Source organism: Periplaneta americana, chromosome 11 (genome assembly GCF_040183065.1).
Source record: "Periplaneta americana isolate PAMFEO1 chromosome 11, P.americana_PAMFEO1_priV1, whole genome shotgun sequence".
NCBI lineage: Eukaryota > Metazoa > Arthropoda > Insecta > Blattodea > Blattidae > Periplaneta > Periplaneta americana.
Genome location: NC_091127.1, coordinates 36509407 through 36653585, shown reverse-complemented (window position 1 = coordinate 36653585; position 144179 = coordinate 36509407). Strand labels below are relative to the sequence as shown.

Sequence of the window (144179 nt, the reverse complement as noted above, 5' to 3'; positions counted from 1 at the left end):
ATTCGAAGACCTCCTACCTGCAGCCCATTGGGTGCCTTTACCTCGTGAAGTACAGGTCTTTAAATACAACATTTGATTGATTGCTTGCTTGGTTAACAGTGCATATATTCTTCGCAGACCTGATGATGACTGCTAAGTAGACGAACCTTTGTCAGAGAGTATGATTAACTAAAAAAATAATAGCTATTCAGTCCATTAATAAATAAATTTTATAGACTTATTGTTGCCTACTATTTTACTTTTTGTGTAATAGTTTGGGAAAGTTGAATTGCCTTTCTGAGAGTGCTGATAATAGTTTGATAAATGAGGATGATGTTTGATGACTAACCCAGAAAGAAATTTTCCAATAATTCCTGGGTCATTTGCAAAAATTGTAAACAAATGGACAATTGAGAACGTCAAAATTAAAGTACTATTTAGTGCATATTCTGCATGTATTAATGTAGTGCAATGTCTCTGCCATAGTAATCAGCCACTGTACACTCACCTTGCTTTACAGCACTGTTTTGAATGATGTAACAGATATGACATGGAGTAACAGATCAGACAGGTAACAGACATGACAAAGCGAACCTAAAATGTTTTTGCTTAAAAATCTTCAAAATAGCAACTTAACTACTGGACACGTGTACTATTATGTCCTCTTGATCTTGACTTTATATGTTGTTATTTGTGGAAAACACAACACAAACAGATCTGACAGAGTAAAAATGCACTCTTAGACTAAAACACAAAGCAAGAGTTTGACACAAAACTCGCCAAATCAAAATGAGTGAACATAGCAGTACAATCAAAATGGGTCTTTGTGCATCATCATGGCTTGTGCTGACATCTGTGGGATTTCTTTTTCAACTGTGTACCCACAGGAACAGAATAGTGTAACAGACCTGACTGACTTACTGGACTAGAGTAATTATGTAATCATATTTAAGGAAATATAAACTCAGACATAAGTGAAGGAGTTTTGATAATACCAAATGTTTCTTTAATTTTTTTCTCAATTACGTTATTAAACAAACCTTTATCTGGACATAATCATGCTCCATTTTAAATACTTAACTTTTATGGACACTGCATTTTAGCTGTCAGTATGAGAATTTTATTTTATTCTCGTGAAATATTTCACATGAAGGAAATAATTCTTGTGACGTTTACTACATTAGTATTGAAACTACTCACTGTTAGGAATTTACAACTCTATCGTTATAAATGCAATAATAATAATTAATAATAATAATTTATTTATTTAATCTGGCAGAGCTAAGGCCAGTAGGCCTTCTCTTCTGCCCAGCCAGACTCTAATTCTAATTGAATACAATTGCTTACATAGTTATTACATTAATATCTAGACCATAAAACAACATGAATGGGAAGGGTAAGAATTGATGGACATCATTTGTTACACAAATTCTGCAAATGACCCTCCTACATTAATTTGTGTTGCAGAATTATGCTGCATTCTAATATCAAATAATTATCTTTATTAAGACGTTGTTCTAATACAGTATTTCTATTCCTTCATAGGTACAAATTGATGAAGCTCTGAGTGAACTTGAAGCAAATGATTTTGGTGATTTGGTAAGTAATTTCAGTATTTATACAGTAGAGGTTCCTACACTTACTGAGTTGCCCTTTGTGTCCCAGCAAAATTTTCTCGGTGCCAGTAGGGAAAGGGGAATAATAGTTCTTTTTATTAAGTGGTTAGGGCTTAACTAAAATATTTATGCCTTTACTGTAGCCATTTGAAAGAATAATACACCTGAATTGAAATAAACAATTTTATTTCATTTACAGCAGCCATTACAAAAATAATACACGTCAGTTAAAATAAAACAATTCAGTTCACTTTCAAATAATACAGTTTATTACAATTGAGATATATTCACTTGTTGGGCGCTGAATAGTTTCTCAAACCTTGAAATTAGACTGCACACCACTACCCTCATTTTCTGTTCAACATTAATTTTCCTGATCTGTTACACTTACGTGTCTTCACTGCAAAGTTCCTGTTCACTGAACCGAATTTGAAAACCATTACAGTAGAGTATTAATTTATGAATGTAAGGACGGTGAAATACAGGAACATTTATATACACTGAAAATGTAGTTGCAATTGAGCAAAATAATTTTTAATTGGCTCCTATGAAACCTAAAATGTAAAACTAATAATAATAATAATAATAATAATAATAATAATAATAATGATAATAATAATAATAATAATAATAATAATAATAATAATAATAATAATATATTGTCAGACTCCAAAGCAGCTATTCTATCAATAGTCTTTAGACACACACCTTCATCTCAAATAGCAGAAATAAATAAAATGCTCTCTCAACTAATAACACTGAATAAAAGAATTGTATTCCAATGGATACCAGTCCATTGTGGAATCCTGGAAAACGAGAATGCGGATGCTTTAGCAAAGAAGGGTAGCACTGCTACTTACAGACCTGTTACTAAATCTACTTATTACTCTGTGAAAAGATTTATTAAATCTACAACAAACAAAATTTGATAACACAATCTCAAGGGAAAAAATGGAACTCTCTGCATCATAATCCACAGTTAATTCCCGATTTACCACGAAAATCATCTGTAGCTGCATTTAGATTGGCAACAGGCCATGACGGTTTGGCCAAGCATCTGCTTGGAATATATCAGTCCCCTAACTGTCCATTGTGCAACTCAAATCAAGAAATGGATTCAGAACATCTCAAAATCTGTGCGTCAGTGGCTAACCATGACAATATCTTTGAAAAATATTGGAGTGCAAGAGGTCAAATGACTTTATTGTCAAATGCCTGGCATTAGAAAACAACAACAACAACAATATAATGATAATAATAATAATAATAATAATAATAATAATAATAATAATAATAATAATAATAATAATAATAATAATAATAATAATAATATAAAGCCTGATCCATTTTTCTGTCTGCTTTAAAAATTCCTTTATTTCTTTATGGTTATGTATGTGGGACATGCCAAAACTTGAGAACATGACACCATTTTAAAGAAATTTTTTACGGAAAGGAACAAAAATGTAAAAATATATTTACAATATATTGGTTTTTGAATTGAAATAATTCTCTGGGTGAAGTTAGACCAGATATGTTCTTCTTCTTTCATGTCTTTAATTCCGACCTCAACTGTAATGAACTTTGTGTCCCAGCAGTAAACTTACCTGTTTAAGTGTTGACAGATGAAGAGTAAACACGATATGCTGCATGTGCAGTCCATGAAAACCACTCACATCTTCGTCCGACTCTTCCCTTTCGCATGAATGACTACTTTTTTTTTTTTTTGGCCTAGTCAAAGGTGCCGTTGTTTTGGTATTGCCAGTTATTTGGGTGCCGGATACGAGGGATTTTACTGTACATTATTTTTATAGTAGATCTGCGACTTTTGAAATCATACATTTAATTTTTAAGTAAAATCTCTTTGCAGCAACATTTGATTCAGAAGTACATTAATGGACTTATATTATTGTCTTCTTCATGTAGACTCGTGTCTCTGGTTGTGGGGTCGAGTACGAGATAACATCCTCCATCTGTCATGGTCCTCTCATCTGTTTTCTTCCACTACTTCTCGCTAATGGTTATATTATAATCTTTATTATTACAGAGTGAAGACAGTAGCGGCTGTCAAAGACTGTATACCATCATTGGGACGTGTGTTTACCACAAGGTATATTTTTTATATTGTTGTAGATTTCCATATGACCTACAGTCTTATAAGACACCATATGTACACAGTTTATTTTTCATTGCAGGGATATCTTTTGGCATCTCACTTAGCCAGAGCAGACCTCGTGGATGTACATACATTTTGCCGTCAACAAGGACTGTTGCACTTGGGACGTACTGAGCCTGTGCGTTCTTTAGTGTTGTGGCGAGAAGTGTTTCCTGCATCCTGCAACAGAGGGTTGGCAGAGCAAGTGGTTCCTTATACACCCACAACCACGTCACCATACCAGCCACCTCAGGGAAGATGGTTTCTTTTAATTGTGGGCAAGGTAAGTGATATCATTCAGGACAAAAACGAATATTATTATATCAAATATGTTGTTGTTTTCTAATGCCAAGCGTTTGACAATAAAGTCATTTGACCTCTTGCACTTCAATATTTTTCAAAGATATTATCATGACCAGCCACTGAAGCACAGATTTTGAGGTGTTCCAAATCCATTTCTTCGTTTGAGTTGCACAATGGGCAGTTAGGGGACTGATATATTCCAATTCTATGCAGGTGTTTGGCCAAACAATCATGGCCTGTTGCCAATCTAAATGCAGCTACAGACGATTTTCGTGGTAAATCGGGAATTAACTGTGGATTTTGATGCAGAGAGTTCCATTTTTTCCCTTGGGATTGTGTTATCAAATTTTGTTTGTTGAAGTCTAAGTATGTAGATTTAATAAATCTTTTCACAGAGTAATACGTAGATTTAGTAACAGGTCTGTAAGTAGCAGTGCTGCCCTTTTTTGCTAAAGCATCCGCATTCTCGTTTCCCAGGATTCCACAATGGGATGGTATCCATTGGATATTGAGTGATATTAATTGAGAGAGCATTTTAGTTATTTCTGCTGTTTGAGATGAAGGTGGTGTTTAGAGACTAATGATAGAATAGCTGCTTTGGAGTCTGACAATATAACTGCATTTTTAAATTTACTGATGTGGCATAGAAGATTCCTGAGACTTTCACTTATTGCAATGATTTCTCTATCAAAACTTGTTGTTCCATACCCAAGAGATCTATAAAGTGAGAAGAGACAGCACGTAACACCTGCACCGGCACCTTGTTCTCTGGAGATCAAGGATCCGTCAGTGTATAAATGAAGCCAGTTTTGTGGAGGGTATCTAATATTAATTGTCTCTAAAGACAATTGTTTTAGTATTTCAGTGTTTACTTCTGATTTCAGTATTTCTTCTGTTAAATTTAGATTATATTCTATATTTAATAGAGTTAAAGGGTTTGGTTTAATTTGTAGGTTTTCTTTTAAATTCGGGATATGGTTGGTTGGATTGGGTCTGGCTGGTCAGGTTGGGTGGGGTGGGATCAGGTCAGGTCTTGTCAGATTGGGCGGAGTTAGGTCGAGTGGGGTCAGCTCTTCTCAGCTGGTCTTAACTTAATTGTTGACCGATTTACAATTTGTACACCTTGCAGTAAATGTTTCACTGTATCAAGAAATGCATGTGTATCCACTCCCTTGCCATTGGTGGAATGATTTATGTAGCTGTGATGATGAAACCACATCTCCTTGGAGAAGAAAGTAAAAAATGGACCTATTTCACCATCATGCACATTATTCACAAAATGTACGTCTTTTTTCAGAATCGCCAGTTGTAGTTCATGACTAAGGGCTAGGATTCTTAGGTAATTAAATATTTTATTTGCACTGTAATAGAAACTCGTAATTGTGTTTTCAGTTTCGGACAAGGTCACCTGAACATATATTTTAAATTTTATTTCACATAAAAACACATATTATGAAAGAATTTAAATACTTTTATAGTCACAATCATGCCATGGTATGATTGTGACTATAAAAGTATTTAAATTCATTAATATGTCACATCAACGGACGTATATACGTCACCCAATATCGTAAGATGAAGATTACATATTATGAATTTTTTTTATGCAAATACATATTTTCAAGTATTCACATAAAAACACATAAAAATTAAGTTTTCATCAAATAATTTTCGACAAAAGCCGCATTTCAGATTAATCATCGCCCGATTGTTCAGTGCAGTTGCTTAGGCAGCTGGCAACTGTTTCTCGAATTGCCTATCTGTGGACCTGTGCAACTGCAGTCTGCTTTCTCACCACGAGCGATAAGAGCTGTCACCGCTAAAAAATTGTACTGCAACTAACACACATAAACAATGATGTGTCATTTAGGAGTGCCTTGTAAATTATCATAATGCTGATTCAGAAAGCAATTATTATAATTTAATAAACATTAACTGCCTCTGTTTTCGTTCCCAATCATAAACATATCTCTAGGGAGTACATGTTGTTTCTCAGTGACAAGTGTGTTCTTCCCAATACAAGGCAGTGTTTCGCGATAATTGTCAGTCATTTGTGATGGACAACTTAGGATAAATCTCATTGTGTAGTAACTGTAATTCTTCAGCAATTGGCGAGACAGCATATTTATACTGGTGAGTACGCATATTCTTTATATTCACATAAAATAATTGAAACATAATTAAATATTTTTTTCTTTTTTGTCACATATTTTCCCGAGTTTTAGCATGTAAAAAATAAATATTTTCCCGATTTTTAGCACCTAAAAATCCGAGCCCTATTCATGACACACGTAATTTTGTATCTTTGATTTTCAAGAACTTTGTACTTCTGTGCATGGAAGAACAAGAAATTCCCATTTGTTGAGCAAGGTGCCTAATGGATTTTTCAGGGAAATTTTCCATGTTATCCAATGTTTCTTCCATCAAAACTCTTTTTCTCTTTCTGTGCTTATTATCTGTATTATTTATAGTCTCCCAAAATTTATATACTAATTTACATACACTAGGAACTTTGCATCAGGAAATCTTTCTGTAAATAATCTTTGGATTTGATGAGCGGGCTTTGTACATAAATGAGAATCATATATGAACAAACGATGCTCTAAAGAAAACCTCAACTCAGCCATACACACACCTTGTTACAATAGTTGAGTGATTCTGACTGAGATCATGCCGCACGTGGTGTGTGATGTAGTTTGACCTTCACTCTCTAGGAACCAGCTGATACTGAGAAATCCTGTATGCAGCCCACATTAGATGAAGACATCCAGTAGAAAAAATACTAAAAGAATAATTTCTTACTTTCATTTGTATTAGTTTTTTTATTAAGTATGTTCTAAATAATACTGGAGGTTGTTATTATTATTATTATTATTATTATTATTATTATTATTATTATTATTATTATTATTATTATTATTATTACTTACTTACTGGCTTTTAAGGAACCCGGAGGTTCATTGCTGCCCTCACATAAGCCCGCCATTGGTCCCTATCCTGAGCAAGATTAATCCAGTCTCTATCATCATATCCCACCTCCCTCAAATTCATTTTAATATTATCTTCCCATCTACGTCTCGGCCTCCCCAAAGGTCTTTTCTCCTCTGGCCTCCCAACTAACACTCTATATGCATTTCTGTATTCGCCCATACGTGCTACATGCCCTGCCCATCTCAAACGTCTGGATTTAAGGTTCCTAATTATGTCAGGTGAAGGATATAATGCGTGCAGTTCTGCATTATGTAACTTTCTCCATTCTCCTGTAACTTCATCCCTTTTAGCCCCAAATATTTTCCTAAGAACCTTATTCTCAAAAACCCTCAATCTCTGTTCCTCTCTCAAAGTAGGAGTCCAAGTTTCACAGCCATACAGAACAACCGGTAATATAACAGTTTTATAAATTCTAACTTTCAGATTTTTTGACAGCAGACTAGATGACAAAAGCTTTTCAACCGAATAATAACACGCATTTCCCATATTTATTGTGCGTTTAATTTCCTCCCGAGTGTCATTTATATTTGTTACTGTTGCTCCAAGATATTTGAATTTTTCCACCTCTTCGAAGGATAAATCTCCAACTTTTATAGTTCCATTTCGTACAATATTCTGATCACGAGACACAATCATATACTTAGTCTTTTCGGGATTTACTTCCAACCCTATCTCTTTACTTGCTTCAAGTAGAATTTCCGCGTTTTCCCTAATCGTGTGAGGATTTTCTCCTAACATATTCACGTCATCCACATAGACAAGAAGCTGATGTAACCCGTTCAATTCCAAACCCTCTGTGTTATCCTGAACTTTCCTAATGGCATATTCTAGAGCGAAGTTAAAAAGTAAAGGTGATAGTGCGTCTCCCTGCTTTAGCCCGCAGTGAATTGGAAAAGCATCAGATAGAAACTGGCCTATACGGACTCTGCTGTAAGTTTCACTAAGACACATTTTAATTAATCGAACTAGTTTCTTGGGAATACCAAATTCAATAAGAATATTATATAAAACTTCTCTCTTAACCGAGTCATACGCCTTTTTGAAATCTATGAATAACTAATGTACTGTACCCTTATACTCCCATTTTTTCTCCAATATATGTCGAATACAAAAAATCTGATCAATAGTCGATGTATTACGCCTGAAACCACACTGATGATCCCGAATAATTTCATCTACATATGGAGTTAATCTTCTCAAAAGGATATTCGACAAAATTTTGTACGTCGTCAACAAAAGTGATATTCCTCAAAAGTTACTACAGTTAGTCTTGTCCTCCTTCTTAAAAATAGGTACGATTATGGACTCCTTCAATTGTTCTGGTACAATTTCCTTTTCCCAAATTGCAAGTACAAGTTTATAAATTTCATTAGATAATACGCTTCCACCCTCTTGTATTAATTCTGCTGGAATTCGATCAATACCTGGAGACTTGTACTTTATTATTATTATTATTATTATTATTATTATTATTATTATTATTATTATTATTATTATTATTATTATTACTATTATTTTTTTTTTTTTCAGGGACAAGAAATGTTGGTTGTTTTATTGGAGTCTGGTGGATGTACTGTGAGGTATGTATAGTAGCCTCGTTTAATTATTAGGCAGCGGCATTCCTTTTAAGATTTGTAGGTCTTTATTGCATGCACCGATAATAAAATGAAAATGCGATGTTGTCACGTCTTGTTTGTTGCTGCTATATATTAATATAACATGGAACAAGACACACTGCTAAAATTTGCAACTAAAATTTGGTTTATATATACACTCCACGTGGAGTATTAGAGCGGCCTTCAAAAGACTTGATGACAATGGTCAGCGCGACATAATTAAAATTATTGAAACTACAAAGCTTCCGTCCATACATTCCGCGTGGAGTATTAGAGCGGCCTTCAAAAGACTTGACGACAATGGACAGCGCGACATAATTAAAATTATTGAAACTACAAAGCTTCCATCCTCTTTGACACCGCTAGCCTACTAATTGAACGTGGCTACTTTATAAAGTGTGTCAGATATATTGTTACGAAATTACATGAGTACCCAGTTAGTTGACTTGAGTCAGTTTTTTCTGTCTTCCCAAACATTGATTACTTCAATGTCTTTTATTTGGGAAAGAATGAAAGTTAGTATGTGTAAAACACTGTCTTTCTGCTATATGAAAAAAATTAATTTACAATTTTAAAAAATTATTTACTTTTTTTTTTTTTTTTTTTTTTTTTTTTTTTTTTTTTTTTTTTTTTTTTTTTCCAAAATTCAGTTCACTGTGCACTAATGAAGTGTTTCCCACACAACTCAAAAACTATCCAACATTCTGTGATTAAATTTTTTGTGTGTATTTATGTATGTCATATCTACAGTATGATGCAAGATCACTTCTCTACCGTTCAGATATCAGTATTTTCTTCCAACACAAAATAAAAACAAAATATTATTTATTAAGGAATGTAGTTGAAAGAGCATGATATTGTAAACATGAGTTTCAGCAATAAAATAAAACGGAGAGAACATGAAAAAGTTTATGAGTTATGAGGGAAACGCTTCATCACTGCACAGTAAACTGCCATCATTTTGAATTTTGAAAAAAATACAGTATATAAATAATTAATTTTTTAAAATCAAAATATTTTCTTCATATAGCAGAGGGACAGTGTTTTACATATATCAATTTTCATTATTGTACAAGATACAGTAATGGAGGAAAAAAATTTTGAATATTTCCAAAAATTTTACTGCTGTAAGCTGTACCTAACCCCTTAAGGCTTTTAAGTAGTAAGTCCGGAAAATAAACTATAAACAGGGATATTATGTGCAGCATTGTAGAAGAGCTGAACTGTTGCAGAATGTGTAAAATGTATAATGAGATAGCATGTGTCATCTTTGTGACACTAATTTTTATTCTAGTGTTGTTAATAAGAATGATGTAATTTTTGTTACAGACCTGAAGGATCCACTGGTCCAGATATATGTTACGTCGAACAGGCACAAGATACTTTGGCATTTATTCAGAAGCTAGGCATTCAAACAATTGCCGCAAAATGGTAAATCTCAAACTTTGTGTGTGCTTGTGGGTTTGCGTGCATGCTTAAGTCTATATAGATCCTCGTAATTTATTATTAGATTATTACAGTAAAACTTATTTGATACATTTCGCTCTTACACATTTTATTCTGTGATCCCAGCAAAATTCCTATACTTTCCATGTTAAATCATTTCAGTTACACGTTTTTCATTTATATGTTCTTTTCATTTATTTTAAACCCCAAGAGATACGAAATGTTGCATTGTTTGTACATTCCAAATCAATTTTGCTCGAAATTAGATTTGCTATGAAAATATAAGAGAGCGAAAATTCTTTGTTTAGATGCAGCCCACTTTAAAATTCGTAGCTGCCCATGCTAGCCTCCAACAGTCTTACATCCTAATGACACTATTACTGCTTTAGAAACAGTGAAACATTTTATAACGTACCATGATGGAACAATTACCATAATTTGAATGTACAGTAGCAAACAATCCAAAATAACTGGCTTTTAATATCAGAGCCCATTTAATTTATCAAAATTGTTCCTAATTGTCATTATTTTTGTATGCATGGAGTATGGTTCTTCTGTATAGGCAGCCCTAATTGAGGAAGTTTGTGGAAACTAAAGTCTTTTCTTTATATACATTGTGAAATAAACACATGTTATTAAATGAAGATCAAAAGGGAAGAACAAAGTAAGTCAGTTTCGTAAAATTTTGTGAATTGGAATTTGAAATATGATATACCAGCCAGCTTTGGCTCTAAGCAGTTAAGATTTTCTACAAATTATCGTACATTCTTTAAGAATATGTGTTATGAATTTGAGTACTGTATTATACATAGTCTCAAATATGGCTTAACCGTGAAGTTATAAATTTCTCTTTTGAATTTACTAAATTGACTTAAGTCATTGTCTCCATATTATAGTCTTCAAAAATGCCATTTCAGGTGTTATTAAGTGTAATTCAGTTATACGTTTTCCTTACCTTTGCGTTCTTTGTTCGGATCCTCGTAAAAACGTATAAATAAAGTTTTACTGTACAATTATTTTGTGCCATTATTCGAGTACAGGTGTTACAATTAGTACTCTATTGTTTTCAGGTTAGCATCAGGTCCACGACCACAAGTTGTATCTCCTGAGCTGATCCCTGCGCGTAAAATTTCACCAAGACGAACTGATAATCTTCTTGGCTTTGTCCGATCTGCAGAGTCATCTACACCAACTAAACATGCATCTCAAGGCAGTAAGTTTTCTGTCACGGAAATATTTAAAAATTCAAAGCCATTGTAATTTATTGCACAGGAAAGCAGTATTTTGTTACGACAGTTTTATTGGTCTAGGCCAATTTACTTCTGTCAGCAGCACTGTCAGTCTTGCCTTATAAGCAGAAAAGTGCCATCATGTGACACGTAAAATTATTCTCAATGGAAGCAAGTTAGTCTTTGAATGTCTACATTTCTTTCTGACAAACTGTCATGTTGCTATTATGTTATTTCTGCTGTAATTTAGTGTGGTTGCTGTAAGATTTTTTTTAGAACAAGATAATCCCCTGCAAGGCAAAGTATCGTAAATGCCACTTTTACCGAAAATGAGTTATGGTACTTAGGATAAACTACCCAGCATTGCGCATCAACTATAGAAGTTTCATGATCTCCAAAACTTTTTCCCTCTGATAAGTCGGTTTCAACTTTGACTGTTATATTCACCATCATGTTGGAAAAGTACCGTATCTGTGGCTCCTGTAAAGTTAGCAAAATGGTGCTTATGATGCTCTGCTTTGCAGAGGACTAATTATATATTTGAATCGCTTATTTAAGAAAGGCCCTTTGTCCACAAAATAGGCATTTTCATTTTATTGTATGAATAGAATCCTTATACCAAGGTGCTTCATATAGGCAAGAAAGGCCACACGTCCAACTCATCGTGTGTGTAATATGGGGTTTCGTAATAACTGTTTATTTACGAATGGCCCTATGTCCTGGAGAAAAGACCTTTCATAATTAAACTTCGATTGTAATGGCTCGTGAACGGAAATTCAAAGTATGTAAGAAAACAATCATGAGTCTGTTAGCTGTTGGTGAGAAGAAGATGTGGTTACAAAAACTCATTTTATTGGATAAATCCCCAAAGGACAACAGAGGCAAACAACAGAACCAGAAGACTATTTCAGTCACTACAGTGATGCAAGTAAAAGTTCACATTGCAAGTTTTCCCTCGAAAACAAGTGTTTAGTCTTCCAAGGAAGTACACTACTTTGATGCAGAGTTAGACATTAAAAACTGTATACTCTTTTTAAGGAGAAATATCCAGATTGTTCTGTAAAATATAGTTTTTTCTATAACACTTTTAAAGAGCGTTTTGACTACAGGTTTGGTAGACCGCAGCTAGATACATGCTGTGAATGCGAGGAACTTCAGGTCCGTGTTGAAAGTCCTACTCTTAATGAAACTGCTAAGAGAGTGGCAGAAGGTCAACTAATTGTTCACAAAAGGAAGAGCAATAAATTTTATGCATCACTGAAACAAATGAAGGAATACTGCAAAGATAAAGGTAATGCTTTATGTTTAACTGTTGATTAAATGCAGAATATATATCGGCCCCATATTCCAATCCAGCAGGTGTTTTACTTAGGGCCGCTGACACTGAATGTATTTTCTATTCACAATGTTAAGTCTGGTGAGGCCTACTTTTTGTATATCATGAAGATATTGCAAGAAAAAGAGTAGTGATGTGTGCTCTTTCTTGCTCACATATGTGAGAGAAGAGATGTCTAGCAACATCGATGAGCTGTATATTTACAGTGATAATGCAGCAAAGCAGAACAAAAATCATTCCATGATTTGCTTCTTGATGACACTTGTGGATACGGGTCGCTTTTCAAGAGTTGTGTACAAACTATCAATATGTGGACATTCATACCTGCCAAATAACCGGGATTTTAGCACGGTGAAGAGCAGCCTAAACAAAGTGGATAGACATTATGCAGGCCGAGATTTGATAGAAATTATTGCAAGTGCAAGTCACAAATTTCGTGTAAAACAGGAAAGAGAAAAGTCTTTGCAATATCAACATACTACGACTTAATCTGGACAAAGAAGAAATGGATACATAGAGGCATTACCTTACATTGGAGGATTACAAACCAAGCACTTTCTATTTGCATTTGGAGCTGAAATAGCTTTGCCAAACCAAAAGGCTTACACTGATTGTCAACCAATTACAGAGGCCAAAGTTCGTGACCTGAAATCGCTTTTGTCCGACTTTCCCAAGTACATTCACATATTCATGGCCAAAAAAGCAAAGTAAGAGGCAAGTGCAAGCAACATAGAAGGGAAAGGGTAAAAAAAATAAGGAAACACAGGCCTACATCTCATGTTTACTGCTCATTTTTGTATTAAATGTTTCATTGAAGGATGGAAAAAAGTGTTTATTTAAGAAAGGCCCTTTGTCCAGCCTTTTCAAAAAGCTGTATACTTGACAATTTTGATGACAATAACTGAAAATTTCCTTAACATGTTCCCTTTATTTTATAGTATAACATATCATGTTTTGAGATTTTTTAAAATATTTAGTATTTTCAATAAGCAGTTTTTTTTAATTTCCCACAAAAATATGTTTTTGGACAACGGGCCTTTAATAAATAAATGATTCATTTATCTATAATACATAGGCTACATAAAAACGAAATAATTAAAGTGACAGAATAAAGTCAAGACAGTCATACAGTTACTGCGTTTCATAAAAACACAATTGGGAGAGTTTTTCACCAATATAAAAACAAAGAAGAAAGTGTAATTTAAATTGAGAAGAACTTAATTATATTTGAGCTAGATGTTACTGGTAATGAAAGAATTTTAGGATCAATATTTTTTATAACACAATTAGGGAGAAACTTGTTTTAGGGATAGTCTTGGCCATGTTTTAATGAATTAATATATGGAGAAAAATTCTACAAGTCTTTTCAACTGAACAATGTAACTGAATGAACTTCATGTTATTTCATGGTATATTGTAATCTGTATTTCATGACTGAATAATAGACAGTAATATATGGCCATTAAGATTCTTCCAGACCTTAAATTGTATGATTTAACGTGTGAGGTTGTCTTCAAAATCAAGGCCTTGAAACAAACTCTTATACATTGCAGGATCTGGAAAATAATATCTTACAAACAGTCGAGACTTAATTACGAGTGACAGTTGCAGTATATGTCTTAGAATTTGTACAAGAAGTGTGAGGCATGCATTTGTGAAGATGACAGACATTTCAGCAATACTTGTAATGATAAGCGTGTAGTTTAGTTAATTGGGACATTTGATGACTCATTTTGTAACTGATAGCTGACCTCTCACATCACTAATGATTCATCACTGATCATGATGGGCAAACTGTCAACAGAAGATCCATTATTACTCATTTGGTATTGTTTATATTAATATATTGTCCTGCTGATGCTTCTATTTAGGTGGCAGTTCAGTATCTCATGGTTCTCCAGTCAGCAAGAAGCCTGTGGAAGTAACATCAATATTGAAACGTCGAACTAGCCCAGACAGAGGTTTGGGTTTCGCAGCTTCAGGTAATTGAGTAGTCCTACTTAAATTGATTTCCAGAAACTCCTCTATTAGAGTGTGTTCTTCAAGAAAGAATTTCGTTGGCTTCATCATCATCGTCATCACCACCACCACCACCACCACCACCACCACCACCACCACCATTGCTGCAGCAACAACCACCAATACGTCATCATTTTTACATATGTAGTCAGTGGAATGTGCACTCCTTGAGACAACCCCGCATAGCCCTGAGATATGCGTACCATAGATTGAATACCACTAGTCTAGGACATCATGCTTAAAACTTGCATTACAGAATGCACACTGTTTGAGTCCTATGGAGAGGAAATTTTCTCATGAAAGTTCGGTCAGTGTATGGGACTGGTGCCCACCCAGCATCATGGTGAATTTGGAAATCTACGATAGATAGTGAAATCCAGTTATGAAAACCAGCTACAACAGCTGGGGGGATCATCATGCTAACCACAGAATACCTCCGTTGTGGTTGGATGATCGTTCACCTCTGCTGAGGCATGTGAACGTGACATGAGTCCAGCAGCCAGCTGTTCGTCCTTGGCCCTTCATGGGCTGTTGTGCCACTTATTTAAAAAAAAAATGACAAAGTATTATGATGTTGCAAAAAATCGATTCTGAAATTTTGAGAGAGGTAGGAGTTTTCATCATCACTGAAACTGGAAAAGTGCTTTTTGACATACTGTCTGTCTGCTGTATATGGAAATTTCTCCTAGACTACTGGGATCAAGTTTACACATATTCATTATCAGCAAGTTAATTCAACCAGAAATGATGCATGTGAAATATTACCTTTACGAAAAACAATTAACTTGGCTTTATCTAAAAAAAAACACAAATGGCGATTTATTCTGAAGCACTCCTAATGATTTTTTTCCTTGCAGAATTTTGTTTCTTGCATAAGATAAAGTGATTGGTGAAGTGACGTGAGCAGTATGTTCCAAACTCAACTCATTAGATTAATTCTTATTTATATAAAGTGAAACCTCTCATTTACGGACATGGAAGGAACGTAACAATCTGTCTGCATCTGGAAGATGTCCTTTATTGGGAGGAAGGCTCTCCAATCTGACAGTAAATTTATGATATGCATTATGTATCCCTTCACACATTAAATGTATTACTGTAGTTTAATTCTAAATACATTATACTACATTAAATTCTTTGCAACTTCGAACTACAGTAGGTATGACCGAAAAAGTAAAATACAGTACTGTTCCATGCAATTTTATTCGAGGCTTATAGTTATGCAGTACTGTAATTTACAGTTTTCAACTTAACCTTTACGTTCAGGTGCCATGTCTCTCGAAACAGAACAACTGATTGAAGTGAAGAGAATAATCCTACTAACTCTATCATGTGTCAAATACAATTTCACGATCCCATTAGACAGGTTAAATTTTATGACTTTGTTTATCCACCCGCTTCCAGCTAACAAGGGGTAGCCAGCTGGGCTAGTGGTAGCCTACGAGACCCTTATTGTCTTCTTTCATGTTAAGGAATTTCTGTACAGTTCTCAAAACTAAATTTTCCATTTTTGTAACACATTAGGTCTTGAAATCCAAGTTCTCTCCGCAGTCAGGAGGTAAAGCAAGCTTTAGGACTGTGAAACAGCTGTCCGTGTCCATATCTGAGAGTGTTCGTAAACGAGAGTTAAATTTATCATTATTTCTATATTATTTCAGTTGGGACATAAAAATCTTTCCATATATGAGGTGTGTCCATATCTTGGGGGTGTCCATAAGGAGAGGTTTCACTGTAAACATGTTCCTAATCTAAAACTTCAGACAGAAATTTTAGACATGCTGGCATGAATTACTTTGTAATATGATTAATGTATTATTTATATGGTTTAAATTATATTATTGTACAGAAGAGGCAAAGATTAGCTCATTTCCTACAGTGTGCCACTGAGTCTGTTATGTTTACTTAAGAGCATAACCGTGCACATGTTGTCTCAAACAGTAGGCTAGGAGAGCACAAGTGGTCTGTTTACATTTTCTGGCCATTTCTGAGACTGAGGATACATAGGAAACATAAATAATGATGACAGCAATCTTCCAGAAACATATAGTGATGGCTTGTTAATTGTAATGGCTTGTTTATTTGTTTGATGACCTCTGCATGTAGCATTCTTGGGTTTCAATACCTTCAATCTCTAAAGATAAAGCAGTACTTTAATGTGATGTGTGTCCAGGTTTCTCACTGCAAGGATCAACGTCAGAAGACTCAGCAAGTCAGGCAGCCAGCGTGGTGAGTGAAGTGAGTGATGAGGCTGCCCCCATTCTGGGTCGGCGAGTTGAGCGAGAACGAGGCAGTCATCGTGGAAGTGACACCAGTGCCACTCCTAGCCGACTCACTGACTCACATTCTGACCATTCTGATGACTCAGATTCAGACTGGGAAGCTCAGCATGTAAGTTGCCACTAGAGGTTCTTACTATTTTCTTAGTGTGTATGTTCATATGGTAATAGTTAACCAGTGTACACAATATTCACACAGATCTGTGGACTGTGAGTCTTACAGCATCTGTGATACCTCCCCCTTATTACCCCTCCCCCCCCCCAAAAAAAAAGTGCACTAAAGTTGCTCATACAGGCTCATTCTTTTTTTCTTATCATTAGAGTTTAATTTTGATATAAGTTAAGAAGGATTGGTAAATTTTGCCTGCATCTCCCTCATTCAGAAACTCTTCTCTTTTGACGAGCAATAAGAAGGTATATTTCAAATAAAAGGAATAAATGCTTTAATAGTTCAATGGAATAGTGGGGAAAATAATGTGCATATATATATATATATTTTATATGCAGTATGTAAATCCTACTTGTCTGTGGTGTAATAATCATGATGAAGATCTGGAACACATTCTTCTACACTGTCCATCCATAAACCACAAAAGAAGTAAATTAAAATCATCAGTACCAGTTGCAGAAGACACAGCCCTGCAGTATATATTGACTACACCACAACTCTGGCTACTAGCAACAGGCATCTATAATGAACACCGATCAAAATACCCCTCATTCCTCGTGAAAAACAACAACTGAATAGACTACAGTGGACTTTATGTTGTCAGCAAACAGCTGGATACATTAAGAAGATTGATTGATGTTATATATGTAAATGTTACAACAACAACAACAATAATAATAATAATAATAATAATAATAATAATAATAAATATTTATCTATCCATCTGTTTATTTATTTATCTACTCTATTTATTTATTTATTTATCTGATTTATCTATTTATTCGTTCGTTTGTCCATCCATCCATCCATCCATTCATCCATCAGAACTTCTTCAAATCAGAGGCTGCCATTAGACAAAGCATACAAAAGAAAATAAGTAACAAACAGACAGTGAAAGTTAACAGAATAAGAAACGTACAAACAATGAAAGCTAACAATAAAAAGAAAAGTGATGATAGTAGTGATGATGATGATGATGATGATGATGATGATGATGATGATGATGATGATGATCGATCTTCTTAATGTATCCAGCTGTTTGCTGACAACATAAAGTCCACTGTAGTCTATTCAGTTATTGTTTTCACGAGAAATGAGGGGTATTTTGATCGGAGTTCATTATAGATGCCTGTTGCTAGTAGCCAGAGTTGGGGTGTAGTCAATATATACTGCAGGGCTGTGTCTTCTGCAACTGGTACGGATGATTTTAATTTACTTCTTTTGTGGTTTATGGATGGACAGTATATAAGAATGTGTTCCAATATCTTCATCATGATTATTACACCACAGACAAGTAGGATTATCAGAAATGTGATGATACAAAAATTGAATAGTCAATTCTTTCAGTATCATTCATTTACTGCTTTACTAATAAGAAGTGTCAGGATGACTGTCACTAAAATGCATCACATTAAAGCACTACATTTGTTTCCGTCAGTATCAAACAGCAATTTAATTCTATTTTTTTTTTTTCCTTTACAGAATCAGAATCATCAGAGAAGCCTGAACAGCACATTTGACTTGTCTGATATGACGCAGTCTTTACTCAATGATGTGAGTGATATTTTACCGTCCAAGTAAGTATATTAAGCCCTGTGATTTGGCATATTTTGTCAGTTGCTGTCAGCTTTGAAATTTATTTATGTTGAGAACAATTTAGAAACCGCGTTACAACTTAAAGTAATCCTGTTACTTCCTTGAAATAGTGAGAAATTGTACTCACACATCACAACATTTATATTGCAGATTAACTGCAGGTGATGAAAATATTTTGTTTCACTATGTGCATCTCGACTTCACTGAGGGAATCTTGCTGTGCCCACCAGTTAACAGAGAACAAGTACAGTCTGAGAAATTACAAGAGATTCTTCATCACTTCAGACGTAGCTGTCAAGTAATACATGATCTCCTACATAATGCTGTTCGCTTTAAGGTAAAGTTTGCTTATTTGATTACTATAATTTCATTTTATAACTTTCCAAAGTTACTCTTTTTCTGCTGTATCAAATGTCTTGATATAATCAATAAATAGTAGATGGATTTCACAATTACATTACCTCCTTTTTTCTATAATCCGTTTTAATATATATCAGACATAGTCCCTTCTTCTCTGAAACCTGTTTGTTCTCTAATAGGTTTCTTTCTTTTATTTTTTCAGCCTTTCAGTTATAATTTTCGAATAAATTTTATATGGATTACATAACAAACTTGTTCCTCTATAACTATTACATTTTTTTCTACATCCTTTCTTAAAAATAGGTAGAATCAAGGTTTTTTTCATTCTATAAATGTTTTTGATTGATCCCAACATTGAATCAATATGTCTAATACTCTATACTTTGCTTCTTTTGGAGCGTATTTGAACAATTGTGTGTTCAAATTGTCTATTCTTGGGGATTTTCCGTTTTTATATTCTTGTAAGAGTTCAGTTCACTCTTCAAAATCTATATTGTTTTTGTCTGAATTAAACCTTTCTTCCAATTCTTGATGAAATCGTGTGCTGTGTCATAGAGTTTTAAAATATGTCAATCATTGTCTCGTTGTGATTATTTTAATGTCTGTTACATCTTTTTCTGTCTTATTCAAGTGTTTCTTAATTTTTTAGGCTAAAATTTGTCTATCACAGATATCAGGCACTAAAAATGCGACGAATATGTGATGAAATACGATAAATTTGCGCCATACTGTATTTCATCACATAATCATTGCATTTTTAGTGCCTTTTTTTCCGAGTTAAATTATATGGTGTGACCATTACGTGAAGAATGAATCTCTGGGATGCTGGAACTGTAACGTGAATAATACCTTAAACAATAAAAATTACTGTGGTATTATTGAATTAAAAACACTTTTTTTTAATTGACTAAAAACATTCACGGTATTGTTCACATGCACTTGTAAATCTGATACTCTGTAGTGTGTCTTTTTTTCTCCTCTATTCATTTTTTCCTTTGTGATGGAAAGAATTATGAAATTTAATATGATATAATTATATTATTTTTATTGTGTATTATTTTATTTTAGAGGCTTATGGGCCAAGAGATCTCCAAATCACTAATTAACAAGTCTTTAATTGCTATTAAAGAGCATGGAGTTCTCTTTGAATGTTCACCATGTGATGGGGAGTCCAACAAGAAATCTACGCCACTTACTTATTGGGTTGTTGGGTGAGTTCAAGATTACAGTATAGTAATAATTTGTATGTAAAAATAAAACATAAAATACAGTATGGAATACTTCTTCATTGCAGGCGGTTATTTTTTACCCCCCATCCTAGAGAGGTGTATGTGTGCTACCATGACTCTGCTCCACAAAACATGGTTGAAATTGCATTCAGACTTGGTCTCAGTGCATCAGGATAGCTTAATAGAATTACTGTAAGGTTTGTATAACCCATAATGTATGTATTGTTCATTTTAATCATAGTAGTAAGAACATAGATGTCTAAATTTGCAGAAAATCAGAAGAATTGATAAAGTTGTGCTTTTTATTCAAATGTAAGTCTTCCATCTTTCATTTCAGATCAGCAGAAATTTATGCAATTGGACAGAAGGACAAAAATAATTATGGATTCAAGAATTGAAAAAGAAGTATTGTAGGTCAATTTCCTACTTATTTCTTTAATGAATCGTCATTTGGAAGACTTGTGGTGTTATTAATATGATGGTTTACAATTTGTAGGACATCTAGCTTCAGAAAGCAGCAACCAAGGACAAAAAAAGATTTTGTTAGGAAATAAAGATTTAACATTCCGTCCTCTTTTACTGTGATATGCACAGTTTTAATCTCCACAAACGTAACAGTTGGAGTGGTAAAATTTGTACAATTATAGAAGATGTTTCTAAACTTACGTTACATGTTTATTAAGAAGGTAGAAGGTAATAACAATATTTTTTGGTAGACAATATGTCTGCTTTTGCGTCTTTCTTTGCAATGCTACAGGTTGTAATGTTGTAAAGTGCCTTTTTGTAGGCAACCAACCATTAAAATTAGTTCAGATCTTTATTCATTATGAAAGGTACAGTACAACCCTGATAAGACGCTGTTCAAGGGACCGGGTGTAAACTGTGTATTAGGCGGGTATACTAATTTTGACTTATATACAGTATCTATTTAGCATTTTTCTTTATTGAAATACATGATTCATGAAAGATAATATAGTATTACTCCATTATGTAATTACTGTACTCTACGTCAAAGACATTTACATTATGTACTGTACTTAATTCTTTCGGAAAAAAAGTTATTTATAGTTGTTTGCCGTGTGTGTGTTCTCCAAGTCCTCATGTTTACCACACTTCAGTTTCCTGTGATTATATCCTCCCAACGTCGTCGCAACTGTAGTGATTGAGTCGCGATTTTTTATTATCATTCTTAATATCGATGATAGAATTCCTAATGGATCTGAGTAAGAGTACTGTTCTCATCGTACTTTCGTAAGATTTCCAATTTTTCCAACACAGAAAGCGCTTTTTGTTTAATACTCATTGTCATTGTAATCACATTCACAGACACTTCAATACACTAAAGGACAACAAACTGCCCAGCAAAAATTTCCAAAATTTATTACGGCCGAGTGAGGAATGCTGTTTGAGAGAGAGGGTTAGCAAGAGGGTGGGGTATTGTAACTGTATGTAGGCTTTAAGTGCCCAGGTAAGGAGTCGAATAAGAGAGTGTAACAAGAGGGTGGGATATTCTAAGGTATGAAGTATGAAGGTTTAAATGTGCAGGTAAAGGGTCGAATACCAATACTTTTCAGGTTAATGGCACCAGTAAGTTCAGTGGCCAAAATGTTTCATTGCTGTTACAGTACATTGCTGAAAATTACATCGAAAATATTCCACAAAGACAGCGTATTATGCGGGACTTGAGCGCAACAAATGGGGTATTTTATAAAGGCGTTATACAGTGGAACCTCTATTATCTGTGGTTATGAAGGGGATGGACTGAATGGTTAATCGGAAAGATCGAATAATCCGTACTACAAAATATTTTCATGGATTAAGAGGATAATAATTTCGTAATTTGAAACTTCTACTACACTGCAGCCACTGGTGTCTTCATACTACACACTACACTATATAATATACTGGTTATAACTAATGAAAACATAAAAACATTGAAATACAGTAATACGTAGCACTTTATTCTTGTTTCATTTTACTAAATCGCGCACATTTCTACTGCCAATCTCATATTCTTATGCGAGATAAGCCACGGTTTTTCCCTTCCAAACCGCTAACACGTTTTCTTTTAACATTTTGCACAGAGTGATTAATTTATGCACGAGTTTTCAATTGTGTGGAAGTTCTTGGAGTCATTTCTTTGAAAAGAGCTAGTGACTATTTTACAAGTTGTGAAAAACACCCCCTCCTAAAAGTACGTGTTTCTACTACCGGTAATGGTAGCATTCCTATTACATACTATGTAACGGTAAAGACTGGTAATGACCTCTGTAGAAAAAATGCATACTGATATAAATACTGTACTTCGTATTTTTTCTGCAAAAAAAAAAAAAAACCAAGAGAAAGACAGTCGGATAATCCACCAATCGGTTAATAGGGTGACGGATAATCGAGGTTCTACTGTATATGAAAAGTGCAGGGACCGGAAAAAAAAAACGTATTACATGGGATAGCATAATAAGCGGGCGCATCTTATCGAGGTTTCACTGTATATAAATTGGCCACCTCCCTGGCATGACTAGCAGATTGATTTCTGAAGTCATTCAAGAATGCTGTGAATGGTATTGACATGATATTATCATTTCGTGAAAGTAGATTGTCTTTAGTTGTTCTGAGTGATGTACTTTCTAGTGGCTTGTCTCTAAACTCAAGTATCATGAGTTTCAGTCGAGAACAATTAGTTTTTCGGACGAAAATATATAAAGCAGTAAAATTCTTTTCCCACGAGAGAAACAAAGCTGGAGGCCCTTATGCCATAGTTTGTGACATGCAGGGTGCGAATTAATGGGAGGGATGGGGGGGGGGGGGGGATTTCCTCCCTGTTGGAAAGTTATCTCCTTCTCGTAAATTCATATTAACATCCCTGCCAGGGACCACTTCTATCCTCTCTCACAAAATTGTTTTAATACGAGTATACATTGTACTTTATAAAGTATAAAGAAAGTAAAGAAAATAATATTGATGTATTATCATCACATGAGGTATTTTATGGCCTGCCTGTAATCCTGTAGTGACATAGAGATAGATACACGTCACCCCTGATCACATACAACAGATTGATCATCTTAATGCTCTTTCAAGACAACTTTTATCATTTTCACTATACTGTCATCTAGCGACTGCAAAAGAAGTCACGTTATAACCCTGATGGAATTACATGGAGTAATAGTATGCAGCAATACTTCTATCTAGCGGTAATTACCAAAAAATCATTTTTGACAATGGAGATCCTGATGATTGTTCTCTTTTATATGTTCTCTGTAGAAATTTGATTCGATCAAATGTAACTTTTCGTTTTAGAAAGGAATTTTACAATGTTAAGTTTGTTGGGATCAAGTTTCTGCACATTTAAAGGACAAAACTGAAATTATTTCAATCATTTGTTATCATAATACACTGCTCTGTTAAATTGACTGAGCATGTTGGGAATTCAATCAATGGCTTTCGGAATTTGTATTATATGTCTTTCTCGTGTTAAATATTACTGTACCTGGTTAACCTGTTTCAGTCAGTTATTGACCTTCAGAATTCGTTGTTGCTGGTCTTAGCGCCTTTTCTTTTGTTTCCTGTGGGGATGTGTTTGTGTAGTGTAATGTGGAGTCAAAGAGTGTATGTGTTCAAATTGAGTTGTGTGCTGTATTATTTAACACGAAAAAAACATATAATACATATTCCGAAGTGATATAGTGTTAAAAGTTGTGTAATTAAGATGTATAATGGCGTTCCCAAAACACGTTATGAAATGTTTCATATAAAACAGTTTTTATCTCGAAAAGGAAGGAAAAACGAGCAAAATTCTATTAAAATTTTTTGTTTGAAAATTACCCATTGAAATTAATGACATTACTTACTGTATATGTGATCAGGGACACCACTTAATGAAAATCATTTGGTATGATTACACCCTCTACTGTGTAAGCCTATAAGATAGGACATCGAAATACTAATCACAGAGAGGTAGGTGTGTGTGTGTGTGTGTGTGTGTGTGTGCGTGCGTGCGTGCGTGCGCGTGCGCGCGCGTGTTTTTTTTTTTTTTTTCCTGTTGGCTGCAAGAAAATACATGTACATGCCTATATGTATTTACTTAGAAAGTGCTTATTAATCTGAATTAATTATAGAAGAAGCTATTTGATAAAATTGTTCTTGTTCTTTTTTTTATTTTTTTACTTTATTATTGTGCTAAGTACAAGATGCAGCAGAGAAATCGAATGATTTTCAAATGGAAATAACTCAGTAGTTATGTATATTAGAACAACTCTATTACTGCCAAAAAAACTCTCTATGTTTGCCATCTTGTTGACATACATTTAGATTGATACTTAAAATATATTTTGTTGCTGAGTAGTGCCTTTAGTTGTATGACTATATACTGTATTTTGTAGAATTTTTACAAATACACTTTTTAACATACATTTAGACTTTTTTTTATAAAATACAAGAAAGTACCTTTTCTTTGGTATAGAGAACGATTTTGCTTAGTTATATGACTTTAACAATAACATCATCTTCAAATGGATAAATATTTGTAATTTGAGGTAAGTGGTAAGCTAATCCTCTAAACTAAGTGAACTTCTTAGAGAAAAGGGATTTATGTTACGCAATCACAGTGAAACAATATGTAATATGCGGGGTATTGGGAATGATTATTTATTTATGTAAAAAAATTATTTGTTGAAAGATTCATTATTATTTTGTAAAGACGTCTTTTTTTTTCGTGATGCAACAGGCCATGCCGGCCTCACGTCCACAGTTCTCAGCAGAGGTGAACGATCATCCAACCAGTATGAATGTATCATGTGGTCAACACAACGATCCTTCCAGTGATTGTAGCTGCTTTTTTCGAAACTGAATTTTGCTACCTAGCATAGCTTCTCAAATTCATCATAATGCTGGGTGGGCACCAGTCCCATACACTGGTCGAAATTTCTTGAGAAATTCCTTCTTCATGAGTTCTTGAACCAGTGCTCATTTTGTAATGCAAATCCAGGCATGACCACAATGCTACAGTGTGGACAGAAAGTCGCTGAATAAAGAGGATATTGCATAATGTGCGTAAGAGATAAGATTTGAAAAATGTAAGTTGCGTGACATTATTATTATTATTATTATTATTATTATTATTATTATTATTATTATATATTTTTTTATATATTTCTTAAAATTTATGAAAGGCGATGGGAAAATCTCAGTAATTAAAGTAATGTGTCAAGTGAATCCCATACACTAGATGAACCTAACCAATAAATGTGTATGAAATCATATTAAATCAGTGTGCTTAGGCCAGTGATGTGATATTTTAGAAAATAAGTTACAAGTTTTTTTTTTTTTTTTTTAAATACAAAAATACCGGTATTTAACCATAATATGTAGAATAATCTTAAGTTGAACTTTTATAGATAAGGGAAGACAGAGTATTTACCGAACATAAAAAGTACTTATACTAATACATTTTATTACTCCACGTGTGCATGTGTGATTTCTGATAGACTTGGTGAATGGTCTGCTCTTCTGTGGCTTCCTGCAAGATATCACATGGATCAACGATTTGCATTCCAATGTCTTCATCAGATCTTCTTACGGTTGAAGGCCAGCTGTCATTTTCTAATTTTAGATTTTTCATGATGATCAGTTACGAAGTTAAACTGTTTGTAAGTGCTTCCTTTTACATTTGTTATTTGTATATTACGGAGTATTTGCATATGATTGGGGTTTGGTATTAGGATTTTTTGCAGCACATGGTAACAGTCTAATAAATTTGGTCAGTACGGTCATTGAAATGCATGTTTTGGGTTTTACTTGGTTATTTAATGACTCTGTATCAACTACGAGGTTATTTCTGTTTTGAATTACAGTAGTCCAAATTATGGCGTTCAGTGAGAGAGAACAATGTTATTGGTGCTGAGATTTCTTGTCTGGCGTGTTATTGGTACTGTAGATTGCAAAGTTTTGTTGTGGACCCAAATCACTCCAGAAAACGGAAATAAATTCAGCAGGTACATGGAAATGATAGGAAAGAAATGGGCTACAGTTTTTCCAGGCATAACAGACAATATGGTACCAGTATTTTTTTAACTTCGTTATTTAACGACGCTGTATAAACTACTAGGATTTGATATTTGGTGAGGTGAGGCCGAGGATTCGCCATAGATTACCTGATATTCGTTTGCCTTACGGTTGGGGAAACCTCGGAAAAACCCAACCAGTTAGCCCAAGCGGGAATCGAACTCGCGCCCAAGCACAACTCTGGATCAGCAGGCAAGCACCTTAGCGAACAGAACTACACTGGTGATCTCTGTTCCGGTATTATGAACTTGGCTTGTGACAGTGATCTCAAGAAGAACTTAAATTCTGAAATTCTTCGGAAGAATTTGTATAAGTGAAGTGTTGTATGTTTCTTGTTTTGGTAGGATCTGTAGGAAGCACTCTTAGCCAGTCTTTCCCATATTCCAACTTATTCTCGGTACTAAACGACGACATGATTCAACCAGGGATGAAGTCGGGAGCAAATTGTAGACGGTGTGCAGGTCAGGCGGAAAAGGAGTCCTGTGCATATCAGTATTATTATAACATTTATCACCATTTCTTCGGTCATCACTCGACTCGGGACTCGAACCCGGGCCGTCTGCGTCACAAGATGTGACCACTCAGTCATCACAGGGGATTACGCATCTCCGTAAAGGACAATATTGTATACAATTTTTCTCGAATGGTACGCAGAAAAACGTTTCACGTAAAAAAAAAATTAATGAAAATGTCAATGAGCATTTCGTATATTACTGCAATATGATGCAGGAAAATTATGCTCTTAATTCTAAAGGCTTTAATGGCCCCGGAATTTACGTTAGTTATAGTGTCTTGTTAGTCAACTGTCGAAGACAGATCTGAACCTCACAAATGATACCAACATGGCACCACTCATGAGGCAACTAGGCCAGGAGATAATGGGGTAGGATAGCCAGTCCCTTTCTCCCCCCCCCCCCCCTCCATTGCATACATTGCCGATTAGTTATACATAACACTAATCAGACTTCAGATGCATACAAACAAAATTGTTTTTTCTCTGACATAATATGTCAAGTTAGATGTACTGTCCGATAATAGGCTATATACCAGTGGTCAAGGATATCAGCCAGAATCTCAAGCAGAGGTATCATAATGCCTAGCAGTAGATGAAGCAGTGCGATTGGTAGCCATTTTTGGTCTGCCAGTACCACGCCAATACTACTGTATTTCCGATACAATCATAGCCAACTTTAATTTATGTGCTGTAATCTGTGCTGTGTTTTAACATTAATTTTAATTAATGCTTACGTACAGGCAACAATAATAATGAATATAGTTTCATAGTTCCATATGACAATATTGTGAATTTGGATATAAATGAAAATTAATTCTTATTAATTACTTGTCGTTCTTCTCCCATATTTTCAATTTGATATCTTTTAACGAAAAACCGTAAAATGGAAACATTATCAACTCTCATTGTGCGCTATTCCACATTGAATTAATAAAAAAATACATGCCACTAGCGATTAGGATTATTGCTAATGGAAAGCACTTACTTCCAACAATCAGCTTCTATAGAGCGCCATTTCAGAATGTATGGCAAATGAGTGATTGTTCTTTTACAGCAAAGAAAGTTATTGCTTCGGTTTCAGTAAAAATCCACGCAAAAAGTTTGAAAATAATGCCCAAATCTAAGAAAAGTAAATCGAAAGAAGAAATAGAACTTTCTAGTTCTCCACAACTGTCAGAAGAGGAGATTCCAGTGAAAAATGACTCGAAGTTAAAGAAGTTGTCTAAAAAGAAAATATTTGGATTAGAAGGAAATGGCGAAGGCGTTGAGTCTTCAGTAAACAATAATGCTAACATAGATTACGGAAATGATTTTCGAAAAATGTTAGATGTTATTGGTACAGATCTCAACAAAGTTATGCAAGCTAAAAAGCAACGAATGGAACAATTTCATACAGGTAATTTGTAACTGGGGTTGAAATGGTATCGCTTTATGTATTGTGTAATATGAATATGTAGGTTATTATAGGTTATATTCATTTGCCTAGTCCTGGCGTAGTGTTGGTTCGGTATTCGAGGAACATGGAGTTTAATCACCGAAATCAGATGTACAGAAAAGTTTTCTTGATTTTCCTCAGTCTTACAACCCTTTTCAAATTTTTCTTTTCTCCCATTTATAATCACATCATTTCATTGCCCTGAATAATTAGCAGCTGAAATTGCTACTGGTACAATAAAACCTGAATTTTTCTAACATACATATTAGTCCACCTTGCAGAGTAATTATGTCTGACTGTGAAATGAGTGAACCTGGGTTCAAATCCTGGTTGGGTTTTTTCCCCGAGGTTTTCCCACAACCAATTGAAGGAAAAATGGTGGGTAACTTTCGATGTTGAACCTCGGACTCATTTTGCATTTATTCACATATAATTATCATCAGTACCATAGCCTTGATTAAGTTCATGGTGCAGTGTGCTATAGTAGTACAAGTGTGCTACTGCTCAGTGACAAATATCATTCACAGACCAGGAGTGATAAACATAATTAGCCCCAGGCTGAGGTGCAAACCTTCGGCCCTCCCCTCCTTCGTAAAAAAGCAAAACATATACTGTATATTACAGTAATAGTTGTTTTCATAAAGTAGTTTTAGCTATATGATTATGTCTTGTGACCAGAACACAGTAGACCAACGAAATGGAAATAGGCTATCAAAATTGTAAATTTATTCTTTAAAGAGATGGAAAAATTCAAATATCTTGGAGCAACAGCAACAAATATGAATGACATTGGAGAGGAAATTAAACGCACAATAAATACGGGAAATGCCTGCTATTATTCGGTTGAGAAACTTGTGTCATCTAAGTCTGCTTAAAAAAAAACAAAGTTAGAATTTATAAAACAGTTATAATTATTGCCAGTTGTTCTGTATGCTTGTGAAACTTGGACACTGATTTGGAATAGGAACAGAGGCTAAGGGTGTTCGAGAATAAGATGCTTAGGAAAATATTTGGAGCTAAGAGGGATGAAGTTACAGGAGAATGGAGAAATTTACACAACGCAGAAAACACGCATTGCATTCTGCACCTAATATAATTAGGAACATTAAATTCAGACGTTTGAGATGAACAGGGCATGTAGCATGTATGGGTAAATCCAGAAATGCGTGTAGTGTGTTAGTTGGGAGACCTGAGGGAAAAAGATCTTTGGGGTGGCCGAGACGTAGATGAGAGGATTTACTATTAAAATGGATTTGAGGGAGTTGGGATATGATGCTAGCAATTGGATTAATCTTGCTGGGATAGCGGGATGGTGGGCTTATGTGAGGTTGGCAATGAACCTCTGGGTTCTTTAAGAGCCATGTGTAGTCTGAGTAAGTAAGTTTTATCTATCCTTCAAATACTGGAACAATGTGTGACCAATACATATTGGAAAATGTTTGTAAGCTTACCCTCAGCTATCAAATTTTAAGGGTCCCTCCATTTAAGAACAGGCAGACATATCAAAGTAGCCTTTTTCCCCACATCATGCAGACTAGGATCTATTTTAGAATACAAAAGAGAGTGATAAAAAATTACACGTCGGAAATTTAGGAACCCTTCTAACAAAGTGATTACTCTCGTTTGTGCCACCTTCTGGAAATTATTGCAACACTGATGATTGTGGCTTCATTGGCTGTTTTTACTCGAGAACAGTCGCTCCTGTAGTCATTCCTGACATAGTGATATTACACTTTGAGGTTTGGGATACAGTTTTATCCTGTTGTACTAAACCTAACAGTAAAATTGCCTCTTTCTCTAAGTCTATTCTCATCGGAGTTGGAACAAACAATGGGTTAATAATGTACATTAGTTAAGCAAACTGTTAAATGAGCTAAGTGTGACTTTTAACGTTATAGCAGGTGTAAAATGTTGCTACATATTGAGAAAATATTGTAAGAAGTGGTGAAATATAGTGCACACTTTCATCTACAATGTTAAAAATTATGTTAGAGATTTTTTTATGAAACAATGAATTCAACTCATTATCGAAGTGCAATTATCCGTCCTGATGTATAATTATCTTCAAAACCTCACATTTGGTAGTTATCACAAAAGTAGCTATTATGATGCTAAAAGAATAATTTAGTATGTTTTATACAATGTATTTTAGGTGCTATAAAAGTGAATGAAATGAAGTTAAAAAATATGATGAAGGATCAGGCAGAAACAAGGAAAGAACAACATGAAGATCTGCAGAGAAATGTTAATTCTGTTTTGGAACAGTGGAATGTAGATGTATCCCGTTTAAAAGAACAGGTAATATCCTTTCTCTTAATTGCAATTATTTCTTAAGTGAAAAATACCGAGAATTAAAAAAAATAATTTCATAGAAAACTTGGAGAACTCCTAGATGTGAAATATTTGAAACTAGGAATCAGTAGCCTACGGTTTTATTTTGTGGAAGGGAGACTCAAAGTATCATTAAATTCCTTCTAGCAGTGACGTAGCCAGACTAATTATTTTGGGTGGGACAGATATGCAGGGTTTAGAAAGTACCGACCCATCTCCTGATAATCTCGCTGCCGTCAACTCTCTTGAAACTCATTCTCGGAAGTCTTATTTAATAACATGCAAAATTATGATACATAATCATGCAAGGCATACCTATACAAACGCTTCATAAAGTGAACTGGAGCTGTCGAGATATCCTAGCAACGAATCTGTCGATCGCTGATGAAGGGTCCTTCAACAAGTCCCAACTTTTCTCTCTCTCAATGGATAGAATTGCTAGATTACAAAGCCTTGTGCTTGACATGATTATCTAATTTTTCTTCGTTTCAGAGTTTTGGAAAGTTTTATATCATTGCCTTAATGAAGGACGAACATTTACTAATATCCATTTTTTGGAGACTGAGGTGCTTCCAATAATGAATTTGCAAGAGCAAGAATATCGTCTAAACATACCAAATAAAATAAGGTGTCAAATTTTTCTAGCTGATGTAACAATTCAGTAGCCTCCACGCTTTCTTCTTTTTATCGCTGTCAGACAATTTTTTAGACCCAATCCAACACAGTTAGTTAAATTGGCTCTTGAAGAAATGAACGCATTTTTTACTTTTTACCTTAATGCTACCGACTGTAACTATTGCTTTGGATCCATAGTTTAGTTTTATTGTTGAGTATTTTCCATTAAAAAACGCAAAAATTCTCATATTTTTTGAGTGGGCCTGAGCCTACCTGCTGGCTATGCCACTGCCTTCTAGTTCATTAATTAATTTTGCATAAATTGCACAGATGTTAACCAAATTGGAATACCTATCGGTATATTTGTGTTGGGAGTATTTAGAATTAAAATGTGATGCAGGTTTATCCTTCAGGATAATGTGAGACTACAAAATAGTATGTTACAGTATTTATTTATTTGTTCTTTGATTTATTGATTTATTTAGACCTACCGTATATATTTACTCACTTATTTTTTTACATATTTACCGGTATTTATTTATGTTGGTATTTATTTATATATTCATTATGTATGTATTTATTTATTTATTCATTTAACTTATTGATTGATTTATTTATTTTCCTTCATTAAACTTATCACAGAGGCTCAGTATACTGCACAATGATTTTATATAATTCATACTAACATAATATAATAAAATTTACATAATTTTATACATGCACGTGATTACTTAAAATCTGACATGATCTTTTGATTACTAATATAACTTCTTGAATAAGGGAATGTGGTAATTGATATATTTTTTTAACAAATTCATGCCCTGAGCCCCAATTAAATAGTCCAACTAACTCAGTATATTGTTTAATATTATATATTTTTTTATAAGCCACGGTAGGCCTATATACAGCTTTAGTCACAAAAAATGACCAGCTGCCATATGCTAAGTTCCCTTCAGAAAACTTCAGTCGATTCCGTGAGAGCTTAGGTTTACACGTAAAGGAATTTCTTATAGAGAGGCTACACGATTCTGCTCTGGTTTTCTTTTGTTTTGTTTGTTTGTTGCTTCTATCTGTTTATATGTCAAGTGTTATGAATTTATTTATAACGAAGATATATTCAAGAAGTAAATTAGGTGCAAAATAAACGTCCTTTTCCTAGTCGTGTGAACCAGGCACTGCCCGAAGTGGACTTAAACAAATTCATGCTACAGGAAAGCAGTCATTTTTTGTGTCTAAGGCTGTACATAAATATATCTTTTTACTTCATCTATATTCTGAGTCTGTGTCTGATCATGTTCGAAACGATGGTTGAATCAATAATAACTCCATGGTTTGTTGTATTAGAAAGTATCCGATTCTCAGAGCCTTACATCAAAATTGGTAGGGCCATAACTTTATATAATTTTAACTGTGTGTCTCTCCTGGCTTTGTCTCTCAAAGTTCTTTTTATAATTCTGCTCATTCTATTGAAATTATTATTTCTTTTTATGTACCGGTATACCCTTTTCTTTGTAGTTATAAAAACTTGAGATGTGTTTTGTTCTATTATATTCCCTTCGATCATTATTTTAAACCCAATACGTTCTTTTCCTTAAAAAACCATAACTTTTGTTGCCTCCCCCCCCCCCCCCCGCAGTTATTATTGGTTCTATTGGAGGATTCAATCAAACTTCTATTCAAAAATTTTTAACTTATTCATCACTTAATCACGTAAGATGAATATTAGCAGCCATAAATATTGGAGAAAATATATCACGCATTTATTTAATAATTTATTCAATACTGGTACCGGTACTAACTTCAACAGTTATAATTGACGACCGTTTTTGCAAAACTTGCTAACTGAAAAAACTAAATTTTACAGGAAAGACAAAAAACTGAATGTAGACAAGTAGGTTATAAGTGCAACCATTACACTTTGACACATATAATAGAGAGAAATAATTCAATTTTACTAAGATAACTTTAACATCGTTTAGAGACCTGCTTTATGTTTACGAATACACCAAAATCTCAATTTTGCAAATTTTTCAGTTAGTAAGTTTTGCAAAAATGGTCCTCAATTGTTACCTGAAATTTTCAAGTTAGAATTTTCTAATATTTTAGGTAAATCATATTACCACATTCTGTAAACTGTCAGCTAAACTTATTTAGTCGTCTGTGAATCAGTATTTAAGATGATATTCTTCAATTTTACTGAAAAGAGGCCTTTAAGTAAGTTTGCTTGCCAATCTTTAATAACGTGGTCAGTATAAATTTTAATGAATGCATGCGATAGTGTCAAAAGTGATGTTTTCGAATGTTCAAAAATAATTTTTTTTTTTAAATAGTCAAACAGTTTTTTTCCTTCTATCAGGAATGAGTACATACCAGTATTTCAGTAAACCTAGTTTACTAAAAAATTGAAATTTTTCCTGATTGTCAAAAATTAATTTAAGAAAATCTGTCCATTAAAGAAATCTAAAATTCTGTATTTTTAGTTCGTATTCTCCAAAGACACAACTCACATGCCATATATAAAAATCTAAGACGTCAAGATTAAAAGCAGAATATGTTGTTGTTATTTTCTAATGCCAGGCGTTTGACAATAAAGTCATTTAACCTCTTGCACTCCAATATTTTTCAAAGATATTATCATGGTCAGCCACTGAAGCACAGATTTTGAGGTGTTCCGAATCCATTTCTTGATTTGAGTTGCACAATGTGCAATTAGGGGACTGATATATTCCAATAAAAGCAGAATATTCATTCGTTGATTTGACATGAAATCCTGTATTAATTATTTAAATGTGTTATGCTAAGGATTTAATGCAACAGACACCCCCAATAATGATTGGGGAGGCCTCTGCTGGAGAAGAGTGAGAAAATCAATAGCTTCATAATCTTGCTGGTCCAGACATAGACTACTATTAGAGCTATACAAATTGAAAATATGTACCAATTAAATTACATAAGTTAGGTCAGATACAACAGTGTTCATGAATGAGATAGTTATATACAATAGAAGTAATTTAATACAGTTATATGAACACTTTTTAATGATTGAATAAAATTAATGAAATCGGTTAAAAACCAGACATGTTTAATATGTTTCCTGCATATAATAAACACTTATTTCTGAAAAGTAGACAACTCTCAGATGTAGAGTTGTTTATTTCAATACAATTAATTTTTTATTTGTCCTATATAAAATATATTAAAATTTACATAATGTTATGTGATCTAATTTTTCTATTTTCAAAGAAATGGGCATTATTGTAGTCTACCTTTTGCATAAAAGCATGTTAAATCACAGTACAAAATTTCAGAATTCTATCTTTAATAGTTGTGGAGTTATGAAATAATATGTGTGAAAATTTAAACATTTTGGAAAATTTAGTGTAAACTAAAATGTGAATTCTAAAAAATATTATTAGCAACCTTTTTATACTTTTATCAGATATATAAGTTCTAGTAAGTCTTGTTGTGGTACCTTGTAATTTTTTGTCCAATTGTGAGTTCATTTCCTTATAAAATTGGAGAAATTTAGAGCCTGCATTTTCTGATAATATTTGTGGTCGTTCACGTACATATACCCTTAAGCTACGTTACGCGGTCGAACATCTGTACCAGCGTCTTGGTACTACCACTGATGATGGAGGAGCATACCTGCGAAACATGTCTGGTTTTAACCGATTTTATTAATTGTATTCAATCATTAAAAAGTGTTCATATAACTGTATTAAATTACTTCTATTGTATATAACTATGTACCAATTATGTTAAGACCAGTTGAGAAGAGCCAATAACTTAGTAGTGAAATCTCGAATTGGAAACCAACCACTTCATGTTGGTCTTTTAAAACTGTGACTTTATATGCTGCATGATTTAATTTATTTGATTTCCAGGAAGATAAATTACTGAAAATAGTACAACATCAGATCAAAATAATTCAGCAGGCTCGTGCTGCCCAAATTCAGAGAATAGCAAGTATTCGACAGATACACGATTCATATCATAAGGTAATTTAAGAAATTCATTAACTCTAGTTTAATTAAAATAGAATAGCAGTCAGTTTGTTTTGGAATACAGTTTCAGTAGGTAGTACTGTAGTTGACAGATTAATTACGTTTTTCATAAATTACAAGATGTAACTCCCTAGGTATTTTCCAAATATATTAATATGTCTGTAAAGGTAAAAGGGCCCCAGTGTAGGCTATGAAGGCCCGTAGAATAGAGGGAGATTAAGATTACCACGTTCTCTAGACAGTGACGTTAATAGCAGTAGAAATGTAAATCCTGCGTGCTTGCTATCTTTACTCTCAAGGAAATAACCCTGATATTAATTTCTGTTAGATGCTGAGTAGACCCTAGAGCCTTAAGTTAGTGTGACTGAAAGGTTTAGATCAATGGCGAAAATTCATGACTAAGCTTCGTATTCCAGCTACTTATAAACTGGAATGAAGGTGCCTCATTCGAAGTATATGTGACGTCACAGTGCAGGTATAAGAATGTTCGTATACAAAATACTTACGCATCCTCTGCTCTCTTTCTCTAGAAAGTCAAAAGCAGGACGCAGTCATAGTCAGTAGTCTTATCGATCACTGCTCTCACTAGTCATATTATTTAAATAACTACATCTTTGTGACTGATTGAAGTTTCATTGCAGAGGTGAAATGCCCTAGATAAGACGCTCAAGCATGTAATATTGCAGGGCATAGTTGAGGATATTTGAACTAATATTTTCACTATCAATATATACAACATTACATATAAATTGTGTAAAATAAACGTAAAAGTGACAAAAACAGTGCACTGAAAGGCAATTCAACACGAAAAGGCACAGAAAGTGTGTTGAACTTAATCAAAAAGAACCAGTACCATTAAAATCTGAAAATTATGAAGATATTAACTCGACGTTTAGCATGGATTTGTGTAGCCTACCATGTTGTTCAGTGCCAACATTCCAATTAACGAATTAAATAATCTACATTTTAGGAAATTTCTAGATAAGTACATAGAAAATTAGTGGGTTGTCAGTGATCAATGACAAGCAATATCCTAATGAAACATGAAAAAACATCAGACAATAGAAATATCTTGTAAGTTACTATATCATGCCTCATGGTCTAGTGGTCAGAGCTTCTGGCTATAGTTCATGAGGTCCCGGGTTCGATTCCCGGTTAGAGCACAGAAAATTTTCCTCCTGTGTTCGTCCATGGTCTGGAATTTAGGTTAAGTTTAGATTTAAGACCTCTCCTGGCACCACATTATCATAATCATCCTATCACATTATCGGGGTAATGTAACTCCGCCTTCCAGGCGCCCCAACCTCAGAAGTGGGTTACAATTAAGCCACGGCCAGGAGAGAAGACCAGAAATGTCGAAAAGACAACCTGGTGGCATTGGATAAAAAAAAATATATATATATCATGCACAAATAAAGTTATGTGCTATTGAAAGAATTTCTTGCAGTATAAAATCATTTGTAGTGACATCCGAATATGTTCAAGTTCCGTAACTTACGAATGCACGTTATAACTGCATTCACTGCAAAGATCACGATGAAAATGAACATTACGGCTCAAGCAATCTTTACTAGTATAGCTTCAGAATGTCGGGAGTTGACTGTACTCCACGAACACTCAACGACGACGTGTTTTCTTATAACCTTATCCGTTGCATTATCTGTGTTCAGCGTACTATATACCCAATGTGTCTTTAACTTCAGTCTTTAGGTAGCCGGAATACTAAGCCTATTCATGACCTTATTGGGAATGGAATTCACAACATTTCAGCTTGCAGTACAACGCCATAACCACGACTATATTGTGTGCTCCCTTAATATAATAAATCTATATTAGTTTAAACAAGTAGTTAGGTATGGAAGTTGTCTTCAAAGTGTACTTGAGTGATTTAAGACTGTTATTGAAAAGCAAAATGTTAAAAAATTGTTGTTATATTCTGAGCGTTCGGACACAAATACTTCCCTTGTCAGGAATACACATTTTACCAAGATTTCAAGAGAGTATTCATTTGAATTATTATAATATAGAAATAATTAATTGATTAACTAGCGGACTTACTCATGTTAATTATGTAAGTCTGTGCGGCTTACAGCTGTTTCGATGCTTCATCACACCATCCTCAGAGCCTACTAGCTCTCGGCGTCTCTCGAACTTCTCTGCCTGTTGTGTGGGTGCGTTTGATGGTTGAAAAGTGTTGAAAAGTGGAGTCAAATAGTGTGTGTGTACTGAAATTGATCTGTGTGTTGAGAATTTGATCGGGGTGTGTTTTAGTGTGTTTGTATATTTCGTATTGTTCTAATGTGTTGAGTTTTTGGTAGGATTGTATGTGTAGGATTTCCATGTCCGCATTTATGTTATTGTATGTATGGTTAGCATTGGTTATGTGATCGGAGTATGTAGATGTATTGTGTCCTCTGGTTATTGCTTTAATGTGTTCTTTGTAGCGTGTTTGGAATGATCTGCCTGTCTGTCCAATGTAGAACTTGTCGCAATTATTACATGTGAGTTTGTATACACCTGTGTGGTCGTATTTATTTGTTTGTGTTTTTTGTGTGTTGAGATGTCTTTGTAGTGTGTTTTCTGTTCTGTATGCTATGTTGTATTTCTGCTATTGTTAATTCCCGATTTACCACGAAAATCGTCTGTAGCTGCATTTAGATTGGCAACAAGCCATGATTGTTTGGCCAAACACCTGCATAGAACTGGAATATATCAGTCCCCTAACTGCCCATTGTGCAACTCAAACCAAGAAATGGATTCGGAACACCTCAAAATCTGTGCTTCGGTGGCTTCATGATAATATCTTTGAAAAATATTGGAGTGCAAGAGGTCAAATGACTTTATTGTCAAACGCCTGGCATTAGAAAACAACAACAACAACATTTCTGCTTTCTGAATGAAGATGCGATCTTATGTGTGCTTTTGTTTTCATATGTTAGTGTGATGTATTTCTTGTATTCTTGTGTTTGTGTTGTGTTTTGCGTGTTTTTGTGTTTTTTGTTTTGCGATCTTATGTGTGCTTTTGTTTTCATATGTTAGTGTGATGTATTTCTTGTGTTCTTGTGTTTGTGTTGTGTTTTGCGTGTTTTTGTGTTTTTTGTTTTGCGATCTTATGTGTGCTTTTGTTTTCATATGTTAGTGTGATGTATTTCTTGTATTCTTGTGTTTGTGTTGTGTTTTGCGTGTTTTTGTGTTTTTTGTTTTGCGATCTTATGTGTGCTTTTGTTTTCATATGTTAGTGTGATGTATTTCTTGTGTTCTTGTGTTTGTGTTGTGTTTTGCGTGTTTTTGTGTTTGTTTTTGTTTTGTCTTTCTTATTGATGTTGTCTATTATGTTTGGATTGTAACCGTTTTCTTGTGCTTTGTATTTGATTGTGTTCACTTCTTCATTGTAGTGTTGTTGGCTCATGGGTATGTTCAAATTCTCAACACACAGATCAATTTCAATACACACACTATTTGACTCCACTTTTCAACACTTTTCAACAATCAAACTCACCCACACAACAGGCAGAGAAATTCGAGATGACACCGAGATCTAGTAGGCTCTGAGGATGGTGTGATGAAGCACCGAAACAGCTGTAAGCCCGCACAGACTTACATAATTAACACGAGTAAGTCCGCTAGTTAATCAATTACTTATATTCAAGTGTTAAAAGTAGTGTACGCAAGATTCAAAATAGATATTATGATTGTAATGAATTACCTGCATGTAAAAAAAAACACTGGCCCTATTTTCCTCATAGGTATTCTTGCAACAAAACGAAAAAGAGAATGAACAATGCGGTAGTGTGCTACAGGAGCTGCGAAAGGAACTCTCTGAACTTCAGAAGAAATTGATGTTGGAGAGCCAGAAGGAAGAAATGGTTCAGATGCAGAAGTCTTTGCAACAGAGCATGCTTTTCATATAGTTGAACATGGTTCTGTGGTTGCTTTGGATTTTCAGATGCAATGTACATCTGTAAAATCAGGCTTCTTATGGATAATGAAATGTTACGTAGAGATACTTCTCATTTTCACTCAAGTGAAAGTGACAATGTACCAGTAGTCAATGTTGTCAGAATCTTCTCTGTAATAATATGATTTCAATGATTTCAAGATTAATAATTTTCAGAGTGGTAATGTTGTCAATATTGTCTTCTCTGTCAAATTATGATTTCAGTGGAGTTTTTTTTCAAGACTTAGTCTCATGTTTCATTCACTAATTATGTAGTATAGTAGTATTTAAATGTAGTCGACCTGAAAATCGATAACATATCAAATTAAATTGAGAATTCAGTGCCTTATGTTTAAGTTACCTGGATATGAAGTGCATCCAGAAGAAAGGTATAATATGGTTGTTACAGTAAGTAGACAATTAAAAAAAATATATATTGCTATCAAATGTTTCATGCTCTTTCAAGTGGTCATCATGCGAATTGATTCTTGGACACAAATGTCACTGGCATCTGACTGGTTCAGAGTTCGTGGATATCCATATTGCAATCCTTTGCGCCGACAAATCAGCCATTGTTATTCCATTGCGTACTATTGCCGTATACAATTCTATATGGAATCGATGTAGGTTAAATCAGAGTAATATTTTAATTTTAAGGACCACGGACACTGGCCTAAATTGAGTTTTATTTTAAATGTTCGTATCCCAAGCGTGTTGAATGGAATAACGATGGCAGCCGACATCCATGGACTCTGGCCTGATTTGAGACCACCGTTCTTCTTGTTGACAAACTTATCCTTTGACTTGATGGGTGCTTTGTCTTTGCTGGGCCTGTCCTTCCGAGGTATACCTTTGTTTTAGATTTATAATAATGTTGATGGCTTGTACAGCTGACATTGCGACTATAGAAACTTTTCATTTTACTAAGTAGAAAAGATATATGCATATCATTTCTTGATTTGAGCGTGCCTTTATGATTATCATAAAATACATTTAATAACAAAGCTTAAGTGTTAATGATTTTTCAAAAACATTAACAAATAATATGAAGAACACAACAGAATCTTGCTGTAATTAGTATCAGTAGGACCATCTTTGTTAAAGTTTAACTTCAGAATGGAACCAGCTATGCTGATTCTGTTTGTGGAGAATATTGATGGAACATAAAAATAGCTATAAATTGGAAACAAGGCAAAGTAAGTCGTACCTTTACAAAACTTTATTTTATTGTTTTTTGATACAGAGTTCGACCTTGAAGAAGCTGCCACATGGTTTAATACACTTTATAAATTCATAATATGTCTCTTAATTCCTTACAATAAACAGTATAGTAACATTCTAAATGACATACCTAAGCAATGGCAGATTATTCATAAGAGACGTAGCTTGGACTTTTTCATTGGTAATAAAATCTCAACAAGTAGGATAACTTTATCACATTTTACCTGAAAATGGTAACTTATATCAGTGGCGGCTGGTGAGGCATTCTGGTAGTGGTGCCAAAAAAAAATGATTGCACGCAAATCACCCAAATAAAAGATGATAATCACAGGTCACGTTTACATTATGTTATATAAAACACATTAATTAAACCAGCTATTTTACCAGGTGTGCAGTTACTAGGTGTGCACCTAGTAACAGTTACAATAACATTTCCGAAACTAATAACGAAATTTACAAATACAGATAATGCAAAACTTTCTCAGTATTGTTAAATCAAATACAAGTAACTTTTATAACTAGTAAAATTACTGGCAAAAACACACGAGATGAACAATGATATAGATAATAAATGAACACGTTTGCACTTTATTTAAACAGGCCGATGAATCCAAGGCAGCAGCCTGAATAACGCATGTTCATGTCCTGCACGGATCTCATGTATTGTTAACAAAAGCATCAATACTAGCAACAGTGTAGCGATATTTAGTTGCCGCGAAATAAAACAAATATTACACAGAATTAACAAATAGTGTTACACAATATGAAAAAAAAAAAAAAAAAACTTTCTAAAAAGAACCATGACTGACTATCTCTGCATTAATGGATAATAATCTACAGATTCAAATCCAAGTTGTGTGCATTAGTTTTGAATTGGCGTGGAACTTTAACTTGTGTTTTCGTGCAAATCTGCGCTTGATGGTTCCCTGAAAACGTCTCCAACAACCCTGCCATCTAGCGAAATTTCTGCATTACTGTGCTCTAGCGGGCGGAATGTTAACTACTGAGTCAAATTGAATTCGGCTCAAAGTCTGCCATAAGAAACGCATATAAATTAGAATCAGTAGCCTTTTGTACAGTGTTATATGGAGGCAGATAGTGCCACACTGAACTGGCTCCAACGTTTGGAGAAACACTGCAAGAGTGCGTCCCGATCTGTGCGCGCACTCATTCAGATGAAATACGAATAAAATGTGTAGAAATAAACGATTACAACTCCTTTTTAGGATATTATTTTTTGTTTCTTTCATTGGTGGTGCCATGGCACACTGGCACTGCCCCAAAAGCCGCCCCTGACTTATATTATATAGACATGCACTTCGTTAGCAGTAGATGTAGTCCAAACTACACCTCATCCGAATAGTTTTGTAACATTTTTCAGCAGTATTTACTTATCCTCTGTAAAATATAACCTTTTACCCTATAATGTAGCATTTGTGTTTCTTGCCGAGTTAGTAATTACACAATAAAAATAACAAGACTTCATTAGAAAATAGTTAGCAGTAAATACATTCTAAACCCTGTAGTTTCATAATATACTGAAAGAACAACAAACCTAATAAAAAGTTTACAGTTTTAAATATCTCAAATTACTGACAAATACTACAGTAAATAAAGTACCTACTTTACATTGTTAAAAGACATGATTTTTGTGTGATGGAAGTGGTTGCGATGAAGTGATGTACCAGTACTTTAACCCTCCTGCTACCATTTTTTACAACTTACTACAACCAAGAGGTGTAACACAATTACCCCAATCAAAATCATATACCAATCTTTGTTAAGCCTTTGGAATTTTTATAGATGTATATGTTATTGACTGTGGACTTCAGAAAATGTAAAAATGTAAAGTAATTTTCCTCTTTTTAAAAATACAATATGATTAAAAGTCCTGTTTCATTTTGTTGAAAGCGTATATAAAAATTAATGAACTTCAAAATATGTTATTGGTGACACTATGAGAAGACATAACTGTAAAATTGAACTTATATTCCTTCCATTTGAAGACAAACTCAATGCTATATAGTTTTGACAAGGTAGAAAACAAATTTACAAGCAATGAAAGTCACAGTACTATAAAATCTTCTTCTTCTTCTTTTTCTTCTTCTTCCTTTCAAGGATTGGGTTTTTGTCCCGTTCCGAAACTAAAGGAATATTTGTTCCATCCATCTCTTCCTTGGATGGTCAACGTCTCGTCTGCCGGTAGGCTTATAAAAGTATGCTTGCCTCGGGAGACGTCCAGAGGACATTCTCTTGATATGGTTATACCATGTATTCTGGTACTTCTGAATCTCTTCGACCATCCTTTCGCACTTCAGTTGTTTCCTTATATCTTCGCCTTTTAGTTTATCCCTCCGTGTTACACCAAGCATTGATCTCAGGAATCTCATCTCCGAAGTCTCGATCCATCTCTTATCTTCCTCCCGTATTGTAGGGTGGGTTTTGAGATTACATTATAGTACTATAAAATAAATTAGAAAATATTTAAGATATTTGTTGATATTTAAATATTCAAATAGCATTTATACAACCATGAACATCTTCAAGACATTTGTTTATAATAAACTACATTCTAATAATAATAAATAAAAATATAAATCTAAGAAAATAAATTTTAGTTTCTTCTTCTTCCTATTTGTTTGAATTCAAATATTAGAACACTACCGGTAGGCCTACCTATATCACAATGAACAACTATTTCTAACAAAATCACTTTCAGAATAACCATAACAGACAGAAATAAAAAAAAACTGAAACCAATGATGATAATATAAACAACAATATGAATAATGATATAATTAACACAAAATAAAATAATTTGAAAGTAGACAAACTCAATATATAGAAAATTAAGCTACAAATTGAATTTCATACCTTGAAATTTTCATGACAAGGAGGGTAACAAGATCACCCCACTTCACGAATGCGTATTATTTCTTAAAGTAGAATAATTATTTGTGTTATTCATATTTCAAAAAGTTAGTAGACATATGGCAGACAAATAAGTGGAATTTAAAAAATAAATATGGAGAAAAATGAAAATATGTAATATTGAAAAATCATCAGTGAGGTTATCTTATTACCCTCCTTGGTAGCAGGAGAGTTAAGGTTAAGCAGCAGGTTGACACACGTGGCTAACCTGGGGTAATGGAGAAAATGTAAGATGTACTGTATGTATGTATTTTGTGTATTCCTCCACAGATCACTTTGCTCATGTGACTGTTATTTGGTAGTGCAAAGAAAAATCGCGACCAAGCTTGAATGAATTCGCATTTTGATGATCTTATTCTTTTATTTACCTATTTTGTATTAACAAAATTCGTAAATTAGAGAAAGGTTGTAAGAGAAAAGACTGTACAATTAAAGTATACTTTTCAAATCCAATCAAAATCCTACCTGGTATTTCATTCTTAAAAATGTAATATTTTCTTTATCAGGTCATATCTTGATATAACTGAGCTACTTTACTGTCGTTGTTGTTTTGTTTCTTCATCTAATTTACCATAACTGCTTACTTGTATTTTGTTAATTTGCTAAGGAACAGAACACTTAATAAATATTATACCGATACTATTTAGATGAATAGAAGACTACTGTTTTAATCTAGTGATGTATTTTTCAATTTCACTGCATATTAGTTTCTAATTACTATCAATTAATTCAAACAGAAAATAAATGTAAAAGTAGTGTGGAAGGAAAATTGAGTTACATAATGTTTATGCATTGCGTTTAAATGTGTGTTCGTATATATTATTATGTCACAATACCACATCTTATTCTGTCGTTTGCCCTTTGTTTTGCTGAGAGATATTCAGTAACAGAATTTATGTTCATATGCAGTTTCTATTGCTGTTAAAAATTTTGTACAATTCAGTATATTATTGTTCGCTCTAAATGCATACAATACATTTCATTTAATACAAGAGTATTTCTTTTACTGATATGGTTTTACTGCCTCATTTATTAAGTACCTACCTATAAAGACGAAGCATTGTGATGCTGCAAAAAATCTATTTAGAGAATTTCAGGGAAATGCACGTTTTCTGCACTCTTTATAACGAAAGGTGGTTTTTGGTATATCGTCTGTTTCGTGTTCAGCAGTTTCCCCTGAACAATTGTATACAGTACCTCAAAATCGTTATGATCCAAGGAAGAATTTGTTACTTTTGATAAAAAGAAGAAAATGTGTTTACAGTTGCTGTAATCAATCAATGTTCTAATATTTCTTATTTATGATGCCATCTGTTATTACATAACTTTATTAATTGTTCATGTGTGGATTATAACATTTTTCCTTCTAGTTTTATGAAAATAATTTTATTTCAAGAAAAGTTGGTACTTCGATGACTATTGCACTGACCATATCAACGAATTATTTCACAATAAAATAGCATATTTTAAAGAAAGCTAATAAAGTTTTATTTTATGTTATTAAATAAAGAACAAATTTTTAGGCTTTGCTCTTTCCTTAAACATTGACTCATGCCAGTGGCAAAGCGTCAGGGTAGGCAGGGTAAGCTGAGCTTTCCCAAACATTTTTGAAGGAACAAGATTTTAGAAGAATTTAGTTAATTAAAAACAGGAGCGTTTCCACGTTTCGTTTACCTTTTAGCGACGTAACACACAGCCTAGATCACTATTTCCGAACCTCAGCTTATCCAGAAATTGTGTCATGCTTCCCTAATGATTATGTTGTTGTTGTTTTCTAATGCCAGGCGTTTGACAGTAAAGTCATTTGACCTCTTGCACTCCAATATTTTTCAAAGATATTATCATGGCCAGCCACTGAAGCACAGATTTTGAGGTATTCCGAATCCATTTCTTGGTTTGAGTTGCACAATGGGCAGTTAGGGGACTGATATATTCCAATTCTATGCAGTCCCTACTGATTATAAACTTGTTTCATAATATACTATTACAGCATCCATTAGAAAAATAAATAAATAAATGAATGAACGAATGAATGGATGAATAAATAAATAAAATCTTGAAAATAAATTAAAAAAAGCTCTATTATTTTCAGGGATTCTATACTATACTTGTTTTTTTTAAAGATGGGACATGACAGGAGCGTTGCAATCGGAAAAACAACTGAATGTCACATAGCATGGTAAGCCTGTTGCTATGGAAACAACGGTTGAGTTGCCAAATTTACAGTTCTCGCGTGGCGAGTGGTTAATAGCTCTCTTGGCGACATTTATTGTGCACACAGTGTTAGCATTGGTACGTTTCGTGTTTGATTCTCTGTCGATTTTTTAATTGTTTTGTTACCTTTGTGTCAATTGTCAATGAATGTTTTAACGTCAGCCATCTTAACGTCAATTGCTAGCTTCCATCAGCTGGCAGCATGGTAGTCCAAATTGGCAACATAGCACTGTAGTTTCAAGCTCGGCCGCTTAACTGTCATGTCCCATCTTTCAAAAAAAGAAGTATAAGTTATGCACAATTAGGGTTACCAACTTATTTTGAAGAAAATACGGGATATTAGGAATCGACCAAATTTCACATAGAAAATGGACAAATTATCCAGTTCCGTTTACAAAAAAAAAAAATATATATATATATATTCTACACTTTGGCACCTAGACTTAAATTTAGAGTATTTTGAGACATTTCGTCTTGCGTAATAGTTGACATCGACTGCAGTTTACAGTTATGATTTCATTAGATGATCATCCTTTCTTGTACTGGGATCATATTACTTTGTCTTTTCAGTTATATAACTTTCAGGTTTGGATGCTGGTTCCGTGCAGTGAAGTAAAATTCTCTCGAATCTCGCTGTTTGACCTTGAGTACGTGTGTAGTAAACTCCCACACCATCTTACAGACTTTGTATGATACCAGTTCTGTTGAATGTTGTTCGTGTAGGACTATAGCACAGTCTAATATATACAGTCACGAAGCTCAGTACGTAGTAAATATGCATCCATCGATAGTTGCTAACCACTAGGATCGCTACTATCGCCTCATTACAGACAATGTGAAATAGTACCGGCACAGTCTATTGTTCCTAGTACCTCACAACTCAAGCTTCGTGACTGTATATACTAGACTGTGACTATAGGGCCTCTAAGTGTTTCAATATTCTGTGTTTATTGCCGTTTAATGTGACACTGTTATTCATCTAAAGACACAATTTCTAGTCCCCTTAATATGTGCATGGTGTTGTTGCGTCCAGTATTTACTGCTCAGCTGTGACCGCATTCGGTAGCGGGTGAGTACACACATATTAAAAATACATAATTTTGTTTGCACAGCGCACATCCTTCTAACATTGCACATTTTTGTTGTACAAATTTGTCACTTTTAATTATTGCACCTCTTCAGTTGTAGCAATAAATAACCATCCCTAATAATAGTTAGCACGTCCCTGACAGAACACAATGCTGAATAGTGAATACCGGTAAGTATGATTTATTTTTAGAATATCAAGTTTTTTTTTTCTTGACTTTTACATTAATGTTATCTTCTAAAGAATGAGTTTTGATTTGCAATCTGTCAGATCGAGGGCGACAGGCATTTTCTGATTGGATGTTTCTAATGCTGTGTTTGTTGCAGGCATAACTGAAAAATTATCTTCAATGTACAAAAGATTTTTGTAATACTTCCTCCGTATTAGGACCACTACTTTTCTCTATCTACATTAATGACGTATCAAAGAACTTACAGTATTGCCGATATCACCTCTATGCCGACGACCTACAACTTTACATACATTCCAGACCCAATACGATCAATGAATCGATTGACAAGTTAAATTGTGACCTAGCCACTGTCTCCACTTGGGCGGCCAATTTCGGACTCGCACTTAACCCAAGTAAGACTCAAGCCATAATTATTGGACATAAGCGTGTAGTTAACTCCCTTAATAACAGTAATCTTTCAGTTGTTACCCTTAACAACACGCTAATCCCTTATTCATCTGTCGTAAAAAATCTTGGCTTCTTTTTTGATAATAATCTAAGTTGGAATTTTCAAGTTAAAGAAACGATAAAGAAAATCTGTTCCTCCTTTCACTCTTTGAGTCGCTTGAGAAACTTCTTGCCCCAGCAACTAAAACTTACCCTAGTACAAACCCTAGTAATGCCGCACTTCGATTATTGTGACGTTTTGTTAAGTGATCTAAGTTCTGAACTGTCAGTGAAGTTACAGCGAGCTCAGAATATGTGCGTCAGATACGTGTGCAACATCCGACGATATGATCACATATCACCGTCCTTCGCAAGTCTCTCGTGGCTCCGACTTAAAGAACGCAGAACTTTACACTCTTTGTCTTTACTCTTTCGAATTCTGCACACCTCAACACCAAATTACCTTTCGTCTCGTTTCTCTTATCTATACTCTAACCACGACGTAAATACCAGATCACTTATCTGTGGCACGCTAAATATACCTCTTCATAGAACATCTTGTTATTCCTCATCTTTTACAATATCCACCTCGCGTCAATGGAATTCCTTGTCACAAAGTATTAGGGGCTGCAAGACAACAAACACCTTTAAGAACAGCTTAAAAGATAACCTTATTAGCATTTCACTCCAATCATACTGATTTAAAATATTACTGACTACACTGTTGCTTTTTTTCTTTAGACATCATCCTGATTGTGCTGCATTTTCAAAATTGTCTCATAATAATCTCTTTCTATTATCTAATATAATTTGAAATATATTAACATTCTATGTATTTTAGTTTAATTCTGCTACCCAGTTTATTTCAGTGTTTAATTAATAGTTCATAGTATTTTGTTGTTTAATTCGTAAATAACTCTTGTATACATGTAACTCTCATCTAAATCAAATTGTTGAATTCTTTGTAAGTTCATGCATATGTATATACACTTTTTGCTGGTTGTGTGGAAGAGAAGGCCTTACGGCCTTAACTCTGCCAGCTAAAATAAATCATTATTATTATTATTAATACTTAGCGTAATGCACTGCCGCGTCCAGCCATGTTCCCCAGCGTATCACTACAGGTTATGGGGGAATGGATCGCCATGTGCTATTTCCTTACATTTGCAAAGCCTAGCAGGAGTTTACATTTAATATAAATCTGTCTACATCCGGGTAACATAATCTAAATTTTCTCGGCCATTCTATGTAGACCGTGAGCTAAATACGTGAGGTGTACGACATTGAGGTACACTGCCTTGAATTATTTTCCTGCTTTCGTCATGTATGGTGCAACATCTGACACCAGCAAGAGTACATTTTCTCTCGCGATGCCCTCAGGCCGAAGGATAGTCCTAGGCTTTTCAAACATACTGCAGATCGTTAAGTGATTAACTTTATCTAGTTTTTCACGTATTAGCAAAAATCTTTTACCTGGGTTGTCATATATATATATTGTGACTTTTATTTCAACTCGACAATAGGATTTTATTCTTCCAACAATAATTCTTTTCTACAATTCACCTTAAACGCTCTCGTCAACAATAGAATTTTCACTCAACACAGTATTCATTATAGCACTCCACTGACGGCAATGACAATTTACTTGGACTAGTACGAACAACAATGAACTGTTAAACTTAACTAATATTTACAAAGCACTATTTACAAATCAGAACTATCAGTTCTCCGTTCACAGTTCTTCTAGCTCAGTCACTCGAGTTCACAGTATCTCGAACCACAGACCTTCAGAGACAGTTCACTCTACTCGAACTCAGGTCCCTCCAACTGCGGTCCACTGCACTCGAACTCAGGTCCCTCCAACTGCGGTCCACTGCACTCGAACTCAGGCCTTCGAATGCTGATACAGTTGCGGACGCACACTCGAGTCGAACTCCGGTACACAAGACTGGCTTGCTTGCTCTGGCTTTCTCACTGACTGGCTGACTAATCAACTGAATAACTGAAAAACTCTATCTCGTTCCTTCGCGTCCGTAATTTATAACCACAGCCTCGAAAGTTCCACACGTCTCTAGAGATGGCACTCCAGAAAAATCCAGAGCCCTCTCCTCTCTACCAGCACCAGATGCGCGCGCACTCTCTCTCCACTCTCTCGCCGCGTAGGCCCTTTCCCCTTACTTCTCTCCGCCGCGCTCCGTCCCCGCGCGATCTGCTTTCTTGCGGGACGCTGGTCGTGAGTTCGAATCTCACGTCGCTGTCACAATATATATATATATATATATATATATATATATATATATGACTTGACTTTCAATTATACTAACATCCCTACTCGTCAATTCGGTAGTTTCCTTTTCGAACAATAAATTTAATTGGCTTAGTTCTTTTTGCAAGTGTGTAGAGACAAGAGTTTGAATTTCCCTTCTTTTAAGTCTAATACTTTCACGGAATACATACCTGCGTCTTCCTAGAGATGAGGTGGATGGGGTAGATACAGCTCCTGTTTTTTAACGAGAATTACATCATATACCGGTTTAGAAAATTATATATATATATATATCAATGAGAATAATTACGATTTTCTTCACTTCTATGAATCTGCTTCCACTGACGGCTGAAAATAACTACAAAATCCTTTAGATTCCTTTCTAAGCATTTTTCTACACCTTCAGAACATTTTTGTATCCCTATTTCTATTTTAATGTAGTTAGTAAGCTTTTTTTTTTCTAGAATCTTCTAGTTTAGTTCTTCAAACAGCTGTAACCGCGTGATAATCGGTTGCGCACCGACCTCTAAAATGTAAAATAACTAAGTAAGTTGCAAGAATGTGCAAATAATTTGATAGTTGCCGTAAACTAGAAATCTTGCACTACATTTTAGCGACGTAATGGAATATGTTAAAAGTCTCGTCAAATAATTAAATGTGAAATAATTGTTGAGTAGAAGTAATGTTATTAAAATTATTGAGTGTCTGTTGTAAATAATATCACTGTTCAACAATGGTTTTATTAAATGTACATTTTCTCCTGTTTTTATGTAATGTCATCCGCTGATTCCAAAAATGAAGTCAGATTTTTTCTACCACTCACCAATTTTTTGTAATATTAAAAAGAATGATTTATTTTTATTGCTATATACAGTTCTTAATATGCTAATGAAAAGAAAATATTTAAAATATTTCATTTTATTGCTTTAATAACTATTGACCTTTAACTTTAGATCACTGTTGCCTATGAAGTCAGAATTCGTAAAAATGACTTTTATTCCTCATAAGACTGCGAGAGTTAGTATTAATTCTCGGGTGAGTTGGAATTTAGAATCATGAAACAAGTTTCATAACCTATGTTTTCTTTGTCCTAATTTTAATTGTGGTAAAAGTGAAACATACCTCGAAATACTATGTAAATCACAAACAATTTTGTTACGTTTGTGGTTAATTAATTTTGAAAACACACAGGTGAATTTTAATACACTATTTAAAAGAACTTACGAGTGTTGTTTTGATTGCAAAATAGATGAGGACAGGAACTGAACCCCTGAAATCTGTTGTGCTCCATGAAATTCTATTAGCCTAACTGGTTGGCTAAAAGGATCTCGTCATATGCCTTTTCCAATTCTAATGATGTGCCGGGAACGTAAGGAACATTCAACAGACTGTTAGTTTCTAGAACCACAGATCAGAAGATTACAGGGAACTAGTCAGCGAACTGATTGAGAACTATAACGTGATGGGGTATCATATATCTCTCAAAATAACTTCTTGGATTCTCATCTATTTTTTCTTTTCTCAAAGCCTTCGAATAGTGAGTGAAACATGGGGAGCGTTTTCATGAGGATTTTTCTGAAATGGAAAGGTGCTACCAGGCAAAATGGAGTCCAAATATTCTGTCAGACTACTGCTGGATATTCAAAAGAGATGTTTCTCAAGCGAAGTATAGTCTAAAATCTACTTCACATACATTTTAGGTAAATAAATATTATTTTAGTTAAAATGTTACAAGGTAGCAATACTAGAAAAGTATGAAGTACATTTCATATAATTACTTAAAAACCCTGGATGATAGAACATTTTTGAAAACAGATCTGAAATCAGCTCGAAAAATGCTACAAGAATCACCCATTCTTTATCTTTTAACAAAAAATATGTTTAATTTTGTTGACCAGTATAATTACTGAAACTGATTAAAATATAAATTTCCAAACTTTCAGCTACATGCTCTATATCAAAATATTACAATAAACACACAGATAACATAAATACAACCACAGACATCCAACCGCTAAATGACTATGCGAGATGATGTAAACAACTCGTGTGGAGATACTTCAGATTGGAAGCTGTGCTGTGTTTCAATATTGCACTGAGATGCGTTTCTAATGTAGGGAATTTAGGAACAGTTACTTGTGAATAATATAGGCTACACGGAATAAATCATGATTTTTTGATGATGAAGAAAAATAATTTTGTTCAACCAGATTCGTAATTTGATCCACTGTGCACCGTAATGATTATGATGACTTTCAGGACAATGTACAATTCGCGTAATAAAAGAAGCAAGCTTGAGGAAAACAGAGTAATATTTATTTTGTTTCCTAATGATCGCCGAGAATTTGTTATCTCTACAAACTGACCCATGTGTGATCTTTCTGTCCTTGCTAACATTACTGCAATCACTCAATTCAGTGTTTATGAACTTAACAAGGCAGCTAGACGAGGTAAGTTTATTCATATTGTACTGATGTAATTTAAAGTAGCCTAAGAGAGATATGAAAGTATAGATACAGTGACTCTAATAAACATTCGGTTTTCTCATAGTTTTATCTCTGGAGCCTAATTTAGCAGACAAAATTTAAAATATAGCGTTAATTCGTTCCAAAACATGTATTTCTATATCTAGTACAATATAAAAATAATCATACATGCCTTGAATGTATTAAAAACGAAGTAACATCAGTTAAGTGAAAGAGTGAGAGTAAGGCATCCGCCATAAACATTCGGTTTCAACCCTTCCACCAGCACTACTAACTTGTAAGACTCGGTACGCAATCAGTATTACGAAGATCACTCATCTGATCAGTTGTGTATTGCTTGTGTTTACTGCTAGTTAAAGAGAATGGGTAGGAAAAGTGAAAATACCACATTTGAACAACGACAGCTTTGCATATTTCATCATGCAAAAGGGCGTAAATATACAGAGATTATTGAAATTGTGAATATCCCCAAGAGTATAATTACTGTCGGTAATATAATACGGAGGTATAAAAATAACGACAAGGTTGAATTGATAGCACCACCAGGGCGCCCAAAAGAATTAAGTGAAAAAGAAGAACGTGCTATAATCAGAAAGGTAAAAAAAAAGAAGCGACATTAAGTGCAGCACACATTAGAGCAGAAGATCACGAGGATTGGAATAAAAATATCAGTCCATCGACAGTAAGGAGGACGCTTAAAAATGCAGGTTACAACGGAAGAGTGGCCAGGAAAAAACCGTTGGTGAATAAAGTAAACAGAAAGAGGAGGCTGCATTTTGCAAGGGACCATATTGGGAAGGAAGACAATTAGTGGAATGATGCCATTTTTGCAGACCATCTGATGGACGAACAATTGTGTGGCGCAAACCAAATACAGAACTGCAGAAAAACAATCTCCTACCAACTGTGAAACATGGAGGTGGCAGTGTGCTCGTGTGGGGTTGCATTTCTGCAGCTGGTGTGGGAAATTAGTGTTTATAGACGGCATCATGGATAGCAAACAGTATCTACGTAAATTGAAAGGACATTTGCGACAAAGTGCAGAGAAACTAGAGATACACGACACATTTCAATATTATCAAGACAATGATCCCAAACACAAAGCTTATGATGTGTGGTCTTGGTTATTATTTAATTGTCCTAAAGTGACTCAAACACCGGCACAATCCCCGGATTTGAATCCAATTGAAAATACTAGACAGCAGGCTGCATGCAACACTACTTTCCTCAGTTCAGGAACTGAAAAGAAGATTAAAGGAAGAATTGGGGAAAATTAGTTCCAACTGCACAAAGAAGATCATGTCGAGTATGCCAAGGCGTTTGAACGCTGTTTTGCGCCAGAAGGGCTATCCAGCTAAATACTGATTAAAGGTACATAAGAACAGCATCAAAGAAAGGCAAAAAACCGAATGTTTATGACGGCCTATAAAGTTCCCCATTTTCAAATATGATTTTTTAAATATTTAGTTAACAATGTAAATATAAGTTTTTCTTTGTTTTTTGTAAATTATATTCAGTTTAAATATCCCCACATGAAACAATCGTGATAAAGTATTATATTATGTCTAGCATTTGAAAGAGAAATAAAAGTACATGAAAACCGAATGTTTATGACAGTCACCGTATATATTAGGAATAAAATTTTCCGTTTTGAAACAGTAGGCCTGTACCGTACTCTTCAATCGTACTAATTACACTGACATGTTACTTGTAATAGTAATATGCGCTACAAGAGCGGTATGTTGATGTTTTCATGTTCGAGGAAAAGATTGAAAAAGCGAAACGTAGTTGAGCTTTTTTAATTTCCGAGAACATGAAAACAAACATACCGCTCGTGTATCGTACATTATTTTGTGCAAAGATCGTTTATTACATACCTGAAAGAGGAATTTCTAATTAGTTGCAATGAAATCTCCATCTTGGTTTCTGTTCAATGACGGCAATTTTGGAAAACAAAAATATCTCTTCAACATTGTTGCTATAAAATGTTTTCTGTGTTTACTATATTCCAGCAGGCCGTGATATACGTCTGTCTTTTTTTCCCCCAGTCTATAAATGCGAACGTAAAACAAACGGTAAGGTTATGTAATGATTTATTTTTCATTTTAATATTTTAACAATATTATTTATATAACATATTGCAGTAATAACATCGACATCTGGAATCTCGTTGATTTTTTCACGGCTTCCTTAATGTTACTTGCATTACAAATTCAGTAACTTTTGTGGTGTTGTAGAGTTTACTTAATTTTTGCAAATATTTAAAAACAATAATTAGCAGTGCAATTTAGGTGAAATTGCAGTGGTAAGTTTCCAATTTATAATTATTACTATGTTAAACGTCTCTAAAAATAATATGTTAAAAGCCTAAAGCAGTAAAATGAATGTCGCGCTTAAGCGGTAAGAAGAGGGAAATTGTTATGTGTGTTACGTTGGGAATACTGAATGTGGTATTTCACACTTACCGCGTATTGGTTTTGTGCGAAAAGCAAGCAAATACGCACGATCTTGCACAAATATCTATACGTATTGCTACAGTATATGTACTTTTTATTTCTCATTGTTCGATATAGCCTACGTTGTTATTTAGTCCTATCCGAAGACAGGTCTGAACTGAGAGGATAAAAAAGAGGTCTGAGCTTTACAAGTGATGCCAACATGGCACCGCCTATGAGCAAATATACTAGGAGATAATGGGGTAGAGTGGCCAGTTCCTTTCCCCCTCTATTGTATGCACCGCTGACTAGTAACAATTTCGGGACAGAAGAAGATATCAGATAATAGACAAAAAAAAATAATGGATCACATTTTAAGCAAATCGCCATTGTGGGTGTTTGTTTGTTTTTTTTTTTTTCAAATAAATATACACTAATTTATAATAAAATGACTGACTACAGTTAGTGTGCATTAGTTCCTTATGAACTGACTCGTAAATACTGAGTCTGAAAATAAATAAATAAAATAAATAAACAAATAAAGTCACATTACATAGATTTTAACTCAACAATTGCACAAACATCCCACAGATGTAAGTAAATAATTGTTCCATTGAGCCATTCGTCGTATTTTTATACGGTTTTCTTCTTATGTAATGCTAGTCATCTGACCTTGAATTAATTGTTGCTTCACCACAGATAGTGTATGCTTCAAATATTTTTGTTGATATTCGTTCCTACAATTTATCAAGAAGATATTTTTCCATACATTCAAGTTTTTTTGTCAAAATTTCCTTCCTCTGAGGCGTCAATTATAGCGAAAATATAGTTTCGACATGTGGTTGTGGCAGCTAAAGATCCTGAAAGGGAAACCCATCAATAATTTCATTTTTGTATTTTTCAGGAAACTACACTTATTATAGAAAAAATATATATGAGAAATACATTTTCACCATTCCGCGGTTGCTATTGTATGAACTATCTTCTCAGATAAGTGTACTTTATTCTAAAGTGAATTAGAATACTTATAAAAAACTTAGAAGTATAACGAAACACTGACAATTTTCATGTTATACTCAAACTATTCTCAACGGCAAATCTTCTGCATATGGCAAGAACCAATAAAAGATAGCTACGGCGTTGTAATATCGCTGGCCTGTGCGAGAGAGTAACAGCTGTTAGAGAAAGATGGCGATACCGCAGCGAGAGGAGGAGATAACCAATTTTCGGCTTCCTTAACATTTATCATGTCATAGCCCCTATGATAGTGAATCAACAGCGCTATAATTTTTATAATAGATAGATGAATGTCTAAGGAAAGCATAGAAAAAAATTCGAAATCGAAATCATCTTTGAAAAGGGAGAGAAAAAAAATAGTAGCTTCGAAGTAATCTGTTTAGAATAGACATTTACACCTTCAAAAGTTGGTAAGCGGCAAACCTTATTAATTTTCACTTTAGATGGGGGTTCAAATCGAGAGCAATGTTGAGAAAGAGTGGAAATTGCTTTTAAAAGTTGACGCTATTCAAAATCTTTACTGGTTTCCGAGTTACGGCAAGTTAAAGGAGCTTTTTCGCTTGGCAAAAGACTCAAGATTGAACCTTTTGTCTGTTAACAGAGAAAGAACGCTGGGATTAAAAAAAGAAAACTTTTAAACTCTGAATATCAATATTGTCATGCGTGACTGTTACCGTAAAACACAACCTTTTGTCTCTCTTTTACCAATACTACAGGGACATCATTTTATTTTTATTAACATTTCTAATATTAACCTGACTATACCTTTGGATTAACCGTTGATAATCGGAAATACCGTTTGCTGCTCCTTTCCACGACTAGAGTTCGATGATAGACTACTGGCGTAAAATACAAACAAATCACTTTACAAGGTAGGCCTATAGGAGGGAAGAAAAGTAGTTCATCCATTTACGTAAAGTAGGAAATATCGCGGCCCGTGAGGCGTGGGTCGTGTAAATGAACCTAAAAAAGGGAGAGGATAAACTACGGGAAAGAAAGAAGAAGGAAATATGGCGATTTTGAGTTTGATCATTTTCTTTAGGCTTTTCCTTAATCAAAATGCAGTACTGTATTAACAATAAGTGTTTTTACTCACGAACTGACGTGTACATTATACTGTCTACAGCACATTAGCGTACAATATAGAGACTGAAGTTAAATTGAAAAATAATCATAATGTGGATATTTGAACACAATTTTGAAAATGGTGGCCGTTCATTTCGATACAGACTTCAGTTCTTTTTTGCATATTATCGTACTATAGACTATTGTACCTAATTCCAATTACCAGTTTCGTCCTTCGTACTAGTAACTCATATTGAAATAATTCTGTACCTAATCTATAAAAGAGTGCCTTACGTACTGCAAATTCAATCTTCTCTTCTGCCCGATCCGAAAAGATAAAATTACTCAGACATGTGGTTTTGACGCAGGGTCGTAGAAAGGTGGAGAAATCACGTAACAATTAATTTACGAGGCCCTTTTATTTAAGTTATTTTAAACAGTTGTATATTATTACGTAGACGTCCAATTCGTAACAGAAATTAATGTTTTCAGAAAAGAGCTAAGACAGCCCAGCCACTAGTCTTTACAAACGGGCGAGCAGAAGGGGTGGGGGAAATCGGGATGCGACATAGGCAAACGGACAACAGTAGCTGTGCGAAAATATGATTCAATATTGAAAGCTCTTTCGTTGCTAGAAAACGCGAACATATTTCTGAAACGTACTTTACTCACTAACTCAGTACTGTTTGTGTTTACTATGATCGTAAGGCGACTTTGACTGTATACGCTTGGTTCTGTGTGGAGAACGGTTCGAAGTTTACTAGTAGAGGGGGTGGGAGTAAAGTACATTCAAAAACTCAGGTACAATAAAAATTGAAGTAAAAATAAAATGATGTCCCTGTAGTTGCTTTACTCAACGGGATGGTGCAGCAGAAATATTTCTTCGCATGAACGAGAAATGATTAATTTATTGTTGAACATATAAGAAACAAAGAACATAAACGATAGCGCTCTTTTTCTAGCGCTATAAATTGTACAGAGAGAACGGTTTGACATAAAATTATGTTTTTTTTTTTTCGGGTATACTTAGAAATTAATTTTCTTCACACCTGGTAAGATACTGAATTTCAGAATTAAATAAATGCTCGACCATCAACGTCTCCTTTAATAGCAATACTCCTTTATTAGGCAACGTTGTGCTGCTCTGATTCGCGGTAGTCGTGAAGCCGTTGAAGGTCATGGAAGATATTTGCCTTGGACAATAGCAAAATATCTGTGGAATTTCTATGCCTTATATTTATCTAAATTTAATGTTATTATTATTATTAATTTATTATCAATTTGTCAAGTGCATATCTTTACAATATTACTCATATTATTCCAGGCTTCATTTTTTAATTAACTCGCTGATCTAATTTTAATAATTATTTGTCCATTTATTTGTTGCATTTGGTCAATTGATTAATGTAGACTATTCCATTAGTTCAATTATCTCATTGTACTAATTTTATAATTATTTATGCTCTTCTACTCTGTTGCATTTGATCAATTATTAATGTAGACTATTATATTGTTTGTATTTCATCTCATTGCCATTTTCTATCATTCATTCTCATCATCATTTGTTGTTTTGTTCTGTTTTGTATCGTGCTAAACTGTAATTGGCCTTGTGCTGTTGTTTTGCACGTTAATATTCTAAATAAATAAATAAATAAATAAATAAATAAATAAATAAATAAATAAATAAATAAATAACTAAGGAAGTAAGTAAAGTAAGTAAGTAAAGTAAGTAAGTAATTAAGTAAGTAAGGTAAGTAAGTAAATAAATACATAAATAAATAAATAAATAAATTATTGTTATTATTATAAAACTGTAATGTAGGGGCCATTAATATACCGGTACCCTGTTCTGAAAAAACCATACCAAAATCTTGGTAGGCTATATTTCAACTCAAACAAAAACTACAACAGTGTTTGTGTAGAGCAGTCTCGAAACGCGTCGAGAGATAACACGACCAGCACTCTCAGCAAACGCTAAATTTAGACTGGTAGCTCGGCGTGGCACAAAGCTCTTGCACAGATATATCATTGTATTTCAGTTCGTAGACCCTTTACCTGTAATATGCATGCGTTGTTGTTGAGAAATGGTAAATTTCACAAAATGGAATTTTGGCTTGCTTTTCGCTGAAAATACCCAACTGTGCGGCGTAGTTCAGGCGGTAGCGCATTTGCTTTGCTGGCCCAGAGTTGCGCTCGGACGTTCGGTCGATTTCCACTTGAGCTGATTACTTGGTTTGGTTTCTCCAAGGCTTTCCCCAACCGTAAAGCGAATGTCAGGTAACTTATGGCGAATTATCGGTCTCATCTCGCTATCACTAATTCTATCGACGCTAAATAACCCAGTAGTACATATAGCGTCGTTAAATAACCAAGCTAAAAATCGCAATTAGATTTTATGTTACATAGTTCGATCGGTATTGCAGGTATATATTATACTAACAATTATTTAATTTATTATTATTATTATTATTATTATTATTATTATTATTATTATTATTATTATTATTACTCCTCAAAGTAGAGTTTGCAGTGATTTAATAGTTTAAATTAAATGTCCAACTACAATATGAATACCACATACAGATTTTGGTTTAACATATTATGCATATGAATATTAAACTGAAAATCATTGACACAGATTCCCTCTGCTATCCGATCCGTTCGCATCAACGGCCTGTGTCTTTAATATTTAAACATAACAGTGTCGCCAACATCTAATTACTGACTAGCTCACCAAAATGGCTAATATAGTAATGTGGCTACTTTGTCTCCGACAAACTAAATTGGCTATAAAAATATAATTTTATACTTCAATAATAATAATAATAATAATAATAATAATAATAATAATAATAATAATAATAATAATAATAATAATAATAATAATCTCGATGTAATGGGACTGGCAAATTCTGTAAATAATGGGTATTGTGCAGTAAACCATTATTGTTTATTTTTTAGACGTACAATAAAAAAAATGGAGCAATATTGTTAAATAAAATGTAAATTTAACATAATGTTCTATAATGAGATTGAAAGTTTGTATTTGCTGCTCATTTTATGTAAACAACAGTTGTTCTGGTCCGCCTACATTAGAACAGAGCATCTGTTTTGTACTGGTATATCTATACCCGCTTGAGCTGTACTGTGTACTTGTAAACTCCCTTCTCCCCATTCAGCAGCGTTGCCAAACGTCTAATAATGTAAACTTTAATAATTAGTTAAATATTGCAATTATAAAAAAAATTGTGAGGACATTTTTTCTTCCTTATGACATGAATAATCATCAGTTAAAATAATGGCACTTATACCCTTCAAAGCCTGTATATTTGTATTTATTTGTATCTAAATAAACACCGAAATTGCATTTTTTTATTATCATATACAGTATATTTTTTTCTGGAACTATTGCAGTCACAAACTTGACATTTTAATCATTTTACATATTTTAGAAATTGCAACTTTTTTCGAATCATAGAAAAAGAATATTATATAACTGATGTATTGGATCACATGGATATTTTAATTTTATGAAACTTAGGAAATGTTATTAATATATTCTTTAAGCACAAATATATTTACATAAATATGCATTGGCCTCCATGTATTGTGAGTCCCTATCACCTCGGCATGGCGTGTCCTCAGGTTGCGGATAGAGGAGACGGCCTCCAGATATGGAGGGTAGCTGCGAATATATTGAATAAGCAGTCGTGGACAGCCGATAAGGGTTGGTCCTCCAGCTTGGGGGGTGGGCGAAGGGCTAACAACCCATCACCGTAAAAAACAGCTTGTTACGAATCCATACAATAAAAACCTTTGGGGAGGCCGAGACGTAGATTGGAGGATAATATTAAAATGGATTTGAGGGAGGTGGAATATGATGACAGAGACTGGATTAATCTTGCACAGGATAGGGACCGATGGCGAGCTTATGTGAGGGCGGCAATGAACCTCCGGCCATTTGTAAGTAAATACGTATGTATTGGCCTAGTTACCTGTAAGCTACGTACAATTCTTCTTATTTGATGTAATTAAAAGGCAAGAAATTGACGAGAAAATTCTATATGCCTCTACACTTTCCTCATACATTTAACCACGTTTTTTGTTATAGGAATTTTCTGATATGGAAACAACAACACCCAATTTAGTAAACACATTTCAAAATCCGCTTAATGTGCATCTAGCCCTGAGCCATATTCTTACGCTGGTCACAATGAATCATGACGATGAAAATGAGAGAATAAACTTGCTCGCAACGCAACATAATACAAGATATGAGGATTACCAAAAGGTGAAGAAAATATGGAAACAGAGAGAGGAGGACCTGGAGAAAGAGTTAGGTGGGCTAACGACCTATAAAGATTGGTGTTCAAGAAATATGAGTCTCTTGGAACAGGAAATAAGGAAGTGTAACGAGACGGCGTCACGGTTACATACAACTGCAGAGAAATATGACGATTTAAAGAATGAAGTGTCCAAATATAAAACAGATATTGCACTTGTAAGTCTAAATCTATCGCACTGTGAATTAAGAGAAGAAACTCTAAGAAACGAACGAGCTGAAGCTAAGAAGAAATTAGAAGACTCTGAATCGGATGTTGCATTATTGCAGCAGGATTTGCAAGACGAAAGAAAGTCATTAGCAGAGGAAATGAAGAAGTGTTCGGAAATGAAGGCGAATTATACAGTAAGTTATTTTATTTTAATACTCTCATTATGTTTCGATGATAATATCAGATTAATTGTTATAAACAGAGACCGGAACTTTGGCAGAATGCCTTTTTAAATGTGTTTTTTTTTAATTTTATTTCAGTAGGTTATTTTACGACGCTTTATCAACATCTCTGGTTATTTAGCGTCTGAATGAGATGAAGATGATAATGCCGGTGAAATGAATCGGGGTCCAACACCGAAAGTTACCCAGCATTTGCTCATGTAGGGTTGAGGGAAATCCCCGGAAAAAACCTCAACTAGGTAACTTGCCCCGACCGGGAATCGAACCCGGACCACGTGGTTTCGCGGCCAGACGCACTAACCGTTACTCCACAGGTGTGGACTTTAAATGTGTTAAATCTATCTTAATTTTGAAAGTAAATCTGTACGAATTATACCTTTGTGATTGAAACATCACAGTTTTATGTTGCCCTTTTCTGCCTTTTTAAATATATATGCCTAATTTACAAAATAAATGGTTTTTTTGCTTTTATTTGATTGTTTATCTATTATTTATTAATTTATTATTAAAAATTGCCTACAGGAATATTTTAATTTATTTCTGTAACCGCTACAATGAAAGTGACTTCACCGAATGTATATTATTGTCTTTAAGTCAGTTTATAGTCTCTTTGCAACAATGAGTGCTGCCGTGCAAAAATGTGTAACAGTAAGCGTTTTAATTATCGCTTGTGTTTATTTGACAAGGCAACAATGAGTGCGGGTCTAACGTTATTTCTAAAGGTTATTTTTCTTTCAGTTTTCATTGCGACGTTGTTGTAGCTAGCTAAAATAATATATTTTCATATCGGAACATGTCAGTACAACCAAACACAAAAATGCACAATTACTGTTGGAAGCAAAGAAATCTTTTCTTTGCTTCCAACAGTAATTGCAACATCGAGTCGAAAATCTCAATTTGCATTCGACTTATGTGAAGCTTTTCTTGCCGCCGAAATCCCTTTGTGGAAAGTGCAAGGTTGTGGCTCTAGTGCAAGATTTTTGTAATTGCCTTTTATTGCGTATTTTAGCTATTTATAATGCCTTTTTGCATGCCTATTTTAGCTATTTATGATGCCTTTTTGTCTGCCTATTTTAAAGATTCATAATGCCTAAACTTCCGGTCTCTGGTTATAAATGTTAGTTAGTTTTTCATTATACATGTAAGTAGCATAAGAAGAAAATATTGTGATGAGAAAAGTCCATTTGGCACTTTTTCAGCCTCTCTGTTACCAATCGAAAATGCCCCCACCCCCAGTGTGTCTGTCCTGTACAAGATTGATCCTGAATTAGTGCAAGAAATTCTTCACTACACGAGTCAATTTTTGCGAAAATAATACACATGGAATGTAATGATTCATATTGGATATTTAATGGGCATTTATTTTTAAGTAACACAACATGTCGATTTATCAAAAGATTGTGTTAATAATTTTCATGAATAAACTTTCTTACATGAAAATAAGTAAAAAATGAAGTGATATAGACGATTTGTCTACAAAATCGTTCCTTTCAGTCAAATTAAGTATCACATACAGCATTATGCCCCAGAAGAAAACTTTACGTTGCAACATGTTATCTTCCCTGCACGACATCTATACCTTCCCATCCTCATGCCAGTTTGGGGTTGTAAAGACAGCCCTGTGCTGCCACTATAGCTGCTTGCGTCGTTCGAGGTTGATGTTTCGCTTCTGTGATGCTGTCCCAACGTTTGGCTGTCTACATATTTGAATTGGTATGTGTTTTATCTTATAGTTACTCGTAAATTATGTTTTATGGGGATTATTATTGGTAACTGTTACCTCGGGAGAACGTTTATTATGTTACATTTAGTTAGGTCCATTGTATATTAAAATGGAATGAAGTTATGCAATAGGAACCCACAAAATCACGATTTTTTTTTAGATAATGTTACCAGGAATTAGGGGAAAGAACATTACACATTACGCAAAAATGACGTAACTCATCTCCTGATACGACTGTGGAAAAAAATCTGTTTCAAAATTTTGGTAGGCCTAAATTAATTTTATAACATAAGGAAAGATTTGAATTTAAATATGTCTGTTACTACTCTCTGTGGGTTGTATCCCTTTTGCATAACTACGTCCAATTCATGTATTTATTTTCAGAAGATTGATAAATGGGCAACTTACTAGTGTTATATGTTTGTTATGTATTATGTATTATATATTCATTTTCATTTTTTATACGTTTATTGATTTCATGCTAGTCGGTATTAAATAACAGTGTCTATTATTATTGTTACATTGTTGTAATTTGCGATTATCTATTACTTGTTATTATATATTTATTTATTTAATCTGACAGGATTAAGGCCATAAGGCCTTCTCTTCCATCCTACCAGATAGCACATATAAATACGAAAAAGAAATACAGACGCTGATGAAAATAATACAAATTAAATTAAAGCCCTATAGAGGGTCAACAGGGTCGTGGTTTTCCTAAGGCGCTAAGACAAATGTCGGGATGAGCCCTAAAAGAAATGGGCCACGGACCTGCACTCATATCCCCATGAATCTCCCTAATTAACTCTAAATTAATTACCTTCCCCATATGTATTCCCCTTTATTGTAAACGACGTATGCCCTAGTTCAGAACATATAAATTGTCTATTAAATATACGAGGTCGCTCAATTAGTCGCAAATTCAAAGGACAGGGACCTCTCAAATTGCAGATTTAGATTTCACGGCGCTTCTTCCGACGGCCTTCACATGCTTTGTCATCGAACAACAGATGACAGCGTCTTGCCATCCTAACGGCAAACACCAGCCAGCTCTTCCTCTTCCCGTTCCGTGATCACTTGATCAAATCTCAGTCCCCCTCGCGTATGTGGTACCTAAGAGGTTACGTCCAATTTCGGCTTCCCCTTCAAAATTTTCTAGAGTTCCTTCAGTGGAGCAGCGTAACCCGGAGTGAGACTAGTGGCCAACAGGCTTGGAGCTCATATATTTAGTTTTGTACAGCCCCCAACCCCTTGCAAGGACGCGTTTTGCGTACCTTTTAAAAATTTTTCCTCCCAATTCTCTTTCGATTTTTCGAGGGTCAAAGGAACACGGTAGAGCTCTCATCGAGCTAATACAAGAAAAAAAAAAAAAAAAGAAAGAAAAACAGAGATAGCAATGATGGTAGTGATAACTGATGATAATAATAATAATAATATAATAATAATAAATACATTACATATTAATTGTCAATTTCACAACAACATAATTACAATATTTATATATTATGTCATGGGGTAAGCCGAAGTTGCGCAACCTGACAGGTGTTCAACAAGTAATTCCATGAACCAGAATAGGGTGTACTGTAAGTAATGTTATTAACTTCAGTGGGTTATCTTTGTGATATATCAAACAAAAAAGTTAAATACAATTTTGCTCGTTTAGCTTCCTTTCTCAGATAAAAATTGTTTTATATGGGTGAAAATTCTGTATCCATCACATTACACTCGGAAGAGAAAATGTTCTTAAATAATTTTAACATTCCTCGGCTTCATATCACTTAAATAATCCCCTTAACTAATCCATTAGCCTTGTCACATATCTCAACTTAATGTCACTTAGCTATCCCCTCATTGAATTAATCTAACCCACAAACATACTTAAATCAGAAGACGTCAGTCCCGTACGTGGTGTGGTGCGATATGAAAGATTGGCTTTTAAATGAAATATATACTCAGTCAATTTAAGAGAGCAGTGTATTATGATAAAAATGGTTGAACGAATTTTAGTTTCGTCCTTTAGCCTAAATGTGCAGAAATTTGATCCGAACAAATATAATAATAATAATAATAATAATAATAATAATAATAATAATAATAATAATCATAATAATAATGATTTATTTTAGCTGGCAGAGTTAAGGCCGTAAGGCCTTCTCTTCCACTCAACCAGCAAAAAGAGTATATACATATGCATGAACTTACAAAGAATTCAACAATTTGATTTAGGTGAGAGTTACATGTATACAAGAGTTATTTACGAATTAAACAACAAAGTACTATGAACTATTAATTAAACACTGAAATAAACTGTGTAGCAGAATTAAGCTAAAATATATAGAATGTTGATTATATTTCAAATAATATTAGATAATAGAAAGAGATTATTATGAGACAATTTTGAAAGTACAGCACAATCAGGATGATGTCTAAAAGAAAGAAGTAACAATGTAGTCAGTGATAGTTTAAATCAGTATGATTGGAGTGAAATGCTAATAAGGTTATCTTTTAGGCTGTTCGTAAAGGTGTTTATTGTCTTGCAGCCCCTAATACTTTATGACAAGGAATTCCATTGACGCGAGGTGGATACTGTAAAAGATGATTAATAACAAGATGTTCCATGAAGAGGTATACTTAGCGTGCCACAGATAAGTGATCTAGTATTTACGTCGTGGTTAGAGTATAGATAAGAGAAACGAGACGAAAGGTAATTTGGTGTTGAGGTGTGCAGAATTCGAAAGAGTAAAGACAAAGAGTGTAAAGTTCTGCGTTCTTTAAGTCGGAGCCACGAGAGACTTGCGAAGGACGGTGATATGTGATCATATAGTCGGATGTTGCACATGTATCTGACGGACATATTCTGAGCTCGCTGTAACTTGACTGACAGTTCAGAACTTAGGTCACTTAACAAAACGTCACAATAATCGAAGTGCGGCATTACTAGGGTTTGCACTAGGGTAAGTTTTAGTTGCTGGGGCAAGAAGTTTCTCAAGCGATTCAAACAGTGAATGGAGGAACAGATTTTTTTTTATCGTTTCTTTAACTTGAAAATTCCAACTTAGATTATTATAAAAAAAGAAGCAAAGATTTTTTACGACAGATGAATAAGGGATTAGCGTGTTGTTAATGGTAACAATTGAAAGGTTGCTGTTATTAAGGGAGTTAACTAAACGCTTATGTCCAATAATTATAGCTTGAGTCTTACTTGGATTAAGTGCGAGTCCGAAATTGGCCGCCCAAGTGGAGACAGTGGCTAGGTCACAATTTAACTTGTCAATCGATTCATTGATCATATTGGGTCTGGAATGTATGTAAAGTTGTAGGTCGTCGGCAAAGAGGTGATATCGGCAATACTGTAAGTTCTTTGATAGGTAATTAATGTAGATAGAGAAAAGTAGTGGTCCTAATACGGAGCCCTGCGGCACTTTCGCCTTTGTGCATCGCCATTGGGAGAATTGATTATCAAGTGAAACACACTGTTGGCGGTCCCGTAGGTAAGAGTCCATCCAGCTCAAGGTATTGTCTGACAGGTGCAAAGTCTTCATCTTTGCAAGAAGCAAGTCGATATCAACAGAACCAAAGGTATTGCTGAAATCGAGAAGAGTTAGTGCCGTTACTTCACCCCTATCCATAGCTTCACGGATGTCCTCAGTCACTTTAAGTAGGGCTGTAGTAGTGCTGTGTCCATACCTAAAACCCGATTGATAGTCATCAAGGAGTTTGTGTTCGTCGAGATAGTTCGTAAGTTGACCGTGTACAATATGTTCTACTAACATTGAAAAATTCCTTTGCAAAACGAAAAGTTACATTTGTTGTGATTAATTTTCTGCAAATTTAAAGGACAAAACTAAAATCCTTCAATCATTTATTATCATAATACACTGCTCTCTTGAATTGACTGAGCATATTGGGAATTAAATCAATTTCTTTCCCAAAACACGCTACGAAGTGTTTCATATGAAGCAATTTTTTATCTCGGAAAGGAAGCAAAAACGAGCAACATTGTATTACATTTTTGTTTGAAATATTTCAAGAAATAACCCTCTGAAATTAATGACTTGAGTCCTGTGTTTGGTTACTTTGAGTACAATTTAGATGCACATGGATCATACTAGCTTCGCTTGCAGCGGAGATATCAGGCTCGTCTGTACGTTCCGTTTCGTGTGTTACATCTGCTTATTCGTATAGGGCAGTATAGACACTGAACAATGAGAATGCTACAAACGTACAAAATATACTGTTATGTGTATTTAATAACAAACAAAATATTTATTTAAAGCCATCTTATGTACAACAGAAGATTATTCTCACAATAAATAAAACGAATCTAGATTAGGCCTACTTTTTTGTTTCACAATATATTTTTTACCCAAAAATTAAAAGCCAATGTTCATTATTATTCGCCTGTTTAGAGAGTCTTGAATATTTAAATTGCACTTTTTAAAATAAAGAGATATGTTTTATTAAAGTGAAATTTGTTTAGAAGTTAATAATATGATAATTTATTGAGAGAATTGAAATTTGAATATTCACAATTAAAAATTATTTACGCAGTTTTAAAAGGTATATCACAAACTACTACTCGATACCCGGCCTCGGAACAATTTTCCTTCGAAATTATTCAAATCAACTTACAGGGAGTTATACCTGAAAGCTTGATTTGCATAATACACGTCACTGTTCGTTAACAGAAAACCACAATTTAAGTCACACAGAGTTAGTGTGCACTCAATGTTGGTTGCTTGACGGTTGTCAGCCCACTTTGAGGTCTGTGGATACAGAGGGAAAAATTGGATCGTTGTCTGGTAGAGTTCTCGGGTAGCCCAGTTGGTAGAGCGTTGGTACGTTTAACCAAAGGTCCCGGGTTCGATACCCGGCCTCAGAACAATTTTTCCTTCGAAATTATTAAAAAATTATTTAGTATTGAAATATGTAATATAATATATATCGGCTCTGATGTTTCAACTTTTGTTCATGTAGAAATGTTTGTAGGTTGTTTTTGTCTCCATGTATCACCATCTCTAATGTCAGATTACAGAAATTAATTATGAATATGTCTACTTGTTTTACATGTAAACGTTATAACTGGTTGTGAATATTCAACTGCGACAAGTAACTCACATTGTGGGCTACAGACCATAGAATTCCATATTAATTTCGAAAAAAAAAATCGTGATAAAAATAATATATTTCGCGTTTTATCGCTAATTTGTTGTAAGATAATCGCAATAATTTCGTATGCCTATAGATTGGAAAACGATTTTTACGTGAAAAAATAACCCTATATTACACATTAGGCGTCAAAATGATAAAAAAAAGTTTTCATAATCAATTTATTGAACAGATGCACAAGGAACCCAAACACATTTCAACACAGCAGGTATAAATTTAGGGTAATTCAACATGAGAGCTGCTGGGTAACTTTCGGTGCTGGACCCCGGACTCATTTCACCGGCATTATCACCGACTGGTTGTGCAGCAAGCTCGCTACCGCTGCCACCTAACGATGTTGCATTCAACCGGACTATAACACATCTAGGAGGAGACACAGCAAAAACAGTTTTAACGCAACGCTATGAAAGACACCATGTAAACTTTTTTTTTAAATTATAAATCAAAAATATTATTCATTGCACTTTATATAGGCTACTATTCATGGTTTGAAACTTTCGTGGATATTTGAAAGTTAAAGTCGGGTTTATGTAAAACAAAGAGGAAGTAGTTTTACGTAGTTGGCCATTGTTTACTAGACAGGGCAACAGCCAAGTTGTCAGTTTTGTACAAATATATTTGAAACTGAAAGTAGGTACTCCAAACTACATCATTTTTAACATAAAAAATTAATCGGCCACCGGCAGCTTTGAACAATAACGATAGTATGACTTTACAAGAACTGAATTCTTGAAAAGTATGTGAAACTGAACTGGTAAAATGTACATGTGGCAACACAGACCACGTGGGTGGGTGCAGTGTTCTCGCTTTCCTCAAATTATTTCCCATTCCCATTTCCATTTCCGTAAAACGGTTCTGGTTACGAGTTAGTAGCTAGTCTCTTCCAACACGTATGATGCTGTAGTGTGCTCGAAAAATGCTAGGAGGTTGTGAATTTCCTTGTAATTGTTAATTTGTGCAATTATTCAACAATGAATGGAAGTGAAATCATAATATATTTTGGACAATATAGGAAACTCAGTTTACAAGAACAGATTATTGCTATATAGAAGGAAAGGCCAACCCCAACACTACCTGGTCTTACATGTATGCATGTAGGCTAATTTGTAGCATGTTTCATTCAAGAAGGTGTCATTTAGTGCTGTTAATTTCTTTCCTCCTCTTAAGAAATATCCAGGAGCCGCCACTGCTAGAAGTTAATAAGTTACATCAGCGGTGGCGAAAATGCGACTCACGAGCACATTGTGGCTCGCAATGATAGCTGTGCTTTCTACCTCCCACAACCCCCACCCTCTCACTCACTGGAGTCAAACTCCGTTCCATTTGTATTTGTCCCTGATCTGCGAGTGGCGTATCGTCGCAATGTCTCTCTCGAATACATGTACATCTACAAATACGAAAGATTTAAGTAGGATGGGAGGACGCATTTTTTTTTGCTGCCAATATGAATGAGAATATTAAATGTATGATCAGTTCACAAGTATTACGAGGAAACGGTTGTATAACATAAAACGGTATTATACTACATGTTACTGATGAAACATTAAAAGGTTCTGTTGTTACTGTTATTATTATTATTATTATTATTATTATTATTATTATTATTATTGTTATTATTATTATTATTATTATTATTATTATCTCTGTACATCGATCCTTTTTCAGCAGATGTACGAATAATCCGGTTAGATCTTCAATTTAAACTCACAAATTTACAATGTGATGTTAAATGAAAGCTAGATGTAAGGACTTGACAAATGTTGAACTTTTCAAACCTTTGCCAAAAATAAATATCCGAAGCTTCGTTCTTTCGCTTGCTCTGTTGAAGCCATGTTCGCTACAACTTACGTTTTTGAAAAATTATTTTCAACAATGAAAATAGTAAAAACCAAATTTAGATCACGACTGACAGACAAATACCTTCGTGATCAACTACGACTGGCAGTAAGTGACATCATTCCTGATTTTGAAACTCTGTCGCAGAGACATTCTGAAGACAGTTAATTTTAGATTGTGATAATGTGTCCTATGTTTCATTCTTCATTTCCTTCTTCGTTACACGTATTAAAAATTAGTCTGTAGCCTTGTACTGTTTAAAATTGTATTTAAGTGCTTGACGTAAGGAAAATGAAAATCCATTAATAAGTCAGACAGTTGCTTCAGTTCCTCTTCGGGTGTCACCTCCCTCCATAGGTGCTTTGCACGTTGCAGGTTACACAGTGGCTCGGCGCACGATGACGTTTTCGCCACGGCTGAGTTACATCTTTAATGTAATGTGTAAGTCGCGAGATTACTGAGTGCACGATTACTTGCCCATTTCACTTTTCAAACTGCACCGCGCCGTAGTAAACGAAAACTGTCTCCAGGGGCCTGTTTCTCAAAAATACTAGTTTAGTAGTTCACCAGTTACTAGTTACCAGAGTACATTTCACCAGCTCTAGTAGATTCTGTTTCTCAAACTATTTTACCAGTCTAGTAACTTGTGACAATTTTTCACTAGTTACATGATCTGTTTCACTAGTCAGCTGATTGAGTTCATTTGTTTATAGTCAACGGTAGGTATATGTTATTTGAGGTTAGAAGGCTAAGTTGTTTGTATTTTGGTTTCGATTTCTCTTTTCGGTTGAAATTCCATCAGTTGAAAGCAAATTAACTATACTCAATATGATTAATGAATCAAAGGATTATTATTCGGTGCTTTTTCAAGCATGTTAACAAAAAATGATGAAATAAATGAATGGACAAAACGTGTTGTAATGTGTGAGGCTATGGAACTGATACCTCAGAACAAAGATTATGCATACGTTAGGGACACTTACTGGCCCAACATTAAGAAAGCAATTTTGATAAGTACCAATTCAAGTTCACAGTATCGTAATTTGAACATATGATGTAGCTAGTGGGTCTACTGCCGACATGAATGCCACTTATGACTTGATGAAAAATTCGCTAATTTTTTTTGTTCTATATTTGTTCTATTCATAAATTATTGTCGTTATATATTTAATTTGTAGGCTAAAGTTGATAATGTCAGAAGAAGTGGCAGTGGAGGAGGAAAGCTAGTAAAAATTAGTTGATGAATTGGTATTAGATTATTAGGAAAAAATTCTACAAGTGTTGTTGGTCTAGGACAGAAAGACTAGATGGTATTGGAAAATAATCAACATCCCGATTTGTAGAGCAATTTGTATTTGAAGCTTTGCTGATAATGCAAGACTTCTATTTTTTTGTCTTGTTATGGCAGGTCCCACTATATTTAACAACTTTTCAAGCTTTTCAGCACTTAACCTAAGCCGTTCATTATTATTTAAACAATGCTCCCGTAAAGGAATAATAATTGTTCTTTCTCGATATAGTTTTAGCTCTTCTCACAACTTCTTCATGACTTCATTCGGAATCACCAAACCAGGTATTAAAAGAAAATAACTACAATATTTTGTTTTATCTGAGAAAGGTTGTCACTGGTAACTGATAATATAGAAATCACCAGTCTTTAGAGTCTTGTAGGAATATTCCTGTTGAATACTAGTGTAATCAACTAGATTAGCATTTTGAGAAACAGAATCACTTATGAACTGGTGAAATCGACCAATATTACTAGTCTGTGAACTGGTAACTACTACTTTTCCTTTGTAGTTTCTAGAAACACAGACTTGTAAAATAAACTAATATTACTACTGTACAGACTAGTATTACTAGTCCATGAGTTTTGAGAAACAGGCCCCTGGTGTACAGTACACACGTTGTTATATTATATTAACTATATTATGTTATTATTGTAATTATATTACATTGTATGGTATGTTATATTTTATTGTATTATATTATATTGTAATATATATTGAATTATATTATGTAATAATAGTAATTTCAATTGTAGAATGAAGTTGAGAAGTTGGACACTTTGCTACGTGACAAGACAAAAAACTCTACAAATCTGCTGAAAAGTGTGAATGATCTGACTGAAGAAATAGAAAACCTGAAGCGGGATTTGAAGTCAGAACAGGTGAGAGCAAAGTAGTAAAACTATTCATAAAGCCTATTTCTATTATGTTTAGATTCAAGCACAAACATTTGTGAAACTCAAAATTCTTTCCACCATTTTTAGTACTAGTGAAGTCAGTCTTAACACTTGTTTTCAGTATTTCATTTTATCAAAATCTTGTTGCTTTTTGACTTGGTTATTTAACTACGAGGTTATTTAGCGTCGATGGGATTGGTGATAGTGAGGCCGTGTCTCAAAGCTACATTTTCAGCTGAAGTGAATTAGATTGTTGACTAAATAGCCGGATGTGACGTCTGAAGTCATGATCCAAAGCTACATAGTCCATAGCAATCAAGTCCGTAGTAGCTAGTCAATGAAAATGCTTGCTTGATTGTTAACTTGTTCACTAAACAAACATGGATACCTCATCAGCAAATGGGGTTATGAAATCTGAAAATGCTTTGGAAGTAAAATAATGTAAATATAATTTAGAATAACACGTTAACTTTGAACACTGATATTGTTAGTACCTTCTGTAGAATGTTTTAATCATTACTGTAATATATTAAGCCCTTATCTTTTCCATATAACTCGTAATGAAACTGCATTAGGACACTGCCTTCTTAATTTAGTGCTGCACCGTAATGTCATGGTTTTTAGAAAAATAATCTATGAAGAAGGCCATGTTTCAAGCATACATGTCCAAAGCTCCCTAGTGTGTAGTTTACAAGTCATCTAGTTGCTAGTCACTAGTGTGTAGTATGGACTTGAGCTTTGAGACACGGCCTCAGATGATATTTGGCGAGATGAAGCCGAGGATTAGCCATACATTACTTGTCATTTGCCTCACGGTTGGGGAAGACCTGGGAAAAAACCCAATCAGGTAATCAGCCCAAGAGGGGATCGAATCTGCTCTCGAGCGCAACTCCGGATCGGCAGGCAAGCGCCTTAACCAACTGTGCTAAGCTGGTAGCCTCAAAATCGTGTTCTGGTAATTATGGAGTAAGTATCGGTCAGGCCATCTTTCTGCAATATGGGGTTCAGTGCAAATACATTACCAAATCGTATGTGTTCTTGACCTCTGTTGCGGGAAGATTGTGGCCTGGCCGATTCTTACTACATAGTTATTCAATAACAGTATGTTCATTTTCTCGTAGATAATTACTTTGTTTTCGCCACATTTGTTCCCAGTGTTTTGTTGACACAAAGCATGTTATAGTAATTTAGTGACTATGTTACACACTTTAATGGCTTGCAGTGGGAAGTTATAAGAAACAATTTGAATCCATACCCGAAAACTGTTCGATTACGATTTGCAACCTTAAATAATATTGTCACTAAAGTACCAGAAAGGCAGACAAACGCTCCAGTACGTATGACATGTGTAAATTTCACTATTAAATCGGTAAAAAAAAAACTGTTGCAGATTTCGCTGATAATAGAGTGACGTCTGACATGTTACTAGAGCGATCATGTGAAGATCAGATGATTTATTACTGTGCGTTAGGCACCCTAATTTGCATGTATGCGTGAGGATTTGTCTGACACACCGCATACTGGTATATAGTGACAACTATTTTGGGATATAATTCTCAACAGCATCAATGTGAGAGGATCTGTCTGGCATATTGGTAGGCCTATATTAGTGACAACTATTTTGGGATATAACTCTCAACAGCATGAATGTGAGAGGATTTGTCTGGCATATTGGTATATTAGTGACAACTATTTTGGGATATAACTCTCAACAGCATGAATGTAAGAGGATTTGTCTGGCATATTGGTATATTAGTGACAACTATTTTGGGATATAACTCTCAACAGCATGAATGTGAGAGGATCTGTCTGGCATATTGGTAGGCCTATATTAGTGACAACTATTTTGGGATATAACTGTCAAGAGCATAAATGTAAGAGGATTTGTCTGGCATATTGGTATATTAGTGACAACTGTTTTGGGATATAACTCTCAATAGCATAAATGTGAGGGGATTTATCTGGCATATTGGTGTATTAGTGGCAACTATTTTGGGATATATTATAACTTGCAACAGATGCTTTTCTCACCATGCATATCTATTCACATATTGCTTGTTATGACGCCCTTCTGATTATTGAGATATTCCTTATACTCTTATTTAGTCGTTACAGAGAACCAGTCCTGTCATTGTTTCTAACTTGTAATAACTTATAGATATTCTTCATATTTATATTTTTAACAAAAAATGTGATCTCTGAGTAAATGTATGAATGCTTAGAAATATGAACATTATTGTAAGTGCATAACAATTTTTATCTGCGAAATGATAATTCGTTTAGTCAAATTTTATATAAGAATAATACATTTTATTACCATACTTCAGATTTTACTTCCTTATTCATCAAAATATATTTAGAGATTATTATTGTTATTATTATTATTATTATTATTATTATTATTATTATTATTATTATTATCGAAGTACATATGATATTTCCGTTCATCATATTTAGAGATTTTCACGGGAATGGACATTTTCAGTATCTCTGATACAGAAAAACGTTTTTGGCATGTAATGTCTATGTATAGAGATTTTTCATAATTATTGGAGGAATTCTGATCTTAATGTGCAACATTTCCAAAATGTACTGTACAATACATTGTGACTGTGAATTGCCCTCGCTCTGTTTGATCCTAGGTCAGACATTGCTTATGTTTACTCTTACCGGTGACATTCAAACAGTCAGTAAAGTAGCCAGATGTTATTAGACAGTGCTAACGCATCATTTGCAATATAAAACATAGTTGATTCCCATTTAAAAAAAAGACGTTGACTTTAATATCTTGAAAATTATTTCATGTACAAAAAATTCATTAGGCCTGCATGTGTCAGATGCCCTCTTCGATATAATTTAAGTTGTAATTGTCAGTTTGTGTACAGAATCTGAAATATTTCACACGTTATCGGAGGTGAAAGAGTTAAGTGGGCCAATCTGTATACAGTATAGGATAAAGTTGCGTAATCCCGTGATACCCCTAAACCCGTGATACTTTTTTTAAACTGAATGTCAATCAAAGCTTTGCTGTTCGATCGTAGCGCCAGACATCTTTCTCGAAAGAGTGCATCTTTCACCTACTTTTGAGACATCGGTGAACTTTCAAGCAAGATATCCAATCTCGTGATAGTCGGTGAAAAAAAACGTATCACGGAATTAGGGGTATCACGACATTAGGCAACTTTACTCTAAACGACATTTCATACAAGTTGAGAGGATGCGAAGGCATTTCTTTCTCCTTCTACTTGCCCTGAGTCCGTCAGTGACAGAACGGTAGCTGTTACCTCTTATACCTACACCCCCAAGCTGTACACATTAGAAAATAAAATATGAAATAAAGTATATAAGTGAATATAAAACACAGTGTCACAGATGGTTGACAATTACATGTTAGAGTATATTTTAGTGTAGTTCTTGTAATATTTTCAACTAATAATTAATTACATTTAGGAATGTTAGTTTGTATTATGAAGTCAGAGGGGAGTGACACAGTGCAGATTGTCCCATTGTGTATGCTGTAGAGTAGCAACTAGCGGTGGAGAAAACATTTATCTTCTGTTGTCAGTAGCTTTTTAATGTGCCAGTTAATATAAACGGCAATAAAATTCAATATAAACGCTTAGTATGGATTTTCGAAATATAGAGTACCGGTAAACACTTTCAGAAATAAATTGTCACTATGTAGGAAGTCAATTAGTCGGACGTTTGTGAGATGGACAGTAGCATCTTCCCCTTCACTGATGGTAGAGAGTGTGAGTAGAGGGGAAAAGCCTATCAACCAAACTGAAATGGGGTGTACGTGCCAGTTATTAATTGCCTGTGGCTCAGAAACAATTCTTTACTTGTACTTTCAATAGTAAATTCTACTTTAATGCATTGTAATTATTGGAGGATTATTCATGGCTTATTTAATTCCGTTCATTGCACGCATTTAAATCTTACAAATCTTACAGCAAATTTTATTTATTTGTCTAGTCTAATTCTGTACAACAATCATAGGGATTTCCTCATATCCCCTGTCACTTTTAAATGTGAGATTTAATTTTAATTCTCTATATCCTAGGCGAAGCTACTGAAGACGTCGAAGGATCTGCAAGATAAGGAATCAGAAGTTAAAGAATTTTCGACTTTTCTCGAGAATGAAAAATACAAAGTTAATAATCTAACTCAAAACATAAAGGCCGTCAGAGAGGTAAGTGATTCGATATTCTACTGCCTATTTAATTTTAGTTAGATACATTATTATTCACAGGGCCGCTGACAGAATTTATGGGCCCCTATGCAATACTGTACTCAGACCCCCTTGAAAAAAAGTAACAATTACAAGTTACCAGTTATTCTAATCATAATAATTATTTGCAAAATAAATAAAAGATAACCCCATACACAGATACGAACCTAAAAATATACACTTTCATTACACTGAAAACTTTTAGCAAAACTTCACATTAGCACAATATATTATATTCATGAAACATTATTCCTAAACATCTATAATTTCTAACTTGCAGTCCAACATCAACAAACAACTCTTCTTGACTTCATTGATGCAAAATCATCAATTATATCATCCAAATTTAAAAACCTAGCAAGGTCGCTCTCCAGACTAAGGAGCCAAGGTTGCTCAGTCGTTCTTGACACATTGTTTATGTGAATACATTTTTATTTCCTTCATTTTGCTGAAGAATCTTTCAACATCAGCAACTGTCACAGGAATTGTATAGAATATTCTCATGGCTATGCAAATATTTGGAAATAAACTGTCCAGTTTTAATTTCCTCAGACTATTTAGGAGATTCATAGATTTCAGTGGAGTTGGCCCTAAATTAGAGGCATGAATTGATTTTAAATATCTCGGCTCATCACTGATCTCTTTGTTAATGTCTTCATAATATTTTTCACGCAGTCTAGCACCCATATTAATATCTTCTAATTTTTCCTGTCTCTCCTTGTGCTACTCAGCTCCCGACTTATGCCTGTACTTGTCCATTATGCAGTTAAACTATAACCAGTAACACTAATGAACAGAATTTACTAGACAAACGACAACGAAAAGACGAAAGTTTCGACACGAAACATACAATGTACTGAAAAGGAAACGTGATCCTGAGACTTCGGTTTGGGACAGTCCACTAGCAGTTTGTGGTGGGCCAGTGGGGGGGGGGTTGTTATTTAAAAAGAACAAGCCAATAAATAATTGAACGTGTTCAGTACAAGCGACGGGAACATAGTTCAGGCAAATGCCGGGCTCTCAATTGTCGTGTCGGTGAACGTTAATGCGGGAAACAGATATTCTATTATATAAAAATAAAATATTTACATATGAAGTGGTAATTTGTATTAATTCTACTATTGTTGAGTTAATATGTCAAATTTATGTAACAAATATTCTTACAAAATTTTATAGTAGTACCCGTATGTATCTACGAATAATTATTCATAATAATAAAAAGTAATCACACTCAGTTAATCTGACGGACTCTTACTGCTCATGGGCCCATATGCACTCTCCCCCTTTGCCCCCCCCTTCTCGGCGGCCCTGATTATTCAACTAAAGAATTATTATGTTTATATAAACGTTTAATTTATTTATTTCCTTTTGTACAATATTTATAATTTACACAGATGAATGGATCGCTGGAACAATGTTGCATGTTAGAAAAGTCAAGTTTGCAGGAGAGTATATTGAATGGGAGTTCCGAAAAAGCTGCCTAGCTGAGAGTGAAAAAAAATATATATATATATATATATATATATATATATATATATATATTGTTTAATAAACTTTTCGAAAATATCAATATTAATAAAAGTACATATTTTCAAAAAGAGGTCATGGTTTTATTCTTTTCGAAATGTTTATTAAACAAAAAATTATATTTCACTTTTTAAACACTTAGTTCAGAATAATATGAATAGATGTAAATAAAGACAAAATCATTCATGCAAATTAAGAAAAAACCATAACAAACTGAAAATCACATCAGATTTCTTTATTGACTTGGTATATTTTCATAAAACTTGCGATGTTTAGGGTCCATCAGGTACTTGGTAATACCCATAAGATTTTTCTGTTTCTCTTTCGCAATGGGTAGAGGGGTTGAATATAAACGTGGTAGATCATTGTAATCAGTCACATTCAGAGTGGCTAGAAACACAACATCTGAGCTCCATGGTCTCAAAAGGTTGTGTGATTCTTAAATAGAGTGTCTTTTAATCGTCTGCGGTGATCTTAAACCAGACGTACCTTATGATCGGTACGTTTCTCTTGATTTTTCCTGGGGAAAAGGCGTCGAGATCTTTGATATCAGCCTGGTCCATTTCAAAGATCATGAAAAGCCTGTTCAGCTTGGCATTTGCAATGACTGTCTTCCCATCTGAATCTTGACTCGCTTGTAGGTCTATTGTGTATTCCTGTTTTCAGTGGTGTTCATGCTAATTAAGTACAAACATTTCAGAGGTGCAGTGGCAGTAGTAGTAGCAGCAGTTACATATTCTTTTTATGCATCTTGATTACACAACTTTTAAAACTGTATCACTTCGGAATATGTATTATAAGACTTTCTTGTGTTAAATTCTAAAGTACCTTGTTTACATGTTTCGACCTTTATGGGTCATCCTCAGAACTGGTCGTTGTTGGTCTTGGCGCCTCTTGTTTTGTTTCCTGTGAGGGTGTGTTCGTGTGGTATATTGTAGAGTCAAAGAGTGTGTGTGTTCTGAAATTGAGTTGTGTGTTGAGAATTTCGTTGGGGTGTATACAAACACACGAAATTCTCAACACACAACTCAATTTCAGAACACACACACTCTTTATTCTTTTTAACTAATGGCGGGGCCTTTACTTACGTAATTCACCAAGCGTCGCTGTCTAGTGGACGATACTCCGAAGCTTCAGTTCTTTTAGCCGCTATTAGGCGTTACACATGACTCGCTATGGTCATGGTGCATGGAACGCGAACTATATTGCATATAAATGATAATGATTAAGAAGCAGTGGTGTGGAATACTGATAGGGGAAACGGGAGTAGCCCGCGAAAACCTACCACCCAGCCCCGTCTTTTCTCACCACAAATTTAGTTGGATTCACCGGGATTCTAGCCTGGGTTATTGGGAAGGTGATGCTCTAGGCGTATTAATTATTTACATAATAGAAAGTAAAATGTTTAAGCTGAACAACAACTAGAGAGCTGGCCGCTTATCGATAACAATACTACAAGAGTGTCTTTTAATCATCTCCGGTCATCTTAAACCAGACATGTTTCTCTTGATTTTTTCCTGGGGAAAAGGCGTCGACATCAGCCTGGTACATTTCAAAGATCATGAAAGGTCTGTTCAGCTATTGCAATGACTGTCTGCCCATCTGAAGGGATGTTCCCTGCCCCTGATGATTGTAGCAGGCGGTATATGCTCGACACATTCCATTATCTTCCCTTGCACATGGTATAGGTCACGAATCGAGTGACACAATATACTATTCACCTCCTCCTTCCTATTTGTCACCCAATAGTAGCGTGTACTGATAGCAGTGATGCGTCAGATGACGTGTCAATCTATAGCGACAATGGTTCAGATTAACGGAGGGAAACTCCAGACTCCGCCTCCAACACAGCGGTAAGATTTAGTAACCTCCTACAACGGAGTTTTGCCAATTGTAGGCCTATAACTGTACAACTACTCAGTGTTCAGGGCAGAGATGTAGAAAGTGTTGCAGTAGGAAAGGGATTGTAGTTGTAGGGGAAATCAGTCCTACAAATGAGAGATGAGACAGTTTATGCTATAAGTGCCTGAGATACGTCATGAACAATGATAATCAGCAGTTAATAAATTGTAATGAATTTATGTAACAACTTCTACAAAACACAAACAAGGCATAAACATTATCTGAAAATTGAAATATTTGTGATATATAGTTATGATTTTATGACTTTTTATTAACAGTACTTCACGTTAAATAATATAGCATATTCTTCTAAGATATTAGGCCTATGTACTGTACTTGAATTATATTGTATCATGAGACATTGGCAGAGAAAAACAAATACTGGCACGTAAATACATAATATACAAAAAGATAATTATTTTATAAATGTTCATTTAATTGCTCTTGCAATATATATAATATTAAAACACATTTTATTACATTACAAAAGTTCATTTTTTCATTTGAATTACCTGCTGCAGGCGTTCGACGTTTATTTTTAGAAATAAGAATGTATTTGTTTCAGTAATGTGACATTTCATTTTTATCTTTTCAGAATTGCTCTAATGAAATCACAGCTATCAATTTACAGTTGCGTAATAAAGAGAAAGAGTTACAAAAAGAGAAAAAAAATTTTACGAAGTTACAAACGCAGACAGTTCAGCTGGAGGCTAAAGTGAATCAGACAGAGGTAAGAACAAAGGCAAATGTTTGCTTACTTTTTAATATAATTTGTTTATACTTTTTTATTTAGCTTATTAAAGTTTTAGGCTGATAGTGTAAAGTATTGTATTGTATTGTATTTATTTACATTCCATGGTATTCGTGTATCGTTTCACAGCTAGAATATGAAACATGTCAACAAATTTTAATAGTACTACAAAGTCTTAAATATGGTCACAGTCTAGTTAAAATATATACAGAAGAGTTTTATACAAGGGGTTTGTATCGATACCTAATACGAGAAAGAAATATTCATGCAGCGTTGTTAAATGTCATAAATTCACCTACAATAATAATGTAAACATAATTCGTAAATATTCAGATAATATATTAATTTTGGAAGATTGCCTCACATCAAGTAACTTTCCGGGCATGAATATCTAGAAAGAAGGCTATTATTCTATTTTATTTTCACAGAAATGCCTTCAACATTTTATGAAATATGAATAAAATCATACTTAATATTATACCACAGTCTAATAGCCTATATAGTCACGAAGCTTGAGTTTATGTGGGTACTAGGAACAATAGACTGTGCAGGTACTATTTCGCATTGTATGTAATGAGGCGATAGTAGCGACCTAGTGGCTAGCAACTATCTATGGATGCATATTTATTACGAATTGACCTTCGTGACTGTATATAATAGACTGTGTCGTTCCCGCCTATTTTCCTGAATCCGCATTCCTGAATATCCAGTTTATCGAAAAATCTTTTTCATGAAAGTCTGTTTCTCGAATCTATATTCCCGATTGCAAGTTCCCGAAGCCATATATCCAAATTTCATTTCGTATTCACTTTCTCGAATATCTCTAAAAATTCTCGAAAAAGTCAATGACATTCGTTGGCAATGGAATTTTTGTAAATTCAGATTGAGTTATGGACCTATTATTAATTATTATTATTGTTATTATTATTATTGTTATTATTGTTGTTATTGTTATTATTGTTGTTTTTGTTATTATTGTTATTATTATTGTTATTATTGTTAGTATTATTATTGTTATTAATGATATTATTATTATTGTTGTTATTATTGTTAGTATTATTATTGTTGTTGTTATTATTATTATTACTATTATTGTTGTTGTTAGTACTATTATTATTATTGTTGTTGTCAGTATTGTTATTATTATTATTATTGTTGTTGTTAGTATTACAATTGTTGTTGGTATTGTTATTATTGTTTGTTGTTGGTATTGTTATTATTATTATTGTTATTATTATTATTATTATTATTATTATTATTATTATTGTTGTTGTTGTTGTTAGTATTACTATTGTTGTTGGTAGTATTACTATTGTTGTTGGTATTGTTATTATTATTGTTGTTGGTATTGTTATTATTATTATTATTATTAGTATTATTATTATTATTGTTGTTGTTAGTATTACTATTGTTGTTGGTAGTATTACTATTGTTGTTGTTGGTATTGTTATTATTATTGTTGTTAGTATTGTTATTATTGTTATTATTATTAGTATTATTATTATTAGTATTATTATTATTAGTATTATTATTATTAGTATTATTATTAGTAGTATTATTATTAGTATTAGTATTATTAGTATTATTATTATTAGTATTATTAGTATTATTATTAGTATTATTGTTATTGTTATTGTTATTGTTATTGTTATTATTATTATTATTATTATTATTATTATTATTATTATTATTATTATTATTATTATTATTATTATTATTGTATCAGCTCGAGGCGGAAAGAAACTCCTGTACGTTGATTGTATTTATTTGAAGAACGTGAATAATGCAGGAGATAAAATTCACTGGGATGTTAATCTAATCTAATAAGGTACGTTCCAAAGGTCTGCATGGGCAATAACGTCTGTACCCCACATAATGTGACAGTGTTGAAAGGGCCTGCTGAATCTCGTCATACACACGTCTAATGTAGAGAAAGCCCTGATGGAGCTTGTGAGACCGCAATATTAAAACTGAGATTCATAAGAAGGGTTTAGTGGAAAAACACGTTTAGTCACATTCTGCAAATTTTTCAGGAGAGCGTTTACAGACTTGCAGACTGACAATTTCTTCCCTTGTAAGCCTTTCCTCAATATGCTTACGATGTGGAACCAAGCGAGTTTTTCCTCTGTGTGATTAAGAGATCTTAAAGATCTCAATTTTAATTGCCAGATTCAATTAAAATATAAAAATTGCTAAATTTGGACTAAACATGTTTTTCCTTTGGGTTCTTCATATCCTTCTGACATTAGCATTTGCTCCCATTTACTTCCTGTATTTGATTATTTCGATGTTACATACATCTACGGCGTACGAGCTCGTGACAGAAAGCGGGCTGCTTCCCCACAGTACGTGGTGCAGCGGATTCAGTATGATGTTACTGTAAATGACGAACATGGTACAAATAATTTGTGGGAAGAGCATCACAGTCTCATGCAAGTAGAGTTCGGAAAACACTATCCAAGCTTTTACACAATACTGACTCAACTTCAAAAGGAAAAGAGCGACACTGGATCACGATTGCAGAATTCGGTCAAAGCCGAAGAGAAATTGGTTACATCTTTAAAGACGAATTAGACTTACAGTTAAGGACTACAATGTCATCAATAGACGTCTTGACTACCTGAGGATACTTGGTTATAAATTCACTTTATAAAATCTGAATAGACCTACAGCATACTCAGCACTTCCGCAGATTGCAATAGCCCTTCTTGCAATACATTTCTGCTTATCATTTAATTTGTATATTACTTTCAATATCATTCGGGAAAATATAAATAAAAAATATCGGGTGGGTAGATGGATGGATGAAAGTACGGATTTATTCGTTCCATAATATTCTTACAGTTGATTTGTAACAATGGGAATTCGGATTCAGGAAATTTGACTTCAGGGAAAGATTTTTCGGGAAACTAACACTCTATATGCATTTCTGGATTCACCCATACGTGCTACATGTCCTGCCCATCTCAAACGTCTGGATTTAATGTTCCTAATTATGTTACGTGAAGAATACAATACGTGCAGTTCTGCGTTGCGTAACTTTCTCCATTCTCTTAGCCCCAGATATTTTCCTAAGAATCCGATTCTCAAACACACTTAATCTCTGTTCCTCTCTGAAAGTGATCACAATCAACAGAACAACTGGTAATACAGGGGCATCATTTTATTTTCACTAACATTTTTAATATTAATCTGGCTATATCTTTGGATTAAAGGTCTAGAACCGGAAACACCGCTTGCTCTCCCTTCCAAGACTGGAGTTCGATGATATTGGCGTAAAATACAAATCACTTCACTAGGTATACGGGGCAAGAAAAGTAATTCATCCATTTATGTAAACTAGGAAATATCGCAATTTTGAGTTTGATAATTTTCATTAGGTTTTTGTTTAATCAAAATACAGTACAGTATTAACACTTAGTGCTTTTACTCACGAATTGAGCTATCCATGCGGATGTATTTATTATGCAGTGTATATTGTAGTGTTACAGCACATTAGCGTACAATATAGAAGAATGAAGTTAAATTGAAAAATAATCATAATATGGATATTTAAACACATTTTTCAAAATGGTGGCCGTTCATTTCGATACAGGCTTCAGTTCTTTTGTGCATATTATCGCACTATAGATTATTGTACCTAATTCCAATTACCAGTTTCGTCCTTCGTACGAGTAACTCATGTTGAAATAATTATATACCTACTTTATAAAAGAGTACCTTACGTACTGTAAATTCAATCTTTACTTCTGCCCGATCCGAAAAGATAAAATTACTCAGAAATGCTTTCTACTGTCCGTTCAAGTGGTTTTGTCGCAGGGTCGTAGAAAGGGGGAGAGGAAATCACGTGACAGTTAATTACTTAACGAGGCCCTTCTATTTAAGTTATTTTAAACAGTTGTATAACGTAGACGTCCAATTCCTAACAGAAATTAATGTTTAAAGAAAAGAGCTAAGACAGCCCAGCTACTAGACTTTACAGAGGGGCGAACAGAAGAAGGTGGGGGAAACCGGGATGCTACGTAGGCAAACGGACGACAGTACCTGTGGGAAAATATGATTCAATATTGAAAGCTCTTTCGTCACTGGAAAACGCGAACATATTTCTAGAACGTACTATACTCACTAGCTCAGTACTCATACGCGGCCTTGGTTCTGTGTGGAGAACGATTGGAAGTTCACTAGTAGAAGGGGTGGAAGTGAAGTACATTCAAAAACTCAGGTACAATAAAAATTGAAGTATAAATAATATGATGTCCCTGTATAACTATTTTATAAATTCTACATTTCAGATTTTTTGACAGTAGACTAGATGACAAAAGCTTCTCAACCGAATAACAGCCATTTCTCATATTCATTCTGTGTTTAATTTCCTCCCGAGTGTCATTTATATTTGTTACTGTTGGTCCAAGATATTTGAATTTTTCCACCTCTTCGAGCTGTGGTCGTGCCAGAGAATCAGTCCCATTCCAAGGCTTACTTTATGAATTCGTAACAAGCTGTTTTTTACGGCGATGGGTTGTTAGCCCTTCGCCTAACCCCCAAGCTGGAGGACCACCCCTTATCGGCTGTCCACGACTGCTTAATCAACAAGGAATAATATACACTAATAATCAACAGTGGAAATAGTGGAATTATGAAATAATACGAATAATGAGCTCTTGCAAGGGCGCGCTTATCATCGTGTACTTTTTTTTTAAGTAATACTCCAGTGATGTCAAAGCAAGCGCATTTTTCTGACCTTGACGTCGTGCGCGGGCAGCAAGCGCTAAGTATGAAAGAGGAAGGGTTGTATATATGAATAAGCAACCTGTTGGATTAAGAAAACAGTGGTGTACAAACTTCAAACGGAACGTGAAATTTTATGTCGTTATTTTTATATGGCTTCTTTCTATTTTAATATTATCTATATTGTCTGTAAAACAAAAGTACTAACACTGATTTCTTAATATTGCACTTGTGTTTTAAATCTTAATAACATAATAGACAGTTAAGAAGGAATATTCACTTAAATTCTATAGTAGTATAATATTATACTGTATTAAATGGATGAAACGCATCATTCATAAAGAAAGTGATATTCCAAAGAAAGAGATTGAGTATGACATGATAAGTTGGAATTTATATTGATGGTAACTTTAGCCTTATAAAAGTAATCAATAAACTAATCAAAACAATATTACAGTACAAAGCAAAGTTACCTAGGTACTGTATCTGTTTTAAGTGTTACTAATATTATATAACAAAACTCTTATCGCATTATGAGCAACTTCCTATCATCAGAATATTAAATTATTTTCTCGAAATCTGCTGAAGCTACAGAGCTGATATTTTTACAACACATGGGCACGTATCTTTTGCTTATGATGTAACAGTAGTTGCTTTGTTAATTCATTTCCTTACAAACAATTTCCATGCGAATATTTTTAAAAATTTCAATACACTATCTTCAGTAATACGTATATACGGTATATTAGATTTACGAAAACATTCTGTAAGGCTACTAAATAAATAGGCCTATACCTGAAAATTTCACTTTTCTATACGAAAAGTTGAGAAAATATTTATTTTGAATAAAAAAATCAAACTTGTGAAAAATGAGCATTAAAATTAAAACTTACATTCTTATAAGGCACTTACACTTCTCAGGCAAATCTAAAAATTAACATGGATACAGTTTTAATAAGTTCTCTTCCCTTTATTGAATCAGTGCTGGCCATCCCTGAATATAGCTCGACCAAGCGACATATACCACCTCTTTCGTCTGTCTCTTTCCTTTCCGCTGTAAAGCGCTCAGGCTCTCCTGGACTCTAAAGCGCGCGCTTGCTCCTATGGGCATCAATTGACATGCCTGTAATACGCCTTCCTTTGCTTATTTCTTCATTTATTCTCACAACCTCGCAAAATCTTGGGAGGCTTGACAACCAAGTTATCTAAATGAAACTGAGTTCATTGCATGTGTTGCATATACCGCTTTAATGAAATTTGTTTATTTGTTCATATATTGCATTTTCAATTTTCTTATAGAAAGAACTGGAAACTGAGAAGAACAATTCATCTTCCCTTGAGAAGAGTCTCAATAGGACAGCTGAAAGAGCAGGGAGATACACGGATCTCCACCGGCAGTGCAGCAAAAGATTGTCAAATTATATGGGTGAAACAAGAAACTTGAATGTGAGTTTCATTAATTTATTTAATGAATGAATTTGTAACTTGTATAGAATAAGTTAGTATATTCCACTGCGTTAACATTTATCATGAAATTCTTTCCAGACGGTGGAGAATGTTTGAAAACCATAACTACTAAATACTGATGTTAGTTAACATGTTATTAGGTTGATTCCAGTCTTTGTTGTTGTTTAATCAACTGTCCGAAGAAAGGTCTGAACCTCATAAGTGACACCAATGAGGCATCACTCATGAGGCAACTAAGCCAGAATGTAGTGGGATAGGGTGGCTACGAACTTAATCTTTAACATTTAATTCCTAATATTTTATATGGCTGTTTTCTTTATTTTGAAAGCGCTCTTTTGGCATTATAGTAATACATGTATGTAGTATGTTCTTGTTACAATAGAAAGATATCTTATTATTATTATTAAGTTCACAATGTGTAGGCCTAATGGAAAATGGCTATTCCCATATACGTGAAGATTAATTTCTGGTCTTACAGAATATATCTGTTATGGTGACAATGATTATTAGAGGAGAAAAATTCGCTCCTGCACCGGAGATCGAACCCGAGTCCTTGGTTCTACGTACCAAGTGCTCTAACCATTGAGCTACGTCGAAGTTCAATCCACAGCACCGGATCGAATCCTTCTTCTCTAGTTTTCTTTCCATTTGTGGCCTGACATTTATTCTGTAGGACCAAAAATTAATCTTTACGTAGATTATTCGCCCAGCAGTGCATATAACTGTGGAATCCCGGCCACCAAGTCACTCAGTTGAGTGCGCTCCTTGTACAATAGCAGTTCACTTAATATATGTCAACATATATTTCGAATTTGGAGTCAGGCCACAAAGGGAAAAACACTAGAGGAGAAGGTTTAGGTGCTGTGGATTGAACTTCGGCGTAGCTCAATGGTTAGAGTACTTGGTACGTAGAACCAAGGACCCGGGTTCGATCCCGGCGCCGGAACGAATTTTTCTCCTCTTATAATCATTGCTATTCGCATGCTTTTACATCATTAGTGAAAGTAAGTCTCGAGTGGTGAGAGGGTATTGTACATGCTGCATTCATTTGGTTCAAGAGTTTCAGTGAAGGGTAGATCAGGTTGACAAACAAATTTTGGTGAGGATAGCAATCTGATTTTCACTGTGGGACTTGGATAACTGTAAGCTATTGGGAAAGAAAACAATGAAGCTCTAGAAACGCTTGACCTTGAGATCTTTTCTGTCACTTGAGGAAGAATCAGTTCATGAGAAATCAAACTCGACAAGATCCATATGAATTGACAGATGCATTATTAAATGACGTATTAAGGCTTTTCACCTATTCCAAAAGCTATTGGATAATCGGGTTTGGAAGAGGATCGCCACATGCGACGTAAAATTGATATTTTTACGCAATTGATTCAGAAGAACTATATAATCTAGAAAGTTATTGAAATTTATATTTTCCCCGCCATTCATAAAATATTTTGATATGATACCTCTTGCACAAAAGGAGAGATCTATAACTGAAACTCGATTAATATATTTCAGTATTATTTGTATTTATCCTGGTAATAATGAACAGTTTGACTCGTAGACATTTTGTTTCTTCAGCATTAACTTCCCATGATTTTACGAGAAGATTCGAAGAGAACGGCAGTTACGTAGACTTTCAGCTCCCCACTACTAACATTAATGCACAACACAATGCCAATACGGCGGTTGCTATCGTCTGCGATACAACGAACTTTTCTGTTGATTTTCGAGTTTGGCATTTTTTCCGGTTATTATAAGTGGTTTTATATTTTATTTTATCCGTCTTAGTATTTATTTCATTATTGTAAATATTTTTGTTTTATCATTATTATTATTATTATTATTATTATTATTATTATTATTATTATTATTATTATTGTTGTTGTTAATGAATTATTTTGTATTACAATCTTTGTATCATTTCTGTCACGATTATTCTATTATTATTATTATTATTATTATTATTATTATTATTATTATTATTATTATTTATATCAGCATTATTATTTGAATCCTGTAAAATTTATGTAGACTACTGGACTGTACCCGAGCACGAGCATTATGCTCATTTCGGATATCTATTCATATGTATTCAATTCAAATTCAAATTTGTTTAACTAACAAATACAACTTTTGCCTTGTTTGACAAGACCGCTTTGGGCACAAGATTTTGTTCTGTGTTCAGAGAGATTTTTAAAATGTATTATTACATTTCTAACATTTTAATTGGTTATTTTACGACGTTTTATCAACTGATACGGTTAACTAGCGACTGAATGAGTTGAAGGTGATAATGCCGGAGAAATAAGTCCATGGTCCAGCGCCGAAAGTTACCCAGAGTTTGCTCTTAATGGGTTTAGAGGAAACCCCGGAAAAGCCTCAAGTAGGTAACTTGTCCCAACCAGGATTTGAGCCCTAGACCCACTCGTTCTACGGTGAGGCATGCTGTTACTTCACACCTGTGGACTCTAACATTTTTGTGGTCCTTAATATCAAATTGTATTTTTTAAAACTGAAAGAGTTCTTTACTAGTAAAACAAAGAACACTCCAGTCGATCGCTTATGTTCCAAGCAAATCATACTTCAGGAACTGTAAGGTAAACGTATTGATATTCTAAAGTATCTAACTTTAGCCCGGACATTGAAACTCCTGATTGCTATTTATTCCGTTTTGTGACCATTTTCTGTGTACACGACACTTCAAGAATGATACCGTAGCATAAATAATCTACTTACACAAAATGTGGCAATGTCTAGAACGTTTGAACGAACTGAGTATTAGCTCTGAACTCTCAATCATATATCGACACCCAAATGGGAAATAGTTAATGCATTATCTTTTCAAAGTGATTGATTTTGTAGACAAAATTTTTTACTTAGCGTATACATGAAGATAGAAACTTAAATGAGAATTATTTTAGCATCTAAATATGAACACAAATATAAAGAGAAGGTTTTTTAATAACATATACAAATGAAAGAGTAAATAATTACAGTGGTAACTTCTCTAAATAAAATAATTGTTTTAACGTTAACGACGAAAACATTTTATTTAATTTAGACTGGGAACATTTCATTATAATACATTTACTCACATAAAAAATTAAGTTGAAACTTGTAGAGAATCTGCTGTGTGGTCCCTTCAGCGCTTAAAGACGAGTACATCATCCTCAGTAATACGTAGTATTAAAACAGTAAATAGAGTAAAGTCGGGTGATTCCGATCGAATTTGTGTAAATTGTCTCTAGAGAGTTAATTACATTGTATTATGAAAAGACAATGGTATACATTGAAAGGCACCTCCTTCCCCTGCAATTTGCGTTAATTATATTTGTTTCTTTGAAAATAGATGTGAAAGATTTTTGTAATATTCTTAAACTCTGTAACCGATCGGATTCACCCGACATTGGCGGGTGATTCTGATCTATCTTCGGGTGATTTCGATCGTTTAGAGAAGCGCAGGAATGGAAAGTGAGTAAGTTAATACACTGCATTAATCTGAAAGTATGCATTTTATAATAGTTTTATAGAATATGAACAACATACTCTTCACTCTCTACATGCATTTTCCACACACAAACTGCTTTCTTCCCTGGGCCCCGACGCAAATTTCATGGTACCATTCTTTCTGTGCTCCTTGGCATCGAATCCAGTCCCCTTTCTTCACAGATCTTGGATCATCATAAGCCAGAAAACAAAACTGACATACATTATCATCTTTTACGTGGCTTGTAGTCTTCATTTCAATACTATCATCATCGTCATCGCTGGAAACAACTAGTTTTCTGTAAATCAAGCTCTTTAACTTATGATTACGCTCTGGTTGCTCTTCTTTTTTCCAACAAGATCCTTTGCTTCTTCTTTGAGTTTCGTTGAGAAAGCTCCCTTCTCTGTATCCAGACACATCCTTTTGCTTTTCAAATGTCCTAGGAATTCTGGAGCTGTTAGTACACATGCTGCTTGTTTAGGTCTTTTGCGCTTTTCTGTTTTTTACCCTTAGCTGGTGAGGGCAAAACATCTCTAAATGAAACCACGGATTTCGTAGGAGAAGCTTCACTTTCTGACGTCATGGATTTGAAGCTTTTGTGGGTAGTATGTCTAGGTGTTTCCACAGTTCTAGTATTACAATCTGACCACATAGATGCATCAGCTGTGGGGGTCATGCTTGAAATTTCTGCAGACTCAGAGATTTGTTGTGAGACATGAGATGGCAGATTGTCTTCGTTGTATGTCACTGTTGATGGTGCTGAAGAGGAACTCAATGTTGGAAGATATTCATGCTCTTGCATAACATCGGGATTGAAAGGGTAGATTCTTGTTGTTCGGAAACCGCAATTCCTGGGTTGCAGCTTTACACCAAGCTGTTTTGAGAATCCCATCAAATGTCACTTTCGAGATCTTCCTTGGATCCTCACCCTCCAAAAAAGAGCGATGGACAAAGTTATTACTTGCTTCACAGAAATAGGTTTCAGATGCTTGAAAAATGATCTGTCGAGCGGTTGAAGCCTGTGTGTTGTATGGCTAGGTAGACAAATTACATGAATTTGCTTTTCCTCACAAAACTCCAAGGCTCTCAAAGATTTGTGGCTGATGTGTCCATCCAGAACAAGAACAGAAGACACTGGTGCTCGAAATCTTTCAAAATGCTGCAGCCAAAGCAGAAAAGCGTCTTCTGTTTTCCACCCAGATTCAGTGGTGATGACTTTGATGCCATTTGGAAATCCGATCTGGACGTCTTTTGAAGGACTCCTCTTCCCCTTGTAAATTACAAAAGGGGGTATGAAATTCCCTACTGGACTGGTGCATGCCAACACTGTTACATTTTCTCCTTTTTCGACACATGTTTTTTAAATTACTTGTTTGGATCCCTTCTTAGCAATTATGTGGTTTTGAGCTGTGGTGTTTAACGGAAAGCCCGTTTCGTCACAATTGTAAATTCTTTCAGGACAATTAAACAAGTTCAGATCTTTAAACAGCTGTTCAAGAAGGTAACAGTAATTTTGTACATCTATTTTATTCAACCCATCGCATCTAGCTTGTAACAATCCCTGGGGCTTCCGTTTAGCAAGATCAGGATGTCGTTCCAGAAACCCTGTCAGCCAATCTTTGCCTGCCATTTTTTCCTTGTTGAAAATTTATTAGGAATATCGTTACTTTCTGCAAATGTGTAAGCTGCCTTCCTAATGTCCTTTTTAGTTAAACTGTGACCAAACTGAGCAAGTTTAATAATTCGGTTTTTCAACTCAATCTCTTGTTCATCATTAAAAACGGTATGACCTCCTGCCCTTTTCTGTTTCCTAGATTTCGCTGGATCCATACATTGCATATGCCTATTCTGAAGGGTGGTATAGGGAATTTTGAATTGCCTGGCTGCTTCTTTAAGAGACATACAACCCCTAACTGCTACGAGAGCCTCATCCATATTTCTTTCTGTCCATCGTCCCACCTTCTTCGCTTTATATTTGCCCATCTGTAATAACAAACGAAAAGAATTTATTGTCAAACGAGAGACATTTGGTGTACAGTACGATCGAAATCACCCGCCTAAACGCGATCAGAATCACCAGCAATCGTAGGAACATTTTTACTCACAGGTTGGCAGCACTCGTCGAATGATTTTATAAGAAGTTATTGAAGGTTATGGTAGATAACAACTCATTTTGTTGTGGTAATAACGCATTTGAAGGATACAAGTATATTTAAATATATATACCTTTTATTCTTAAGAAGGGAAATATGAATAACAACAAATCGTATTGCAGTCTTATCTTTGATCTCTCTTTAAAGCCGAATAACAATCATGTTTACACTGTTCTTCTCTATACTACACTTACGCTAGAAGCTATACGCAGTGCATCTTGCAAACTTCACTCATGTGCCGTCTATCGGCAGAAATCAGAGCGATCAGAATCACCCGCCGTTAGTAAACGATCGGAATCACCCGACTTTACTCTAGTATTTGTACTCACCCGGCTGCTTACACTACGTCCTATGTCTACGAGTCAGTAGTTGCATCACTGTGGTAAGAGCGGACAAAGAAGATCAATAACGTAGTACACAGTACGTATAAACGTATTTTTTTACTTGGTTATTTAACGACGCTATATCAACCACGAGGTTATTTAGCGTCGATGGAATTGGTGATAGCGAGATGATATTTGGCGAGATAAGGCCGACGATTCGCCATAATTACCTGACATTTGCCTTGTTAGGGAAAACCTCGGAAAAACCCAACCAGGTAATCAGCCCAAGCGGGAATCGAACCTGCGCCCGAGCGCAACTCCGGATCGACAGGAAAGCGCCTTAGCCGGCTGAGTTACGCCGGTGGCTACAATCGTATTAAATGACCTTTTATTGGCTGATAGTTTTTACCCCATTTATGAACAAAGAAGGGATTCTGTTGTATATTATTTTGTGTTTGGCATAAAATATATGGAACAAATAAATTCTGCAGCAATACAAATTTGTTATGTTTATCAACAAATTTCTTCCAAAAACAACCCGTGTCAGGGTGTTCCAGAGTTTAACATTATTTTGTAGGTCTCTAAAAATGTGTAAGTATAGATATGTGTGTATACAGTAATTATGTATATATGTATGTATGTATGTATGTATGTATGTATGTATGTATGTATGTATGTAGAGTGTTTAAAAAATACGGGGCATAATTTCAGGTATGTATTTCCCACATGTAGACAATCAAAATAGTTCATTACAACATGTGTCCGGAAATGCTTTATTTCCGAGTTATGTATGGCCTTCACAACATTGAAATTCACCGGAATGTTTTTCTTTCCGCAGGTCGTTGCCGTCAAAGGAGACATTAAAAGGGCACTCTGACAGTTCATTCCGAGGCGAAGGTTACATTCAGTGTTGTGTAGGCGTTAGACTGTGCGACATGTATTCAAATCAAGAGCTGGCAGAGATAAACTTCATGTACGGTAAGGCGGACGGCAATTCTGCGCTGGCTCGTCGTTTGTACCAGGAGAGGTACCCACAGCGACAATGTCCAGATCGGAAGACATTTGTACGTCTCCATTACCGTCTGTGCGAGTATGGAAAATCTAACTCTTCTGGTTTGGGAAGGGGACGACCAAGATCTACAACTCCAGAAGTACAGGAGGAGATTCTGGAGGCTGTGAACATGACTCCTTCTATCAGCACACGAAGGGTAGCGTTGCAAGTCAATGTTCCTCATACGACTGTCTGGAGACTGTTGTGGCATGTTCTGAGGACATACGCAATACTCCTGGAGTTTGGGATCGTGTTCGCAGGTCAATGAGACATCGATGTGAGGTCTGTATTCAAGCAGGAGGTGGACATTTTGAACATCTTCTGTAATGACAACGACCTGCGGAAAGAAAAACGTTCCGGTGAATTTCAATGTTGTGAAGGCCATAACTCGGAAATGAAGCATTTCCGGACACATGTTGTAATGAACTATTTTGATTGTCTACATGTGGGAAATACATACCTGAAATTATGCCCCGTATTTCTGAAATACTCTGTATATAGCAGGTGATTGTGTACAATATCCTGCAGTTTCAAGTAAAATTATTTCAAATACTTCTTCACAATACTGAAGAAGGGAGGAGGTTTATTGTTTCTCCTGACATTTTGTGTCTTGTGACAAGTATGCTTTTTGAAAAGATGTCTTCGTGTGAAATACGTTTTGTCATTTTTTTGTATGCTGTTTTTCTTATTTTGTTCAGATAAAATTACATTTGGCAGAAAAAGAGCTTCAAGACAAAAAATCGGAAGTTGCCAAATGTAAGGAGAAGCTGAAGGAGACAAAAATGTCTTTAGAAGAATATAAGGAGGAAATGGTGAGTACGAAAACCAAGGTAACAATACTTCGTATATTGAGTACAATGGTAGTTTTAAGTATAAAAATAAAACCATTATTGAACACACAAAACATACAGAAAAACACATACAAATAAAAACAAATACAACACACACAAACACATGTAGACACATTTGGCTTGGCTTAGCTTTATGAGGGCTGCACCTGGGACGGGTTCGTACACTTAGGCACGGTTTGACCCGTTGTTCTCCCTTATATGCGATTATTGTCCAAGTTCTGTGTGGCATTCATGAATCCGACGCTGACAGGTGAGCCATCCTGGATCAGCGAATGATAGAGCTAGGTCCCATCCTCACACGATTAGCCTTGATATGCGAAACACATACCCTGTTGATGGTTATCTGAGCCAACAATAACTGATTATTATTTTATAATAGTCATGCATCCAGATCCATATGGATGTAGTATTATGACAATTTGAATAAGCTCAGTAAAATTATCAGAATCTGACATTTTTCAACGATTTTCTTCTTAAATCAATATGAATATTATGGTAAACTTAACCATGGGTTTTTAAAGCAACAATCAGACGGAAAATTGATTAAGTATTCGTCAATTTACAGAAATACGAAGTCTCCCAATGTACTCACAACACTGGCAACCAGTGGCGAAGCTTTTAAAAGGCTTACTCAAAAAATTTGAGCTATTATAATTAGTAGACTTCGTTGAATTGCCACACGCAGCATGCAATCAGGTTGCCGATGTACGCTAGTATAGAGGAGGTGAGCGACCGCCCGGTCTCGTAGTATAAGCAGTTCATGTTAAGAGATGTGACCAGTCCAAATAGATAGAGCAGCTACAGCTAATGTATACCTATGTAAGCACTTGTTTTTGCATTACTGTGGTTGGAATAGTCAAAGCTTAAACATTTGTTCAGTCCAGACAATGAGAATTCCAAATAATTGTCCCTGGAATACCCTTACCCCCGCAGCCAGTCTTGACCCGTTGGGGAACGTGGTTGGATGCTGTTAATTATTATGCAGAACATTACGGCAAAATAATGGAGGTAATTGATGCATTGGATAGCACAGACAGTTCCGCTGTTGCAGCTGTAAAAGCATTGCCTTCTGAACAGCTATTGGAAGATATTCTGTTCATTGATTCTAATTTTAAAATCGTGTCCAAAAGCATCATCCTGTTAGAATCGTCTAAACTAAAACTCTCAGAAGCCCTTAATATAGTGGATAAAGTATCACAAACCATTATCCAAAATAACAATTCACTGATTTCAGCAAAGAGAAATGTAAGTTGCGAAACATTATTGCTAAAAATTCTGCCTATTCACAACTTCGTACTATAAATGGTGTACCATCAGGTCACGACAAGACATCTGAAGTTGGTGTACTAAAAAGTAGTGACTTTCCGTTCTTCAAATATGTACGTATTACATCGTGTGATTGTTGAACGTACATTTTCCCAATATAAAAACTGTTTAAGTGACCATCGGAGGGGGTTACTTTGCAGTCGCTCAAAATGTACGTAACTCTTTACTGCAATGCACATATTTAAGAATGATGTGAGTATCTTACATTAAATTTTAAGAGTTAATATATCTCACTACAAAATAATTGTGTATTTACATGTTTATACATTTGCTACTTCAGTGATCATTCATTATATTTCTTGAATGCAGGATACAGGTTTTATTGTAACCGCAGTATACTGCTCAGTGTTTACATCAGAGGCATACTCCATGCTTTGCACGCTCCCTTGTCATACAGTCTATACCGCGTGCGTAGTAAACCTTGCGATTCTCGTGGCAATTCCTCGAAGTCTAATAATTAGTAACAGTGTAAGTTCGTAATAATGAGTATCGTAGCACTTGGTTTCATTCCGATTCTTCCATATATTACATTAATTGTTGGCAGTCATTTCAGGATGAAGAGTTCCGTGCGAGAGGCTTGTGGTGGCAGGAATCTCGTAGCGAAGGCCTCGCTCAAATGCAGCGGCGCTCGCGAGCTTGAGGGAAGGTCAGGGAGGAGAGGGTATCGATTCGCTACAAGTCAGTAGTAGGAAGCAGGGCTAGCCTCAACATCGCTATGTAATACGCCGCGCTATATTGGTATTCTAAGAATGCGTTGCATTGTTGAGTGTTAGTTTAATAAAAAGTGCATGCGCGAAAGTGTTATATGCTAACTTCATTTTTGTTTTGTTACCGATAAGCTGCTATAATTTAATGTGTAACACTTTTATTAAGCCGCCAATGGTTATCTACTATAATAGTCATTTACATGAATAAGATTTTTACATGAACGTTTTCGATACCATTTTTTGTGTCATCTTCAGATGCATTATAATTAAAATTAACAATTAACATTTGTAAATGATTGAAAACCTAGCCATTGGTGTGTGTGTTCTATGAACTTCTTTTCGTGATTAAGTGTGTGATATATTTATGGATGTCGCTTGTATTTGTATGTCTACTAGTAATTAGTGCTAATAGTAATACTAAGCGTACTTAATATCGATCAATTTCTAAAATGCAATATAAAACTTATAGTATAACACCAATATAAAAACTTTTATAAAAGAACACTTGTTTGGTCGTTTTTGTTTTTCTGTCTTTGAGTTCTGTTGTGTCTTGCCTTTTAATGGGGCGATTGTAGCTGTTCTCTCTTTGTTTTTATACAAAACTTCATAATACTAAAATGCTGAATCGTTGTGTAAGAAGCAATTTGTAGAGCACTTGTTTTAATCACTTGTTTTTTTACGAAGTGAACTGGGGTAGCTTACGAATTATTAATTTCACTTTTGCACTGTGTGTTGTTGTTGTTGTTGTATAAAACCTTATCTACTTTGTACTTGTCACGTAACCACATGTTAACATGACCATTTTGGAGTTCACTGTTGTCCACTATTTCCTATGCAAATTCGATCGTCTAACAGGTTGAGTTACAATTTGGTTTGATGTTTTCAATCATTTACAAATGTTAATTGTTAATTTTAATTATAATGCATCTGAAGATGATACAAAAAATGGTATCGAAAACGTTCGTGTAAAAATCTTATTCATGTAAATGACTATTATAGTAGATAAGCATTGGCGGTTTAATAAAAGTGCTACACATTATGTTATATGCTAATTTTCTGTTGAAAACCCTAAAAGGATTTTCAGTAAAATAAACGTAAGCGGACAAGACTTCATGTTCCTCAAACTCTTAACCTACGAAATCTTGGACACTCTGACTGTACAAATGGAAAAGCGTTTTGGAGATTGCTAGATAAAAAATCTTTGTGGGATATAAACTAAATTTTCCTGTGATGAAATTATTAACCTTCTGTCCAATATTCATTTTTGAACAAAGAACGAATAGGAAATGAATTGGCTTTTCTGTACCACGCCACATGAAACTTCCAACTTGAATTTTTCTAAGTTCTACGGTGAGGGAATCTGTGACAGGTTAGGTTATTTTAGGGTTTTCGTATGCCGTGCATATATCAATCTGTCGCAGGTTAGAATAAACTTTTGGTATGTCTTGCATATACGAATCTGTGATAGATTAGGTTAGGTTAGTTTAGAATTTTGCAATACCTTGCATTTACTAAGTGAAGAGAAATGTACGTTTCGCGTGCATTTTGAAAGTGTTCCATCTCTTTATTTTACGTGACCTCAGAATAGCAACACATACTGTTATCTACAGAGCAGAAAAAGTACAGTGGAACCGGTGATGGAATTTTTTAATCATTACTTTTAAAACTGTTGAAATGTTAAATACCATGTAAATAAGCAATAAATGTAAGTCAATTGTCTTCCTTTCTTGCCACTTGTAGCACTTGTTATGCTGTAACATTCAAACAGCTGTATCTCTACACACATGAAAATTGGATCCATGTTTATGTGAAATTTCTTACCCACAATAGTCCTTACTATAACCTCTCAATATATAATATTCATATGAATCATTCTTCATTAGGGTTCATAGTGGATCACTGCAGTCAGAGCTAAGTCCAAAGAGTCGGCTCTTGTAAAGCCAAGCCAAGGAATTGCAAAAACTCTCTCCACCCTTCAATCTGCTGTATGTTATTTTCTTTTCTTGCAGTTTGAATTGAATGCTTTAAGGAAGGAGAATAAGGAATATGAAAAACAATTAGGTGCAGAACGTTTGCAACTTGATGACATAGTATTGCAAAGTTGGAAGCTTCTTTCTCAAGTAAAAACGATGAGCTGTGCCAGTTGCAATTTGGAGCGCGAACTTAAACATATTAATGTTACAAAGGTAAGTAATGGAATATGCGATTATAAATCCAGGCGTGATTTTTACATTTATACATAGCATTGTAATATCGTGTTTCTCAGCATTATATCTCCTATACCACTTACTCTATCTAAAAACAAAGTGTCTAACCCTTTTTTCCTTACGTACCTCTTCTAATATTTTAATTACTACCAATGCCTAACATTCCGAAGGCTGGGAAATAATGTTTAAATATTAAATCGTATCGTGGAAAACATATTTTAGTATCTCATGCAGAGATAAAACTTGAAATGCCAATCTTCTAAAGGCTTCAATATCTTTTATGATTCAGATTTCCAATCAAATATTTCACACACTTCCGTTCCAAACTTCACTACTTTTGAATATTTTGAGATTATTTCGAGGCACTCCTCAGGGTTTTCTTTTAAATGTCCCTTTTAAATATCTTTTGAACACAGCCAAAACAGTCTGTTAGATGGAAAAAAAAAAAGAGTGGCCTCGAACTGGGAAAACATCTCAACATGCTGGACATTTTAAGTTGCGTGAAGTGCTTTGGAAGGTGATATGAGTGTTATTTTCTAAGTGATATTAAAAAAATGGTTTATTTAACGTCGCTCGCAACTGCTGAGGTTATATCAGCGTCGCTGGTGCGCCGGAATTTTGTCCCGCAGGAGTTCTTTTACATGCCACTAAATATAGTGACATGAGCCTGTCGCATTTAAGCACACTTAAATGCCATCGACCTTAGCTGGGATCGAACCCGCAAAGTGATATTCATTTTACTGGAAATCTTATGATACCGTAAATTGGGGTTACTTTGAACACAGGGGAAACTTTGAACATTTTTTTAGAAAATCATATTTAGGTTTCTACATGCTGCACATGTTATGGATGGAGGTAAATTTGATGTAAGAATGATTTTTATGATAATTTACCTCCATCTATAACAAGTGCAGCATGTAGAAACCTAAATATGAGTTTCTGAAAATATGTTCAAAGTTTCCTCTGTGATCAAAGTAACCCCAGTTTACGGTAGCTACTTCATAAAAGCATTGAATAAACTCACAGTAAACACAGAATTTTAAACAAAAGAAAAATGATGGCCGACTGTCACATGGCCAAATAAGTTTCTCTGATTGGTCAATGTGAATATTGTAGGCTTTGTTTCTCAGATTGTAAGAAATGATAATGGAGATTGTAGACTTTACTTCTAACCCCAGTTTTCAATATGAAAACTAATCCATTTTCAACTGATTTTACTTCACGTAACTTTTGCATATCGTGAGAAAACAACAAAGAGAATCCTATGCCGCCATAAAGTAAATTCATTAAAAAAATTGGAGATTGTTGGCTTTGCTTCTAGGTACCTCATTTGTGCTTAATGGCTATAAGTTTTACACACTATTTTTTATGTGAGTTAGAGTGGAAGTGACAAAACTATTATTAATAAGAAACTTGAGCTTGTATCACTGAAGCTAGTTTATTTATATCAGGCTGAGTTTCTCTCCGTATTAGCTTCAAGTTTACCACCGAATATAGTCTGCTTCAGTAACGGCAATATGATAGAACCAAACATATAACGGTCGCCTGACGATTATTTGTAAAAAAAATTGTTGCAAGACTTAATCGTTCTTGCCTGTGCGTACATTTCAGGATATGGCATTATTAGCAGCCGTTAGAAAGGGAGATCTGGAAGTTGCAGAACAGACGGTGGACTTTAATACAGACTTAAATATCAGAAGTAATAACGGCTATACACTTCTACATTGGGCAGCCACGAAGGGACACGCCTCCATAGCAAAAATGCTTCTTGAAAACGGTGCCAGCATCATTGCGACAACTACATTAGAAAGATATACGCCTCTCCACCTGGCTGCAGCAGCTGGTTCCGTGGAAATCTGCAGCTTACTGCTCAGTAAACATGCACCAATAAATATTGTGGATAACTACAAGTTTGCACCTTTACATTGGGCAGTGATCGAAGAACATTTAGAAGTTGTGAAATTGCTTTTAAAACATAAAGCTAACAAAGATATGAAAGATGTTTATGAAAGAGGACCTATGGACTTGACGACTAATGCTGATATCATCAAAGAACTTAAGCGTGGGTGACAGTTGTTAGATTTCCTTTAAAGGTAAGAGGAATAATGTTTCTTCTTTAGAAAAAATTAAACTGAACATTTAAGAAAAAGTTTTCATTAAAAATTCTTGAATTTAAACTAGGGGTGACTTCGTTGCTAAGCACAAAAGTAGGTGAATTGTGGCCTGATTGAAAGTTGCTTATTGACACAGCTCGGTTAAAACCAGAAGCATACTGCATCGGACATTCTGTCTCAGACAGGACGGTTTTGTCTCAGACCGTTCGATTTGACGGTGATTACACGTATTCTTATGAGACTGCAGCATACTGAATCAGACTAATGTCCCCGAAACGAATGTTCAATGCAGTACGCTGTAGCCTTATAAGAATGCGTGCAATCACCGTCACATCGGATGGTCCGAGACAAAATCATCCTGTCTGAGACAGAATGTCCTATGCAGTACGCTGCAGCCTCATAACAAAAGAATGCGTGTAATCACAGTCACATCGGATGGTCCGAGACAAAATCATCCTATCTGAGACAGAATGTCCTATGCAGTACGCTGCAGCCTCATAAGAAAAGAATGCGTGTAATCACAGTCACATCGGATGATCCGAGACAAAATCATCCTGTCTGACACAGAATGTCCGATGCAGTATGTTGCAGCCTCATAAGAATACGTGTAATCACAGTCAATCGAACGGTCTGAGACAAAATCATCCTGTCTGAGACAATGTCCGATGCAGTATGCTGCAGCCTCGTAAGAATGCGTGTAATCACAGTCAATCGAACGGTCCGAGACATCATCCTGTCTGACACAGAATGTCCGATGCAGTATGCTGCAGCCTCGTAAGAATGCGTGTAATCACAGTCAATCGAACGGTCCGAAACAAAATCATCCTGTCTGATACAGAATGTCCGATGCAGTATGTTGCAGCTTCATAAGAATACGCGTAATCACAGTCAATCGAACGGTCCGAGACAAAATCATCCTGTCCGAGACAAAATGTCCGATGCAGTATGCTGCAGCCTCATAAGAATATCTGTAATCACAGTCGATCGAACGGTCCGAGACAAAATCATCCTGTCCGAGACAGAATGTCCGATGCAGTATGTTGCAGCCTCCTAAGAATACGCGTAATCACAGTCAATCGAACGGTCCGAAACAAAATCATCCTGTCCTAGACAGAATGTCCGATGCAGTATGTTGTAGCCTCATAATAATACGCGTAATCACAGTCAATCGAAAGGTCAGAGACAAAATAATCCTGTCTGAGACAGAATGTCCAATGCAGTGTCCAGCAGCCTCATAAGAATGCGTGTAATCACAGTCAATCGAACGGTCCGAGACAAAATCATCCTGCCTGCGACAGAATGTCCGATGCAGTATGCTGCAGCCTCATAAGAATGCGTGTAATCACAGTCACATCGAACGGTCCGAGACAATCACCCTGTCTGAGACAGAATGTCAGATGCAGTGTGCTGCACCCTTATAAGAATGCGTGTAATCACAGTCACATCGAACGGTCCGAGACAAAACCATCCTGTCTGAGACAGAATGTCCGATGCAGTATGCTGCAGCCTCATAAGAATGCGTGTAATCACAGTCACATCGAACGGTCCGAGACAAAACCATCCTGTCTGAGACAGAATGTCCGATGCAGTATGCTGCAGCCTTATAAGAATGCGTGTAATCACAGTCAATCGAACGGTCCGAGACAAAACCATCCTGTCTGAGACAGAATGTCCGATGCAGTATGTTGCAGCCTCATAAGAATGCTTGTAATCACAGTCACATCGAACGGTCCGAGACAAAATCATCCTGTCTGAGACAGAATGTCCGATGCAGTGTGCTGCAGCCTCATAAGAATGCTTGTAATCACAGTCACATCGAACGGTCCGAGACAATCACCCTGTCTGAGACAGAATGTCAGATGCAGTGTGCTGCAGCCTTATAAGAATGCGTGTAATCACAGTCACATCGATCGGTCCGAGACAAAACCATCCTGTCTGAGACAGAATGTCCGATGCAGTATGCTGCAGCCTTATAAGAATGCGTGTAATCACAGTCACATCGAACGGTCCGAGACAAAACCATCCTGTCTGAGACAGAATGTCCGATGCAGTATGCTGCAGCCTCATAAGAATGCTTGTAATCACAGTCACATCGAACGGTCTGAGACAAAATCATCCTGTCTGAGACAGAATGTCCGATGCAGTATGCTGCAGCCTCATAAGAATGCGTGTAATCACAGTCACATCGAACGGTCCGAGACAAAACCATCCTGTCTGAGACAGAATGTCCGATGCAGTATGCTGCAGCCTTATAAGAATGCGTGTAATCACAGTCACATCGAACGGTCCGAGACAAAACCATCCTGTCTGAGACAGAATGTCCGATGCAGTATGTTGCAGCCTCATAAGAATGCTTGTAATCACAGTCACATCGAACGGTCCGAGACAAAATCATCCTGTCTGAGACAGAATGTCCGATGCAGTGTGCTGCAGCCTCATAAGAATGCTTGTAATCACAGTCACATCGAACGGTCCGAACAATCACCCTGTCTGAGACAGAATGTCAGATGCAGTGTGCTGCAGCCTTATAAGAATGCGTGTAATCACAGTCACATCGATCGGTCCGAGACAAAACCATCCTGTCTGAGACAGAATGTCCGATGCAGTATGCTGCAGCCTTATAAGAATGCGTGTAATCACAGTCACATCGAACGGTCCGAGACAAAACCATCCTGTCTGAGACAGAATGTCCGATGCAGTATGCTGCAGCCTCATAAGAATGCTTGTAATCACAGTCACATCGAACGGTCTGAGACAAAATCATCCTGTCTGAGACAGAATGTCCGATGCAGTATGCTGCAGCCTCATAAGAATGCGTGTAATCACAGTCACATCGAACGGTCCGAGACAAAACCATCCTGTCTGAGACAGAATGTCCGATGCAGTGTGCTGCAGCCTCATAAGAATGCTTGTAATCACAGTCACATCGAACGGTCCGAGACAAAATCATCCTGATTGAGACGGAATGTCCGATGCAGTATGCTGCTGGCCTTACGACTCCGATGAGAGAGACGGTAGATTGATATTCCGATAGTTTAACACAGATGAATTGCTATTTACATTTTCTGACGTGTCAAGTTTTGATATTTTCATAATCATCTCAGCCACATCATGGAAATGTGACTGAAAGTTTAATCAGAGTGAACTGAAGTAGAAAGCAAGAACACATCACTGGCGTTGTTAGTCATTATTAGGAGAGATATCATGCTATTTCACATCCGTATGTATTGTAGGGGCGTCAGCTGACGAAACAAAGTACGAGTGCAACCTCATGCAAACCCCGGATTTTTACGTCAGTATTCATTTTAAAGCCAAATGGCGATATTTCCATTACTTCTTTTAATTTTGGAATAACTTCAGCAAGAATTTTGTTTGCTCTGGCCTTGATATTTCGTAATATGATCGTTGAATGTGAAATAATAGAATCATCATCAACCTTTCCATAAGTAGCTCCAACGTCATTCAGTCTGCGATTAATCATTTCTTAATATACACTATTGTAAAAATGTTAAGCAAAGTGAACTGTAGATTTGGTTTACTTTTATTAAATACTGTAACTGAAATAAATAGTCTTTTTTTTTTTAAATAAATTTGAGATGTATCACAAAATGTTTTTTTTATGCAATCACATATTTACTAAGCTACATTAAACATTTTCATTACTGATAAAATGAATTTAATAAGAAGGATGCTGAATAACATTATTGATAATATAAATAATTATTTTATTTAAACAAATGTGTTACAGTAGAGCGTCTCGATTAGGCTCAGTGAAAACATAAACAAAGTATAAATAACTTGTAGAAGGAGGACGAGCCGTACGATAAATACGAGGGATGCACAAGGTTTTAGTTACATTATTTATGGCGGAACATTAATTGAAATTATATTTTCCAAAAACACACAAAACAAAAAAACACAAATTGCATAACGTTATCATACTGGGTGTTCATTTCAAAGTGTGTCATGACGTCACTGTTGTTGGGTCACCGATTTGAAGCGAGTTTCAGCTTATATGTCAGAGAAGTTGCCTATTATTTAAGGCGTTCTTCAATCTGAACTTGAGAACGTGTACGGTATAACTTGAACGTCGTAGCAACAGATGGCGGTCTGTACGGTCTGTGTGCTATCATAACCTCTTTCGAACTGTGTTTTGCGCCGGCAAGTCGTACGCAGGGTATTTGTTATCATCGGTTGCGTACGGTAACATTACACAACACAAATCAAATGCTCCGTGTCCATGTTGACCGTCGAAGTTAATGTCAACAAATACGTAAGTAATCGTCTTAACCCTCTCCCCATATCCCGACAGTACGTATTTCCAAACAGTTCACATTCCTGCCACTACCAGCGTTACCGTACGAATCGGTACGTACTCTTCAGAATGAACGCCGTACTTGTTAGGCAACTTCTCTGCCTCATAGGTTATACACCTCTGCGGAAGTGTAGGAAGATTGAATTCCCTAGGCTCATCGGCTAGCCACATGAGGGCATACAGCGAGCCATGACACACTTTGAACTGAACACCCAGTATATACATTTTAGCAAACAAGGAATAGTACCGTTGAAATAATTCAATATAATAAATCAAATTTGCTACTTATATGATGTTGCTTTCAATCAGCATTTTTTACGGTCATGAATTTCATTCTCTGTATGACTAACATAATATCACCATCTTCTCTAGCTGAATTAACAAAACTACAGTATATTGGTCTAAATTGACAACACTGTTTCTTAAACGTAATTGTCCCTTCTCGAAGTTCAATTTATTCAGTCACTGTACCTGACCACTTGAGACCAATATCCTGTAGTTTTGTTAATTCGGCCACAGAAGACAGTGATATTATGTTAGTCGTACAGAGGATGAAATTCATGACCTTAAAAAATGCTACTTGAAAGCAACATCATATAAGTAGCAAAATTTGATTTGTTATATTGAATTATTTCAACGTTACAAATGCTTGTTTGCTAAAATGTGTATATGATAACGTTATGCAATATGTGTTCTTTTGTTTTGTGTGTTTTTGGAAATTATAATTTCAATTAATGCTCCACCATAAATGTTGTAAAACTAAAACCTTGTGCATCCCTCGTGTTCATCGTACGGCTCGTCCTCCCCCCACACGTTAACTGCACTTCGTTTACGTTTTCACTGTGCCTAAACGAGACGCTCTACTGTATTTAAAAATTATGTTTCATTATTTAAATAGCTTTTCGTGTTATCTGAAATAAAAACAAATGGTAACCTTCTTAGATAGGCTGTTTTGGGTATCAGGTATTAAAAGATGATGTAATTGTAGTGCAACAATCTCGAACGCTCGTGACCGACCGAGCAAACGTTTCAACAGATCGGTTATGAATAATTTTCAACTATATGCGCTCGAGCAAATCATTTCCCGGATGCCTTCTTCACAACTGAAGACTGATCGGTGAGCTCCGGTCGGTAGTTTCCATGAGAATGCAGAGTTCTATTTTACATTGACTGCTTCTGTTACATAAAATCTGGATCATTGTTTCTTTCGCTTTCGGTTCCACCTCCTCCCGGACGTAGTATAAATCCCCTTTGGGCGAAAAGACTGAATTCAACACATCATCATCATCAGGGAAAGGATTTATATGTAAATACATATTTACTTATAAAGCTAATATAATTTATATTTTGTATTATCTTTATGTTTCACAATGTGTAGGGTTGAAAAATCCTACTTTTATTTTCCATATTTTTCCATATTTTAGAGTTTAGTACATATTTTCGTTAATTTCCATATATTTTCCATATTTCATATAAAACAGTCCATATTATATTAGGTTTAACAATAAAACAAAACAAAATTCCATTAACTTTTAAAAATACATTTCAACAATAGAGATTTAAACACATGTTCAGTAATCCCTTTAACATCAGAGTTATTTGAAAATTAGCAGTCCTATCAACAATGGGAAAGTAAGTTACAAAACTGTATTAATTTAATTTAAAATTTTTAACAGACTTCAGTTGTGCAGCTCAACAGTTAAATGCCAGTCAGAGTACACATAGGTTCAGTTTTGTAAATCATACTATAAAGACGGTAAATATGCCAAAAGTACGTCATTCAGTCAATTTAAAATCAAAACTAACAAGTTACATTTCAGAATTTAAAGAAGATGGTTTATCAACTGACAATAAAATATTATTTTGTAATTTGTGTCAGTGTGCAGTATCATCTACACAAAAGTTCCTGGTGCAACAACACATTACAACTAGTAAACATCAGGCCAACAAACAACTAAATTCCAAGCAGAGACAATTGTTTTTAACACAACCAACAACATCGAATGTAAGATCTGAGTTTAACATCGACCTGTGCCGTTCTCTCATCTCTGCTGATATTCCTCTCTACAAACTAAAGAATAAGGTCTTCAGGGAATTCCTTGAAAAATATACTCAACATACAATCCCGGATGAGTCAACACTTAGGAAGACGTATGCTCCATCCATCTACGATGAGACAATACAGAAGATAAGAGATGAAATTAAAGATAGTTCAATTTGGGTTTCCATTGATGAGACTCCCGACAAAGAAGGTAGACTTGTTGGTAATGTAGTTATCGGTTTGTTAAGTGAACAATATTCTGAACGAATTCTTTTACATTGTGATGTTCTAGAAAAGTGCAATAACAAAACTATAGTTAAACTGTTCAACGAAGCTATGGGTATCCTGTGGCCAAAGGGTATTATGTACGATAATGTGTTATTCTTTATTAGCGATGCTGCCCCTTATATGGTCAAAGCTGGACAAGCATTATCTGTTGTATATCCTAAATTGACTCATTTTACTTGTGTGGCGCATGCATTTCATCGTGTGGCAGAAGTGGTCAGAGACAATTTCCCTAAAGTAGATTTGTTGATTTCATCAGTGAAAAAAGTATTTCTCAAAGCTCCCAGTAGAGTTAACGTGTTGAAAGAAATGTACCCTGAAATTCCATTGCCACCAAAGCCAATTTTAACTAGATGGGGTACATGGCTAGAAGCAGTTGAATATTATGCCGAACATATAGACTCTATTAACAATGTTCTCCTTGCATTGGACTCTGAAGATGCAGTCTCAATTGATACTGCGAAAACAGTTACCTGTGACATAAGTGTGAAGAATGACTTAGCTCACATTCAGCATACATTTTCATGCATCATAAAAACGCTCAAAAGTCTCCAAAATAGGCACCTTTCACTATCTGAAAGTTTTGAAATTATAAATAGTACTGTGGAACAACTGAATCGTGGTAGAGGTAAAGTTGCAGATGCAGTAAGAGCTAAGGTGGACACTGTACTTTCAAAAAACCCTGGATATGAAGAACTACAAAAGGTTGTTGCTGTGATGAGTGGTGAATCAACAGTGAAGATTAACTTGGACTTATCCCCAGCAGACATTGTGAAATTGAATTATGTACCAGTTACTTCTTGTGACGTCGAACGCTCTTTTAGTCAGTATAAATCTATCCTCAGAGACAAAAGAAGAAGATTCACTTTTCAGCACTTGAAAGAAATGTTTGTAACCTATTGTTATGGTAACAGACAATAAAAATTGTGTTTTGTTGAAACTACATTGGAAGATAAGGTACGTCCATTATATTTTTTGTTTAGTTTGATTAAAATGTACCAATATTTAACGTACATAGTCATTTTTTTATAATTTTAAGTCCATATTTAATTCCATATTTTGGTAAAAATCCATATTTAATTCCATATTTTGGTAAAAATAACTACATATATATTTACATATTTCATATATTTTTAGTCCATATAAATCCGTTCCCTGATCATCATCATCATCATCATCATCATCTTCTTCTTCTTCTTCTTCTTTTTCTTCTTCTTCTTTTTCGCGGCGTAGGCCCCATCGCCTGTTCCGGCCCAATACTATCGCTTTATTGGTCTGCCAGAGTTTCGTCTCCCTCGTATGTTCAAGTCTGTTTCCTAAACCTATTGTCCATTCTCGCAGGTGCTCCTCCTTCACGTCTTGTATTGAAGATAGTTCTGGTTCATGATATTGTTTGTCACAAGTTTTCCTGTCCTTCATAATTTCTTGTTCTGTCCACTTATGTGTTTAAACATAGGCTATCTGTCAAGAAAACAATGGTTAACATATTGGTTTTTGCATTTAAAAAAATGTCGAGTGCTCGATATCAATGGATATTTGGATTAAGATAAATTGATTTTACTTCTGGCAAAATTTTCTTTGCGATATAGTACCTTTAGCTCTATTTAACATTGTACATTGCCATAATCATATTCTGCATTTATTTTATCAAGTAATGATTTGAACTTTCGATGGCTGAGTGATGATTTAGCACGAGTAAAATCAATTTTATATGTGCGTTACTGTAGGCCTACATTGTTCAGAATGTAATTTGCAACAGAGATGACTTTTTTATTATTTAGTGATATGTTACCAATTACGTATTGGAATTCCCCAGCCTCTGAACTAAACCTTTAGTTGAATTTAACATATCTGGTACACCATCAGTTGTAATTGATAATATTTGTGTAAATCTAGTTCGAAAATTTCTATCACTAAAATAAGATTTTTCTACAAGTCTTCCCCTATTGTATTCTGTTCTAAGACCGAAGCAGTTACTGTAGCAACTTCTTAAAAAAAACTTCGTTTTTGCATCAAAGTAACGAATAAATGTTAATAGCTGAGTATTGTCTGCAATATTACAGCCAGTGCCAGCGTTTCTGGCGCGTGTCCTTGAGTAAAAAGCCAGTCAGAGAGCATTTTTTGCTAGTGCAACTGAGAACGGTACCACCCAACACGTCGCGATAGCAATCTGCCAATCACAGTTGTCAGCTTTCTCGTCCACAGACTATGGCAAAGATAAGATACTCGCCCTTAACTTTCCCATTACTTATTTCAGGCGCCAGAAACGGTTGCTATGGTTATACACTGTAAAGGATAATGTGGTGTAAGTTTTAGATTTTACAGACGTGGGCAAGTTATTAAACTAAATATATGGAACGAAGCTGTATTTATCGATAGAAATAATGAACAAAAATGTATTTGGACAGATATAATGAACAGAAAATTGAGTCTTGAGGTTACTAATATTTTCTGAACATTCCCTTATTCTTTATTAACACGTTGATTTTGTCAGGGATGCTGTAAACCAAAGTTTGACACTTCTTTGAATATCAGCATCATTTAGGCAGATATCAGACACTGCTTAAATGAGTCCATGTTTTGTTGTAAGCCTCTTTTTGTTCACTTTCTTCTTCAGTATAGATCACAGATTTTCAATTCCGTTAATGTCCGGTCTTCTTGCAGGCCATGGGAGAATATCTTCTGCAGGATATAATTAAAACACAGTATTACCAACATAGCCAGAAAAAATATACTTAACCATTGGGAAAATATACCAGAAGATGTAAACAATCATTTCTACAGTAGAGATTCTGTGAATTATACTGATAGTTCATATGACGAATTATATTATGTTTCCAAGAAAACCTTTTAGTCTAATAATTTGTCCACGTCTGTAATTCCATTTAATTTAATTTTGTTCAACTAACGCGTGAGTAGGGCTATTTCTTGTATTTGACTTGGACACTGTCATACCACAGTCTAGTATATACAGTCGCGAAGCTCAATACGTAGTAAATATGCAAACATTAGATAGTTCCTCACCACTAGGATCGCTAATATCGCCTCATTACAGGCAATGCAAAATAGTACCGTCACAGTCTATTGTTTCTAGCACCCTCAAAACTCAAGCTTCGTGACTGTATATACAGACGTGGACAAATTATTAGACTAAAACGTTTTTCTTGGAAACTTAATATAATTCGTCATATCAACAATCAGTATAATTCACAGAATCTCTATTGTTGTAAATATGATGGTTCACACCTTCTGGTATATTGTTCCAATGGTTAAGTATATTTTGTCTTGCTGTGTTTGTACTACTGGTGTTTTAATTATATACTGCAGAATATATTCAACAGTCTGTTCTCCCATGGCCTGCAAGAAGACCGGACATGAACGAAATTGAAAATCTGTGATCTATACTGAAGAATAAAGTGAACAAAAAGAGGCTTACAACAAAACATGGACTCATTTAAGCACTGTCTGATATCTGGCTAAATTATGCTGATATTCAAAGAAAGTGTCAAACTTTGGTTTCCAGCATCCCTGACAAAATCAACGTGTTAATAAAGAATAAGGGAATGTTCACAAAATATTAGTAACCTCAAGACTCAATTTTCTGTTCATTATTTCTGTGCAAAATACATTTTTGTTCATTATTTCTGCCGATAAATACAGCATCGTTGCATATATAATTAATTTAGTCTAATAAGTTGTCCACGTCTGTGGTCATACGATGAAGAGTATCGATAACATCTGCATTGACAAAAGGTTTCATATGTTTTCCCAAAATTCAAGATACTTTTTTATAAACGATTTGTGCTTGGTGTCATAGTATCTTTTCATTTTAGTAACTCATGATTATTGCGTTAGTTTGTCTACAAATCAAACACATTAATACAGCCCCGAATCGGTTTTGTAACGTGAAACAATACAGCTTATCAGCCTGTTCTGATAAAGACTATTTTCACAATCTACCTTTTTTCTTTTGCGAGCATTAAGGTCGCAAAACATAAATTAAATACTAGAACGATAAGTCCCGGCATACAAATCAAAATGTCAACGTGTGCGATAACATTTGTGTTTTCACAACAGCTGACAGTCACTGAGGACGTATTTATAGTCACTATACACGTGTACTGCTTATTTGAAGAATTCGTAACAAGCGATAGAAATCTGAAATATTATAAGTCTCCAGGTATCGATCAAATTCCAGCAGAATTAATACAAGAGGGTGGAAGGGCATTATCTAACGAAATTTATAAGCCTGTACGTGCTATTTGGGAAAAGGAAATTGTACCAGAACAGTGGAAGGAGTCTATAATCGTACCTATCTTTAAGAAGGGGGACAAGACTAACTGTAGTAACTTTCGAAGAATATCACTTTTGTTGACGTACAAAATTTTGTCCAATATTCTTTTGAGAAGATTAACTCCATATTTAGATGAAATTATTGGGGATCATCAGTGTGGTTTTAGGCGTAATAGATCAACTATTGACCAGATATTTTGTATTCGACAGATATTGGAGAAAAAATGGGAGTATAAGGGTACAGTGCATCAGTTATTCATAGATTTAAAAAAGGCATATGATTCGGTTAAGAGAGAAGTTTTATATGATATTCTTATTGAATTTGGTATTCCCAAGAAACTAGTTCGATTAATTAAAATGTGTCTCAGTGAAACGTACAGCAGAATTCGTATAGGTCAGTTTCTGTCATGCGTTTCCAATTCACTGTGGGCTAAAGCAAGGAGATGCACTATCACCTTTACTTTTTTACTTTGCACTAGAGTTTGCCATTAGGAAAGTCCAGGATAATAGAGAGGGTTTGGAATTGAACGAGTTACATCAGCTGCTTGTCTATGCGGATGACGTGAATATGTTAGGAGAAAATCCACAAACGATTAGGGAAAACACTGGAGTTTTATTGGAAGCAAGCAAAGAGGTAGGTTTGGAAGTAAATCCCGAAAAGACAAAGTATATGATTATGTCTCGTGACCAGAATATTGTACGAAATGGAAATATAAAAATTGGAGATTTATCCTTCGAAGGGATGGAAAAATTCAAATATCTGGGAGTAACAGTAACAAATATAAATGACACTCGGGAGGAAATTAAACACAGAATAAATATGGGAGATGCGTGTTATTATTCGGTTGAGAAGCTTTTATCATCTAGTCTGCTGTCAAAAAATCTGAAAGTTAGAATTTATAAAACAGTTATATTATATTATATTTATATTGTTCTTTATGGTTGTGAAACTTGGACTCTCACTTTGAGAGAGGAACATAGGTTAAGGGTGTTTGAGAATAAAGTGCTTAGGAAAATATTTGGGGCTAAAAGGAATGAAGTTACAGGAGAATGGAGAAAGTTACACAACACAGAACTGCACACATTGTATTCTTCACCTAACATAATTAGGAACATTAAATCCAGACGTATGAGGTGGGCAGGGCATGTAGCACGTTTGGGCGAATCCAGAAATGCATATAGAGTGTTAGTTGGGAGGCCGGAGGGAAAAAGACTTTTAGGGAGACCGAGACGTAGATGGGAAGGTAATATTAAAATGGATTTGAGGGAGGTGGGATATGATGATAGGGAATGGATTAATCTTGCTCAGGATAGGAACCAATGGCGGGCTTATGTGAGGGCGGCAATGAACCTCCGGGTTCCTTAAAAGCCAGTAAGTAAGTATACACGTGTACTGCATTTTATTATAGCTACGTGATACAGAGCGAGCTGAGCAATAATTTTAATTTATGAGGAAAATTGTAATATTTACGTAATTGTTTGACCGATATTCTGTGGTCCGGATACGGACCGAGATGGACCAATTGGCGACCCATGCTTTGGTGTATCGCAATAGTAAAAGCAAGTCCGTAAAGGAAGTGACACCAGCTGCACCCTTCAGTACTCGCGCGGATTACATTTGTAATCCGTCTCTCTTATTTTAATATACAACTTTTACACATGAATATGTAATTTTACAACACACAGGTTGATTCAAGAGGATTTACCGCCACTTACGGAGCTTATTTCAGAAGACATTCTGAGCAGAAAATGCCATATAAACATTTGTCCTAATGTCAATATTTTCAGAGTTACACTAATTTCAAATTGTTTGTAAAATACCATTATTCTTGAGTTTTAAGGGTAAAATAATATTACAGACTAGCCGTACCCGTGCGCTCCGCTGCACCTGTTACAAATAAATATAAAGTAATTACATAATTAAAAAAGGACATTTTATCCAGGGAACATTCGTATTTGATAGAAGGATAAATCGTTTAATATGTTACTTCATTTAAATTGTATTCAAATAATTACAATGCAATCATTTTGGTCCAGAGATAATTCATTTGGTGCAGTGACAATTCCTTTAACATGTTTCTTAATTGTTATTACATGCAATCATAGTTTAATGAAGATTGTCATATCATTATTATATTACTTGCTATATGTTTCCATTGAATTATGGTAATAGCTTAATTTTAACCCTTGTTTTCTACGTTTCAGTAAATGGGCGCTTGGCCCACTATAGTTCTGAACCCTTCAAATAACTTAAATAGTGATACAGCATATATAGTGATATGTAATTATATTTCTTTCTTTCGAAAATTAAGAATTCACGATCTCCTATGTACCATTGCCATGGAATGAATAAATGTGTTTTTTCTTTCTACTCAAAAATGTTATATTTTGCACATTGGAGTTATTGCAGGAACAACAACGCTACAATCTGAGACGGTGGTGAAAATGTATTATATTGTTATTTTAAAAGAGTTGTATATCCTTTAATCGATATTACTTCATACAAACACAGAAACATTCTCTGTAGGCTACGTTTAATAACTTTCGTTTGTTATTGTCCAAGGCCCCTTATAGATGAAGTCGTTTGTTTTTTATTTTATTACAGCGCCTTAGATGGCATTATTATATACATTTTAAAACTCATTTATCTCATGAAATATCAGTCCTATCAAAATTTTGCATATAATAAAACTTATGGGAAATAAGTTTTAAAGAAACCTTTGTTATGTAATATTTTTCAAGAAAATTAATAATGAGGGAGATATTTCGTTTTATTTAATTCAAGCCCCCTTATAACCCACCTTTAAATAAAGTATTTTTAATGCCATATAGCCTAAAATCTAAGTTACAACGAACTTAATTTATATTCCAATTTTCATATAAATCAGTTCAGCCATTATCGCGTGAAAAGGTGACAGACAGACAGACAGACAAAAATGTCAAAAAAGCGATTTTCGGTTTCAGGATGGTTAATTATACATGTTAACATCAATTATTTTTGGAAAATCGAAAATTACCAGAAAAATGTTGGCTACAGATTTATTATTAGTATAGATGAGGTATCATATTCGGAAAAATTTTCTCAGGAAGCTGCATTTGAGGAACCCGGAAGTTCATTGCTGCCCTCACATACGCCCGCTATCGGTTCTTATCCTGAGTAAGATTAATCCAGTCTCTATCATCATATCCCACCTCCCTTAAATCCATTTTAATATTATCCTCCCATCTACGTCTCGGTCTCCCCAAAGGTCTTTTTCCCTCAGGTCTCCCAACTAACACCCTATATGCATTTATGAATTCGCCCATACGTGCTACATGCCCTGTCCAGAACTGGATTTAATATTTATAATTATGTCAGGTGAAGAATACAATGCATGTAGTTCTGCGTTGTGTAACTTTCTGCATTCACCTGTAACTTCATCCCTCTTAACCTCAAATATTTTCCTAAGCACCTTATTCTCAAATAATTCTGTCGTCGTGCCAGAGAATCAGTCTCATTCCTAGGCTTATTTTGGGATTTCGTAATAAGTTGTTCTTTTTACGGTGATGGGTTGTTAGCCCTTCACCCAACCCCCCCCCCCCAAGCTGGAGGACTACCCCTCATCGGCTGTCCGCGACTGCTTATTCAATATTGTATTCGCAGCTATCCTCCATATCTGGAGGCCATATACTCTATCCGCAACCTGAGGACTGTTCACATTTAAGTATTTTGTATGCAGTGGAAAAAGTTGTGTATCATGGGTTCTTTATCAATACATCATTCAATTTTTCTCAAACACACTTACACTGAGTTTATTGGTTGCATCTTCCACTATTGACATAGATTCATGGAGAGCCAGACCAGAGCTTTTTAATGGTGTTCGAAATCAAACTGAAGTGACTTGTGATGTATCCTATCGATGAAGCTACTTTCGAATTTTGAAAGGCACTTATGGAATCACGCACAGGTGATTCACTTTCAGGAAACAATGTTCCCACCACCGACTTCACTGCCCCGAAATGTTCGTTAAAGAAGTTCACAGCTTGTATCCACGTTCCACATCTAGTAATCACAGGTTGTGGAGGTAAAGGCAGATCCGGTAATAGTTTATTACAGCATTGCATGCCATACGGAGATTTATGGAACACTTTTTTTGTTGCTGATATTAAACCATTCATTTCAGGAAATTCATCTCTTATGGTCTCAGCCACTACACAGGCAGGTCACCCGCAGCTTTTAGCATATAGGATGCAGGATCTGAGTGGAGCACCAACACCTTTCCTTCGTTAATCCCTAACTCCTTAAGTTCGCTGTTAACGAATCGAGGAACTGTATCATGATTTATCTGTTCCAGTAAATTAAATAGGCCTAAGGCTTGGACAAAGTTTCTGGATCCAATTTACCTGCAACGGGATTTGCGATAAAATTACTCAAGGCAATAGTTGTCTCGTTAAAGGCAACCCATACGTAGGAATCGCCAAGTTTGACTCTAATCGTTTCCATTGTGTTAGTGTATGCGTGTAGCAGCAGTTGAAAGTGTTATTTCAAGTGTTTTTTGTTTGTGACATGAAGTTCAGTTTTTTAAGATGAGTTTGTCACACTTTGCACAGCACGATTTTACCATCATTAGTGTATTGTCAATTGAAATGCAATCTTTTAACTTGGATGCGACTGACGCCATAGCAGTAGACTAGCTAGCTTTATCACCTGTTGTCAGAATAAGCTTTGCATTTAAGACGAAATGGATAACATTTAGGATAAACTCACCTGTCATGTTCACACATGATAATGCGGGTTCACCGAGAAATGTTGCAAACAGCATCTTTTCACAATACAGGCAACTTACAATGGCTACTTCTTCATACTCATCGACATAACAGACACTATTTCTCACGCGCAACAGTGTTTGAAGGAGTTTATTTTTATACTTTTGTTGTGATAACAGTTTTGTCAAGCATATATTAACATGTCTTATCGAAGAGGACAGCAGAACTGATGGTAAACAACTGAAAGCAGATTTGAAGATATTCCACTTCTAGATTTCTAACAGGGATGGAAGAAAGTATTTTCCTCGCCCCTAATGCTATCTGCAAGCTGGGCGCAAGAACGACATGCGATCCAGATTTTTAAAATTGCTGTATTTTCACAAATATGTAATTCCGAAACGAGAGATTTTTACCATCGTTTTCAGGAATCTTAAATCAGTCTACATTAACACTTTGAGTCAAATACATCGTGCCCTACTAAGACCTTCTCTTGTTAGTAAAATGCCACTTTTCCTTTTGGCCGAGGATGCTATTGCTACTTATTGTCGTATCCGGGTGGTATAAAACATGCCTTAGAAAAAATAGTTTGCCATAACGCATTACGTAGTTAAAGATTCTTACAATTAGAATTGTCCAATAAATTATAAAGTACCAAATTACGCAGAAAATTCCTAATAATTATTTGAGAGAAAAAGTCAAGTTTTTACTTTATATCTTCAAACTTTTATCTCTTATCTCACCTCAAGTGGCTGGAAAAATATTTGTATGCATATGAGTAGAATCAGTTGGCATAATATTGTATATTAAGCAGCAAAGAACATACATTGTTTATAGAGCTTACTACAACTGCTGCTACTGCTACTGCTACTACTACTACTACTACTACTACTACTACTACTACTACTACTACTACTACTACTACTACTACTACTACTACTACTCCTACTGCTGCTGCTGCTGCTGTTCCTGCTGCTACTGCTACTGCTGCTACTACTACTACTACTACTACTACTACTACTGCTACTGCTACTGCTACTACTGCTACTACTACTACTACTGCTGCTACTGCTACTGCTACTGCTGCTGCTGCTGCTGCTGCTGCTGCTCATCATCACAATTCTTTCCAAAACCAGAGCAGAAATACATACAGTAAAACTGAATTAATTGAAGAAAGTCGCTCCAAGTTGGTTGATTGAAACTACGAAAAATTTTAGTTTAGATATTATACAATAAAATGAGAAAGAATTATTGTAAAATATCTAAGTTACTGAGAGGATTATAAAAGAGTAATTAAGCGTCAGATCTGAACCTCATAAGTGATACCAAGATGAAACCACTTATGAGGCAACTAGGCCAGGAGATAATGGGGTAAAGTGGCTAGTTCCTTTCCTCCTTAAGGGACATTGGTAAGGTTATTTTGATTTCAATTTGTCACTTTTATTGTATATAGGGGAGAGTTGGGTAGTATCGGATATCGGGTAATATCGGACAGTGAGTTTTTCATCTACCACCAGATGATAGTACCTGAATGACATGGTTACGTTTCTGTTATGTCGCTACAGAAAGTAACCATGTCATTCAGGTACTACCATCTGGTGGTAGATGAAAAAAAAGCACTGTCCGATACTACCCAACTCTCCCATACCTATAATTAAACATTTCAATTTTTAATCTAATGCATTATTTATATAGTACTGCTGCTTATAAACGTGTGAAAGTGACTTACAGAACTGTGTCGGTTGTTAATTTTTGCATTACATCACCTTTAAACGAAATAAAGTCCTTATTTAAAATAAAATATTTTCATGATTGGCATAATGACGTATGTGACACAAACTTTACACAGTCGTTTTGCATACAGGTCCACTAAACACCTCCTGCGGTGTATTAGTCAATATATAATTTTTCAGAAGTTAAATTTTTCTACCAAACGCAGCATTTTATCACCTTCTATGAAAGATAGTACACTCAAATGATAAGTTGAGGTTCCTTACTATTATTCACTAATTATTTTAGCGAGAACTTTCTAACATATAAATATTTTAATATGTGAAATAGCACTTAAAAGAAAAGACTGCATCTCTCTTAACAAATTATTTCCCAACTACGACCAGTTTCAATATTGTCGAGATAGTGTATGTAACCGTCTTAACAGAACTTACTTTTCAAAAACTTTATTGAAACTATCTGATATTATTGTATATTCAGACTCGTATGTATTTCCTTATAATCCAGTTCCTTCACCTAGTAATCATAAGAAAATTATGACTTAGAAATGACTTTACAGTATTCCAATATGTCGTAGAACTTCACATTTCCAACGTTTCGAAACTACGTACAGGTTCCACCAACAGACAGATAGGCATGATCAGGCGATTCGGTTTATCTGCTGAGTTTGTTATGTCTGGCTACTCCAAGCAATTCATCCAACAGAGTAGACTACCCATATGGTCACATCTATTTGCCCTGATGTTGGAATCTGTATGCAATTATAAAAGTTGGAAATGTTGAGTTCCAGTACATGGTAAAATACCCAAAAGTGTATGGTCACATTCACCACGAAAGCCTAAAAACAAATATGTGTCTTTTACATATCAAACTTGTGAATATTACCAAAAAAAAAAAAACAAGTTTCTTTACCTCTTACTACAGTGTACGTAACAATTTAACACTACACTGCGCCCTGTTCGCATTAGACAAGAGTTGCACCATTCAGTCCATGTAACCATACTCAACAACATCCTGAATCACTTCCAGAATTCTTCTACGGCATTCCGGTGTCTTTCGATGATAGGGAAGTTTTAAGGGTTTTAGTGTTTCGTCACTCCCATCACCATCATAAACCAGGTCATTATCAGTTCCTTCACCCTCCTGCAGAGCATGTGGTAGATTACCTAACACATTTCCTATGAAATGGGCAGCACTCGTCTTCAACTGCTGCTCCACAGCACAGAACGGAAAAACTTTCTCAGCATCGCAACCAAACTCTCTCACTGTATCACTGACACTTTCATGGTAACAACGGAGTAGATCTTGACGATGAGCATCCCGAGTTGATTTGTCTGTCGATACGAAGAGCAATCGCCCTAAATCCGTTCCTGGAGAAGTGTAGCGAGCTTGCTGGAAGTCGAGAAAACACATTTCGTCTGGTTCTTTGTTGACAGTTGATGAAGGATAATGAAACATGAAGTTATTGACCCACATGTCTCCGTGAGTGATGACATTGTAAGGTTCATTGTTGGGGTCTCCATATGAAATTGCAACCATTCGATCAGCAACACCTTCACTAAACCTTTGAAGTTTTACCAAATACGGACTGTCTTCAGAGAAATGTTTCTTAGCTTCTTTAATAGTATCTTCAAATGCATACTCAATGATCCCGCGTGATACTTTGTCCATATAATATTTGGTATACACAGTTTCATTTAGACATAGTCGAACTTCTTGGAATCCCTCAGGATCAAGTGTTTTCATAGCTAGAGATAAACCATGAAAACGACCAAGTTTCCTCATTACGAGAAACAGTTCAGGCACTCCTAATATTCTCAAGCGATGTAACACAACAAATCCTTTTGAAGTCATGTTTTCTAATATGATGACGTCATTTTCTCCATCTGTTTCAGCTCTGTAACAGTGAGGTGCAATTAGGAATGGCCGCTGTACATGTGGCAGCTTCTCCATTTGAAATTTGTGAAATGCCGTGACAACCCTGTTATAGAACATGACTTCGTTTTTGAAGAAAATGTCACTATCCAATTGCTTACGTCTTCTGGAATCTAGAGGAAAACATTTTATAAATAAATTGACAGATTTCTTCGGACCTTCAGCCTTAACTGCAAACACAGATGAAACCCATAGAGAAGCAAGAATTCGAGTTATTTTTATGTTCACTGTCTCAGAGTCGAGCCTCTCTTCCTGTAAGATGATCTTGACAATATTTCGTAAGTACTCGGTTGGAAGTTCGTCGTAACACCTACCGTGGTCGAGCATTTTGACGTAACTAAAACTCCTGTGGTTGAAAATGAAAATCCGTGTCGTGTGAATGTTATCCGTATCTGCTTATTTTATGTATAAACGCTAAGGTCAACTGGTATATTATCGTGTGCATATTTTCATTCTCGCCGCAGTTTTCGTGTTGCAACATGTTTTGATGTATGAAACCTCAGGTCCGGTAGGTTCTGTAAAGCTTTCGGTGGACGAAAGGATTAAAGATAGAGAAATATGTCTGTAGTTTTGAATAGGCATCCACATTGCATAATGATTTGCAGTGAGTGTTTGAGGTAAATGTTTTTAATATAGTAGACTTCCTGGATACTTATTTACAGGTAACATTAACTGCTTTGCTTGTACATAATCCATATAATATACAGAGCGAGTAGGAACTCTATCTACAAAGTTTGAGAACTTGTTCATGGATGTTTGCAGAGTTCTTTTTATATGAACAGCCTCTGAAAGTTTGTCGGTAGAGTTTATACCCACTATGTATTTATAATCAGATTATAAATAATTGCACATCAAGCTGTTCCATGACATGAAGTGTATTTTTTTAATCTTCCAACTAATATTCAATACAACACTGGAACATAATTGACATTTTCCACCATTAAAACGTACAGTGGAGAGTAGAGCCAGTCAAAAGTTTTAAAACCTGGTCAAAATTTCTGATGGCAAATCTCGTAGTTTTATGAATTCCATAGAAATCATGGCTAGAAAGAAGAGATTTTTACATGATAGGAAAATATTCATTGAAGTTCTGTACGTTTTCTGAGAGATTTACTAAAATTTTTAAACTTCTCATCGTAGAATACATGAGGACAACGTACGTGGATGAATCAAGTAGCTAAACTATTTCGAGATCTTCAGTGAAACTCATGCTTTTAGTATCCATGATAAGGTGCAGGAGATTTTCGGCATATCTGTATGTACTACGTTTACAGAGATTTCTCCGTACGATTAGGCGACAGAGTTCCACCAGTTAATTGAACATAACAAAATATAATATTCACTCTAGTAAAAATTTAAGCTGTCTTCATATGAAAGAAGACAATGTGAAATCATTCGATACTACCGTAACGAGTTAAACAAGTTTTCTTACATAAGATAAAGTAGTACTGTAGAGACTGTATGACCCCTACGTCTCCAAACTCGTTAGTCTAGAAGACATTAATGCGATTAGCTACATAATTTTATTATCACTGCAGTCGAAATCTGCTTGAAACAAAACATTACTGCTTGAACATATAAGGTTCGTTCCAACAAGCGGTTCATGGATCAGTTCATGTACGGTTCCTGTACCATCTTATGCGCATGCGCTAGTTGAGCATCTGGTATGGAATTGAAACTGGACTGGACGCTGTTGGAACGCTTTCGCGGATGGTTATGTACTAAATCCAGAGATGCTATAACTGTGATCATCTTTGCTAAGAACGGGATGCTTATTATTATCATTTCGCGGCTAATTCTAATTGCAGAAAATAGAATTTCGATCATTTTCAATTAAAAGATGACAAAAAATATGGAAGGCAAGAATTCCGCTAATTCAATGTCGTGTACTGGGGGACTCTCATCTAAAAATAGTTATTTTTTATTATTAATTTATGTACGTTTTTTATTATACTTTTAATCAAAGCTGCATGTTGAAATTGTAATTAACTATTTCAATACCCAAATAATTTCCAGTCTCTTTCTTTTTGGCGAAAATTTAAATTAAATCTCTAGTTTTATTATTCGTCTGCACTGTCACTTTTCATCTTTAACCTCATTGATGTGAACAGTCGATCATGTCTTTCTTCAGTATCAAGGAGACGTTGGTGAGCTTATGCGCATGCGTGTCTCGCGTACTCTTCCGTACATGCCTCAATCCGCGGACTATTTCTGACCGTTCCGAACCAGTGTCAAAAGTTTGTTGGAACGCCCGACTGCAGTACATGTTTCCGGTTCAGGACTGGTTCGGATTGTGTTGGAACGCTTTTTCTGTACTGCGCATGCTCACGATGGTTACGGGCGGTTCCTGACTGTTGTTGGAACGAACCTATAGGCTTACATTGGATTACATTTATATTTATTATTGGATTATTATTTGAAATTTTATTATGAAATTGGATTTAATTGTAATTTTTTGTAGATTGTAATAATGATTTTGGCTCTAAAATATGTACACATCGCCCGTCGCTCTCATTATTTATTAATTGAGATAAGTCGTAACATAGTGGTTGTACCTACAGCATATAGCAATAACGTTCTAAATTAATGCAAAACTAAGGGTGAAGAAAATAAAATAGAGGGTTTTCTTTTAAAAGTAATTAATATTTACTTCATAACAATTCTTGTTGAACATTTCTTAAGAGAAAAATCGTAGGACTTCAATACCTGAAGATGAATTACTTTCTAGAACTGCAGTAAGTTACTCCTAGCCGTCACGAAAAGGCCCGAGTTACAATTCCTTCCTCAGAACATAATATAATTCTACAACCGGACAAGATCACACGGCATTCCTGGTCTCTCTGGAACTTTGTCGCCTAATGGTATGGAAAATCTCTGTATACGTAGTACGTACAGATATGCTGAAAATCGCCTATACCTTATCAGAGATACTACAAGCATTGTACATATTTAATTGATGACTCTGTAGGTATATTGTGTTGCTGTTATTTTATATATTTAGTTGGTATAGCAACAATGGTGCCGTTGTTGTTCCGTTCGCAGAAAGCGTAATTAGCTAGTAATTAACCCAACACTACAAAATCTATAACCAGATTAATTAATAGCCAATACAGTGTTCAATAATAATAATAATAATAATAATAATAATAATAATAATAATAATAATAATAATAATAATAAGTTATTAAAGCTACATAATAGTTATATGCGTTACAAGAGCGGTATGTTGAAGTTTTCATGTTCGAGGAAAAGTTTGAAAAAGCAGAACGTAGTTGAGCTTTTTTAATTTCCGACAATTGAAAGAAAACATACCGCTCGTGTATCGTACATTATTTTGTGCGAAGATCGTTTATTACATACCTGAAAGAGGAATTTCTAATTAGTTGCAATGAAATCTCCATCTTGGTTTCTGTTCAATGACGGCAAATTTGCAAAACAAAAATATCTATCTTCAACATTGTTGCTTTAAAATATTTTCTGTGTTTACTATACTCCGGCAGGCCGTGATGTACGTCTGTCTTTTTTTCCCCCAGTCTATGATGAGTCTGGAATCTTGTTGATTTTTTCACGGCTTCCTTAATGTTACTTGCGTCACGAATGCAGTAACTTTAGTGGAGTTGTAGAGTTTACTTAATTTTTGCAAATATTTAAAAACAATAATTAACAGTGCAATTTAGGTGAAATTGCAGTGGCAAGTTTCCAATTTATAATTATTACTACGTTGAACGTCTCTAAAAATAATATGTTAAAAGCCTAAAGCAGTAAAATCAATATGTCACTTAAGCGGTAAGAAGAGGGAAATTGTTATGTGTGTTAGGTTGGGAATACTGAATGTGGAATTTTAGACTTTCCGCGGATTGGTTTTCTGCGGAAACCAAGCAAATACGCACGATCTCGCACAAAAATTATTTTGTTATATTGATTATATATTTTTCGTAGCTTCATATCGGGTCCGAATATTTAACATCTATAGTCCTATTTTAGTCAGAGCTTTGACCTTCTCTTCCCATCTAATTTTAACTCTAAAACGAATTTTCTTTAATTTATGCAGATTGCTAGCGTTTAGAGTTGGGTTACTTTACGACGTTATATCAACATCTCAGGTTATTTAGCGTCCGAATGAAATGAAGGTGTTAATGCCGGTGAAATGAGTTCGGGTTCCAGCACCGAAAGTTACCCAGCATTTGGTCATATTGCATTGATGGAAAAATCCCGGAAAAACCTCAACAATATACAATAAATAATTTAATGGTGTTCCGTCTCTGACTTAACATACATCATATACTAGCCGTACCCGTGCGCTCCGCTGCACCCGTTAGAAATAAATATAAAGTAATTACATAATTAAAATAGGGCATTTGATCCAGGGAACATTCGTGTTTGATAGAAGGATAAATCGTTTAATATGTTACTTAATTTAAATTGCATCCAAATAATTAAAATGCGATCATTTTGGTCCAGAGACCACTCATTGGTGCAATGACAATTCCTTTAACATGTTTCTAATTTTTATTACATGCAACCATAGTTTAATGAACATTGACATCATTTAGATTTAATGTGTATACTTTATTTTACTTGTTATAGGTTTCCATTGAATTATGGTAATAACTTAATTTTAACCCTTGTTTTCTACATATTCAGTAAATGGCGTTTGGTCCACTATGGTTCTGAACCCTTCAAATAACTTAAATTTTATAATATAATATTACATTATTATATTATATTATATAATAATAATAATAATAATAATAATAATTTATTTTAGCTGGCAGAGTTAAGGCCGTAAGGCCTTATCTTCCACTCAACCAGCAAAAAGTGTATATACATATGCATGAACTTACAAAGAATTCAACAATTTGATTAAGTGAGAGTTGCATGTATACAAGAGTTATATACGAATTAAACAACAAAATACTATGAACTATTAATTAGACACTGAACTAAACTGTGTAGCAGAATTAAGCTAAAATACATAGAATGTTAATATATTTCAGATAATATTAGATAATAGAAAGAGATTATTATGAGACAATTTTGAAAATACAGCACTATCAGGATGTTGTCTAAAGAATGAAGTAACAATGTAGTCAGTGATAGTTTAAATCAGTAAGATTGGAGTGAAATGCTAATAAGGTTATCTTTTAAGCTGTTTTTAAAGGTGTTTATTGTCTTGGAGCCCCTAATACTTTGTGGCAAGGAATTCCATTGACGCGAGGTGGATACTGTAAAAGATGATGAATGACAAGATGTTCTATGAAGAGATATATTTAGCGTGCCACAGATAAGTGATCTGGTATTTACGTCGTGGTTAGAGTATAGATAGGAGAAACGAGACGAAAGGTAATTTGGTGTTGAGGTGTGCAGAATTCGGTAGAGTAAAGACAAAGAGTGTGAAGTTCTGCGTTCCTTAAGTCGAAGCCACGAAAGACTTGCGAAGGACGGTGATATGTGATCATATCATCGGATGTTGCACACGTATCTGACGCACATATTCTGAGCTCGCTGTAACTTGACTGACAGTTCAGAACTTAGGTCACTTAACAAAACGTCACAATAATCGAAGTGCGGCATTACTAGGGTTTGTACTAGGGTAAGTTTTAGTTGCTGGGGCAAGAAGTTTCTCAAGCGACTCAAACAGTGAATGGAGGAACAGATTTTTTTTTATCGTTTCTTTAACTTGAAAATTCCAACTTAGATTATTATCAAAAAAGAAGCCAAGATTTTTTACGACAGATGAATAAGGGATTAGCGTGTTGTTAAGGGTAACAACTGAAAGATTTCTGTTATTATATTATATTATATTATATTATATTATATTATATTATATTATATTATATTATATTATATTATATCAGAAGTTAATGTAATAACATTATAGCATTATGTTCATCTAGAGAAACTACACTTTCCAATGGTGAAACAATAATTAATTATACAAATCGGTTAATTTAGCTTCCGATATTACTTCAAACACAGAAACATTCTCTGTAGGCTAACTTTCATAGCTTTCGATTGATGCTGTCCAAGGCCCCTTATAGACGAAGTCATTTGTTCTTTATTTCATTATACGGCCTTAGATGGCCAGTTATTTTAATTTTAAAACTCATTTATCTCATTAAATATCAGCCCTATCAAAATTTTTCAAGGAATAAAACTTATCGCAAATTATTTTTAAAGAACCTTTTGTTATGTAACATGTTTCACAAAAATCAATAATAAGCGAGATATTTCGATTTATTTAATTCAGGCTCCCTTATAACCCCTCTTTTAAATAATGTATTTTGAATGCCATATAGCCTAAAATCTAAGTTACAACGAACATAATTTATATTCCAATTTTCATCGAAATCCGTTCAGCCATTATCGCGTGAAAGGTAACAAACATACAGACAGACATACAAAGAAAAATTTCAAAAATACGATTTTCGGTATCAGGGTGATTAATTATATATGTTAGGACCAATTATTTTTGGAAAATCGAAAATTACCAGAAACCATTTCTTAATTATATTTATACCTCTATTAGCATTTTAGGTAGGCATCATTCCAATTCAACGAATCTAGTTTAGATATAAAAGGCCTACAATAAAATAAGAAACAATAATTGTGAAATCTTACTTAGATTATTATATATTGTTATTAGTAAATAAGAGGTTCTGGTAAGGTTTATTTGATTTCAATTTGTCACTTTTATTATATATACATTCAGTTTTTAATCTAATACGTTATTTATATAGTAATGTTGCTTATAAATGTGTGGAAATGACTTACAGAATTCTGGTGGTTGTTGCTATTTTGGATTACATCACTTTTAAACGAAATGAAGTTTTTGTTTAAAAGGAAATGTTTTCATGAGTGGCATTAAAGACGTATGTGACACAAACTATACATGGTCGTTTTGCATACAAGTCCAGTACACACCTTCTGCGGTGTATTATTCACTATATCACTTTCCAAGAGTTAAATGTTTCTAGCAAACGCAGCATTATATCAGCGTCCATGGCAGGTAATACATTCAAATGTTAAGGGGAGATTCCTTACTATTATTCATTACATATTTAACCAGAACTTTCTAACATATAAATATTTTAATATGTTCTCTTAAACTCGTGAAATAAATATTGTTATGAAGTTGTTATAAGAGGTTGAATTTCCAAAATTTTATAACTATACAGCTATACAAATTTTCATATTGAAATTTAGGGATATTTGTGTAATAACACCTTAAAGAAAAGGCAGCGTCTATCTCCTTAATAGGTTTTGGTAAATTATTTCTCAACAATAATCAAATTCAACATTTTCGAGATCGTATATATAACCGCCTTGAGAGGACTTAATAGGGATATCCTGAACTAACACCAACAGATAGCGCACGTGTACTTTGAGGGATGCGCTTTGCGCGTGCATTTGTTTTTGGTATATAAACATTGAGGATATACGTAATGTATTGGTATATTAAACACTCTTAAAAACAACTCAAAATGTCAAATTTTTGTTATATTCCTACATGTAAAAACCAGGGAAAGATTTTTGTCTTCATTTAGATCCCGAAATATTCTGAATATATGTTTTAAACCTTAAAAAATAACGAATTAAATTCCGCCTCGAAAGTGCTAGCTATTAAACAAAAGTAACTACTTCAAGTAATGAATTGCTGGCTATAGTTTCATTTTGGAGAAGAGAAAAGAAAAAGCAATAAAAACAATGCAACCTAGACAGCGAGCTACGTTGGCTTAGATTACATGCAGTAGTTGTAGGAGTCTCCGAAGTTTACGCCTGCAGTAAACTCTCTATAAACTGTGATGTTCATTGTCCAGGACGATCCATAAATCCATTTCGTGAATAATGTTTTTAATGTACTGTAGACTAATTATTAAAACTATGTTTTAACTTCAAATTTTCAAAATCATCCTACATAGTATTCAAAACTGCATGTCCTTAACCTACAAAATACACGAATAATCGTGATACTACTGCGATAATATTACATCACCCTATCCAACATTGTACTTCATCTTACTGCAACATAGAAAAAAAATAGGAGGAATTCAATCTCGATAGTCCCTTCCCTATAAAAAAAACACATTGGTGGCTGCATATCTTGTTTTTAGAGTACGATACTTAAATACCAATGAATAAAGAGGGCAATATTCACCTACGACATAGTTCCTATTTTTTTTTATTCATGCATATCGTTCTCAAAGTTCTCGTTTAGGTTCATGAACATTCAATTTACTCGCATCTATATTCTGCATACTGCAGATTTCCCCACCCATCTCGGGGAATCGCTCAATATTATACAGGTTTAGGTTTATGCTATTATTTATTGTAAATGCAATTAAATTATGAGGTAAGAAAATACAGAATTATATTAAATTATAATAGGTTATATAAAATAAAAGTAAATATAATTTTGACACGTGCAGGAAACCAACAAGCGGGAAACGTAATCAATTATAGCATATGACATAATATAGCCCTACAACATATTGCGCCGCATGGAACGCTCCTGCCATCTAACGGTAACACTTCGCTTAAGATATCCCTATTTTCAAAACCTTTTTTGGAACTGTCTAATATAAATTGTTATAGATTCAGACTCATATGTCTTTTCTTACAATCAGATCTCTTCACCTAGTAATCAGAAGAAAATTGTAACTTAGAAATTACTTTTGAGTATTACAATGTGACGTAGAACTTGACATTTCCAGCTTTTCGGAACTACGCACATGTTCCACCATCAGGGCAGATAGGCATGATCAGACTGGTCGCGTAATCTGCTGAGTTCGTTTGTCTGACCACTCCAATTCATCCAACAGAGTAGAATACCCATCTGGTCTCATCTATTTGCCCTGATGATGGAACTTATGTGCGAAATTATAAAACGTTTTAAATGTTGAGTTGCAGTACACGGTAGAATACCCAAAAGTGTATTGTCACATTCACCATAAAAGCCTAAAACCACATGCCTTCCATTTTCCAAATTTGTGAGAAATACAAAAAAAAAAAACTTTTTTTAAACTAATACTACAGTGTACGTAACAATTCAACACTATATTGCACATTGTTATTACTACATAAGAGTTGTATGATTCAGTCCATGTAGCCATACTCAACAACATCCTGAATCACTTCGAGAATTCTCCTACGGCATTCTGGTGTCTTTCGATGGAAGATAAGTTTCAAGGGTTTTAGTGTTTCGTCACTTCCATCATCATCATCATAAACCACGTCATTATGAGTTCCTTCGGCCTCCTGCAGAAGAAGTGGCAGAGTACCTAACACATTTCCTATGAAATGGGCAGCACTATTCTTCAACTGCTGCTCTACAGCACAGAATGGAAAAACTTTCTCAGCATTGCAACCAAACTTTTTTACCGTATCACTGACACTTTCATGGTAACAACGGAGCATATCTTGACGATGAGCATCACGAGTTGATTTATCTGTCGATCCGAAGAGCAATCTCCCTAAATCCGTCCCTGGAGAACTATAGCGAGCTTGTTGGAAGTCGATAAAACACATTTCGTCTGGATTTTTTTTGACACTTGGTGAAGTATAGCGAAACATCAAGTTATTGACCCACATGTCTCCGTGAGTGATGACATTGTAAGGTTCATTGTTAGGATCTCCATATGAAATTGCAATCATTCGATCAGCAACACCTTCACTGAACCTTTGAAGTTTTACCAAGTACGGACTGCCTTCAGAGAAATGTTTCTTAGCTTCTTTAATAGTATCTTCAAATATATACTCTATGATTTCCCGGGCTAATTTGTCGACATAACATTTGGAATACACAGTTTCATTTAGACTTAGTCGAGCTTCGTTAAATATCTCAGGATCAAGTGTTTTCATAGCTAGAGATAAACCATGAAAACGGCCAAGTTTCCTCATTACCATAAACAGTTCAGGCACTCCTAATATTTTTAAGTGATTTAACACAACGAACCTCTTTGAAGTCATGTCTTCTAATATGATGACATCATTTCTTCCATCTGTTTCAGCTCTGTAGCAGGGAGGTGCAATCAGGAATGGTCGCTGTACATGTGACAACTTATCCATTTGAAATTTGTGAAATGCCGTCACAACCTCATTATAAAACATGACTTCATTTCTGAAGAAAATGTCACTATGGAATTGTTTACGTCTTATGAAATCCAGAGGAAAACATTTTATAAATAAATTGACAGATTTCTTCGGACCTTCAGCCTTGACTTTAAACACAGTTGAAATCAATAGAGAAGCAAAAATTCGAGTTATTTTTATCTTCACTATCTCATAGCCGAGCCCCTCTTCCTGTAACACAGTCTTGACAACATTTCGTAAGTACTCAGTTGGAAGTTCGTCGTAACACCCACCGTGGTCGAGCATTTTGACGTAACTAAACTCCCTTCGCATCGCTGATAATGTGTCGTGTGAATGTTTTCTGTATCTGTTTAATTTATGTAGAAATATTGAGGTTAACTAGTACATTATCTTATAGTAAATATTTTCGTTCTCGCCCCAGTTTTAATGGAAATTTTTCCTATTGCAACTTGTTTTGATGTGGGAAACCTCCGAGATTCCTCACGTATAACTTTAATTTAGATTTCCGTCAGACACTGTAAAGCTTTCGGTGGTCGAAAGGATTAAAGTGAGAGTAAATGACTGCAGTATTAAATGGGCATCTACATTGCTTAATGATTTGCAGTGAGTGTTTACGGAAAACTTTTTAATATAATAGGCTTCCTGGATTTTCATTTACAGGTAACATAAACTGCGTTGCATACAGCTACAAAATCGAAATAATATACACGGTGAGAACTTAATTTTCAATATCTTTCTTGGAAGTGTCTAATATGTTGTATTATTGTTCATTAGACTTAAACGTATATGCTTAAAATCCAGCCAATTTACCTAGAAACTAGATTAAAATTTTTATTTAGGAATTACTTTTGAGTATTCCAATGTGTCGTGGAACTTAACATTTCCACCGTTTCGAAACGACGCACAGGTTCTATCATTAGTGCAGATAGGCATGATCACACGGGTCGCGTAATCTGCGGAATTCGTTATTCTGGCTACTCCGAGCAATTCATCCAGCAGAGCAAGCTATCCATCTGGTCTCATCTATTTGACGGAACCTGTATGAAATTACAATTCCAGTACATGGCAGAACGCCCAAATTGTATGGTTAACTATTCACCATGAAGACCTTAAAATGCATTGAATTTATTGAATTTATTATTTAATACTTTAAACTTGAGCTACATTAGGCATGGCAGCCCGAAAGAACAGAAGCTCGTGCTCGAGCGCAGTTCAGATCAGTTATATTCATATCAAAACTTTTAAAAATTACCAAAGTATACCTTTTTTTCCTATTACTACAGTATACATAACAATTTAACACTATACTGCGCACTGTTCGCATTAGACAAGAGTTGTACCATTCAGTCCATGTAACCATACTCAACAACGTCCTGAACCAATTCGAGAATTCTTCTATGGCATTCCGGTGTCTTTCGATGAAAGGGAAGTTTTAAGGGTTTTAGTGTTTCGTCACTTCCATCACCATCATAAAACAGGTCATTATCAGTTCCTTCACCCTCCTGCAGAGCATGTGGTAAATTACATAACACATTGCCTACGAAATGGGCAGCACTCGTCTTCAACTGTTGCTCCACGGTACAGAACGGAAAAACTTTTTCAGCATCGCAACCAAAATCTTTCACTGTATCACTCACACTTTCATGGTAACAACGGAGCAGATCTTGCCGATGAGCATCACGAGTTGATTTGTCTGTCGATACGAAGAGCAATCTTCCTAAATCCGTCCCTGGAGAACTGTAGCGAGCTTGTTGGAAGTCGAAAAAACACATTTCGTCTGGATCTTTCTTGACTGTTGATGAGGGGTAATGAAACATGAAGTTATTGACCCACATGTCTCCGTGAGTAATGACATTGTAAGGTTCATTGTTGGGAGCTCCATATGAAATTGCGGCCATTCGATCAACAACACCTTCACTGAACCTTTGAAGTTTTACCACATACGGACTGTCTTCAGAGAAATGTTTCTTAGCTTCTTTAATAGTATCTTCAAATGCATACTCTATGATTTCGCGTGCTAATTTGTCCATATAATATTTGGTATACACAGTTTCTTTTAGACATAGTCGAACTTCTTTAAATCTCTCAGGATCAAGTGTTTTCATAGCTAGAGATAAACCATGAAAACGACCAAGTTTCCTCATTACTAGAAACAGTTCAGGTACTCCTAATATTCTCAAGCGATTTAACATAACGAACCCCTTTGAAGTCATGTCTTCTAATATGATGACATCATTTTCTCCATCTGTTTCAGCTCTGTAGCAGATGGGTGCAATTAGGAATGGCCGCTGTGCATGTGAGAACTTATCCATTTGAAATTTGTGAAATGCCGTGACAACCCTGTTATAGAACATGACTTCGTTTTTGAAGAAAATGTCACTATCCAATTGTTTATGTCTTCTGGAATCTAAAGGAAAACATTTTATAAATAAATTGACAGATTTCTTCGGACCTTCAGCCTTGAGTATAAACACAGATGAAACCCATAGTGAAGCAAGAATTCGAGTTATTTTTATCTTCGCTGTCTCAGAGTCGAGCCCCTCTTCCTGTAACACAGTCTTGACAACATTTCGTAAATACTCAGTTGGGAGTTCGTCGTAACACCCACCGTGGTCGAACATTTTGAAATAACTGAACTCAAGTCGTTGAAAGTGAAAACTCCTGTCGTGTGAATGTTATTTATATCTGCTTATTTTATGTGGAATCTTTAAGGTCAACTAGTACCGGTATATTATCAAGTACATATTTTCGTTCTCGCCGCATGTTTAATGGCAATTTTTCCGTTTGCAACTTATTTTGATCTAAAAAACTTGGGACAGTTCTTACGTTGAAATTGAATTATATCTCTGCAGATTCTGTAAAGCTTTTGTTGGACGAAAGGATTAAGGTGAGAGAAAAATGCTTGCAGTTTAGAATGGGCATCTACATGATTTGCAATTAGTGTGTACGGAAAACTTTTTTAATATGATAGAATTCCTGGATTGTTATTTACAGTTAACATAAACTGACTTGCATATGCATAATAAAAATAATATTCAGAGTGTTTATAACAGGCCTGCTAACCCGTAATTAGCGGAAATATGACGTCAGGCTCACTCCACTTCTTTTGGGGATGATCGACTTCTGCGTAGAGTTGTTTACATTCTTTGCCCGTGCAAGGTCCATCAGTGACGGCATTGTAATTTTCAATAAGGATTGTAATAAATTCATTGTATTAATATTGCGTTAAGTCGTTTCAATGTTTACAATTATGCTAACTTTTCCGTCGGTAGTTTCTTTGAGATTTCTTTGCACCTGGCTTGCTTTAGATTTTCGAAAACTTTCCTCCTATCATCACCTACGGAATAAATGTATAGCATTTAAGTAATGAAACTTGAAAATCACTATTCATTTCAATTCAAAATAGACACAACGAGTGACGTCCTTAATTTAACAGTATATAAATAAATAATGAATATACAGTTCGTAATAATGAACTTACCCGAAAGTTTGTGCATTCCATAATTCTTAATATGGGCTTTGTTGAAATGTGGTTTAATATTGAAATGACGAATAGAAATAAATTGGATGGGACACAGTAAATAAGCAATTCTTTCGTCTTCAAGAACAAAATAATCATATTCCCATTTCCTTTGGAAGTAGTATTTCTTCACGTGTTTAGATTTTGATATGTTCCAGTTCTCTTTAAACTGCAGTACGTTTATTATTTATTTATTTATTTATTTATTTATTTATTTATTTATTTATTTATTTATTTATTTATTTATTATTTTTATTTATTTATACACAGTATTTATTTTGCTGGAATGTGTTGAATGACAGCACTGACATCCTATAATATAGCTATCACTCACTTATCAACGTACAATTTATATATTGTCCTATTACTAGTCAAACCTGTTAAGACCAGTAATGCAAGTTTTGTAAAAACAGGAATTAAAACTTTATTAATGTACGAAAAATCATAATAAATTCTTCAAATAAAGTATTTTTTTGTTGTCTGCATGCAACATTTCGGACTTATTCGATTTTAGTAGAATACAGAGCACGGAAAGACAACTCGGAGACTGTATTTAACTTATTTTACACAAAAAGTGGACTTGATCGGCTTTACTTGTAATAGGACGATATATACATAGTTAGACCTTATTATATTATATGCACACATACAATTAAAAATTTATTCTACACGCCTTTTAACTTATTTATTTCCCTCATTCATTTTTCTCTTACTTTATAAAGGTAAGTTCCTAAGGATTTCATTATCTGTTCATTTGTAATTCTTGATAGCGTATTATATACCTGCCGCCGCGAGAATGAATTGATGCAGCCGAGCGTAATTAGAACGCTATGACTGCACTGGTAGAAAAGGTGGGTGGAGTAGAGTGTGTAGTAAGGCAGTCGCTCTGAGGAGTTACAGTTCTGCAGGTCTGGTTTATAAACTCTACCGACAAACTGTAATAGGTTGTTCAGGGAAGTTTGCCGAGTGTTTTGATATCAGGAACCTATGGTCGCTGTTGGCTCATTACCGAGTAATTGCATTTCGTTCGTTTTGTTACGTCAGCTACCATTGTATCTGTTTATACGGAATGTGTGTAGTGTTTGCTAACGAAACGTAGCCTATACTTCATTCGAAGTCTTTTTGACCAGGAAGTAGGGAAAAAGAGGGATAAGTAAGTGGGTAATGCCATTGTACAGTACCTGTAATCATTCCCCTTGATCTCTAATAGGCCTTCTTAGGTTTTGTTTCCTGCAGAGATAGCGTATGGTTCCGCGGTATGCAATGGAAGAGCGACGCGATGACTCTGTGAAGAACTGTTCCCGAAGCGACGGCAACTTCACCACAACACATTCGCTCGAGCACTAGATATGACACATGGACTTTTTCTTCTGGGGTCATGTGAAGAGCTTCTTTCTATGAACTTCTTAAATGTATGAGACTTGCCATAAGAAATTTTGTCCTGGTCTTAAACCTTTTGACTAACTCTGCTCTCCATTGTACTTTTTAATAGTGAAAAATATTAATTATGCTCCAATCATGTACCCAATATTAGTTGAAAGATAAGAAAAAGTACATTTTACGTCACGTAACGGATAGATGTACGATTATTTCTAGTCTGATTAGAAATACAGGGTGAGCATAAACACTCCCGACAAACTTTCAGAGGTTGTTCACGGATGTTTGCCGAGTATTTTAATATCAGGAATCCAGAGTCTCCGGTGGTTCATTACCGAGTAATTTGATGTTGATCTCTTCGACGTGACAGATGGCGTTTCATACAAATAAATTAACCAACGAAAGTACTCATTTCGTTCTGACTACTGAAAATAATTTATAAAAGAGCAAATATACCATGAATTACAGTTAAAAACAAATTACGTGAATTAATGTAACAGTACCGTTTGTCGACATTTTGAACAGCTGCTTTAAAGAAACAATGCCTTTATGTGACTCTTTATTAAACTAAATATGTACAATGCAAATTAAGCTTTCAGGAATAACTCCCTGTAAAGTTAATTTGAATAATTTCGAGGGAAAAATTGTTCCGGGCCGGGTATCGAACCCGGGACCTTTGGTTAAACGTACCAAAGCTCTCCCACTGAGCTATCCGGGAATATGTACAAATTTCTTTACAATATTTCAGTCTATACTTCTCATATTGGGTGAATATATTAGTTTTACACTTTACTATACATATCTGTAATTGGACTAACGTTGTACCTTTTATATAAAGCATTTTCAAGTCAAGTCATATCTAGTACATTTTATTTAATTGCCATTATTTTAATTATCTCACTGAACTAATTTTAATAATGTTATTTGTGGTATTTATTTTGTTGCATTTTGGTCAATTGAGTAATGTAGACTATTATATTGATTGTATTTTCATCTCATTGCCATTTTCTATCATTCATTCTCATCATCATTTGTTGTTTTGTTTCGTTTTGTACCTGTGCTAAACTGTAATTGGCCTTGTGCTGTTGTTTCGCACATTAATATTCTAAATAAATAAATAAATAAATAAATAAATAAATAAGTAAATAAATTATTATTATTATTATTATTATTATTATTATTATTATTATTATTATTATTATTATTATTATTATTATAGTACATAACATTGTGTGATTTTATCCTCTTTTGGTGATATCTAGTATTAGTTGGTAACACTGAAGAGACGGCCAAATTAGCCTTTTAGGAACTACTCTTACGTGATCCTCAGTATACACTTGTCGAGCAACCCTTAACTGTAGCGATGCCAGATTTCCCTGGAGGTTCCGTCACACAATAAATGGGTGGTTCTGAAATTAAGTGGAAATTCAGGTCTGAATTGAAAAAAACACTTGATACTTCTGTAAACTAATTATAAATCCATTTCTTTATTTTAAAACTCTGTTGAAATCAAGACAGAAATAATTTCTTCAAAAAACAAAATTTTAATTTTTTGATAGGCATGGAGGTGACAGCACTACCATGGAGGTCACATGCTTTAACAAGGAGGTGATCGGTGCCTTCTCCTACTATTCTATTTGCCGTCCTCTTCAATATTCCACCAATGCCATCAGGAGCCCCTTTCCCATGACCACTCTCAGTGTAATTCAAAGCAATTCCTTTCTTGCAAAATCTTCTAAGATATTTAAGTATGATATAAAGCATTTTATTGCTTCTATATTGAGTGGTGAGGTTATCGCTCAGGAAATTTATTGCATCGATTGCACTGTCAGATTTGAGCATAATTGTTAAGAACTAGCAGGTCTGACCTTCATTTGATCTTTCACTTGTATTTTATTAATGAGAGATGTCCTTTCTGGCCTATCTTTATTAGCCCCTTCAGTTGGACTCACATCTGTCAAAGATTTGAACTTATCTTTTAATGTTCGTGGCATTTTATCTGCGAAATACAAAAAGAAATAAAGAGAGACACAATTCACTACAATCTCCTGCCTCAATTCCTGTTACTTCACTTAAATAAGAACAATAACAATAGTCACATCTAATTGTGTTTATTTGATTGGATTTAGTCAAGTGTAGTGATATAGATAGAGAATTACTGAATAAAATATCCTCAACACTAGTTAAAATACAAGTATCTTCTTTATATTTTCTTGCAAAATATTGTAGTACCTACCTTAATATTATTTTGTATCTATGATGAAAAACCCATGAGATTGCAAAAATAGAAGAAATTTCGTAGTCAGGAATTGATAGTTGTAGCTGAAACTGTTCAAACATTAATTTACAGCTTCCACCAAAAGTTTAAGGACAACCTTTCAAAAGAGATGTTTCACTCCTGACTTTATACTTCTATGAAACTTCCTGATCTTTATACAGGGAACAAATTCCTGTGAAAAATGAAATTTTACTTTCAACCCAGTCTCTCTGCCTTTCAAACTGTGGATTATATTACACTTTTTCTATTATGAAAACTTATTGACAAATTACACTTTTTGTAGGAATGAGTGTACTTAGATCAATGAATTTTGAGATAGAGTTAGATATTATCTGAAATTATTCTTCCACATTACAGTAATCTTCCGCGTTACTTCATGTCCATACTCGCTGAATTTCGACCCACTTTCACTTTTCTTCAAGGAATAAATCTAACCTTTCCACACTTGTAACAAACTCCACAACTGTTTACTAAAAATAACGGGAATAAGCTGATTGACAAGTTTTTACTAACTTCCAATGTTATGATCAGAGACCAGAACTTTGGCAGAATAACTTTTTAAATGTGTTAAATCTATCTTCATTTTGAAAGTAAATCTGTACGATTTATACTGTACCTTTGTGATTGAAACGTAACAGTTTTATGTTGCCCTTATCTGCCTTTTTTAATATAAATGCCTAATTTACAAAATAAATGCTTTTTTTGCCTTTATTTGATTATTTATCTATTATTTATTTATGTATTATTAAAATTGCCTACAGGTATTATCGCCGCGGCCTCATGCTTAACATGTCGGCATCATACAATAACGTGCGATGTTCTTTTAAAACATAATTTTTCCGACCGATTGTTGCTCTGTAGGTTTCACTCTAAGCGTCACGTTGTCACGTCTACTTCCTCGATAAGCATAAGCAATAGTTTTTTATATTGTTAAATGGCTATTATTATTATTATTTCATATACGAGTACGTTGACATTCTTAACTCTCAAGAACAACTCTTTAATAATAATTTTTAATCACATACCTTAATGTTCGTCCTCAGCATAACACATTGCAACCACGTGGACTAAAACCGAGATAAGTGTCATTTAATAATGGAAGCAGCTTATTGGTTGTAATATTGAAATTGAGGCGAGTGATTGGAGCGGCGACATAAGAAATTGAAAACAATAATAAAATTAAATTTCAAAGACCTGCCGAATGTTATGCACGAGGCCGCTCAAAGACCTGCCGAATGTTAACCATGAGAAAGCGGCGATAATATTTTAATTTATTTCTATATCCACTACAAAGAAAGTGACTTCACTGAATGTATATTATTGTCTTTCAGTCAGTTCAACAATGAGTGCGGGTCTAACGTTATTTTTAACGGTTATTTTTCTTTCAGTTTTCATTGCGACGTTGTTGTAGTTAGCTAAATATTTCATATCGCAATATATCAGTACAACCAAACACAAAAATGCACTTTCCAAGGCTACTGGGTAGAAGATTTCTTTGCTTCCAACATAATTGCAACATAGTCGAAAATCTCAATTTGCATTCGACTTATGTGAAGCTTTTCTTGCCGCCGAAATCCCTTTGTGGAAAGTGCAAGGTTGTGGGTCTAGTGCAAGGTTTTTGTAATTGCCTTTTATTGCGTATTTTAGCTATTTATAATGCCTTTTTGCATGCCTATTTTAGCTATTTATAATCATTATAATCATATCATACATCAAGAGAAAAGTACGACAACAGACTGATCAAAACTGGAATACTAGATGGACGACAAGCACAACCTGATCACTAACAAGAGACACCTACTTCCCAACAATCCACGACCGACTCAAAAGCCATCACTTCAAACCTACTTTCGTGACAACGCAGTTTCTTTCTGGACATGGGAAATTTGGTACTTACTTCGACAGATTCAACATTCCAGCAGACATCGACTCTACTTGCTCCTGCCGCGAAGACCTTCACAGTGTGAAACACCTTCTATTTGGTTGTCCTATTATTGAAGCAAAGAGATTTCACATAAAGGCACATCTTCTGGACTGCAACACCGAATACAGGACTCCACTATGTGAAGTAATAAAAAAACTCTGTTGCTACAGACAATTTATAGACTTGCTAAACTTCATCTTTAAAATACTTTAGATACATATTTCACCTTTATCTGTATCAAAATAAATAGTATAGATAAGTAGTCTACCCATAACAAAAAACTAAAACCCTAGCATACCGCTTGATGTATTAGGGTTCTTCTCCGCGGATATTTAATAATAATAATAATGATAATAATAATAATAATAATAATAATAATAATAATAATAGCTATTTATAATACCTTTTTGCCTGTCTATTTTAATGATTCATAATGCCATGTAAATGACATTGACGGTCCCTGACCAATTTGCCGCGAATTTCAAACTCGAGAGAATTTTAGAAACTGACAATTGTTCCTAAATAAAAGGAAAAAAAAAATGGATTACAATGCGTGAACGAGCTGTCACAAATTTTTAAAATGAAAAATGATAATTGCACAAGAAACATTTCGGGTATGTCTAACGCCCTCCCGAAATTCAATGATATAAGTACACTCATTCTGGAGTAATTAATTTCTTCCTACAAAAAAAAAAAAAAATGTAATTTGTCAATAAGTTTTCATAACAGAAAAATTGTTATATAATCAATTGTTTGAAAGGTACAGAGATTGGATTTAAAGTAAAAATTTCATTTTCCACAGGCATTTCTTCCCTGTATAAAGATCAAGGGGGTTTCGCATTAGTATAAAGTCAGGAGTGAAACATCTCTTTTGAAGATGTGTCCTTAAACTTTTGGTAGAAGCTGTACACGTATTAAAGTAGGCATTCCAGTCCTGAAAATAATTTCACTGGATTCGGAAGAATGAAGAAAGGTGGAATAGCAAACACTAATTTTGTTTTGGTTTCTCTAATCAGTCTAATTCATTCACGCTACGAGTCCATTGACTCTAGATGGAAATTTGGAAACTTCACTTGCACTTGCACTTGGTTTTCTAAGTGTTTCTTGAAAAAATACCTTTATTATCTGAAGAGCTGTATTCAGTGGTAGTTACAGAAATATTGACGAAGAAGGAAAAAAGTGCAAAATATTAAAACAATATGAAATTCTTTATGAAATATGGAAATTATACCAAAAATATTACGTATTATGAAGATATTTCTCGTTAATTTCAAACTACATACCATGAATTGTGCAAATCTTTGTTCCCATTCTTAAATAAAGAGTGTAAAAAGTTACGTCTCTGTTAATATATTCTGAGAATTATTTTTTAACCAAATACAACACTGTGAAGATAGAATGTTTGAGAGCATTTAATAACATTATTTTTCAGAACCTTTCTTGGAACTCCAAAATATGCATCTAGTATTACTGTACATTCACATTTATACTTATTGCATATTATCTGAAATTTCTTTACCGCTGAGTGAATGCACTGTTGTTTGTTGCCATCTGTGTATAAGCGCTGCAGGGATTGTGCGGAGCAAGAGGGAGGGCATGTACTGTACATTCCACATCAAAGCGTTATTAACACGACTGTTTTATTAGCACACATAATTATATGCTGCCCTACACTTGGTACCGCTACACCAGAATTAAGATACTGAGTCACAATGATTCATTTCGAGCAGTTGTCTTCGCTGCCTCCGGTATTCATTTAATCATTTGTCAGACAAGTAATAGTGAGCCTGTGTGTATTTTGCCACAATTCTTTCATCTAGCAATAAAAAGTAGTGTTTTCCTATTCTAAACTTGTGAAAATTATAATTGAGGGGTTGGTGCAAGAAAGGCACTTCTCTCAAATGCAAGTTTTGAGAAAATTGATGTTGAAAATTCAAACCGTAATAATGTTACCTATGCACGCCTTTACATTTTGGGTACTCCTGACCTCTATGAACACAGTATTGAACTACAACTTGGTGATCATATGCATAACAGATCTGTGAACACAATAAAGCGTTTTACTCAAAAAGGGCACATCCTGTAAAATGCCCTTCTTGCACCCAGTCCCTCAATTACATGAAAGAGTTTATTTGCTACAGTAGTATATGTTATACTTCCACACTACATTCTGGGAAGTTCACACTATACAGATTTTTCTTTACAGAATGCAATCCATGTAACCATACTCAACAACATCCTCAATCACTTCTAGAATTCTTCTACGGCATTCCGGTGTCTTTAGATGGTAAGCAAGTAGGAAGGGTTTTAATAATTCGTCACTTCCGTCACCATCGAAAGACAGGTCATTATCAGTTCCTTCTCCCTCCTGCAAAGCATGTGGTAAATTAGTTAACACATTTCCTACAAAATGAGCAGCACTCTTCTTCAATTCCTGCTCCACAGCACAGAACGGAAAAACTTTCTCAGGATCGCAACCAAACTCTCTCACTGTATCACTCACACTATCATGGTAACAACGGAGCAGATCTTCGCGATGAGCATCCCGAGTTGATTTGTCTGTCGATACGAAGAGCAATCTTCCCAAATCCGTTCCTGGAGAACTGTAGCGAGCTTGTTGGAAGTCGATAAAACACATTTCATCTGGACTTTTATTGATAGCTGTTGATGGAGAATAATGAAACATGAAGTTACTGACCCACATGTCTCCGTGAGTGATGACATTATAAGGTTCATTGTTGGGATCTCCATATGAAATTGCAACCATTCGATCAGCAACACCTTTACTGAACTTTTGAAGTTTTACCAAATGCGGACTGTCTTCAGAGAAATGTTTCTCAGCTTCTTTAATAGCATCTTCAAATGCATATTCTATGACATCGCGTGCTATTTTGTCCATATAATATTTGCAATACACAGTCTCATTTAGGCATTGTCGCGCTTCGTGAAATCCCTCAGGATCAAGTGTTTTCATAGCTAGAGATAAACCATGAAAACGACCAAGTTTCCTCATGACCAGAAATAGTTCTGGCACTCCTAATACTCTCAAACGATTTAACACAACGAAGCCTTTTGAAGTCATGTCTTCTAATATGATGACATCATTTTCTCCATCTGTTTCAGCTCTGTAGCAGTGAGGTGCAATTAGGAATGGCCGCTGTACATGCGGTAGCGTTTCCATTTCAAATTTGTGAAATACTGTGACAACCCTGTTATAGAACATGACTTCGTTTCCGAAGAACATATCACTATCCATTTGTTTTCGTCTCGTCATATCTAAAGGAAGACATTTTATGAATAAGTGGAAGGATTTCTTCTGATCTTCAGCCTTGACTTTAAATACAGATGAAATCCATAGAGAAGCAAGAATTGGAGTTGCTGTTATTTTCACTAACTTAGAGTCGAGCCCTTCGTTTTGTAACACAGATTTGACTACATTTCGTAAGTACTCAGTTGGAAGTTCGTCGTAACACCTATCGTCGTCGAGCATTCTGGCGTGACTACGTATGGTTGATAATGAGACTTCTTAGAGGTCACTCGTTATCTCGTAAAAGTAAATGTAATAGATAGACGATATAGTAAGAACTTTATGGTGGGGGAGAGTGAGCTGGCTTGCTACGAATAGGAGTGTAGCGATTCAGTTCACATTTTTCTTCCCTTGACGCGTAGATAAGTTTGACGAGTTACCGAATGACCAGGGCCTGGTTTTATATTAGCGACAATTGCGAAATTTACGAAGGGATGCAGTAAGAATTATATGCACGACTTACTACAAATGTGACTGATTTATGACTGCAATTTTGTCTGGAATTTTCCCGGAAATTGAGTTCCTGCGAAAAACTTCATTTTTACGATAAAAACGAAAAAGTGACATTTTTGTTAAAATCTACTTTTAAGAAATATATTCGTTTTGAAGATGTTGGCTGCAAAGAAATGAGAAATCATTTCGAAAGGTACACTGGCTCGCAAAACTTTAGTCCTATGAAATAATGTGGAAGTGAATTTTGTGGGATATTACGTTGGCAATATGTCTACATACCCCACTCCACATGTCGTCCTGGGAAGGGAGATATTTGAACTCTGAGTTTACCTTGCTAACAGCGTATTCCGAATCTCACCGGTCCGGTGGCATCAATGACGTCACGTTGCAACAAAAATAAGGAACAAAACTGCTGGAAGAATCGATGCTGTCATGGCGACTGTGTAAGTGGTTATCTGTGCTACGCTAACAAAATTTTGCGAAATTTCCGTACTGCCATCTCGTTCAAATAAAAGAGATCATAAACAACTTATTTCTTGATCCGGTAGTAATAACTGGTCCGTTGATATGTTCGCTCATAAGCCATTAACATATTGTTTTTACGTTGTGCTCATTACAAACAATACAGCAGAACTAAAGCAGAACACACCGCCATGACACAACAGTGCACGATGTCATTCGTCTGCTAATTCCCGCCCTATACAAGAACCAATCAGATTCACTGATGGCGGCTGATGGAGACTGCCACCACCTCTGCAAGTTGATGGCACCGGTGTGACACCGGTGGAGTATCGATGACGTCATCGGTGGAATTCGGAACACCGTGATGCCATCGGATTGCTCACCGGTGAGATT

At 34.9% G+C, this 144179-nt stretch overlaps 3 protein-coding genes across 12 annotated transcripts in view; all 3 read left to right on the top strand.

Annotated features, from left to right (window-relative positions):
• in (protein inturned) overlaps positions 1 to 24327 on the top strand; it is a 46087-nt gene extending 21760 nt beyond the window's left edge. For 3 of the 4 annotated variants that reach the window (XM_069839307.1, XM_069839305.1, XM_069839304.1), the window contains 14 exons: positions 1 to 55; positions 1525 to 1578; positions 3640 to 3702; positions 3788 to 4030; positions 8572 to 8621; positions 9987 to 10088; positions 11174 to 11316; positions 14540 to 14650; positions 16858 to 17075; positions 18615 to 18709; positions 18879 to 19065; positions 20157 to 20299; positions 20383 to 20514; positions 20655 to 24327. The exon at positions 1 to 55 is cut by the window's left edge and continues 153 nt beyond it. In XM_069839307.1, the coding sequence (XP_069695408.1) occupies positions 1 to 55; positions 1525 to 1578; positions 3640 to 3702; positions 3788 to 4030; positions 8572 to 8621; positions 9987 to 10088; positions 11174 to 11316; positions 14540 to 14650; positions 16858 to 17075; positions 18615 to 18709; positions 18879 to 19065; positions 20157 to 20299; positions 20383 to 20494 (1576 nt within the window). In that variant the 3' untranslated portion in view covers positions 20495 to 20514; positions 20655 to 24327. The remainder of the gene's footprint in view (positions 56 to 1524; positions 1579 to 3639; positions 3703 to 3787; positions 4031 to 8571; positions 8622 to 9986; positions 10089 to 11173; positions 11317 to 14539; positions 14651 to 16857; positions 17076 to 18614; positions 18710 to 18878; positions 19066 to 20156; positions 20300 to 20382; positions 20515 to 20654) is intronic. The other variant, XM_069839306.1, reaches the window with a different exon arrangement.
• A 3192-nt stretch (positions 24328 to 27519) lies between these two features.
• LOC138708929 (synaptonemal complex protein 3-like) lies at positions 27520 to 44976 on the top strand. The gene is made up of 4 exons (XM_069839299.1): positions 27520 to 28290; positions 30482 to 30627; positions 35163 to 35276; positions 39029 to 44976. The coding sequence occupies exons 1-4, from the start codon at positions 27837 to 27839 to the stop codon at positions 39191 to 39193; spliced, it is 879 nt and encodes a 292-aa protein (XP_069695400.1). The 5' UTR covers positions 27520 to 27836; the 3' UTR covers positions 39194 to 44976.
• A 6857-nt stretch (positions 44977 to 51833) lies between these two features.
• On the top strand, positions 51834 to 143552 carry LOC138708928 (ankyrin repeat domain-containing protein 1-like). Of its 7 annotated transcripts, none has more exons than XM_069839293.1 (10): positions 51839 to 52007; positions 60672 to 61247; positions 72068 to 72193; positions 76272 to 76400; positions 80464 to 80598; positions 86647 to 86793; positions 94524 to 94637; positions 98719 to 98895; positions 100528 to 101009; positions 130384 to 132591. In XM_069839293.1, the coding sequence occupies exons 1-9, from the start codon at positions 51888 to 51890 to the stop codon at positions 100984 to 100986; spliced, it is 1983 nt and encodes a 660-aa protein (XP_069695394.1). In that variant the 5' UTR covers positions 51839 to 51887; the 3' UTR covers positions 100987 to 101009; positions 130384 to 132591. The 7 variants fall into 7 exon arrangements, with proteins under 7 accessions (XP_069695396.1, XP_069695398.1, XP_069695397.1 ...); XM_069839294.1 differs by lacking the exon at positions 130384 to 132591 and adding an exon at positions 120334 to 122741; XM_069839295.1 differs by lacking the exon at positions 100528 to 101009 and having other exon boundaries at positions 51834 to 52007.
• The last annotated feature ends 627 nt before the right edge of the window (positions 143553 to 144179 follow it).

Coding starts and splice junctions, on each gene's coding strand:
- LOC138708928 (XM_069839293.1), top strand. CDS start 51,888: ATGATCGCCGAGAATTTGTTATCTCTACAAACTGACCCATGTGTGATC. Junction 80,599..86,646: donor CTAAAGTGAATCAGACAGAG/GTAAGAACAAAG, acceptor ATTTTCTTATAG/AAAGAACTGGAAACTGAGAA. Junction 98,896..100,527: donor AACATATTAATGTTACAAAG/GTAAGTAATGGA, acceptor CGTACATTTCAG/GATATGGCATTATTAGCAGC.
- LOC138708929 (XM_069839299.1), top strand. CDS start 27,837: ATGCCACTAGCGATTAGGATTATTGCTAATGGAAAGCACTTACTTCCA. Junction 30,628..35,162: donor TATCCCGTTTAAAAGAACAG/GTAATATCCTTT, acceptor TTTGATTTCCAG/GAAGATAAATTACTGAAAAT. Junction 35,277..39,028: donor TACACGATTCATATCATAAG/GTAATTTAAGAA, acceptor TTTTCCTCATAG/GTATTCTTGCAACAAAACGA.